At 42.9% G+C, this 124,491-nt stretch overlaps 5 protein-coding genes and 2 pseudogenes across 8 annotated transcripts; 3 read left to right on the top strand and 4 right to left on the bottom strand.

The window, feature by feature from the left end:
* Window positions 1-13,659: 13,659 nt before the first annotated feature.
* LOC106976303 (GTPase IMAP family member 4-like) lies at window positions 13,660-15,299 on the bottom strand (annotated as a pseudogene).
* Window positions 15,300-29,501: 14,202 nt separating this feature from the next.
* LOC106975533 (GTPase IMAP family member 7-like) lies at window positions 29,502-32,308 on the bottom strand. The gene has a single exon (XM_027053010.2). It carries the CDS (start codon window positions 30,922-30,924, stop codon window positions 30,049-30,051), a length of 876 nt encoding a protein of 291 aa, XP_026908811.2. The 5' UTR covers window positions 30,925-32,308; the 3' UTR covers window positions 29,502-30,048.
* A 17,512-nt stretch (window positions 32,309-49,820) lies between these two features.
* LOC128310965 (GTPase IMAP family member 1-like) lies at window positions 49,821-55,119 on the top strand. Of its 3 annotated transcripts, none has more exons than XM_053217885.1 (3): window positions 49,821-49,931; window positions 52,729-52,777; window positions 54,013-55,119. In XM_053217885.1, the coding sequence occupies exons 2-3, from the start codon at window positions 52,735-52,737 to the stop codon at window positions 54,879-54,881; spliced, it is 912 nt and encodes a 303-aa protein (XP_053073860.1). In that variant the 5' UTR covers window positions 49,821-49,931; window positions 52,729-52,734; the 3' UTR covers window positions 54,882-55,119. The 3 variants fall into 3 exon arrangements, with proteins under 3 accessions (XP_053073860.1, XP_053073859.1, XP_053073861.1); XM_053217884.1 differs by lacking the exon at window positions 49,821-49,931 and adding an exon at window positions 50,135-50,159; XM_053217886.1 differs by lacking the exon at window positions 49,821-49,931 and adding an exon at window positions 50,272-50,354.
* LOC106976374 (GTPase IMAP family member 1) lies at window positions 49,847-97,768 on the top strand. Its single transcript, XM_053217897.1, has 3 exons — window positions 49,847-49,931; window positions 95,369-95,417; window positions 96,656-97,768. Exons 2-3 carry the CDS (start codon window positions 95,375-95,377, stop codon window positions 97,528-97,530), a joined length of 918 nt encoding a protein of 305 aa, XP_053073872.1. The 5' UTR covers window positions 49,847-49,931; window positions 95,369-95,374; the 3' UTR covers window positions 97,531-97,768.
* On the bottom strand, window positions 72,263-73,864 carry LOC128314682 (GTPase IMAP family member 7-like; the record flags this gene model as incomplete). Its single annotated transcript, XM_053217899.1, has 1 exon — window positions 72,263-73,864. A coding segment is annotated over one exon (921 nt), but the record flags the coding sequence as incomplete, so codon positions are not given.
* An 11,057-nt stretch (window positions 97,769-108,825) lies between the features above and the next one.
* On the bottom strand, window positions 108,826-117,281 carry LOC106986851 (GTPase IMAP family member 4-like). 2 transcript variants are annotated; one of them, XM_053217875.1, is made up of 3 exons: window positions 117,146-117,281; window positions 113,849-113,920; window positions 108,826-111,111 (listed from the first exon to the last, which is right to left on the bottom strand). In XM_053217875.1, the coding sequence occupies exons 1-3, from the start codon at window positions 117,264-117,266 to the stop codon at window positions 110,186-110,188; spliced, it is 1,119 nt and encodes a 372-aa protein (XP_053073850.1). In that variant the 5' UTR covers window positions 117,267-117,281; the 3' UTR covers window positions 108,826-110,185. The 2 variants fall into 2 exon arrangements, with proteins under 2 accessions (XP_053073850.1, XP_014940547.2); XM_015085061.3 differs by lacking the exon at window positions 117,146-117,281 and adding an exon at window positions 115,425-115,574.
* A 2,761-nt stretch (window positions 117,282-120,042) lies between these two features.
* Window positions 120,043-121,585, top strand: LOC106986848 (zinc finger protein 277-like; annotated as a pseudogene).
* The last annotated feature ends 2,906 nt before the right edge of the window (window positions 121,586-124,491 follow it).

Genomic DNA, 124,491 nt, shown 5'->3' on the forward strand with positions numbered 1-124,491 from the left:
CACCAAGAGTTGACTCTCCTCTCTCTGGCTCAGAGGAGGAAATGCCAATCCCTCCAACTCCACCACCCAGGAAGTAGAAACTCTGCTGTGAGCCCTTCATAAATGATCTCCTCATGAAAGGCAGAGTGACTGATCTGTTTCAGAATGTGAGAATGTTAGGACAGTCTGACTTCCAGTAGACCACTTTTTCCTATTATATTTTATTTTTCAAAAACAGGAAGCAGATGGTACTTTCTCCCTTTTAGCTTGCTGGGACCAGACGTGACCCACACTTTTGGATACTTATTCCATTCTGTATGCACACCAAATAAATTATTTCTGGCAGGTCCCAACTGAGTCACCTTCTCAGACAGTAAATCTGGTTGTCAGATAGTCCCAGGATGTACGACTAGCTCTGTTCCATTCAGGGAGAAGAATAAAGTCTTCTAACTTTGGACTCCAGTTCCTGCTCTGGTCTCTACTTCCTCTTTACTAGGGAGTCCTAGACTTTTGATAGAATTTCTGGTATTTTGCCTTATTTGATTTAGTTCTTTGCATGTACACTTGAGAATCTTGGAAAGGAGTCTTCAGTACTCTGAATCCAGCTGGTAACATTTTCCCTTTCAAACACAGGATTATTTGCTGCTGGGCAGTCACTCTGAAGGGATAGTCCCAGACAAGCAGCATCCACAACACCTGTGAGTTTGCTGAGAATGCAGATTCTCAGGCTCCATTGAGAGCTTACTGAATCAGAAACTTTGTACTTTAACAAGCCTTCGCACTGGCTCTGATGCATGCTAATGCTTCAGAAAATATAGAGAATGTGTGAAATGAAGAAGCATTAAGAATTGTATGAAAATTTGGTTGGGAGATTGTCAAGGGAATTCACCTTGAGGGTGAGAATGACGTAGCTGTGCAGCAAGGTGTAGAGAAAATTCACCCAAGCGACACATAGCTCATGTTGCTTGTCATCTGCATGTTATCCACCTGGCCTTTGTTCCTTACTAACAAAACTACAGTTGTGTTGATAAAAGTGATGTATCATGTGAAATACTAAATCACACAGTGTTTCTTGCAGCTGTGGTAACCATATGATCAAGAGATAGAAGCCAAAGTCCTGGGGATTTCTGGGCTTGCTTTGCTTTTGTAATACAAGTGACATTCTGTTTTCCTTTTTGTTTCTTTCTTTTAAGTTTATTTTGAGACAGAGATAGAGATAGAGATAGAGAGAAAGAGAGAGAGAGAGATCAGAGGAGGGGGAGAGAAAGAGGGAGAGAGAAAACCTCAAGCAGGCTTTGCACTGTCAGCCCAGAGCCCAAATCTGGGCTTGATTTCAGGAACCATGAGATCATGACCTAAGCCAAAATCAAGAGTTGGGCACTTAACTGACTGAACCACCCAGGAGTCCCTGCCTTCCTTATTGTTTCTATCTTCTTTCCATCTGTAAGGCAGAGGTGAAACAGTCATCTTGCTTCTTTGAGACAAAAGTCACTTGCAAAAAATGGCGGAGCAGGTAAGGAGACAAAAATCAAGTTATCAAGTTCTTTGGAGAGTTACATCACCAACTTTTGTATAAAATTTGAACCTTTTGTTTGTTAAGCCACTTTAGTGATGTTTACCTTATGTGCAGTCCAACATACTCCAGCTGATATTCCAGGACTGAATGAGAATCACTGCCAAATCAGCCACACTGAGAAACAGGGGACACCATTCAACAGGTAGAGGATGGGATCCCATCCTTCTCAACAAACCCCCATGTTACATAGGCATCTCTCTCCCACTGAAGGAGAGGAATGTGATGGTGGGGTTGGGGGGCATGACTCTCAAAGTCACTTAAATAGACTGAACTCTGTCTAAAGTTTCTCTTTGACAGATCACATTGGACTTCTTTAAACAACATGAAACATTTCGTTATGATTTTTCTCTGGAAGTAATGGGTAAGACCGAGGAAAGACTAGAAAAATTAAAGTTTTTACATTTTCTCTCTATATTAAATGTAGTCTATGTTTAATTTTGCTATGTAGGCTGTTCCCATGTACTCCACACTGCTCCACAAGAAGCAATTGACTTAAAGTCTTAGGGGACTAATTTCCATAAGCTTGCTCAAAGTATTTTTCCTACAAAAGCAACTATTATATCAAAAGGAATTAAAAACAGAATTAAAATTTCCCTATCTCAGTATCCTTTCTCACAAATGTCTATCAGAGATATAATGCTTAAGAAAATGCACACACCACGGAGCACAGGAACTATTTTTATTGATGAAAAAGTTACCGAAAATATGAGCATATAGGACTTAAAATGCCCTAATAATAGATTTTAATACACCATTCTCAGTACAAAACAAACCAACTAGGGGAGCCTGGGTGACTCAGTTGGTTAAGCATCTGACTTTGGCTCAGGTCATGGTCTCACAGCTTGTGAGTTTGAGCCCTTTATTGGGCTATGTGCTGACAGCTCAGAGCCTGGAGTCCGTTTCAGATTCTGCGTCTCCCTCTCTCTCTGCCCCTCTCCTGCTCACATTTGGTCTCTCTCTCTCAAAAATGAATAAGTACTAAAAAAAATAAAAACAAAAAACAAACAAAAAACAAGCCGAGTAGCCAAAAAAGAAAAAAAAATAGTAAGTAAAGAGCTAGAAGAGTAAACAACATAATGAAGAAATTAGATCTCATGGATATATTGAGAATTTACTCTCTTCTCTATAATAGCAGAGAATACACTCTTTTTGCAGGCACTCATAGAACATTCACAAAACTTGATCATTAGCAAACCTCAGTGAGTTCCATAAAGTAGAAGTATTGCAAACAACGTGCAATAAAACCAGAAATCACTTTTGTAAGGTAATCTGGAAATTAACTTTTAGGAAAAAAGTTTTGTGGAAAAAAATTATAAACTGACACTTTAGAATTTCTTAAAGATGATGATCATGAAAACACTAAATAGCAACAGCTATAGGATTCATTTAAAGAAAGGAGGGGAGGGGCGCGTGGGTGACTCAGTCAGTTGAGGGTCCGACTTTGGCTCAGGTCATGATCTCACTGTTCGAGGCCTGCATAGGGCTCTCTTCTGTCAGCGCAGAGCCCAGTTTTGATCCTCCTCTCTCTGTACCTCCCCCACTTACACTGTCTCTATCTCTCTCAAAAATAAACAAACATTGGGGCACCTAGGTGGCTCCGTTGGTTCAGTGTCGTACTCTTGGTTTCAGCTTAGGTGATGATGTCACAGTTTTGGAACCAGCTCCTATCTGACAGTGGAGCCTACTTGGGATTCTCCCTCTCTCTCTGCCCCTCCCCCGTTCATACTGTCTCTATCTCTCTCAATATAAATAAGTAAACTTTAAAATAAATGAATAAATAAATCAATAAACATTTTTGAAAATAAAGAAATGAGGGGAGAAAATTCATTGCACCCAAGACTTCTCCAATAAGAATAAAAGAATGAAAAATAATGAATTCAATTCCCACCTCCAAAAATACCTGTGAAAACTAAAAGGAAGTAAACCAAAGGAAAGTATGGAAATAATAAAGATGAAAACAAAAATTAATGTAGTAGGGAGGAAAACACACTAGGCCTAATTAACAAATTAAAATTCAGGCTTGTCAAAAAAAATTAAACTACTAATTATTTTTTTGGAGAAGAAAAGGGGAAAGGACCACAAATAAAATTTTCAATATGATAAGAGGTTATGGCCATTGAATTAGAAGAAATTTTTTTCTTTTTTATTTAATATGAAATTTATTGTCAAATTGGTTTCCATACAACACCCAGTGGTCATCCCAACAGGTGCCCTCCTCAAAGCCCATCACCCACTTTCCCCTCCCTCCCACCCCCCATCAACCCTCAGTTTATTCTCAGTTTTTAAGAGTCTCTTGTGGTTTGGCTCTCTCCCTCTCTAACTTTTTTTTCCCCTTCCCCTCCCCCATGGGTTTCTGTTAAGTTTCTCAGGATCCACCTAAGAGTGAAAACATATGGTATCTGTCTTTCTCTGTATGACTTATTTCACTTAGCATAAAACTCTTCAGTTCCATCCACATTGCTACAAAAGGCCATATTTCATTCTTTCTCATTGCCAGGTAGTATTCCATTGTATATATAAACCACAATTTCTTTATCCATTCATCAGTTGATGGACATTTAGGCTCTTTCCATAATTTGGCTATTGTTGAGAGTGCTGCTATAAATATTGGGGTACAAGTGCCCCTATGCATCAGCACTCCTGTATCCCTTAGAAGAAATTTTTAAAATTTAAGATCTCTGTACAAATAAATATGAAGACCTAGATGAAATGGATAATTTCCTAGGGAAATACAGATTACCAATACTGTCCACTAGAGTGGTGAAGGTGAAATCATAGACCAATTTTGGAAGAGATAGGGAAAGCCATTCAGGAACCATACCACAAAGTAAACACCAGGGCCAGATGGTTTTGCATGGGAATTCTTCTGAACCTTCAACATCCAGATGTCCCAGTGCTCTTTAAATTGTTGCAGAACATTGGAAATGAACGGAAATTTCCCTAACTGCTCTTTCAAAAGAAATATAGCATTGATACCTAAGCTTGATAAAGACCATATAAAAAGATGAAACTATAAACCAATATCTCTCATGAGTATCAAAACAAAAATACCAAATAAAATACTAGCAAATAGACTCCAACACCACATTCTTAAACATAAATGAAAAATTGATTCGTTATTGGAAAATCTATTAATGTCATTGACTTATCAATAGACTTAAGGAAAAATAATCATAAGGTTATTTCCATAGATGACTTGTGAAAGCCTTTGACAAAATTTAACAGCTATTCATGATAAATAATATAATGGCTATTCACTCAAGAAAAGAGTAGACGGGGGCACCTGGGTGGGTCAGTTGGTCTAAACGTCTGACTCAATTTCGGCTCAGGTCATGATCTCACAGTTCTTGGGATTGAGCAGCGCATCTGACTCTTTGGGACAGTGTGGAGCCTGCGTGGGATTCTCTCTTCCTCTCTCTGCCACTCCCCTGCTCACACATGCTCGCTCTCCCTCCCTCTCTCTCTCTCAAAATAAATTTTAAAAACTTTTATAAAAAGTGGAGAATACTTGTTTAAAATATTTATACACACACAAATACAAATTGTATACTACTGTAATCCAATATCTCACTTACTTAACTGGGAATCACTGAAGATATATTTAGGAACAAAGCAAGCCATGTCCATCGTTTACTATTCAACATCGTGATAGACGTCTTAGCCAATGCAATGAGATAAGAGCAATCAATTATGGGCATAAGACTAAATAAAAAAGAAGTGATAAACTGTGGTGCATCCATAAGATGGAATCCTAGTCAGCAATTAAAGAGGACAAGCTGTGGACACACACCACATGGATGATTCTCAAAGTTTTTATGCTGAGTGAGTGAAGCCAGTCTCCAAAGGGACTTTGTTTTACTTATCTCTAAATTCTCAGTGTACTCTTTTGTTGTTGTTTTGTTTATTTATTTACTTTGAAATGGAGGAACGGGAGAGTGAGCACAAGCAGGGGAGGGGCAGAAAGAGAGGGAGAGAGAGAATCCCAAGCAGGCTCCAAGCTGTCAGCGTAGAGCCCGATATGGGTCTCCAGCCCACCAATCGTGTGATCATGACCTGAGCCAAAATCAAAAGTCAGTCGCTCAATTGACTGAGCCACCCAGGCGTCCCTAGACTCTCATTGTAGTATTATGGTATAAAATCCACCCTGAAGTAAAACAATCAATGAATGTTAATGAATTGATGAATAGATACGAACTCTTAAAACTCGAGAGAAGGGAATGTGTTGCATGTATCATTCTCCTATTGTATGAACCACCATATGTAGTATTTATCAAGGACTCTGCCTGCCTTCTGCCCTGGGAGACAAATGGGCAATGCTGTTCTCAGGGTATTTCATTTTTTTTAATGTTCATTTTATTTTTGGAGAGAGAGAGAGAGAGAGAGAGAGAGAGAGAGAGAGAGAGAGAATGTGAGTGGGGGAGGGGCAGAGAGGGAGACACAGAATCTGAAGCAAGCTCCAAGCTCCAAGCTGTCAACACAGAGGCCAACTCATGGCTGAACTCACGAACTGTGAGATCATGACCTGAGCCAAAACCAAGAGTTGGATGCTTAACCAACTGAGCCACCCAGGCATCCTTAGTCCGTTTCATTTTTAAGAAACTAAGCAATCATCAAAATAGTAGCCTTTTCATATTTCCTTCATATTTTGAATTTCCAGGAAACTTTGTTCTTTCCTGTTGATCCAAGTTTTTTCTAGCATCATTCTGTTTTGGCCTGAAGAATTTATTTAACATTTTGTTTACGCAAGCCCTAGTGAGACAAATTCTGGTTTTCATTGTCTTCAAATGTATTTTTTTAATCTTTATGCTTGAGAGAGAGTTTTGCTGAATAAAGAAGTCTAGGCTGATCTTTTCTTTCTCTTCAGCTTTTCAAACATATTCCAATGTTTTCTGGCTCACATTCTTTCTGATAAGAAAGCAGCTGTCATTCTTATATTGGTCCCCTGTATATAATGTCTTTTCCCCTCCTCTGGTTGATTAAAAATTTTTTGTTTTCTTTGGTTTTTCAGTAGTTTTACTATAAAGTGCCTGAGTTGTCTCTCTTTGTATTTCCTCCTTAAGGTTGATCATGATTTTTGGATTTCAAAGTTAAGGTTTTTCATCAGTTTTTTTAAATTTGTGCTCATTATGCACTCAAGTTTCATTCTTCTATTCTTGGGTTCAAACTGAACATATGAGAGTAGTTATTATTAGTCCATTGACATGAGCACTACATTCATTTGGGTTTTTTTTTCAATATTTTCTTCCTTCTTGGGTTCGAATTGAGAATACTAGAGTGCTTATTATTATTCCACTGACCATGAGTGCCACATTAATTTGTTTTTTTTCAATATTTTCTTTACTTTTTGTGCTTCAGTCTCAATAATTTCTCTTAACCTGTCTTCAAGTTTTCAGATCCTTTCATCAATGTCCCATATGCTTGTAGGTCCATGCATTTAAGATGTTCTTTTTTAAATTTTAGATACTTTATTTTCTAGTTCCAGATTTAATTCTATTTTACAGATTATATTTCTCTCCTGAGATCCTTAACCCATTATATTTATTTTTATATAAATCGTTAACACATTTATAATTGTTATTGTAAAGTCCTTAAATGATAATTCCAACAAATGAGTCATCAGTTTTTCTGTTTCTACTATTAATCCTTTCATTATAAGTCATATTTTTAATTTTTATTGAGTTCATTTTTAGTATTTTGAGGAACCTCCATACTGTTTTCCAGAGTGGCTGCACCAGTTTGCATTCCCACCAGCAGTGCCAAAGTGTTCCCCTTTCTCCACATCCTCGCCAACATCTGTCATTGCCTGAGTTGTTAATTTTAGTCAGTGTGACCGGTGTGAGGTGGTATCTCATTGTGATTTTGATTTGTATTTCCCTGATGATGAGTGATGTTCAGCATTTTTTCATGTGTCTGTTAGCTATCTGGACGTGTTTTTTGAAAAGCGTCTAGTCATATCTTTTGCCCATTTCTTCACTGGATTATTTGTTTTTTGGGGGTGTTGAGTTTGATAAGTTCTTTATAGATTTTGGAATCTAACCCTTTATTTGAGATGTCATTTGCAAATATCTTCTTCCATTCCATCAATTGCCTTTTAGTTTTGCTGAGACATGTTGAGTAGGAAGTTCCTGTGACCAGGATCAAAGAGGTTTTTCCTGCTTTCTCCTCTAGGATTTTGATGGCTTCCTGTCTTATGTTTAGGTCTTTCATCCATTTTGAGTTTATTTTGTGTATGGTATAAGAAAGTGGTCCAGATGAGGGGCAACTGGGTGGCTCAGTCGGTTGAGTGTCCTACTTTGGCTCAGGTCATGATCTCGCGGTCTGTGAGTTTGAGCCCCGTGTCGGGCTCTGTGCTGACAGCTCAGAGCCTGGAACCTGTTTCAGATTCTGTGTCTCCCTCTCTCTCTGCCCCTCCCTGCTCATGCTCTCTCTCTCTCTCTGTCAAAAATAAATAAACATAAAAAAAATTTAAAAAGAAAGAAAGAAAGAAAGAAAGAAAGAAAGAGGTCCAGATTCATTCTTCTGCATGTCCAGTTTTCCGAACACCATTTGCTGAAGAGACTGTCTTTATTCCATTGGATATTCTTTTCTGCCATATTCGAGTTGGCCATATGTTTATGGGTCCATTTCTGGGTCCTCTATTCTGTTCCACTGATATAAGGGTCTGTTTCTGTGCCAGTACCATACTGTCATGGTGATCAATGCTTTGCAATACATCTTGAAGGCTACAGTAGTGATGTCTCCAGCTTTGGTTTTCTTTTTCAGGATTGTTTTGGCTACTCGAGGTCTTTTCTGGTTCCATAAAATTTTGGGATTGTTTGTTCTAGCTCTGTTTAATGTTATATATAATATTATAAGCTCTGTGAAGAATTCTGGTGTTATTTTGGTAGAGATTGCATTGGATATGTAGATTGCTTTGGGTAGTATCGACATTTTAATAATATTTGTTCTTCCAATCCATGAGCATGCAATATTTTTCTTTTTTTGTGTGTCTTCTTCAATGTCTTTCATAAGCTTTCTGTGTATAGATTTTTACCTCTTTGGTTAGGTTTATTCCTGAGTATTTTATGGTGTAAGGTTAGGTTGTGTTTCTGAGACCTTTCTTCCTTTATTAAGAAGGCCTGGATTGCTATATTCTCCCCTTATGATCGCCTTTGTTGCATCCCAGAGGATCTGGGCTGTAGTGTTATCATTTTCATTGGCTTCCATGTACTTTTTAATTTTTCTCTTTAACTTCTCGGTTATCCCATTCATTCTTTAGTAGGATGTTCTTTACTCTCCAACTATGTGTTGTCTTTCCAAATTTTTCCTTGTGGTTGATTTTGAGTTTCATAGTGCTGTGGTCTGAAAATATGTGATCATATGTGATATGATCTTGATATTTTTGTACTTGCTGTGTCCCACTATGTGATTTATTCTGGAGATTGTTCCATGTGCACTTGAGAAGAATGCTGCTTTATGATGAAATGTTCTGAATATATTTGTTAAGTGTATCTGGTCCAATGTGTCATCCAAAGCCATTGTTTCCTTGTTAATTTTCTACTTAAATGATCTGTCCATTGTTGTAAGTGGGGTGTTGAAGTCCCCTACTATTATGGTATTATTGTCAATGAGTTTATGTTTGTGATTTATTGATTTATATATTTAGGTTCTTACATGTTGGGTCATAAACGTTTACAATTGTTACGTCTTCTTGGTGGATAGACCCCTTAATTAAAATATAATGCCTTTCCTTATCTCTTGTTATAATCTTTATTTTAAAATCTAAATTGTCTAAGTATGGCTACTCTGACTTTCTTTTGGCGACCATTAGCATGATTTCTTCATCCCTTTACTTTCAATCTGAAAGTGTCTTTCAGTCTAAAATGGGTCTCTTGTAAACAGCCAATAGATGGATCTTGTTTTCTTACCGATTCTGTTACCCAATGTCTTTTGATTGCAGCACTTAGTCCATCGACATTTAGAGTGAGTACTGAAAGATATGAATTTATTACCATTGTGTTGCCTGTAGAGTTTGAGTCTCTGGTGGATTTCTATGGTCCTTTCTAGTCTTTATTGCTTTTGGTCTTTTTTTGTCTTGGTTCATCTTTTCTTCCTGAGAGAGTCCTCCTCAAAATTTTTTTCTAGGCTGGTTATTGGTCACAAACTTCTTTAGTTTTCCTTTGTCTGGGAAACTCTTTATCTCTCCTTCTAATTTGAATGACAACCTTGCTGGATAACGAATTTTCAGCTGCATATTTTTCCAATTCAGCACTTTGAGTATATCCTGCCACTCCTTTCTGGCGTGCCAATTTCTGATAGATCTGCTGAGAACCTGATCTGGCTTCCCTTGTAGGTTAAGGACTTTTTCCCTTACTGCTTTCATAATTCTTTTCTTGTCTGTTTATTTTGTGAAATTGACTATGAAGCGACTTGTTGATAGTTGGTTTTTGTTGAATCTAATGGGAGTTCTCTGTGTTTCCTGGATTTTGATGTCTGTGTCTTTCCTCAGGGTAGAAAAGTTTTCTGCTATGATTTCCTCACATAAACTTTCTTCTCTGTTTTATCTCTCTTCATTTTCTGGGACCCCTATTATTCAGATGTGATTCCTTTTTAATGAGTCACTGAGTTCTCTAAATCTTATATCATGCTCTTTTGCCTTAGTTTCCCTCTTTTTTTCCTGAATCATTATTCTCCATAGGTTTGTTCTCTGCATCATTAATTCGCTGCTCTGCTTCATCCATCCTTGCCACCTTGGCATCCATTTGAGATTGCATTTCAGTTCTAGCATTTTTAATTTTGTGCTGACAAATTTTACTTTTTTTTTTTTAAATCTCCATGGAAAGGGATTGTATGCTTTTTCAATCCCAGATAATATTTATATTATCCAGACTCTAAATTCTGGTTGAAACATTTTGCTTATTTGTCTGAAGCATTTCCTCCTGTTCTTTCTTTTGGAGTGAATTCCCTCATTTCTTCATTTTGGATGAAAAAGAAATAATAAAAAAATAAAGATTAAAAGTTAAAAATTTAAAACAACACACAAAAAAATGAAATAAAGGATGCTAGTCCTAGGTGTGTTCTGGTCTGGTTGTTGAAAGAAACTCAATAGAATAGAGAAAAAAGGGAAAGAAAGGGGGGAAAAGGGAATAAAAAGAAAATGTTTGATAATTAAAAAAACGAATACAATAAAATAGAATAGAGTGAAATGCTGAAAGTAAAATGGAATAAAAAATTTTACAAGAAAGTAAAAAAATACAGTAGATATAATTTAAAGAAAAATATTTTTTATAAAATCAGAAAATAAAAATAAATTTTTTCTCTTTCTATATTCAAGTATAAGAAAAGAAGAAGAAAAAAGAATGAATGGATGAACTAGTGAACAGAATGAAATATGAATGAAATTTTATTCAGTTTTCACTAGAAGTCAAACTATGGAGAAACCTATAGTCTGTAAACTAAGGTGGTGGAGAGACTCATGTTCCTCTAGAGCTTGGTTGGCACAGTTGGATAGGGCTTGGTGTGACGGCTCCGTTTACACTAGATGGCACTGCTTAGATTACTGGGGTAGATCACTGTGGCACCTGTATCCATGAATGCACATGGGTGGGAGAGGTGTAAATGGTAACACCTACCTACCCAGTCTCTAGCATCAGAACTCTGTGCTCTCACTGACTGGCAATCATGCACCCCTCCTTTGTCCCTGGCTTCTGTCCACTCCCTGCCTCTACACTATCCAGAACCAAGTCATCAGCCTGCCAGGTGGTACCTCCCTTCTGAATTTTATCTCAGATGAGGCTGTGATTCCACACCCCTCATTTCTGAGGGCCCTGTGGCTTGGACCCACTCTGACCCCCTCAGGGAGTGTCTTGCCAAGACTTGCTTGGGTGCTGGCCGCCCTTGCCCCCAGGAAAATTCGCATGACCATGTTGCTGCTGAAGCCCAGAGACTATGGCCAGGTGCCAACATTCCCAGGAAAAATTCACACAATCTTGTAGCAGCAGCACCTAAGAGATTATGGTAAATCACACCACACATCTGGCATCAGGTTTCACTGCCTCCTAACACCCTTGCTCAACACCAACAAATGGCTGTTCTCTAGGGTCTGCTGGGACCTTTGCCTGTGGGGAAGCTGCATAGCCTCTACCAAATGTCCTCTTAACTGGGGAACCACCACTCCCTATGTGGCCAGAGACCCCTCACCCTGGGACCTTGCTGTCTATTCCTGGGGATTTGCCCTTCCCACCAGAACACCACCAGGTATTGAGCTGTATAATTTCCAACTCTGTGCTCCCCTGTTTATAGAGTGGCATTGAACTTTCTTCTTTCTCCTTTCTTTCTTTCTTGTTCAGTCCCTTGTGTGTGTTTCCACTCTTTCTCTGTCTCTCCAGCTGCTTTCAGGGAGAATTTTTCCTGTACTCTCCCCGCTGTCTCAATCCTCTTTCCACAAGCAAAAATAGTTCCCTAACAACTGAGCCTTCTCTCTCCACCAGTTCACCTCTCCATGCTGCATACCTGTGAAGTTCTGTGGCTCAAGTTATGAAGATTGTTGTGTTAATCCTCAGATACATTTTCTAGGTGTTAAAAATGCTTTGGTGCTGATCTAGCTGAAATTCAGGGATGAGAGAAGCAGAAAACTTCCAAAACTCTGCCATCTTGGCCCCTTCTCTTAAGTGACTATTTCTAAAAGGATTGTGAGCTTCTTTGTGTTGTGCTTCTCTAATGCTTGAGATTAATTAAAAGTTCAGTCTACACCGGGATTTATTGGTAGAACATGGAAATGTACTTTGGGAAACCTTAGAATGGATAATGTGAGAAGTACCCAGGAGAAAAGTAGAAAAGGGGTAGAGACACCTCTTATTGTTATACATATATTAAAGGCAATTTTTGCTCCAGGAAAACCAGAAAGGTCTCTGAAGCCTTGGTTACACATAATATCTATCAGTGAATAATTAATGAATCCAAGGAAAAGGTAGTGTTTAACTGGCAGAGGGGTTGAGTATGTGGCTGGGAATTTCCAGGGAAAAGGAGGAGAGATGTGCTGAGAGTAAACCAAAACTAGCTCCAAAATCATCTTGAACTTTTACCAAAAAAGTAAAATTCAGTGTTCTTAGAAGAAATAACAAAGGGGGTCACCTGAGTGGCTCAGTCCATTGACCATCTGGCTCTTGGTTTCGGCTCAGGTCATGATCTCACAGTTCATAGGATTGAGCCCTGCATCAGGTTCTGCACTGATGTGTGGAGTCTGCTTGGAATTCTTTCTCTCTCTGCCTCTCCCCTGTTCATGCTCTCTCTCTCTTTCTCTCAAAATAAATAATTAACTAATTTTAAATTAAGTAATAAAAAATAGCAAAGGTATTTTCCAAGAAAGAGTGGACTCCAATTTTATAGAAATATGAGAGAAGAGAAAATTTTTATTTTAGTAACAAGCAAACAATTCAACTGGGAGGGGTGTAAGTAATGAAGGTCTGAGGTGATGGAGGTGAAGTAGCAACAGTTAGTTTCACATGAAAAGAAGAGAACTGGTTATTCAGCAAATATATTGCATTGAGGTCAGTCAAAGAGTTACTATACATACATCTGAATACAGCAAACAGTTGTTCTCTTCTGTGCTGAATCTCCGTCTTTCAACTGCTCTTTCTGGCATTTCACTTAGTTGAGTTCTGAGAGGTCTATTTTCTAAACAACTCTTTGTCCTTCAGTAGGCAGCTGATAAGGAACAATTTGAATCCTTGTGTAAAACTGTTACTACATAAATTTCCATTCATCTGGAAAGAATTCTATAAACATCTCCACCGATAGATTACCCAACACGAAGAACAAATCTTTCTAACAAATCATAGGGGGAAGGTGATCACTGTGTCCTAAAGGAAAAATAAGTGAGTAGAAGCAACAGAGGGAGAAGATCCACCAATCTAGAAAGAAACTAGATTTTTCTCGGGATAAATAGACAAAGTTTGGGGTCACCTTTATACCTTCTACTCTGGAGTTCCACAAATTGAGAATTCGTCCCTCCCCTGTTAAGTCAATCAAGCATCTACCAATCTCCAACAGTGAATCTGATTATACCCCTTAGTCCTGAGAGTCTGAGAGACAGAAGTGAGAGTGCTCCAAGGTTGGTGAATGAGTTCAGGGGTGCGGGGGCTGGGTGGGGGGGGTGGCAGACAGTGGGCAGGGCCAGCGGGAAATATGCAGGAAATAGGGAGATCTTTTCATTCAGGTAAATCTTACATAAACAGGTGAGAGAAAACAGGAAAAACTATCTGCAGTGCTTCCATGATCAATTCAAGGTTCCTGCAATGAGTCTCACCTTCATATCTGGCGTTCTGCTGCTTTAGGGCATAGAAAGCCTCTTTCCCTGCCAATTCTCTCTCCATTTGTTCCTTTCATTTCTGCCGCTCCAGTTTATCCTCCAGCTTCCTGATTTTTTCTTCAAACTCCTCTCTTACCTGCACTCTATGTCTCTCTAGCTGTGCTCCATAAAATTCTTGCATCTCTTGGATTTGTTTCTGAATCTCCTCTTTGGCCTTTTGGTACATCTTCTTAGTGTAGCATCGTCCTTCATTCTAGGCCACAATGCGCTAGACCAGGGCCAGCAGTTGGCTTCTCTGGGCCTCCTGCTCAGCTCCTGTCGCACCATTCTTGTACACGCAGTAGTGATCACGGAACTATCCCTCCAGCTCTTGGATGCCTTCGGGTGCTTCCTCTAAGTAATCATGGAAATTGATGCCATCCAAGTCATCTTTCCGGGTGAATAAGAGAATTATGTATCTCCTAGCTCTGAGTCCAAATATTTACTGAATCTTTTCCATGGCCTTGTGCTCTTTCTGCACGTACGGGACCAGCTGTCCCATCAGGGGCAGGGTGTGAGGTCCTGGGGAGGTCAGGAAGATGTAGCGAGTAAACTCTTGCAGGTGTCAGCATCCTGTGCCTCAGTGTCAAAAATGCCTGGTGTATCCATGACACACTTTCTCTTACCTGCCACCTGCTGCTCCCTTTCTTACAGGTCTTGGTGGCAGATATTGTGGCAATGCTAGAAGGAAACACTTTCTCTCCAAGGGTGCTGTTGCCCATGGCACTTTTGCCTGCTCCGGTCTTACCCACTAAGAGAAGTCTCAACTGTGAATCTCTGCCATCTTGGTTTCTAAGCCCTGGGATATCAGGAAACAAAATCCACAGCATTAGGAGGTAATCCAGCTGCTTCCCTATAGGGCCCCCATTTCCCCTCACACACACCCCTCCTCTGGTGCCCCAGGGTCCCCTCACATGAGTGACTGCTGCACTCCCAGAACTCTATAGAAGGACCTTCTAGAGAAGCCTATTCAAAGTCTATAGAAAGCCTGAAGTTCTCTTGCAATACTTGGGAAATGCCCAAGTACTTTCCAGGATTTCCTGGAGCTTCTTACTCTTACTTTTTGTAGCTAAGCAGCCTACAGAAGGGTAAACAAAATATTGTAGTTTACAAAGAGAATTCTGAGCTGCTGCTGCTGGTAGCTATTCCTCATAAGAGCAATGCAGCAAGTAACACAAAATCTGACTTTGGGGCATCTCAGTGGAAGACTACCTCCCCATTTATATTCAGAATGGAGCTTTTCTTCTCCCATTAAGAAGTCAGTTAGGCAGGTTACACAAGCCAACTCATCTTTGTAGGGTACAAAAGGGATGCCTGTGTGGAAAGACCAAGTGTCTTTTTCTATTTCGTGTGTGCAACCATCCTGTCAGGGGTTGTGACATGAGAGAGAACAATATAATTTAACTTTAAAGTTTAAAAGCTTAGCTTAGAATCCAGTGAAGTGTTTATATTCTAAAATAAGACATTACAGAATTATAGTCATAAATTACTGACATTTCTCCAAAGTTATTATAAAATCCCTTGTTACTAAAAAAAATGAAAGAAAAAGAGCACCTGGGTGGCTCAATTGATTGAGTGTTGGACTCTTGATATTCGCTCTGGTCATGATCCCAGAGTCGTGTGATTGAGTCCCACATAGGCTACACGCTGAGCATGGAGTCTGCTTAAGATTCTCTCTCTCTCCCTCTCTCTCTTAATCTCTCTCCCTCTGTCCCTCTCCCTTTCTATCTCTGTCTCTAAAAAAAATGAGGGGCTCCTGCGTGGCTCAGTCAGTTGAGCATCCAACTTTGTCTCAGGTCATGATCTCACAGTTCATGAGTTCGAGCACCAAATCAGGTTCTGTGCTGACATCTCAGAGCCTGGAGCCTGCTTGGGATTCTGTGTCTCTCTCTTTCTCTACCAAACCCCTGCTCTAGCTCTGTCTCTCTCTGACTCAAAAGTAAATAAGTATTAAAAATTTTATTAAAAACTTTTTTTAAAAAATGATCATATGATTCAGTAATGCCATTTCTGGGTATTTATCCCAAGGAAAAAACACTAACTGGAAAAGTTATCTGCATTCCCATGCTTATTACAGCATTATCTACGATAATGGAAACAATCTAAGTGTCCACTGATGGATAAATGGACCGAGAAATCATGGCATATATACACAATTGGATATTAGTCATCCATTAAAAAACCCCCAAATCTTGCCAGTTGCAACAGCATGGATGGATGTCAAGGGAATTATTCTCAGTGAAAGAAGTCAGACAGAGAAAAACAAGTACTCTACCATCTCCCTTATATATGGAATCTAAAAAATAAAAACAAGACAAGCTCACAGTTACAGAGAACAGGCTGATGGTTCCCAGGTTGAGGGGATTGGTGAAACCTGGGAAGGGATCAAAAGATAAAAGATAAAATAAAATGAATATATGTTATGACAACATGCACATGTATAGGCTAGTGGGAAATAGCAAGACTTGCTGGATGTATTTTTCAATTGATGATTAAATCTACTGAAAGGAGATGAATCTTATTTTATGTAAATTAAAATTCAATAAAGCTGAAAAATTGCAGCATTTTAGTACAACTGGATGCATTTAGGATAATCCATCATGGTAGATTTACATGATTTTTTTTTAAGTTTATTTATTTATTTTGACACAGAGAGAGGGAGAGCATGAGCAGGAAGGGGCAGAGAGAGGGAGAGAAAGAATCTCAAACAGTCTCCACGCTGTCAGTGCAGAGCCCAACACAGGGCTTGAACTCAACCCATCAGATCATCACCTGGGCCAAAATCAGGAGTTTAAATTTAAAATCAAGACGTCTAACTCACTGAGCCACCCGGGTGCCCCAACATGATTTACAATCATCTAAAACTGGCTACAAGCTCTCATCCTACCTGTGTCCGTGCCCTGTTACGATATGAATTTGTATCTTTTCTCATCCACAGATGGAGTCTATTTCTGCATCTTTGGGAGCTCAAAGCCTCAAAGGTTTTGCAGTTTGCCTTTTGACAATGTCTGCTTCTTTATGCATTTCTTGCCTCTGTTTTATAATTTGACACCTTTTTTCAACCCACGTCCTCCCTCTCATGAATTTGAAAATATCTGTAACACTTTATTAGAAATGACATAGTAAAGAGAAGAAAGGATGATTCCCATGCACCTCACAGCTCAGTCCCCAGGAAGTCTGTAGTCTACAATCGACGTTGGCCCAGTTCCCAGAACCTTCTCACAAGAACAAGAATGGTTGTTGTCAATTTACCGGTGCACAGCCACACTTCTTTCTTGTCTTCACCACAACTATTTCCTGCTGCATCTCCTACTGTTTTTGTCTTCCGGTGACATAGGGTTGGAAGCACCTCACAGCACACAAGGCTGAGGTGCAAGGTCCATGCCCCCTACCCAGCCCTGCAGTGGAAGCCTGCAGCATTTTGGTACAATTGGATGCAATTAGGATGATCAGTTGTGGTAGATTTACATGATTTTTCAAAATTAGTCATTTATTTTGAGAGAGAGAGGGAGAGATGGAGAGCGTGAGCAGGAAGGGGCAGAGAGAGCAATCTACGAACTGGCAGAAAATGTTTGCGAGTCACATATCAGATAAAGAAAGAACTTGTGTATATACTTGATAAAGATCTGGCAAAGAATAGAATGTGTCAAGAACCCTGAAAATTCATTAATACAAAGACAGTTCAATTTAAAATAGAAAATACAAACATTTTTGACATAATTAAATTATGTATACACCAGTGAAACCATCATAACAAGCAAGATAGCGAATGTATCCATCAGCCACAAAAGTTCTTCATGCACCGCTCACCTGTCCCTGTCCCTTAGGCACCATTTATGTGCTCTGCACAATATGCACAGCAAACTGTTCCTGATGTGAACATTTGAGTGGCCAGACCTATATTCAGAGCTTCAGGTCCTTAAGAAGAAGGTTTTAGTACCATCAATGCCACCTTCTGCAACATGGTCATTGTTGACCCCAAACCCCAGAGAATGCAGTCCAATTTAGGAAGAATTTCAGATAACCAAGGTACTTCTTAACAGGAAGAAAGAACTTCAGAACAATTGCCTCAGATATTCCATTTTGTATTTTTGTCCATAAACATAGACGAGGCCAAGAATAAATAAATAAAATAAAATAAACATAGATAGACCACTGTTTTAAAAACATACCAGAAATTATGCAACCTCACATCCACATTCACAAATGATTACAAATGCACTCTGGGTTGTTGTTCATGGACTATGTGCACGGCACTTTGGCAAATGATCGCTGCCTCTGGAATATGCATCTTCAGGGCTCATCACTCGCAACGTCTCTGAAACTCCCTCAGCAGAGTCGTCTTCAGAGTTAAAGGCGATGGAAGACAAGTCTCTAATGTGGAGCTACTTTTTGCTTCCAAACACTAGCATGCTTTGGTCACTCACCCTATGTACCAGATTGATACTGTCAAAAATGAAATTCACTCTTAAAAGGCCAAGTTGTTGTCTCCAAGTATTGTCAGAAATTTAGCCCCAGCCACACCACAAGCTTGCCGGCAAAGTTACCCACACAGATGTAAAGATCATGTCCATTCACTGCTGTGCTCTTGACAGCCTGTCCTCTCCTCGGATGCAAGGATGTGGACACTCCTTGGCACAGATTTTTAGCTGGTCAAGTCTTGGGTCTGATTGACCTTGAATAAGTAAGGCCCAGCGCCCAGAGGGACCCTGACCCACCTGAGATATTGGAGGCCCTACTCCACCTCTCTGAATCTCTAGATTCTCTATGATTTACACATAAATGTCCCTCCCTGGTGGGATGTGGGAACTTCCTGTCAGTTCTATGCATGAGCAAAGTGCCTGTCACCTGGATTCCCAGTGCTACACTCATAGGAAACACACATCTCAGTTACAGGAATTAGGATCGGCAAGATCTTGGGGTTCTTCTCTACTGGAATCTCCTCTCCATCAAAGTCCTCCTGTGTGCAACTATGTGATTAAATAAGAGGGATGTCACAAGGACAGGGAGAGAAGACACTTATTCTTTCCTCCCATCGGCCCTTCAAACTGGCTCCATCCGTGCCACCTGAAGGAAACCTTACACAGGTTCTGCCTTAAGCAAAAAACCTCTCCAATCACTATTGGTCACATTCATGTACTCAAATCATCTAGTGTAATAATCACACTCTCAATTTCATGAGGGGTGGGGCGCCTGGGTGACTCAGTCAGCTGAGCATCTGACTTCAGCTCAGGTCATGATCTCGAGGTCCATGGGTTTGAGCCCCACGTTGGGCTGTGTGCTGACAGTTTGGAGCCTGGAGACTGCTTCAGATTCTGTCTCTCTCTCTCTCTCTCTCTCTCTCTCTCTGCCCCACCGCTGCTCATGCTCTCTCTCTCTCACACAAATAAATAAACACTTGAAAAAATTTTCAGAAGGAGTTAACATGGCAGAGAAGTAAGGGAATCTGAAGTTCCCTCATCCCTCAAACACAGAAGTATTGAGGCGAGAAGGCTTGAAATTCCAGGAATCCAGGCTACAGAGTGACAGAAACATCTCCAGGGGCCCATGGGAACAATGTGATGGGCCATAGATGCATGATTTCAAACTGGGAGAGATAAAAAAAGAGAGTGTAGGAATGGAGGGGAGGGATCCCTTCTGCAGAAAAACAAAAGAAAGCGAAAGAGAGGTTGCAGAAGTGGAAGGTTGTATTTGGACAAGAGAAAAAACATGGGTTGGGGAACAGAAAAAAATGGAGAAAGAACCAATTTTTAACTACAGGGCTTTCTCCAGCCTCTTTGTGTACCTGGGGAGGAGGGGAGCCAGCCCAAGCTCTGTAGCCAGCTCCCAGGCACAGGTGGAGAGAGCAATCCCCTCCCTGTGTGCTGTGGGAAGAAGGCAAATAGCCATTCCAAGGACAAAGGACACTGCAGGACCCCCCGCCACCCAGAGTCCCTTTGTGACCATACCCTGGAGTGACAGTGTGCCAGAACTGGGGCACGTGGAGCAGGATCCTTTAAGACATTGGGGTTTGAATCCCAGCCAACTGCCTGGGAGACCCAGGATCCTGGAGCAGAACAGACTGCCCACTCGTGCTCCTTTGGCACTGTGAGGACGACCTGAACAGAGTGGTCTAGGATGCCTGGTCTGGGGAGAAGAGACTGGGGTGTCACCATTTTACTCCCATCACCAACAAGGTGGGGCTTCAGGGAATGGACAATGGATCGACAGTGGAGGTGGACCTGCTCACACCAAAGCATGCCCCTCTGCACTTGGTAACTGTGTGTCTAACAGAGCAAGACTCAACACTGACTGAACCAGACAGTCCCTCCTCCAGACCAGCACAGGCACTGGTTACAAGGCACCATCAGATATTGGTCCAGTAGTTTTTCATTCTCTGATTTGATTCTTGGTCAATTTTTATTTTATGTATATATATACATATATATTTCTTCTTCTTCTTCTTCTTCTTCTTCTTCTTCTTCTTCTTCTTCTTTCATCTTTCATCTTTCTTCTTCTTCTTCTTCCTCTTATTTCTTCCCTTCTCTAGGCTGGTTATTCTGGTTGTTGGTTTGTTTAAGCAGACATTTTTAATCTATTCTCTTTATGCCTCTTCTGTATCTCCTTTATTTTCCTCTCTATCTCTCTCTATGGAGTAAGCCATAAAGTTTCTCTGATCTCTGGTCAATTTTTTTTTCTTTTCCTTTTCCCTCCCCCTGTCATTTCTCTCTTTGTATGGGATAAGGCCTCTTCCACCACCACCACCCCCATTAAAAATTTTTTTTTCCAGGGATACTTCAACAAACAAATCAAAGCACTCAGGGTGGAAGGTCCAAACCACCACTAGGAATAGGGAGATAAAGTAATCAGAGTCTCAACAACAAAGAGCACAAAATACACTCCAAAAATACCTCTTGAAGGGCCAGGCCCTGGACAACATTATGACCCCCTGTTTTAATATAATAGTCTTCACAGGAGCAAGACCCATAAGAAGCTATTAAAACACATAAGGGACAGAAAACTAGGCAAAATGATGCAACGGAAGAATTCTCCTCAAAAGAAATTCCAGGAGGAAATGACAGCTAGAGAATTGCTCAAAACAGATATAAGCAATATAACTGAGCAAGAATTTAGAATAATAGTATTACTGGGCTTGAAAGAAGCATAGAAGACAGAAGAGAATCTACTGCCACAGAGATCAAGAAACTAAGAAATAGTCACAACAAATTAAGAAATGCTGTAAATGAGGTGCAAAATAAACTAGATGCAGTGACAGCAAGAATGAAGGAGACAAAGGGTAGATTAAGTGAAATAGAAGATAAAACTATGGGAAATGAGGAAGCCAAGAAAAAGAGAGATAAGAACATACTAGACCCAGAGGGGAGAAATAGAGAACGAGGAGATTCAATGAAACATAATAATATCCATATGATAAGAGTTCCAGAAGAAGAAGAAGAAAAGAGAGAGAAAAAGGGAAGAAGGTTTACTTGAACAAATTATTGCTGTGAACTTCCCTTATCTGGGGAAGGAAATGGACATCCAAATCCAGGAGACAAAGAGAACTCCTTTCAGATTTAACAAGAATAGATCTTCTCCACAGAATATCATAGTGAAACTGGCAAAATCCCAAGATAAGGAGAAAATTCTGAAAGCATCCAGGGACAAACGGGCCTTAACCTACAAGAGTAGACACATAAGGGTAGTAGCACACCTATCCACTGAAACTTGGCAGGCAAGAAGGGGGTGGCAGGAAATATTCAATGTGCTGAATAGGAAAAATATGCAGCCAAGAATCCTTTATCCAGCAAAGCTGTCATTCAGGATAGGAGGAAAGATAAAGGCTTTTCCAGACAAACAAAACCTGAAGGAATTCATGAACACTAAACAAGTTCTGCAAGAGATCCTTAGGGGGACTCTGTGAGTGGAATGCTGCAAAGACTACAAAGGACCAGAGACATCACCACAAGCATGAAACCTACAGGTAACACAATGACACTAAATCCATATCTTTCAATAATCACTCTGAATGTAAATGGACTAAATGCCCCAATCAAACACATAACATATCAGAATGGATTAAAAAAAACCCCAAGATCCATCTGTATGCTGTCTACAAGAGGTCCATTTTAGACCTGAGGACACTTTCAGATTGAAAGTGAGGGGATGGAGAACCATCTATCATACTACTGGAAGTCAAAAGAAAGCTGGGGTAGCCATACTTATATCACACGAACTAGATTTTAATCTAAAGGCTGTAACAAGACATGAAGAAGGACAATATATCATAATTACAGGGTCTATACATCAAGAAGAGCTAACAATTGTAAATGTTTATGCTCCCAACTTGATTGCACCCAAATACATAAATCAGTTAATCACTAACATAAGTGATCTTATCGATAGAAATTCTGTAATTGGAGGAAACTTTAATTCTCCACTTACAACAATGGACAGATCGTCTGGGCAAAAAAAAATCAATGAAGAAACAATGGCTTTGAATGATATAGTGGACCAGATGGACTTGACAGATATATCCAGAACTTTTCATCCAAAAGCAGCAGAATTCTTTTTGAGTGCACATGGAACATTCTCCAAAATAGATCACATCCTAGGTCACAAAACAGCCTTCAAGAAAAATAAAAGATTTTCCCCATTGAGGATGATGTTAGCTGTGGGCTTTTCATAAATGGCTTTTATGATCTTTAAGTATGTTCCTTCTATCCCGACTTTCTCAAGGGTTTTTATTAAGAAAGGGTGCTGGATTTTGTCAAAGGCCTTTTCTGCATCGATTGACAGGATCATATGGTTCTTCTCTTTCTTTTTTTTTTTGTTAATGTGATGTATCACGTTGATTGATTTGCGAATGTTGAACCAGCCCTGCATCCCAGGAATGAATCCCACTTGGTCATGGTAAATAATTCTTTTTATATGCCGTTGAATTCAATTTGCTAGTATCTTATTGAGAATTTTTGCCTCCATATTCATCAGGGATATTAGCCTGTAGTTCTCTTTTTTTACTGGGTCTCTGTCTGGTTTAGGAATCAAAGTAATACTGGCTTCATAGAATGATTCTGGAAGTTTTCCTTCCCCTTCTATTTCTTGTAATAGCTTGAGAAGGATAGGTATTATCTCTGCTTTAAACGTCTGGTAGAACTCCCCTGGGAAGCCATCTGGTCCTGGATTCTTATTTGTTGGGAGATTTTTGATAACCAATTCAATTTCTTTGCTGGTTATGGGTCTGTTCAAGCTTTCTATTTGATCCTGATTGAGTTTTGGAAGAGTGTGGGTGTTTAGGAATTTTTCCATTTCTTCCAGGTTGTCCAATTTGTTGGCATATAATTTTTCACAGTATTGAGGAGGGCACCTTTTGGGATGAGCACTGGGTGTTGTATGGAAACCAATTTGAAAATAAATTTCATATATTAAAAAAAAAAAAGAAAAATAAAAGAACCGAGATTATACCGTGCATATTTTCAGACAACAATGCTATGAAACTTGAAGTCAACCACAAGAAAAATTTTGGAAAGCCTCCAAATTCATGGAGGTTAAATAACATCCTACTAATGACTGAATGGGTCAACCAGGCACTTAAAGAAAAAATTAAAACGTATATGGAAGCAAGTGAAAATGAAAACATGACAGTCCGAATCCTTTGGGATGCAGCAAAGGCAGTTCTAAGAGGAAAATACATTGCAATCCAGGCCTATCTCAAGAAATAAGAAATATCCCAAATACAAAATCTAATAGCACACCTAAAGGAAGTAGAAGCAGAACAGCAAAGAAACCCCAAAGCCAGCAGAACAGCAAAAGAGAAATAATAAAGATTAGAGCAGAAATAAAAAATATAGACCCCCCCCCGCCACAAAAAATACAGTAGAACCGATCAATGAATCTAATAGCTAGTTTTTTTCTTTTCTCGAAAAAACAAACAAAATTGATAAACCCCTACTCGGGCTTCTCAAAAAGAAAAGAGAGAGGACCCAAATAGATAAAAAGCACAAATAAAAGTGGACAGATCACAACCAACATCACAGAAATACAATTATCAGGGAATACTATGAAAAATTACATGCCAACAAACTGGACAACCTGGAGGAAATGGACAAATTTCTAGACACCCACACTCTACCAAAACTCAAACAGGAAGAAATAGAAAATTTGAACACACCCATAACCAGTGAAGAAATTGAATCAGTTATCAAAAACCTAACAACAGATAGGAGTCCTGGGCCATATGGCTTCCTAGGGGAATTCTACCAGACATTTAAAACAGAGTTAATAATTATCCTTCTCAAGCTGTTCCAAAAAATAGACATGGAAGAAAGCTTCCGGACTCATTCTGTGAAGCCACCATTACCTTGATTCCCAAACCAGACTGAGACCCCACTAAAAAGGAGAATTACAGACCAATATCACTGGTTAACATAAATGCAAAAATTCCCAACAAAATACTAGCAAGTCAAATTCAACAGCATCTCAAAAGAATTATTCACCATGATTTAGTGGGATTCATTTCTGGGCTGCATGGCTGGGTCAATATTCTCAAATCAATTTATGTGATATAAGAAAGGATAAGAGCCATATGATCCTGTCAATAGATGCAGAAAAAGCATTTGACAAAATATAGCATCCTTTCTTAATAAAAGCCCTCAAGAAAGTCGGGATAGAAGGAACCTACCTTACTTCATAAGAGCCATATATTAAAAGCCCACAGCTAATACCATCCTCATGGAAACAAAGTAAGAGCTTTCCCCCAACATCAGGAACATGGCAGGGATGTCCACTCTCATGGCTGTTGTTTAATATCATGTTGGAAGTCCTAGCCTCAGCAAGCAGACAACAAAATGAAATAAAAGGCATCCAAATTGGCAAAGAACTCAAACTTTCACTTTCCGCAGATGACATGATACTCTACATGGAAAACCTGAAAGACTCCACCAAAAAGCTGCTAGAACTGATACATGAATTCAGCAAAGTCACAGGATACAAAACCAACGTACAGAAATCAGTTGCCTTTCTATATACCAATAATGAAGCAACAGACTACTTTCTTACACCATACACAAATTTAACTCAAAATTGATGAAAGACCTAAATGTGAGAGAAAAAACCATTAAAACCCTAGAGGAGAAAACAGGCAATAACCTCTTTGACCTGAGCCCCAGCAATTTCTTGCTCGACCCGTCTCCGAAGGCAAGGGAAATAAAAGAAAAAATGAACTCTTGGGACCTCATCTAGATAAAAAGCTTCTGCACTGCAAAGGAAACAATCAACAAAACAAAAAGGCAACCAATGCAATGGGAGAAGATATTTAAGAGTGACATATCCAATAAAGGGTTAGTATCCAAAATCTATAAAAAACTTACCAACCTCAACACCCAAAAAACAAATAACCCAGTGAAGAAATGGGCAGACAACATGAATAGACACTTTTCCAAAAAGACATCCAAATGGCCAACAGACACATGAAAAGATGTTCAACGTCACTCATCATCAGGGAAATACAAATCAAAACCACATTGAGATGCCACCTTACACCGGTCAGAGTGGCTAAAATTAACAACTCAGGAAACAAAAGATGTTGGCGAGGATGTGGAGAAACGGTAACTCTCTTGACTGTTGGTGGGAATGCAAACTGGTGCAGCCGCTCTGGAAAACATTATGGAGGTTCCCCCCAAAATTAAAATGGAACATCCCTACAACCCAGCAATAGCACTACTCAGAATTTACCCAAAGGATACAGGAGGGCTGATTCACAGGGGAACATGTACCCCAATATTTATAGTAGCACTTTCAACAATAGCCAAATTATGGAAAGAGCCCAAATGTCCATCAAGAGAAGAGTGGATAAAGATGTGGTTTATATATACAATGGAATACAACTTGGCAATGAGAAAGAATGAAATCCTGCCTTTTGCAACAACATGGATGGAACTGGAGGGTATTATGTAAGTGAAATAAGTCAGTCAGAGAAAGAAAGATGCCATATGTTTTCACTCATATGTGGAGCTTAGGAAACTTAACAAAAGACCATGGGGGAAGGGAAGGGAAGAAATAATTTCAACCAGAGAGGGAGGCAAACCATAAGAGACTCTTCAATACAGAGAACGAACTGAGGGTTGATGGGGGAAGGGGGGGAATGGGTGATGGGTATTGAGGAGGGCACTTGTTGGGATGAGCACTGGATGCTGTATGTAAGTGATGAAACATAGGAATCTGCCCCCAAAACCAAGAGGACACTGTATACACTGTATGTTAGCTAACTTGACAATTTATTGACAATAAATTGTCAAGTTAGCTATATATATATATATATATATATATATATATATATATACACAAAAACTTTTCAAAAAATATTGCTAAAGAGTAAATCTTCTACTGTCCCTGGCATCCCTGGCATGTGCCTGCTCCCAGAGAAGAACCTGCAGTGTAGACAGGGCTGCTTAGAGCTCTCCCCACGCTGCCATTCTCCTCCTCTCCTTGCCTTGGCTCTGATTCTTCATGGGCTGGAGGAGAAGAGGCAGAAACACTGAAGATGAGTCAAGTGTAGTCTGGCCTTGGTGGGGGGACAGTGGCAGCATTCTTAGTGGCCCTTTTCCCCATGCAACACTGTTAATAGCCTTCAGAGTCTCCTCTGGGAATCTGAAATCATAAGCCCAACAGAAGGCCACTCTCTCCTCTCCCATCACTTGCTTCAACATCTGTTCCTAGTGCTGGACTTCCAGAACTCTGATGCACATACGAGCTGCTGGGATCCTTGTTGGGCCCCTGGGCAAATCCCCTTCAAACTGGCTTTGGGTGCCTCCCTCCATGTGGCCCCATTTGATATATGAAGAACACATTCTTTTTCCCCGTTAGTGAAAGTTCTGACTGCGTCCAAGACCTCCACCACCATGTGTACTCTGCTCCCTCCACAGAGCAAAACAACACCCTTCATGTATCCCATGACCACCAGGCAGCAGAGCCAACCTCCGAAGGACACACAAGTCTCTTAATGTACACCGCCCACACCCCTCTGGCAGTATCAAACTCCAGAGGCCGCCTCACTAGGTTTCAGGAGAGACAAAACCTCCATCTCTCTGGACATGGCAAGCAGAGACGACTCCCTGTGGAGACTCCCTTACATAGTCACACGGTTACACCTGGGCCACCTTCTGCCCTGGGGAGACGATTCTGCCACCGATGAACTCCAAGAATTGACCAATACTAATTTGTCATTGTCCCTATAAATTAAATATTCTCGTCTAAAAGCCCTTTCCTCTTGGGATGCCTGGCTGGATCATTTGGAAGTGTATGCAACCCTTGATCTCATGGTCACGAGTCGGAGCCCCATGTTGGGTGTAGAGATTACTTAAATGCGGAAAACTAACAGAAAAGGTCCTTTCCTCTTGACCCCTTCAAATATCTATCAAATTAGTTGAAGGACTAAACCTCACAAAACTGGTTCTTGCTTCTTCCTTTGGACATCCTATATGGAGCTTCTAGCATATAGTTTTGGACTGTGGGGTATTGGCAATTAGTAAAGATCCAAATGACAATAAGGGAGATATTTATGTTACCCCGAGCCTTTCATATAGCCTTCTGACCCAGATTTCAAGTTAATGCAGGTCATTTACATTAGACCCTAATTTTGACATCTGATATTGAACTTGTCACAAACCTAACTGAACACTGTTGCTCCTGACTCTATCCTTCCCCTGAAAATCTTACCCGTCACCCTGAACTTTCCTGTTTCTGAATGGAAGCATGACCATTGTACCCATCACCCACATGGACACATCCTACACATCCTTCACAGTAGACTTCATACACTAAATCTTTCCTCAGGTCTTCCTCTATAAATCCTAGTGTAAATTCCCCATCATGAGTCATGACTATCACATATTTCAACAACAGGGACCATCCACACATTAAACGCTGGAAATTCCGCAGTCTTCAGCACTGAAATAGAACCACATTCAGAGAAAACTGGAATATAAAATATGTTAAGAGAAGTGAGTGAGCAATATTTCGATCATCAAGTGAAGAGATAATGATTTATTTGATTTACTTGTTTTTTCTTGGTTATCTCTTACCTTCCAAAATGGAATCTAACGTTGGGAGAAAAGAAATCAGCTTACATAAGCTGCACATTCAAATGGCCTGAACACAAGTTAATTGTGTTAAGAATGCTTCTGCATATCTCTGGTGGAAAATATCTTTGAAACGGTTCTGAAATGAAAAAGGACAGGGTATGAATACTTTGCTCTCTAGATATACTAGAGTCACTTACAAGGAAGTAGTTTTGAACATAAGAAGTGCATGACGGCAGAGAGTACTTTGGTCTCACTTTGTCATTTGACACATGTTTTCTCATGAGAGGAATTTTTCTTCCGTGTTTTTACTGCATTCTGAATACTTATGATGAATCTTACAATGAGCGGGTATTTAGAATCTTAAATTTTCCATTCTTAATCTCCAAGCCATCTCCCAAAAAGTCACTGATATGGTAAATACTCTCAGTCATGTTCACAGACAAAACAAAGGACGAATAAAAATTCTAATAATTTGGATTTGGGAGGTCTGCAATCCTTGGGAGTGACTGAGAGTCACCCATCTAAGTTTGAAGTGTCTCTATTATTTTAGCAAGACAGAACCTTTCATCTACTTACTGCAAATGTCACAGCATGGAAGGGTAAGGAGAGATTTTTCTGGTGTCAGAAAACAAGCACTAGAGGGAATGTAAAACCATCAACAACAATAAAGATGCTCTGAAAGAGAACTGGGTACCATAAGATTTATCAATCAGGTTCTAACAAGAAAAAGATAGTCTGCTCTCATTAGGTAATTGGAGAAAGTTTAGAGAAGGGGCCTCTTACACACTGTGGACACAGGGAATTTAGAAAACACAGGGACGTTGATAGTATCGATAAGAAAATTAAATCCCACCTGCAGGGGTGAACAAAGACTGGAATGCAGAAGAAGAGTTGGGTAGAAAGCCCACCAAGGGAGGAGCTGTGACCTTTAGCATAGGTCTGCAGCTAGTCAGAGATGGCTCTGCAGAGATAGAGGTGGGAGAATGGATACCCCAGCCTTGCTTTTCTACCTCGGCAGGGCCTCTGACTTGGACTTCCCATTGGCCAGCCAGGCAGAAGTCAGAGAGCAAGAGACCCCACCGATGTAGTGCAACTAGATCAGCCTCAGGGGGCAACGAGCTAGGGTGAAGTGTGATTCTGCAGAGGCAAATGAAAACTATGTGGCCCAGATGGGATTTTTCAGATACAATTGGAGACATTTTAAGTTAGGATGGTCCCTAAAACAGAAAAGAGAGAAACACAATAAGAGAATCCTGTGACGTTCAGGTCTCCATGAACCACAGAACAATCTTTCCAGAGAAACCCAATACCTCCCTAAAAAGTACTTGTGACCATGCAGTGCAAAAACGCATGTGACCAGTGGTTCAGACACTTAACATGTGCAGGATTTCTGATTTGAATTTTCCTGAGTCTTTGAACTCTATATGCCATTGCCTGATTATGCAACTTTCTGTGAAGAGGGACAGGTGGGAAGGGGAGGCACTGGGGACTGAGAGCTGGGAAGAGGCTTCATTCTGGTTAGTTCTCACTGCATAACAAACCATTCTGAAGCTCACTGGTTAAAACAAAACCATCATTTATTTGTTCTCATAAAGCAGCAATTTGGTCAGGACTCAGTGGGAATGGATCATCTTTGCTTTCTGCAACTTCGCCTGAGATGGCGGGGCAGCCTGAGGGCCGGCTTCTGTGTTGCCTCATTTGCATGGCGGGCAAGTTGGTGTGAGTCACAAATGAAAGGTGAGCTGGGAAGTGGGCCAGTGACTTCAGGCCCTCTGCATGAGGGCCTCTCAAGAAACAGCCTGGGCTTTCTCACAACATGGCAGTCAAGTTCCAAGGGCAAGAACTCCAACAGGGCAAGGAAGCATTGCCCATATGTAACCTTAGAGTCACAAGGTGTTGCTTCAACCATCTGCTATTAATTGAAACGGTCCCAGATCTGCCCAGTTCCAAGGTAGAGGACACAGGCCCCGCAACTCAGTGGCAGGAGTAACAGGGTCAGGTTATAGGAAGAATAAGTAGAAGCTACTGTCACAGCTATCTATGGAAACTACAATCTACCACTATTGCAAATCATCGTAAATTCAAAAGAAAAAATGAAATGATCTTTACTACCAGAACATATGCCATATTTTTGAAAGCACCCTCCTAATCCCATCTAAAACATGTTCAAATATGCCCTTCTCAGCTTCTTCCCTGATATTTTTTAATTGTTCATCATAAATCCTCTTTAGCCATTTTATTTTTTCCTCCCGTTCTTCCTGTGATTTATCAGCATATTCCTTTTCTACTAGTTTAATTTCATTATTTAATTGATCGGTATAGATCTTCTTCAGGTCTTCTTCCCGTTGCTTCAGCCTCTTCTCTGTGTCCTCGTAAATGGCATCAGTAAAGTAATCCCCTCCGTTGCTCTGCACCATCTCCTCTATCAGCTCCACCAGCTCCTGCACTTGAGCTTCCTTCTCAGCCTCTGAGGCTCTGTTGTTGAAGGCACAGCAGCGGTTCCCACACTCTGTGATGATGTTTTTTAGCTTCACATCTGCATCTGCTAAGAAGTCACTCAGGCTCTGACCCTCCAAGTTATCTTTGCCAGTGAACAACATGATCATGTGCCTCAAGGCTGGCTTCCCAAAGAGAGCCTTGATCAATGCCACGGTCTTCTGCTCTTCATCTGTGTAGCGGCCCAGCTGGATGACCAAGATGATGGCGTGGGGCCCAGGGCAGGAGTAGAGGACACACTGGCTGATTTCCCTGCACGTGGTATTCAGGGTCTTCTTGGTGTCAAAGAGCCCTGGGGTGTCAACAACAAGAAGTTTCTTCCCCTTCCATTCCTTGGATGATTTTTGACACTTGGCGGTGACAGCATGGGGAGCAACTCTAGAGTCAAAGACTCCACTCCCCAGGATGGTGTTTGCCGTTGCGCTCTTCCCACTTCCAGTTTTCCCCACCAAAACAATCCTCAGAGTGTTGTCCTGAGCGTCTGCCATGTCTTAAAAAAGGGAAGGAGAAGAAAAAGAATCAACGAAGGTAAGTGGAAACCATCACATTCCTCTTATCTCCTTTGTGTTTCTCCATGAAAACCTGCAGTAGTGTACTATCCATGTTGGTCCCATAAAGACGAAAAGATGAAAGAATTCAATCACCATGGAAGAAACAACAAAGTAGTTAAAGAGTTCCCCTACAAAAGAGTACCAGGTCCAGATGGTTTCATGGGGATCTCACTTAAACCTTTCTTAAACTATTCCTGATGACTTAAAACAGAAGGAAATCTTTCCTGTTCATTCTATACCACAAGTATGATATTGATCCCAAAGGCTAACAAAGTTTTCACCAATAAATAAAGCTACAGACATGTCTCATTTGCAAATACTATTGCAAAAATCCCAAATAAATTGTCAGACACTAAAAAGTAATACCCCATAATTAAATGTGATTTATTTCAGAAATACTACGGTGGTTCAATATGAGAAAATGGATTGCTACAATACATCCTCTTTAGTAGAGTTAAGAAGAAAAATACTTTGATGCAGAACAGACATTTCCCCAAATTCCACACTGTTTTAATAGATACTTCTTTAACGTGATTTTATAGAAATATAAATTTTAACAAATTTGTCACCATCTTTTCTCTGCAGCTAAAATAGTTGACTATAAACTTCATTTGGATGAATGAAGAAAGAAAATTAGCCTGTAGAGTCAACAAAGAGAAGAACGATGAGGGAGGGCCATCTCTACCAGATAGTAAAATATTTTAGTCCCTATAATTAAGGCAGTAGGACGTGTGTGTGAACAGAGACAGAACGGAAAACAAAAACAGACAATTCAGAGTTAGACCAAATTGGTCTACTATATTCATGAGTATCCAGTGCAATTGTATTACGTTACATTTATCGTCCCTAAGGCAGCCTCTCAGAGCAATGGGGAGAAAGATGGACTAATAACCAGCATTGGGATAACTACAAAACCACACAGAAAAAGACAAAACTGCACCCACGTCTTCACGCCATTCACATGCTAAATACATTAGAAACATAACACTAAAAATCAATCCACATAAATACTAGAAGAAACTCAGACAAATCCTTTGTAACCTAGGGGCGGGGCAACTATTTCTAAGAGTTGAAAGATTGTAAAGAAAAGGATTCATACATCTGACTGCATAAAGACCTAAAAGACAATGGGAGACAAGGAGCATCACAATTAAAATATGAATCTCAGACTATATCAAAGAGGGTTAATTCTCCTCTTATACAAAGAATACCTAAAAGTAGAGAGACAAATTTCCAACAGCTCGATAGAAAATGGAGCAAGACATAGGAATAGACAGTTCAAAGAAAAAAAAGTAATGCCAATGCTCCTGAACTACGTAAAAATACATGAACACTCACTTAAAGTAGAGAAAAATAAATCCAACATAGGAAAAGAAAATAACTAAATATAGTAAATTAAAATTACACTGAGATACTATTTCTCCACTTACGGATTTGGCAATAATCCAAAAATTTGCTGCTATAATCAGTCAGTAAAGGTTTAGAGGAAACAGTTTCTCTTCTCCATGGCTAATGAAATTGAAAAACAGTCTAAAACCTACAGAGGAGAAATTGGCAATATCGTACAAATTACATACACATTTATTGGATTGTGAGTCCCAATTTTAGGACTTATGCCTGTAGTGGTCAGAGCCGCTCACTCTTAAACGTGCAATTTTGGCATACTCTTTCTTTTTTAATTTTTTAAAATTTATTTATTTTGGAGAAACAGAGTGAGAGAAAGCGTGAGCGGGGGAGGGGCAGAGAGAGAAGGAGACACAGAATCTGAAGCAGGCTCCAGGCTCCCAACAAGCTGTTAGCACAGCTGAAGGGCTCGAACCCAGAACCGTGGAGATCATGACCTGAGCGAAGACGGACTCTCAACCAACTGAGACACCCAGGAGCCCAGTATACTGACTATTTTAAGTGAAAAGTAACTTTTGGTACAATCTAATGTGGGAAGATTAACTAAGACCCCTCTTCTGTCCTCCTGCAAGCAGGGAAACAAATTCTCACGTGTAAAAAGGTGCCCCATCCTGTCCCAGGAGGTAAGAGACACCCGTATGTCCAGGAGATGGGAGTTCCAGAAGCAGAAAGACGGTATAAACAGCCTACTAACTTTGACTACTAATTTACTACCCCAGCCCAAAGTCCATTTAGAATTCCTCCCTAACCGATGCTCCCAAAGTTAAGTTTTCCTTGTTTTGTCAATCCCTCACAGATCCTCGACTCTTTGCCTAAATGTTTAAAAACTTCCTTGCTTGTCATTTCCTTCATCTTAGTTTCATTACCTGAACATTCGTGCACACTCTGCTTTTTTTTTCTCTTGGTTAATCTGCCTCAAGTGAAATGTAATTCGTAGTGCAGCTGGTAGACCTTGGAAGGGTAGAGGAGAGTTCCCTTTCTTATGCCCCCAGAGCTATACACTGACAAAAACACTGGAAAAGATTAGGGATCATGTTTATTCTGTGTCATATTTGTAATAATTAAAGACAAATAAATCCACCAAATACCCTCAGTAGGAGTCTGGTTGAATAAACTAAGGTACATACACACAGCGATGTACTATCCAACTATAGAAAGGAATAAGAAATACCTCTCTATGCCGGAATGGAGAGATCTCCAGGATATTTCATTAAGCAAAAAAAAAAAAAAAAAAAGGCAAAGTGAAGAAAATAATATTTAGTTTACTGTATTTCTCTAATGGGGAGGAACATGAACTGTAGGTACAAAATACAACATATATTTCAGGCACATGATAAAGCAAAGGCAGATCATCTGAACTGCCACCAAAGAAATTGCTGACAGAGGGATGGGAGGAATAAGGTGGGGGACAGGGTAGAAGATGTAAACTACTTTGAATATACCTTCGATTTATAGATTTGTCTTGTACTTTCTTCGTTTTGAGAGTTCGAACTCATGCTCTTTTCCTTTATGAAAGACCTACATGTGCACCTGCTGTTGCTGGCTGAAATACATTCTAAGAGGATTTTTCATTTGCACAAAAAAAAACCTGAACACGAATATAGCATTCCGCATTTGTTTTACAGCCAGTTGAGCTAATAGAGAGGCCAAGTAGGCAGTTGTCCACGCCAGCTGCCAATCACCTTCCCCGGGAACCTCACACAGGGGTTCACCATCCAGTCACCAGTCTGTGAGCCAGATGAGCACGTGGGCTTTCTCTCAATTGAATGTGTGCTCTGTTAACAAGTTGTTGTCTACTAAAAGTATCAGAAACCACATAAGGGAGGTTATTTGGCGGAGACTCTAGGAAGCATCACCTTTTCATGTACATTCATCGGTAATTGTTATCTGCTTTATGTCATTTTGTATTCATAAAAGAATTTCATAGGAACGTTCGGCTTGTGGTAGTGAGGAACATCTGTAAATAGCTTACATAATTATACAAACAAAAACTATATTTTCAGATAACTAATAAAATCAAAAGCAAATGCACTTACATAGTATTTCGTGTAATAGACAAACACAAAGAATTGGTCCAAGAAACTTGAAAAATGGAGGTACTTCATCTGGCTCTTTGTCTAATGGATATAGTGTTAAGGCCAAATAGGGGGGAAAACGTCAAGAAAATTCTTAAATTGTTTTTCAGGAATAACTGTCCTATTCTTAGCTTTTTGTTTCACACATGTGTAGTTTTCGAAGACCAAAGGACATGGCCCAGTGGCAACCCAAAACACCCCTTAGGCCATACATGTCGCCCTTCAAATGCATTCCATTTTCCACAAAATAAATTAAGAATCTATAGGGACGAACGTTACCGATTCCAGATCTGGGCCAAGAAACGTGCAAGTGGATCCTACACTATCTAGTCATACTATAAAGTGAGGATTCTATCAAAAACTACTCAGACCGTGGGATGCCTGGCTAGCTCTATCAATGCAGCATGCATCTCTTGATCCCACGTTCATGAGTTCTAGCTCCACATGGGTGCAGGAGATCACTTTCAAAAAAAATGTTCGGATCTTTACCGAGAAAAGGAGTTACAGGGCCTACTGATGAAGAGGCTGCTGGGACAGAGATGGGGTAATTTGTGTACCAACGAGACTAATAAACTTCAATGGATTGAAATTCATCAAATATGTTGAAGTTCAATGAATTCATAACAGTACAAACGATCGCAAAAAGAAAGCTGATTGTTCTCTTTAGGGTATGACTAGGATATGATCGACATCAGTCTGAACATGGACAAAAAAAAGATTCATGCATTCTTTTGTCTTATTATCTACACCTTATGGAAATGAAAGTTTGATTCAGGGGAACTTTCTTTTTAAAAGGATTTAGCCATCCAAAATGAAGAAAGAATGACAGAATTATAATATTATTATTTGTGACTGTTAATGAAAGAAAGTTACTCTAGACTATCATTACAGTTTGCTACATTACAGAAAGAGACAGAAGAATATATAAGGTGCCTTCTGATGGACGTTTACAACTGCACCTATGGAATATTGTCACCCAACTAACCAGGCAAGCCTTAATCTGATCAAACTCTCATTCAATTTTCAAATTTATACAAACACTGAAAACTAGAAGAACATCGTCATATGACGTCTTGACGATTTAATGCAGCAAAATGTACACTGTCAATTTATCTTGGAAAAACGGACAACCATTTATTAACAATATCATTTTTTTCAAAAAGAAACAGGAAGGAGAAACTTATTTATCAAATTAAACTTAAGAGATATGAAAGAATCGGAAATGTATGAACTCCGTATTTGGAGCTGATTTCAATTTTCAATTCTAGGAGACGATCTGGGATTGGATCTGGAATACACCTGGTAATTTTTAAAAATTCTAATTGCTTTTTGAACACTGATTATGGTATATTTTAATGACCTTTATCTCCCAGACATACATATGTAAATAATTACTGATGAAGTGATAAAATTTTTAGTATTCTAGTAATGTAATACTTTTTAGTATTCTAATGTTTAAAGTGTATGTATATGTATTTAATCTCTACACCCAATATGAGGCTCAAACTCACAACCCTGAGATCAAGAGTCCCATGTCTTCCCACTGAGCCAGATAGGCGCCCCCACTCTAATTTTTGAAATGAGGAAATAGATGTGGCTCAGAAATGCTGAGAAAGTTGCCCAAGGTCACTGCGCTAAAGGGCTTTGGGCAGAGAAGGGATCCAATGCAAATTATGTCTGACCCTACTCTCATGCATAACCCTTGCACGCTCTGGTCTCTTCTTGGTTCCTCTCAGGTCCTTGATTCTACATTTCTGTTTACATTGGATCAGAAATAGATCATGGGAGGCCAGGGGAGGTAGTTCACTCTCTGTCCAGAAACATGAACTGGTAGCAACCCTGGAATTAGGGAAGGCAACCAAAGGGATTCACACACATTTGTTTTCTATAGAATAGCTCAATATCTCCCCCATGGCACCCCTTCCTTACCTCCTCTGTTACACTGTCGATCACACCATTTCTCTCTTACATGTTGGAAAGGACACAGCCAGCTGAATTATAGGCTTCCTGTGCCATTTGTGACCTGGGTATCCCGGGGAATTTGATAAAACCACACGCACACCATCTGGGATTCGGATTTTCTTTCAGGAAAAAAGATGGATTTGGATAGACTGGTCTCTAAATTGCCTTCCAGCTCTAAAGACCTGCCTTGAGGACACTAGTTTCCCACTAAGGGAAATGGATGGGGTGTCAGGCAGCACTCACTCTGTCATGACAGCAACTGATGGAAGATATGCTGTTCAGCAAGTTTGTCCTGATAAATAGGAGATGTGTGGACGTGGGCCAATCAATCTCCTTACTCCCACTCTTCCTCCCCCAGGACCCCTGTGGCAGCATCCTGTTTGCTGGGCTGCTGGCAGGGCATTTGGTCCCCTCTCAGAACAGGACCCACACCCATGCACAGCCCTGTGTCCTGAGGCCCCTCCCGGCTCTATTGCCCTAGGCCAGGCTCACCTTCTTTTGAAAGAGCTGATGAGTTCCCGAGTATTCTCCAAAGAAGCTGTTTGAGCTGCTGCTTTTGTTTAACTGAGAGGAAAAAGTGTTTGCACCCTTTAAACCTCTGAGACAGGAAGCTCAGATTGGGTGGAGCTAGTGAAGAAACCACTTGGCTTTAAAGAGACAGAAATATTGCCCTATAATTGGAGGAGTCCTTTAGTTTTACCAAGGTGTAAGCTTTTTCTCCATGTGCCTGCTGTCACACCAAATTTTCCAAACCTATATTTGTTGTTTGGGGTTATACTGGTGGATCCCAAAGGCGCTTATTACATGACACAAATCATGCACACAGACCCAGGTATGGTGTTGGATCATCTTTCCTGCATGGAGTGGGTGACTCTGGGGTGATTCTAGGAAGAAGAAACTCAAATACGTGGCTAGATGTGTCCAAATTTAGAGCCTGGGATGCTTCCCAGTGATTGTATCATATGGGTTTTCATGATAGTCTTTCATGAAGGTCTCAAGTTACTCATAAAAATTCACCAGCCTTCAGGTACAAAGCCAAGAGTCTAAACCATTGGGAGTCAAGAGAAAAAAAAGGAAGATGTGGCCTGGAAAAAGTCTTCCAATGACCATACACCTTCTCTAGTTTTCTTCATATGGTTCTTTCAAGACCCAAAATATGCATGACCTGACAAGAAAAGATGCACCCAGGGAGGAGATCAAACTTTCCCCTACAACCTTCCTACTTTCCTCTACCCCAACCCAGGCACAGGTAGATTTTCCCAGATTTAGCCAGTGCATCCATTCCGACCTGCTATGGATCTTTGAGATGATAGGCAGATGGTCAAACCTCTCATGGTTGACCAGCTGTTCCAATTTTCTCTTGCATCATCATAAAATTATAACGTTTTTGATTATATATTTTTGTTCACTACATTGAGACATGGGATTAGTTGATGCTCACACTTGAAGATGGGTACTAAGAGAACTAAATGTGGAAGGAAGTAGTGGACAATGGGGTGGCAACCCATGGAGGGAAGCAGCTAGATTCGGAATTATTGTATTAATACTATATTATTGGTCCATAGCATTAGACCAATTATTGGTACTAATGACTTGGAGGGCCCCAGGTAACTGTTTTCCAACTTGCAATAAAGACACAGACAGGGACAAGCTATGTACTTTGCAAAGTCTGGCACAAAAAGAATATGCCAGGCCCTTTGTCAAAAACAAACAAAAAAAATTAAGAATTTCAAGATGACATCAATAGAACAGTAAACCCTTCTAAGTACAGGGCCTGTGCAACGGCACGGGTCACATACCCATGAACTTGGTCTTGATGAGGCTGCATACATAAAAGTCTAGAGGAGAGCTAGAATCATATTTCCTGCTCAAAATATCTCTACCATTTCCTAGTTTCATTTCAAGCTACATATTCCTTGAGTGAAACTTGTCCTTGGATGTTTTCATGGTCAGCTAATTGCTTCTCCAGGTATTATGCTCAGGTACGCTGTTAAGTTCCCTAGAGGGAACAGGAGACTAGTTGACACAGAATCCATGGATGCCACAAGAAATCAGATGCGGGTCTCAAATGGTAACAGCCTTGTGATCCTTGGTCAAAAAGGAGCATGTGGCCCCCATCAGTCCCATCCTGAGCCCTAAGTTAGGAGTGATCTCCTTCTACAAGATTCTGCATAGAAGCAGTGTAGCCCCATATCTGAATTGTTCACTTAGCCACGCTCCTGATCATTGAGGGCTTCCTTCCACTTGCACCTATGCTGTGAGCCACAGGCCTCTCCACCGCTTGTCTCCTCCTGCAACCCTGGAAACACAACTTTCCACCCAGGATCTTGCTCCTTCCACATAGTCAGAAGCAGAGAGATAAATGTGGACAAAGCCACAGCTTCCTTTTTTATGTTTTCCTTTGATTCTTTCCATTTCACACACACACAGAAATGTGGATATAATGAATTTTCAAAAGGTGTGGGGTCATCAAGAGACATTCTTTGAATTCTATAGGAGTCTTCTTGTGGGGCTCAGGGTGTTTTCTGCTGCTCAGATCTAGATAATCTCAAAGCTCAACTTATTAAAATAGTGCAGAAATAATAACAGTAGTTTAAAAGAATCGTACCCCCATTGTCCTGTTTCTTCTACATATCGTCTTTGGAACTTTGGTGGATCCATTTCCTATTGCCTCCATAACAAATTCCCAAAACATTAGTAGCTGAAAACAATATACACTTCATCTTCTACAGTTATGGAGGACAAGAGCATGGAATTAGTCTTATGGAGATAAAATCAAGGTCTTGCAGAGCTGGTTCTTTCTGGAGTCTCCAGGAGAGAATCCATCCCTTGCCTCTTACATCTTCTAGAAGCTGCCAGCTGTCCTTGTCTTGTGGCCACATCACACCAATCTCTGATGCCTTCATCACATTGCCTTCTTGCCTCTCCTTAGAAGGACCTTTCTGATTACATCTGGGGCCCACCCAGATAATCCGGAATAATCTCCCCATCTCAAAGTCATTAACTTAATCACACCTGCAAAGATGCTTATGGAATAAGGTAACATTCACAGGCTCTGGAGATTAGAGTGTGGCCATCTTTTGGGGGCCACCATTCAGCCTGCCACATTTGGGTGAGTTAACCTCTCTAAAGATTACAGTTAACCTAATCTTTAAAATGGAATACTTTCTTCAGACGGTCATTGTGAAACCAGATAAATTTGTAGACATGAAGTGGTACTCAAACCATAGTGATCAATAGGTATTAGTTAGAAGTAGTAATAGAACCCTCTAGGCTAGTCTCATAGATTACCCTTCTAAGGCTCACCTACACATCAGAGATGCTGTCTTAATCAACTTGCATAACCATAATACCACACCCTGGGAGCAGGAACAACAAGAATTCATTTCTCACAGTTTTGGAGACTGGACAGCCCAAGCCCAATGTGCCAGCCAACTTGTTTCCCTGGGGAAGGCTCACCTCCTGATTTGTGGATGGCGCCGTCTCACCGTGTCCATACATGATGGAGCAAGGAAGCAACTCTCTGCTATCTCTTCTTACAAAGGTACTAATCCTGTCAAGAGGACACCAGATTCATGAACTCATGGAAACCCACCTACCTTATCCCCAAATACCATCATGTTGCCGGTTAGGGATTCTGGAGCCTTCTCTCTTGGTGCCACATAAAACTAGTCACTTCTACTTTGTAACAATCTCTTTTACGTGGATATCACTCAAGGTTTCCTGGTTTGTCCCCACTCACTCCACCCCCAAAGGGCACTGCATGAAAAGGAAGACTCAGCACCTCCACAGCCTGTCTACCAGGATAAGGGATCTGGATTATCTATACCCCTGCACTCACATGTCTTCAATGAAATTGTCTTCTGGCTCCATGGATGTGCAAGAAGAGCTGCCTCTTGCAGGCTCATGGCAGCCATGTCACAAAAGAGATATAGGTGTTAGGCGTGACAGTGCACTTGAGGCTGAATCCCTCAAAGGAAACATTGACCAAACCCTCATGAAATAAGGACCATGCCCCCCAAAGAGACTTTTACTGTTTTCCACGATGTTATATTCAGTTATGAACCACAACCATTCAGTCCTGTTCTCAAACAGGTCTCTGCTTCCTCCTAAGGCTTCTCCGAAGATCTGCCAAAAGTGACCACTCAGAATTTGTGTCTTCACCAGAGGGTCACAGTCTTGGAGCCTCAGGGGAAAAACTGTAGGACATGCTCTGAACTACTGTTGCCTCAAAGAGACTCTTCAGAGCAGGTTTCCAAAATGGCAGCACTGACTCAATGCTCAGACTCTGCCAGTGAGCAAAGCCAGGACTACTGGGACTCTCAGTCTGGAAGCATATGTACCTCATGAAATCAGACGACTGACTCAAGATCCAGCAGAGTGAGAAGTAATGATATTGGACTGAGTGAACGGATTCAAGATGTGCCATTGTGGTTATTTGTTTGGAATATTGATGGCATTCTATTTGATGTTCTACTTGTATTGCTATTTGTGGAAACCTTATTTCTTTCTCCTTAAACGAATTACTAGTCTGTGTATTTGTAAACCCACAACAACCGTCTTTAAACATTACCTCATCTTCACTTACCCTCAAAATTCAGAAACAAATGCTTCTATTGAGTTTCATTCACTTTCATGATGATAGAACCATTTGCATAGGTTTAATAAAATTCTGTCCTCTTGTTTACAAAGATACCATTGGAAAAATCGATTCTGCAGCAAAGCCATATGTACAGGGTGACATATGAGAGTGATTGTTGTCTCATCAAAGACCATCAGGCCACTGCTAAGGAGTAATTGTTGGTGTTACATGCGGAGCTAATGTCTCCAAAACCTTCATAAGAAAACTAATATGATTTCTGGCTTCCAGGATCCCAATCTCTGGGAGTAAGGAAGTCCACTCCCAGGTAGTCCAGAAACCCAGGCAAATTTTGGAGACCTTAGGAAGAGGGAAATTCTTTGAGATTTATGGATACAGCATGCAAAGTTTACTGGAGAAAGTGTTTGGGCCTTGGTTTCCTACTCCTAGGATAGAAGATTGGCAGGGGCTTTGAAAAGTCTGATTCAAAACTCATTTTGAAAATTTCCAAAAGAAGTTTATCCTTTGGAATTGATAGTTGCTTAATATGATTAGGCTCTAGATTTCACGAGCAAATTCAAGTAGGCTTTTCCAGTTAATTAAGATTCTTGCTGCATCTGTATAAATGATCAGGCCATGCATGGTAAAAACAATCTTCTAGGATCAACAATACTTGTTGGAGACTGTTTATGATCACAAAGTAGAGAACGCTATGAAAATGATCCAAAATTTAGAAATAGGCACGACAGATTACTGGAGTGTTCTATAGTTCTGTGTGGTGCTGTGCTTGATGATCAGCTGTGATATTTTACAACACTTTAAGGACAGAGAGGATTTTTGCACATCTCTGCCTTGGAGATACTCAGCGAATTTTCTGTCTGGTGGAATATAGAACTCAAAAATTCCATTTTACTACACTCTTAAACACATCAACCCTTGATTTCAAATGAAGTTTGTGTTTCTCTTTGTTTGTGTTTTTTGTTTTATTCTTTGCTTCTTGTTTGTTTTTAACTAGGTTTCACACCCAGCATGGATCCCAACCTTAAGACCCTAAGGTCAAGACCTGAGCTGAGATCAAGAGTCAAATGCTTAATTGATTGAGCCACCCAAAGGAAATTGAACCAATTATAGAATCATACTGGTTCTCTAGTGAAGCCATGAGTTGAGCAAAATCTTTGATGTGTTTATACTTGCCCAGGAGTCATGAGTTTGCTTTTTTTTAAAACTGCGGATAAGAAAGAGAGGGAGAAACAGCATGATCCAAGCCTTGGAGGTGGAAATAACACTGGACACAGGCAGAGAACAGCTAACAATTTGGAGTGCAGGAATCATTACCAGCCTTTACTGAGGGCCTACTGTGTCCCAGGCACTGACCTCTATGTCATTATCACATTCATTCCTTACAAAAGTGTAAAACGGATATTAACGGGAACAATGATACCTAGAAGAATCTCATTCTTGGAAGAGGAGTTGAGACGGATTATAATGACTGTTAAATACGAGGCCAAGGAATGTGGATTTTAAGCCCTAGGCAGTAGAAGATTTCCTAGAAGCAGAGACCTAAGAAAACTATCCCAATGGGCTTAATCTGGTAACTGCAACTAGGACTGGAGAGGAAGAGATCAGGGGTACTGTACCCCCACACTGCACACACTGTCCCTCTCTTACCATATCATAGGTTGAATTGTGTCCCCCTAAAAAAGTCCTAACTCCTGGTACCTGAGAATGTGACCTTCTCTGGAGCACGGTCTCTGTGATGTCATGTCATGAAGTTAAGGTTGAGCCCTACTCCAATGCCTGGAATCGTTTCATTCACAGTGAGGGAAGTTTACACACAGATACACAGAGAAGACCATGTGACAAAAGAGGCAGAGATTGGAGTGAAGCACCTAGAAGGCAAAGAACAAAGCAGGACACCCAGCACCAGAAGCTAAGATGCAGCAAAGAAGGATCCTTCCCCAGAGCCTTCATGGAGAGTATGGCCCTGGGAACGTCTCGGTTTGGCACTTGTAGCCTGTGCCAGTGAGACAGTAGCCATAACAATGAGACAGTAAGTTTCTGCTCTTTAAGCAACAGTTTGTGGTCATTTGTTACAGCAGCTCCTGGGGGAACTAATATAGATTTTAAGGCCAAGAAGTAGAGTCCTGCTCTGGTAATTACCTAAAATGTAGGAGTCGTTTTGAAATTGAGTAATGCATGGAGGCTCGAAGAATTCTGAGGTACGTGATAAAAAGAAAGGCCTAAGAGGATGTCGGTGGTAGGATGAACATCCAGGTCACTTTCTGGTGAGGTCCCAGAGAGAGGTGGGGACCATGCTGCTGGACATTGGAGGGATGATGGCACTTGCTATAAAATGGCAGTGGGCAGGGGGCTGGGAGGCAGGCTAAACTGAGGTGGGCTGCTGGGTGGAGAGTAGACCATGTAAGTGATGAACTTGAATATTTAGCTGAGGAGAATTCCGAGAACAGTGTGGAAGGTGCGGCCTGGTTTCTCCTTGCTGCTTCTAATGAAATGCGTGAGGAAGGAGAGTGGTGGCCTATCTGCCAGCCAAGGAGCACCAAGATGGCCAGCTGCCAGCAGAGCCCAGGAAGAAGCAAGTAAATTCCCCCACTTGAGGCTTCAGAGAGAGCACGCCTCTGCTGGCATCTTGACTTTGGACTCCAGGAGCTACCACACAATCCATGTCTCAGCTGTTTCAACTGCAGTTTGGACGACCTGTCGTGCAGTGCTAGCCATCCAGCATGTCCCCTCCACCTTGCCCCTGCCTGCGTTCTTGTCCCATCCTCTGAGAAACCCAAAGGTCTCCTCTTCTGGGGCACAGTGTGAGCGGACAAATCTTCTAGACTACATTCTTCCTCATTCCCACCACATTTCTGGCTCAGACAGACCCCGGGTCTCCCTGATGAGAGAGAGCTTGGGGCTTTCTCAGAATTTAGATTTCAGTCCTCTGAAGACTTTTCTTTTTGGAAACAAATATACAACACCAAAACAAAAACTAACAATTGTTTCTTTTAAAGAGACACACAGGAATTTAAGACCTGGGAGTGCGGTTAAGGCCTCCTGAACTCTGAAGGCAAACAGGCAGACTGTCAGGGCGCCATGAGCTGGGGGTCATAGGTAAAAGCAGGCCCCAGTCCCAGCAGCAACAATCAATCCCTCAGTCTTACAGAATACCAACACTGCACAAAAGGACTATTTTCTCTTAATCAGCAAAAATGGCTCCTTAATATATAAAAATCAGTCAGTGGAAAAGTGTGTGGGCCTGATTCTGCCACGATCAAGATCTATGGCTTGGAGAAAACCCAAACACAAACAGACCCCAAAAAACCACAATCCCCTTATGCCCCAGTATCTTTGCAGATAAGAAGTCCTAGATTGTCTCATTCAATGCCTCCTACAGTACAGCACCATGCGAGACTATCTGGGCCTCTCCCAATGAAGACGAATCCCAAGTCTCTCCCCCCCGGCATGATTCATGAGCCTGGGCCCATGTACCCACACAACTTCTCAGGTGTTGGTTAGCTGTAGGTATAAATCTCCAGGTGGAACAGGGGCCTGTGGCCCCAAAGGGAGACCCTGAGGAGGGCCCAGTCCCAGGACTCCTGGCTGGAGGACCCACGTGTGAATACGAGTATGGGCCTTTTTCCCCAGGGCTTTGGCATTCCTGGGCCATCAGAATAATGGACACTTACAGATGGTCCTGGACATCACCTTTATTTACCAGCCAGCACCAAAAGCCATGAACACAAGAAGGAAAGGCACAGGCATGTTTTTCCCCGAGTTCTCTGCTACTCTCCACACACACAGCATCCTACCTCACTCATCCGCCTAGACTTTCCAGTTCCACACCTCCAAACCCCACAGCCTTTGCTTGGATGGCCCCTGGATTCTTAGCCATTCCTCGGTACCAACGGTGGAAGAGGCAGCTTGGGAGAATGGGGGTCAGGGAAAGAACTCACAGGCTGCCAGGACCAGCCGACAGCCTTCAGTGATCTGCCCTCTCTGGGATTTAGAACAAAGTTGGCACGGTTTCTGCTGTTACCTTCATTTCTTTCTTTTGGTTTCAACTTGACATCTTTTATTGCTTCACTCTCATCTTTGTGGAGTGTCTCGAGTGTTTTATTACAAATGATAAACACGGTAAGTAAATCTTTAACGAGGGATAAAAGAAAGACTTATATTTATGGCACCATATCACAGCACAGTTTTTTCTGTTATTGTTTCCCACAGTCCCTTGCATTTTCAAGAAATGGGCAACAGGGTGATTTCTCGTAAATTCACTCATGCACAGAAAAACATACATCTTACTTCAGCCCCAGCAATTTCCTGCCTCACCTCTCCCGAGTCTGTCTTACTCATCAGGCCACAAAGGCAAGGTCACAGGTTCATGTCTTCTCATTTGTGGCTGCTCTTGTGCTCAAAAGGCACTGGGGCAGGAAGGCGGAGCCAAGGAGGAACCCCACCATGGAGATCTCACTGGCCTCTGCACAGGATACTTTTTCCATCTCTCCCCAGCCTGGTGCTGGCCTGAGGATGAGGTGGATGTCTTCCTGGGAATCTCCCACCAGGACCCGTACAAAGCAAGCACAGCAGCTAGATCTTTTCACCCTAACGTGGGCTGAACAAGTCAGTTCTGCTCTTTATTAGAACAGGTGCACACGGATGCTGCTACCTTCCAAAATTTTGACCAATTTTTCTAGGGTTGTTTGTTCACTGAATGATTGATTGATTGATTAAAGTTTATTCGTTAATTTTGAGAGAGAGAGAGAGAATGAGGAGGGGAAGGCTAGATAAAGAGGGAGAGAGAGGATCCCAAGCACACTCCTTGCCAGCACAGAGCCCGACGCAGGGCTTGAATTCACAAACAGTGAGATCATGAACTGAACTGAAACAAGGAGTCAGATGCTCAAGCAAATAGCCCCTCACGTCCCCCCAAGTTTTAAAAATTTTTCACTCAAAACATAAATAGCTAACAAACAGCCAAGCAGCTTTATTATTTTTCACTATTATTTATTTATCCGGAAGATATAGAACATGAAAGTTGCACTGAAATGACTCATGTCCAAGCTGTTAAAGAATATAAACGACTCTTTGGAAATACAGGGAGAGGCCAGCGTCTCTCTCACCCTCTCCAAGTTCACCATATCTGCAGTTAGTAGGACAGCGGGACTCCGTATAAAGACGGCTGTCGGTAAGACAGTGGTAACTGCTGCCTGGCTCCCTTTTGGCGCTGTTTCATTTAACTATAATAAGACACCACAAGGGGAAGACAAAATGAGGCAAACTCCAGGTAGCCAGCAGGAAGGAAGAAGAGGGGAGTTGGCCTGTGGCCAGAGTTTGACCCAAAAGTAAGACAGGCTTCCATATGTCCTGGAGGAACCCTACAGACCTAGTACTGGTGGGACAGCCATAAGTGGTGCAACGTATATATTTTTAAAAATATATTAAACTCTCTTAATGTTGTTCTAAGATCATTCAGCAAACGAAGAAAGACTATTTCAGAAAAAAAGTCTACTAAATAGTAGTAAGAACAGTGAGTCTGTGACACTTACCATAAGCTGCTTCCTCCCTTCCAACACACACTCAGCTCCTCTGGAAGGAAGCTGCATTCTGGGAGGTGTGGCCAAAGGTGGGGCTCCCTGTCCCCTCAGCCTTCCAGCAAGAGGACGGTATCTTGGGAGGAATCAGCTGGAGGTCAGTAGGTTTAACCGCCGGGTATAGTATGGACAGACAGAGTGGTTAGGGAAAGACGCACAGAGTGGGCCTAAGACAACTGTCACCTCCCGGGACTGTGCAGGCCCAGGCTGCACCCTCTCAGGAGAGACACCAGAGGTTTCACCCTGCAGGGGAAGCAGACTTCACCAGGAGAGTCCAGCCAAACATGCAAACCCCCTGCACAAAGTTGCAGTGAAGCGACCAGAGCAGATATCCTTGTCTTATCTCTGATCACAGGGGCAAAGCTCTCAGCCTTTCATCTAGTATGGTACCAGTGGTGGGAGTTTTCACACTGATTTCCTTCAGTTCTTTCAACATGCTTAGAACTGCTCTTTGGAAGCCCTGTCTCTGAATCCAACATCCAGGGCCTCTGCCAGGCAATTCCTGTGGCCTGAGTTTTTCCCCTATATGGGTCACACCTTCCTGTTTCATTGTACATCTTACAGTTCTTGTTAAAACTGGGTATTTTAGGTAACATGGTGTAGTGAATCTGGATACTGATTCCCTTTCTGCCTTTCTAGGCCTTGATTTGCTGCTGTCTGTGTGTCCATAAGAATACAGAAATTGCTTTTTTAAACAACAAAATAGAAATTCTGCAGCGGAAAAGTATGACTGAAATGAAAATTTTACTAGTGGAGCTCAACGATAGACTTCAATGGCTAGAACAAAGATTCAGTGAATTTGAAGATGTAATAATTATAAACACACATGAACTTCACAATTGAGCCCCAAAACACAGGAAACAAAAAATAACGGGCATCAAGGAGAAATAGACACTTCAACAACAAGCTGTAGACTTCAATGTCCACGCTGACCAACGCATACCACAGCTAATCAGAAGGTCAAAACAGAAAGAGATGTGACCCACAGATAAACCAACTAGACCTAACACTAGAGCACTTTACCCAACGAAGTAGATTATGCATTCTGTTCAGGTACACAGAGAACGTTCTCCTAAATATGACCAATAGGACATAAAATGAGCCTCAATAAATCTCAGAGACTTGAAATCCTAGAGTATAACAGGGGGTAAGCTCCTTTACATCAGTCTTGGCAATAATTTTTTGGATTTGACCACAAAAGCAAAGGCAGCGACAGATAAAATGAACAAGTGAGATTACATCCAACTAATACGCTTCTGCCTGGCAAAGGAAACCATCAACAATACAAAAAGGCAGCCCGCTGAATGGGAGAAAGTATTTGCAAATCATATATTTGATAAAGGGCTAATACCCAACATACATACAGAACTCATATAATTAATAGCAACACCCGAGCAATTTATTTAAAAAGGACACAGGAACTAAACAGGCATTTTCCCAAAGAGGACATCCAGGTGGCACATAGGTGCATGAAGATGTGCTCAGTATCACCATCATCAGGGGAAACGCAAATCAAAACCACAATGAGGTTTCCAATCACACCTGTGAGAATGGCTATCATCAAGAAGACAAGAGGTAACAAGTATTAGGGAGGATGTGGAGAAAAGGGAAGCCTTGTGCACTGTGCACGGGACGCAAATTGGTGCAGCCACTGTGGAAAACAGTATGGACGGTCCTCCAAAAATTATAGGTAGCATTACATTTGATCCGGCAATCCCACTTCTGGGTATTTATCCAAAAGAAATGCAAGCAAGATCTCAAAGAAAGATCTGCACTCACAAGCTCCCTACAGCATTGCTCACAATACCCAAGATGTGGAAGCAACCTAAGGGTCCATCTATGGGTATATATATATATATATATATATATATATATATATATATATATATAGTTCTGTGAAAAGAGAGAGGAACATCTTGTCATTTGCAACAACAGGGTCGAACTTGAGGGCATTATCGTAAGCAAAACAGGTCGAACAGAGAAAAACAAACACTATATGATATCATTTTATTGGAATTTTAAAAAGCCAAACTGATAGAAATGGAGAGTAGAACAGTGGTGACAAGGGGCTGGGGGATGGGGGGATGGGGAGACATTGGTCAAAGAGTACAAAGTTCCAGTTATAAGATGAATAAGTTGTGGGGATCTAATGTGCAGCACAGTGACTATAGCTCATACCAGTGTATCATACCTTAAGTGTTAGTAAGAGAGTAGATGATCTTAAATGTTCTCACTCAAAAGGAGAGCAATGGTAAATATGTGATGTGATGCAGGTGTTAGCTAATAATACTGTGCTGGCAATTATTTTGCAATATAGAGTGTATCAAATCAACACATTGCACCCTTTAAAATTACAGTGTTATATTTCAGTTATATCTCAATAAAGCTGGATAGGGTGTGGGGGGATAAGGTGGAGGGCCATGGGTTAGGTATCTTCACTAGAGAGAATGAACTGGCAAGACTGGCTAAAAATCAGGCCCCAGAGCATTAGCTCCAGGTTAACTGAAAGCCCTCACTACACACGGGGAGAGTTGACTCCAGAAACTGTATGTGAGTTAGGCAAGCTCGCAGAGATGATTCCAGAACAAACCAGGTCCAGGGCACATAGCACCATTCGCTGTTGTGGCCTTCTCTCCACAATTGTCTGGCTATTTTACTCACGGTATTTTCTTCTCTCATGACCTCCTGAGAGGAGAAACAGACACTTGGGTCAGAGATACCAACTTGAGGCTAGCCTAAGTCTCCTATGAAAATTCCATCCTCTTCCTGCTGTCTGATCTTTAATAGCTCAAAAGACCTCTTTTTCTTTAGGAATGAGGAGATGGCAGAGAGGACCACATTGGTGGCCCTGTCCACACTGATGTCCAGTCAAGGATTCCTCCCTGATTCCTGGGGAAGGAGATTCTCAAGAGGCCATTTTCTAGGAAAACACCCAAAAAGCAAACGGCAACTGGAGATAAGAGTAGTGGGCAGAGGCCAAAACTGAGAACAGGCCTCAGAAGTCTAAACTGCCCTTCACTGAGGTTACAGCCCCTCCCGGGAACAAGATGTGGTGCCACGGCGACCTTCGGAAAGGATCAGCACAGTCCCAAGCAGGACAGGTGGGTTGTGCAGTGGAAACAACACAAAGGCACCACTTGCTGGCCCACCTGGCCCATGTCCTGTCCCTTTAAATCGTCACCACTGGGCCCTCCCTCCCTGGGCTCTGAGACTTCCTCCCTGTGCTGTGCTGGCAGGAACAGCCTCTGTACTCACAACCCAAGGCACAGCACCAGGACGCGGGTTTCTGCAGCCAACAGCAGAGCCTGTCACCACTTCTGCTGGAAGGTGAGCACACATGGAGAGGAAGGGAGCCACCTGGGGCAGGGGGGAGTGGAGGAATTGGGGGCGTGGGGGGGGCTCTAAGAAATTCAGGGCCTGGTTGCAGCTCACTGAGTGGGCACCTGCATTCTACTACCTCCCAGGAAGGGGAGCGGGATCTAGAAAGAATAACTTCACCCTTGCAGGCTTTTCAGGGAGCTCTGAGTTTCAGAACAAGCAAGGGAAGAAGAAATGGTAAGCATCTTCTCCAGCGGTGGAGTGCACACACTTTTACTTGGGACTACATACTTCATCCTGTCCTGCTCCTCGCCTGGTCAGAAAGGTGTTTGCTAGAAGCAGTGCCAGGGCTGAGCACGCTGGAGAAGGCTGCAGACACTCCCTCTGAGGGCATGTGCAGCCAAGGAGAGAGACATTTCTGAGGACAAACAAGTGAGTCTAACCTCAGAACACATCGCAGAGTGGAAATCGTGTCTGTGAGCCGAACCCCACTCACACTCTCCACCTCCTCAGTCCTGTGCACCCCCAGGGACTTGTAGGAGCCAGCAACAGTTATGAACATGGTCTTCAAACCTCTGCAGTACACGTGCTTGTGTGTCCTTGCACATCCCGTCCCCCGCCCAAGCTACCCAGGGCTCTGTGCGCTGGAGCCCTCTTCATCACCACACTGGCTATAAATGAAGGGCTTGGACAGGATGAATGGCCCAGAAACTCAGAGCAGGGACCCAATGCATTAGAATCACTCAGGGGTTGGGGAGGGTGCCTCGGTGGCTTGGTCCATTAAGCTTTGAGCCCTGGGATGGATTCTGTGCTGTCAGTTCAATGCCTGGAGCCTGCTTTGGATTCTTCGTCTCCCTCTCTCTCTCTGACCCTTCCCTGCTCATGCTCTGTCTCACCGTCTCTCAAAAAAATAAGGAAACAGTAAAAAATTACAAAAAAAAAAAAAAAGAAATCCCTCAGGAGGAGGGATAACAGATACCGTTTTTTTAACGTTTATTTATTATTTATGTATTTATTTGTTTGTTTGTTTGTTTATTTTTGAGACAGACATGTGACCAGGGGAGGCACACATGAAGAAGAAGGAGAGAGAATCTGAAGCAGGCTCTGTGCTATCAGCACAGAGCCTGATGAGGGACTCAAACCCACAAACCATGAGATCATGAGCTGAACCAAAATTAAGAGTCAGACACTTAACAGACTGAGCCACAAAGGTACCCCCTTTTTTCTTATTAAAGTACAGATCTATGAAACAAAAGGTCAAATATATATTTTAAAGACTCCCATAGATACCTCCAAAAGACAGCAGGTTCAGGAAGCAGGGGATTACATAATATCCAATCCCATTTAAGATGCTAGGAGTCTCCATGTTCTACATCAGTCAATGACTCCAAGCCTCTAAATGCCAGATGTCAGCTCTCAGAAACTCTGGAAGAATTTTTCAAATCCCATCCCAAACCATCACAAAACTTTGAGAAATCCCATAAGGGCCAGGAGTCCAGTGGATTCCCTAGAGCATACTTGGTCAGTTGCGTCATCGATAAGGACTTCTTGCTTTAGCTAAATTCTTGTTCCTTGCACTGAATCTTCTGGCTGTTTCTTCAGTTCTGCTGTGCAGTCAGTTATGGGAGTTTGCTAATTTTTACACACAAGATCACTACTCACCTGAGGCCTGTGGAATCAACTTTACCAAGGGCTTTGGGGAGCCGAAAGGGGCGTTATGCAGAAGACAAACCTGTCATCTAACGGGTCAGAGACAAGTTATCAATCAACCCTTCCCTTTGCTTGTCCTTGTGTGTTGCCCATGGGACACAGCAGTAGCCAGGTGTTGCCATGAAGAGGTAGCATTTGAAATGGATGGCAGGGCACAGACAAGACTCAGACAGAAACGTGGGAGAGAAGGAGTGGTCATGGGGTGAGTGCACAGGCGGGCTGGAAAGGCCCTGAAACCTGTCCTCTGCGGAGCAGCTGACCCAGAAGGGGAGTGAGTGGGACACAGGGCTGGCAAAGCAGACAGAGCAGAGCTGCGCCCTTGTGACCAGGTCCTCGTGAGATCAAGCAGACTCCATCACTGAGTGGCTAGCTGTAGTAAATCCTGCCGGACTTGGGGTCATTGCTTAGTTTGAGAGGCCTCAGATTCGGGGCAGGAACACCAGGAGCCGGAAGGGAGTGTCCCATCTCTCCAGCACACAGGTCATATTTACACAAATGACACAAGCCAAATTCTTTGGTCTTCGGAGAGCAGATCACAGGTTCTTCACATCAGCATGGGAGATAGGTATCGTTTCCAATTTTCAAAAGCAAACTGCAAACTCTCTTCTTGTCCCCCACCCCTGCCCATCCCTGGCCAACCGCCCTAAGGTGGTTCCCTAAGTCACTGAGGAGAATTTCTGATTCTCAGGGTTTTCCAAAGTCTCCCCTGGCTGTGGAATCTTCTGGGAACACTTTGTGCCTACAGTTAATGCCACTGACATAAATTACCTGGGAAATTCTCAGCTAAGGCTCACTCACTGACACAGAGGACGGGTTATCACCACCATTCTGTCATTTGCATTCAGGGTCCCTGAAAGGACCAAGGAGGCTCACCAAAGGATCACACGGTTTGGTTCCAATACCAACCAGGTCCTTCCAGGGTTCGTCCCCAAATTCTGATGTTCAGAGGAGGGCAGGAAGCATGACCTTTTCATTGGGATGTCACCAGCTCTTTGGACCTTGCCTGAGCCACCTTAGGTAGTTATACCTATTCGATAAACGAATGAATGATTGAAGGAATGAAGGAACTAACAGGTTGTGTTTGGAACTCTTTCAGGTGGGCATGGGAGGACGCAAGATGGCCAGGGATGAAGAAAATGCCTACGGTAAGAACTGATCTCAGTGTGTACTTGCCCCTAGGCATCAGCTCTGGGTCCCAAGGCCATGGGCTAACTCAAGACTGAACAGAGACATTGGGGCACCTGGGTGGCTCAGTCGGTTGAGCGTCTGACTTCAGCTCAGGTCATGTTCTTGCAGCTCGTGAGTTCGAGCCCCACATTGGGCTCTGTGCTGACAGCTCAGAGCCTAGAGCCTGTTTCAGCTTCGTCTCCCTCTCTCTCTGTCCCAACCCACTCGCATTCTCTGTCTCTTTCAAAAATAAATAAATATTAAAAAAAAGAAAAGACTGAACAGAGACAAATCCCAGACATGTCCCCATGCTGGGGTGAAACAGCTAGAGCCCCAGCTTTGCATTTTTGCTGGACCTCTGCCCCTGCCCTACTGTAGGATATTAAGTGCCTTGACCAGACTGTGCCTTGGGTCCCAAAGGGTACAATGAGGATAAGCCATCTACTCCAATCCCCACAGAAGATGTGGAGGGTTGAGATCATGGACTAGAGGGAACACGGTTTACCACGTAGACTGTATACGTGAACAAGGATGGAGGGTTAACTGTGTCTTACTGGAAGCAGGTTTCCTAGAGAGAAGAGGGAGGAGGAGGGGAAGTGGAGGAAGGGAAGAAGCAAAGAGATCCTGTCATCTAATACTCAGAGCAACCCTGGGAGACACAATTCTCTGTCACCCCTCCCATTATGCAGAAGACGTTGAACGCTTAGACTAAACTTGCCCAGGGTTCCACAGCTGGCACATGCGGGGCTGTGATTCCAACCCGGGATGTCTGGGACTCCAGACAGCCCTTCACTCCCAGGCCTTCTGTGCCCTCCCGCATCTCCTCACCGGGATGGCCCTGGGAGAAGTCTGACTGAGGCCTGGGAAGTCGTCAAGCACGGAGCAGCTCTGCACGGTGCGGACGACCACAGGTAATGTCAGTTGAAGTCATGGCCTGCGACCGTCGAGGGGGACCCTCCAGAGCAGTGGGCACCCGGTGCCGGAGCATGGACTGGGGGGCAGGTGCACGCACTGGAGCCAAAATGGAAGAAAGGTGGCTAAAGATGCCCCCGGAGTCACACAAGCTCTAACCAGAGCGCCTGGGAAAGGCCTGGTTGGACAAGCAGAAGCGGGAGGCGTCCTTGCCCTCCTCCGTTCAGGAGGTACCCAGGAGCCCGGTGGAGCAGGACGCGCGCTCTCAGGCCGGCGGCCCACGCCTACTCTGTCCTCACAGGTTCCCAGGACCCGGACGACCAGCAGCCGCTCGCGCAGGAGCGCAGGCTCAGGCTCATCCTGGCCGGCAGGACCGGAGTGGGCAAGAGCGCCACGGGCAACAGCATCCTGGGCCACAGGCTCTTCCCGTCCAGGCTCGCGGCCACCCCGGTGACCAGAAGCTGCGCCCTGGGGAGCCGCAGCTGGGCCGGGTGGCGCGTGGAGGTCACCGACACCCCCGACCTCTTCACCGCCCAAGGCCGGCACGCGGACCCGGACTGCACCCAGCGGGCCAGCTGCTACCTGCTCTCGGCGCCCGGGCCGCACGCGCTGCTGCTGGTCACGCAGCTGGGCCGCTTCACCGCCCAGGACGAGGAGGCGGCGCGCGGCGTCCGCGAGCTGTTCGGCGCCGGCGTCCTGGCGCGCGCCGTGGTCGTCTTCACGCGCCGGGAGGACCTGGAGGGGGGCTCGCTGCACGACTACGTGCGCGCCACCGACAACCGCGCGCTGCGGGCCCTGGTGGCCGAGTGCGGCGGCCGCGTGTGCGCCCTGGACAACCGGGCGGAGGGCGCCGAGCGCGATGCGCAGGTGGGCGAGCTGCTGGCGCTGGTGGAGCGGCTGGCGCTGGAGCACGACGGCGCGCCCTTCACCGACGACGTGTACAGCCTGGCGTGGGCCCGGCGCCACGCGCGTCCCGAGGACACGCTCCGCCTGGTGGCCGCGCGGCTGGCGGCCCGCGGTCTGGGGCTGGGGTGGGGTCGGCAGTGGGGGCGGGGGCGGCGCTGGCTGGAGGCCGCGAGGCGGGGGTGGCCGCTGGCGCTCCTGCTGCTTGGGGGAGCACTGTTACTTGTCCTGCTGCTTCTCCAGCGGGGGGCTCCAGGCCCAGATTGAAGGAGCTGCCCTTCCAAATGCGGGGAGCCTGGAAGGTAAAGGGGCTGGGTCAAGGCGCTGAGGGGAACTTAAACCCAATTTCAAAGGAAACCTGGAGTTTCAGACTGGGAGTCTTAATGACTCAGGACGCCTTGGACACTGTATCGACTTTGCAAAGGCTCAAGTTCACTTTTAGCATTCAAATGTCACTTTTGACTATATGTACACTATTCAAATAAATGTGGTTAACTTTCAAATGTCCTTAATTCATTTTAGTAGTTTGGAGGTATTTTTCCTTCTTGAAAAAATAGTGCATTGACTGGTAGTGTTTTATATAGAAAGTGGATTCATGGCAAAGGGAAACAAACATTTGTGTGTGTGTGTGAGCACTTATCAAAACGTAGACACTCTCTTAGTCCGCTTGAGTTGCTATTAAAAAAAAAAACAATGGGAAAGCTCTCAGATTTTCCCCATTGAGGATGATATTAGCTGTGGGCTTTTCATAAATGGCCTTTATGGTGTTTAAGTATGTTCCTTCTATCCCAACACTCTCCAGGGTATTTTTTAAGAAAGGATGCTGAATTTTGTCAAATGGTTTTTCTGCATTGATTGACAGGATCACATGGTTCTTTTCTTTTCTTTTATTCATGTGATGTAGCACACTGATTGATTTGCATATGTTGCACCAGCCCTGCAGCCCAGAAATGAATCCCACTTGAAAATGGTAAATAACTCTTTTTATATGCTGTTGAATTTGACTTCTAGCTAGTATCTTACTGAGAATTTTTGCATCCGTATTCATCAGGGATATTGGCTTATAGTTCTCTTTTTTTTGTTGGGTATCTGTCTGGTTTAGGAATCAAATTAATGCTGGCTTCAAAGGATGAGTCTAGAAGTTTTCCTTCCCTTCTATTTTTTGGAACAGCTTGAGAAAGATAGGTATTCTCTCTGCTTTAAGTGTCTGGTAGAATTCCCCAGGGAAACCATGTGGTACAGGACTCTTATTTGTTGGGAGATATTTGATAACTGATCGAATTTTTTATTTCTTCCTGTTTGAGTTTTGGAAGTGTGTGGGTGCTTAGGAATTTGTCCATTTCTTCCAGGTTATCCAACTTGTTGGCATATAATTTTTCATGGTATTCCCTGAGAATTGCTTGTATTTCTGAGGGTTTGAGATCAGACACATGACAGGGATGTCCACTCTCACCACTGTGTTTACCATGGTGTTGGAAGTTCTAGCATCCGCAATCAGGCAAAAAAAGAAATCAAAGGCATCAAAATTGGCAAAGATGAAGTCAAGCTTTCACTTTTTGTAGATGACATGATATTATACATGGAAAACCCGATAGATTCCACCAAAAATCTGCTAGAACTGATACATGAATTCAGCAAAGTCGCAGGATACAAAATCAATGTACAGAAATCAGTTGCGTTCTTATACACCAATAATGGAGCAACAGAAAGACAAATAAACTGATCCCATTCACAATTGAACCAGAAGCATAAAATACCTAGGAATAAAACTAACCAAAGATGTAAAAGATGTGGATGCTGAAAACTATAGAAAGCTTATGAAGGAAATTGAAGAAGATACAAAGAAATGGAAAAACATTCCATGCTCATGGATTGGAAGAGTAAATATTGTTAAAATGTCAATACTACCCAAGGCTATCTACTCATTCAATGCAATCCCAATCAAAACTGCACCAGCATTCTTCTTGAAGCTAGAACAAGCAATCCTAAAATTTGTGGGAACCACAAAACACACTGAATAGCCAAAGTAATATTGAAGAAGAAGACCAAAGCAGGAGGCATCACAATTCCAGACTTTAGCCTCTACTACAAAGCTGTAATCATCAAGACAGCATGGTATTGACACAAAAATATACACATAGACCAATGGAATAGAATAGAGACTCCAGAATTGGACCCACAAAAGTATGGCCAACTAATCTTTGACAAAGCAGGAAAGAATATCCAATGGAAAAAAAAGTCTCTTTAACAAATGATGCTGGGAGAACTGGACAGCAACATGCAGAAGTATGAAACGAGACCACTTTCTTACACCATTCACAAAAATAAACTCAAATTGGATAAATGACTGGAATGTGAGACAGGAAACCATCAAAACCCTAGAGGAGAAAGCAGGAAATAACCTCTCTGACCTCAGCCGCAGCAATTTCTTACATGACACAGCTCCAAAGGCAAGGGAATTAAAAGCAAAAATGAACTTTTGGGGCCTCATGAAGATAAAAAGCTTCTGCACTGCAAAGGAAACAAGCAACAAAACTAAAAGGCAACCAACAGAATGGGAAACGATATTTGCAAATGACATATGAGACAAAGGGCTAGTGTCCAAAGTCTATAAAGAACTCACCAAACTCCACACCTGAAAAACAAATAATCCAGTGTAGAAATGGGCAGAAAACATGAACAGACACTTCTCTAAAGAAGATATCCAGATGGCCAACAGGCACATGAAAAGATGCTCAACATCACTCCTCATCAGGGAAATACAGATCAAAACCACACTGAGATACCACCTCATGCTAGTCAGAATGGCTAAAATGAACAAATCAGGAGGCTATAGATGCTGGAGAGGATGTGGAGAAACAGGAACCCTCTTGCACTGTTGGTGGGAATGCAAACTGGTGCAGCTGCTCCGGAAAACAGTGGAGGTTCCTCAAAAAATTAAAAATAGAACTACCCTATGATCCAGCAATAGCACTGCTAGGAATTTACCCAAGGGATACAGGAGTGCTGATGCATACTCAGCATACTCAGCTGCATAGCGGCACTTGTACCCCAATGTTTATGGCAGCACTTTCAACAATAACCAAATTATGGAAAGAGCCTAAATGTCCATCAGCTGATGAATGGATAAAGAAATTGTGTCTCATATACACAATGGAATACTACTTGGCAATGAGAAAGAATGAATTATGGCCTTTTGTAGCAACGCGGATGGAACTGGAGAGTGTTATGCTAAGTGAAATAAGTCATACAGAGAAAGACAGTTACCATATGTTTTCACTCTTATCTGGATCCTGAGAAACTTAACAGAAGACCTTGGGGAGGTGAAGGAAAAAAAAAAAAACGTTAGAGAGGGAGGGGGCCAAACCAATAGAGACTCTTAAAAACTGACAATAAACTGAGGGTTGATGTGGGGTGGGAAGGACGCAAGGGGTGATGGGCATTGAGGAGGGCACCTGTTGGGATGAGCACTGAGTGTTGTATGGAAACCAATTTGACAATAAATTTCATATTAAAAAAATAAAAAATAAAATTTAAAAAAGCGCAGACTGGGCCACTTCTAAATAGCAGAAGAATTTTCCCCATGGTTCTAGAGGTTGGAGGTCCAAGATGGAGATGTGATTTCAGTCAGGATCTGGTGAGAGACCTCTCTGGGTTGCAGGCTGCTGACTTCTGGCTGTGTCCTCACATGGTGGAAGGGATGAGTCAGCTTTCTGGGGCCTCTTGTAGAAGGGCACAATTCTCAGTCATATGGGATCTACCCTCTTGACTGACTCACCTTCCAAAGGCCCCAGCTCCTAAAACCATCCTCTTGGGCACGAAATTTTCAATATATGAAACCTGTGGGGGGGCCCAAACATTCAGACCAAAGCAGACACTGACCCTCCTGAATACTGTCCTAGTTCTTATACCCGGCTAGATCTGGCCCTTTGTGACCCTTGGAAGTTTTATTATCACCCGTGAAAGTGATGTCAGGGTCATACATATTAATGTTTACTTCTGACACATTGGTTTATTTCCTTTACAATAATTTACTGCCAAAAAAGAGAAATAACTATACTGAAAATAAAACAGTTCCCAAGTTTCTAGCATTTATTATGGCTGATGTCTTTCCAAAGTGAAGTCAAAGTTTGGGGAATGTCTTAATTGTGCTTCTCAAATGGATTACTATGCAAAAAAACAAAACAAACAAACAAATAAAACAAAACAACACAAAACCCAGAGGTCGTCTCACACAATGGAGAAAGAGGGAGCCACAGGTGCACTGGTGGAAAGCCTCACACCCCGACATTCCACTGCTATGCTGGTACTATGGAGTTTAATGGGGGTAGGCCAGCCCATGAAAGTGCTTGACCGCCACATCATTAGAAAATCAGATGCCATCCTTAGGTTGTGTAACCAACCCATAGGGTTTCCTTATTGCTCTGTCATAATGTGACAAAACACTTTGAAGGAAGTTAGCTCCTCACTTCAAATCAGCCATGCTCTAGTCTGTAGGTGTGGATGCAACAGGAGGCACCTACTCACCTGGCCCAGGGTCAGGGGCTGGAAGGAAGGTGGTGTTGGCGGGAGGTGGGGGCAGCTCCACGTGGAGAAGGTGGTTGTTGGGGGGACCCCTAGGGCCATCCCAGTTCCACGTGGATTAGAAGGGCCCGCGCGCGCCTGTGCTTAGATGCCACTAGTTCCTGGGGCGCCAGAGTGGGGGTGGCAGCTTGGACTTCGGGGTTGTGGTGAGCTGTGGTCAGGAGGCCTGAGGGCCCTGGTGGCCCTTGCAGTGAGCTGGGCTCGGTGAAGTGCCGCTGGGCAGAAGTCCACCATTAATCTCCGTCTGAAGCGTCCTCAGCAGCCCTGCGGGGCTCACACGGGGGCTCTGAGTGAGGGGGGAATCCCTTCGGTAACCCGGCAACTCGGGGACCCGCGGGGCAACAGGGAGGGGGCCGGGGTTGGGGGACGGCCGCTGTCCCCAGCTCTGCCTCCAGGGCCGCGTGTGCACGAGCACGCACTGTGGGGCTGACTTTAACCTGTCATTCTTTCATTTCACGTTGTCTCGTGCACACGTGTCCATACACGCCCTCCAATTGTTCTTTGTTTCTGTCTTGTTTGCATATAGAAATGGGATTTAAAGTAAATATAAGTAATATGGCTTTTAAATTCGCATACGGAAATGCATGCTTGAATCAAAGGACGGCTTCGACATCCACGGGTAAAAAGCTCTACTTGGGACATCACGAGGGCGCGTTAGAAGGAGTAGCGGAGAGAGCAGGGTGTGGCACGTGGCCCCGGACTTGTGTCTGTCTCAGAGCCATCCCTATGCACCTGCTCCAAGATGTGGGGCCGAAAGGGGTTCCGTTTCATTACTGACATGATCACAGTAATGTTCATCTTGACAGCTTTCGTGTATGATGAAATAATATGATGAAACCACTTTGTAGGTTAAATTCCATAAAACTGTGATACAGAATCATCAAATCCAAGAGGAAACTTTTCATAATAGTAAATACTCATAAATTTAAAAAAAGATTTCATAAACAGATACATTTCACACTCATACATACTCCACAGGTATTATTCACAATAATAAATACTGCACCTTATTGTGTGTATATTCCTGGGAGCTAGTGGAAGTATAAGGTAGGATATGATTAGATGCCAGTTACAAAGTACAAATGTGAAAAGATACCAGTATCTGTAGATATAGATATATATCTACATCAATAAATAGAGAGATAGAGAGAGAGATAGAGATAGGTAGTTATAGATATTGATATCTTTCCACCTGTTTCTGTTTCTCTTGAGAACCCTAGTACAGTCAGACCTACTGAGAAAGTCCACATCCCCAGGCCCAGGTGCACAGGCCATGCTTAAGACTCAGGCTGGACCACAACAGACATATGTGCTGCCCTGCCCCCACACGCCATAGGAGCAATGATTGACAAGCACCAGCCATCCATCACGAGCCTGGAGAGACTCTGGGAAGCAGAGTGTGTAGGGATGACTGGAAACTGAAGGTAAACGGGATGAGAACACTGAGTAAAACCACATGGCATCTGAGTGCCCACACTGAGCTCAAGGCACCCTAGAGAAATATGGGGCCTTAGCTGCTCCATCGATAATTGTAGCAACAATCCCAACCAGTCCAACTCCCTGTGGGCTGACTCAAATCCCACCCTAACAGCCTGATGGAGGACAAGGGATTCTGTATCTAGGCATCAATATTATTTATTTCATTTGCTCCTTTCCTCCTATGTCTACAATTTAATAAAATTATGAAACTTGTTTTAAAAGCAGGAGAAGAAAAATGAAACACAATCAACAGGGCAGACTCACAAAAAGTCCAGAAACTGAACAGGGATTTTAAAATAACAAGGACTGAAGAAAAACTGGACAACATGAAATAAAAGATGGGGAAATTTCAACAGACAGATGAAAACCATAAGAATCAAACATACGTGGTAGAAGTCAAAAGCACTATCAGAGATGAAGTATTCCCTAGCAGGTATATCAATCAACACAGTTGACTCAACATGAGTCAGTGAATTTGAAGAAGAGAGAATAGAAATTCTTCAAATGAAAACAAAAGTAAAAATGAGTGAGAAAAAGAAAAAGGGAATAGAGTATCTGGGAGCTGCAAAGCAAATCAAACAGGTTAACACACATGTATCTGAAGTACCAGAAGGAGAAAAAAATAGAATGAACAGAAGAAACACTTGAAGAGATAATGGTTCAGATGTTTCGAAAAACTAGGGAAGACACCAAGACACAGATCCAAGAGTCCCAGAGAAGCTTGAGCAGGATAAATACAGAAACAAACAAATAAAAATCTAGGCACTTCATACTCAAACTGCTAAAAACCAAAGATAAAGAGGAAGACTTAAAAATAACTGCGGTGTAAAAGGCACGTTATATTAAAGGAATAAAGATTGTAATTACAGATGATTCCTTGTCAGAGCTTGCAATCAGAAAGACAATTGAGTGACATCTTTAAATTACTGAAAGAACAAAAGTGTCAGCCCAGAATTCTCTAAGCAATAAAAATAGCTTTCAAATATAAAAGTGAGCTAAAGGCTGCCTCAAAGAAACTGAGCGGAATCACTGTTGACTTACCTGTGCTACAACAAATATTGGAGGAAGTTTCTCATCCAGAAGGAATGAAGGTGATACGAGACAGAAATTTTTATTTACCTAAAGAAATAAAAAGCTCCAGAAACGGCAAAAAGGAAGATAATACAAAAGACATTTTGTAGCTTACATTTTATAGCTCTAAAAGATAATTGTCTAAAACAAAAATAGTAATAGTGTATTGAGGGACCTACAATGTATGTGAAAGTCAGGCATGACAACACCCAGGAGGGAGAAATTGTTAAGTACACTAGTGTAAGTTCCTTAAACGACATGTGAAGTGGTCTAATAGTACTTCCATGTAGACTGTGATGAATGGTCTAAACACCCCGGAATAAAAAGCAGGGACTGTAGGACTGGATTAAAAAGCAAGGCCAACCACATGCTATTTAAAAGAAACCCACTATAAATATAACAAGTGCATTACTTTTTTATCAGTGCCTAACAAATGACCTCCAACGTAGCAACTTGAAACAACATACGCTTATTGGCTCTGTCTCTGGGGGTCTGGAGTCTAGGCAAGGCCTGACTGGGTCCTGTGCTCAGAGTTGCTTGAAGCTTCAGTCAACGAGTCAGCTGCTCAGTGGTGTCCTCTGTGGAGTTCAGGGTCTTTTCCAAATTCATTCAAGTTGTTGGCAGCATTGAGTTACTTGTGGTTGTAGGACTGAGTTCCTCCTCCCAGAGGGTCACCCTGGCTGCCCCTCTTGATAGGCAGTTCTTAATATGGATATTCAACATGGATATTCTCTCCAGTGGGAGAATCTCTTGCTTTTAAATATTTTTTGATTAGGTCAGGCCCACCTGGTATAATCCCACCTCCTTTTTTCCCTAAAGTTTATTTATTTTTGAGAGAGCCTGAGATAGCACAAAGGGGGAGGGGCAGAGAGAGAAGGAGAGACAGAATCCCAAGCAGGCCTTCCACTGTCAGCATGGACCCCTACTCAGGGCTCCAACTCAGGAAACCATGAGAGTATGAACTCAGGTAAAGGAAACCAATAGTCAGATGCTTGACCAACTGAGCCACCCAGGCACCTCATTAGCATTTTTTTGAAATTCACAGAGAAGGATACGAGAGGTGACTCTCCTCTCTCTGGCTCAGAGGAGAAAGTGCTGATCCCTCCACCTTCACCCCAGGGAAGCAGAAACTCTGCTGCGAGCCCTTCATAAATGATCTCCTCATGAAAGACAGTGATTGATCTGTTTCAGAATGTGAGAATGTTAGGATAGTTCAGTAGACCACTTTTTCCTATTATGTTTTACTTTTTAAAAGCATGAAACAGATGGTAGTTTCTCCGTCTTAGCTTACTGGGGCCAGACGTGACCCACACTTTTGGTCCCTTATTCTATTCTGTATACACACCAAAGAAATTCTTTCTGGCAGGTCCCAGCTGAGTCACCTTCTTGGATAGTAATCTGGTTGTCAGATGGCCCCAGGATGTGCGACTAGCTCTGTTCCATTCAGGGAGAAGAATAAAGTTTTCCAACTTCGGGTTTTGGCCCCTACTCTAGTCTCCACTCCCTCTTTACTAGGGAGTCCTAGACTTTTGATAGAAATCTGGTATTTTGCCTTTATGATTTAGTTCCTTGCATGTATACTTGAGAATCTTGGAGAGGAGGAGTCTTCGGTATTCTGAATCTAGCTGGTAACATTTGGAACGAGGGAAATGCCTTGAATATGATTGAAATGACTTTGTCCCTTTCAAATGTGAGATTATTTGCGACTAGGCGGTCACTCTGAAGCTATGGTCCCAGACGAGCAGCATGGGCAACACCTGCAAACAACACAACCTGTAGGGAATGCAGATTCTCAAGCTCCGCCCCCAGCCTACTGAATCAGGCTTTGTACTTTAACAAGTCTTCCGGATGTCTCTGATACATGCTAATGCTTCACACAGTATAGAGAAAAACCTGAACAAACAGCTTCTAGACTAAAAAAAAAAAAAAAAAAAAAGGATTTGTGAAAACATGACAGCCTTGTAATCCAGGGTTGGTGTTTCTTTACAAGGGATTGCCTATAGTCTATCACTTGTCCAATTTGCATGACAAAGCCCAGGGCTCCCTTGCTGCACAATAGAATTTTATATAGTAGATGTCCAGATAACAGAAGTTGAGAACACTGTCTTCTTCTAGGGAAAAGAAAACAGAGAGGAAGAAAGAATAAATCAATGAGACATGTGTCCCAGATTCCACCTCTCCAGGTTCAGGAAGCAAGAGGTATATTGTCTTTTCCTCAGTTCATGGAGGAATGAAGAAGCATTAAGAATTGGGGCGCCTGGGTGGCGAAGTCGGTTAAGCGTCCGACTTCAGCCAGGTCACGATCTCGCCGTCCGTGAGTTCGAGCCCCGCGTCAGGCTCTGGGCTGATGGCTCAGAGCCTGGAGCCTGTTTCCGATTCTGTGTCTCCCTCTCTCTCTGCCCCTCCCCCGTTCATGCTCTGTCTCTCTCTGTCCCAAAAATAAATACACGTTGAAAAAAAAATTAAAAAAAAAAAGAATTGTATGAAAATTTGGTTGGGAGATTGTCAAGGGAATTCACCATGAGGGTGAGAACGAGGTAGGTGTGCAGCGTCTATGTTTAATTTTGCTACGTAGGCTGTTCCCCGCGTACTCCACACTGCTCCACAAGAAGCAATTGACTTAAAGTCTAAGGGACTCATTTCCGTAAGCCTGCTCATAGCATTTTTCCTACAAAAGCAACTATTAACTCAACAGGAATTAAAAATAGAATTAAAATCTCCCTATCTCATTGTCCTTTCTCACAAATCTGTATCAGAGAATTGGTGCTTAAGAAAATGTGCACACCAATGAGAAAGAATGAAATATGGCCCTGTGTAGCAACGTGGATGGAACTGGAGAGTGTGATGCTAAGTGAAATAAGCCATACAGAGAAAGGCAGATACCATATGTTTTCACTCTTATGTGGATCCTGAGAAACTTAACAGAAACCCATGGGGGAGGGGAAGGAAAAAAAAGAGGTTAGAGTGGGAGAGAGCCAAAGCTGAAGAGACTCTTTAAAACTGAGAACAAACTGAGGGTTGATGGGGTGTGGGAGGGAGGGGAGGGTCGGTGATGGGTATTGAAGAAGGCACCTTTTGGGATGAGCACTGGGTGTTGTATGGAAACCAACTTGACAATAAATTTCATATATTAAAAAAAGAGAGAGAAAAAATAAAAATAAAAATAATAAAACAGGTCTTTTGCAAACAGCCTAAAGATGGATCTTGTTTTCTTATTCATAAAAAAAAAAAAAAAAAACAGGGATTTGTGAAAAACATGACAGCCTTGTAATCCAGGGTTGGTGTTTCTTTACAAGGGATTGCCTATAGTCTATCACTTGTCCAATTTGCATGACAAAGCCCAGGGCTCCCTTGCTGCACAATAGAATTTTATATAGTAGATGTCCAGATAACAGAAGTTGAGAACACTGTCTTCTTCTAGGGAAAAGAAAACAGAGAGGAAGAAAGAATAAATCAATGAGACATGTGTCCCAGATTCCACCTCTCCAGGTTCAGGAAGCAAGAGGTATATTGTCTTTTCCTCAGTTCATGGAGGAATGAAGAAGCATTAAGAATTGGGGCGCCTGGGTGGCGAAGTCGGTTAAGCGTCCGACTTCAGCCAGGTCACGATCTCGCCGTCCGTGAGTTCGAGCCCCGCGTCAGGCTCTGGGCTGATGGCTCAGAGCCTGGAGCCTGTTTCCGATTCTGTGTCTCCCTCTCTCTCTGCCCCTCCCCCGTTCATGCTCTGTCTCTCTCTGTCCCAAAAATAAATACACGTTGAAAAAAAAATTAAAAAAAAAAAGAATTGTATGAAAATTTGGTTGGGAGATTGTCAAGGGAATTCACCATGAGGGTGAGAACGAGGTAGGTGTGCAGCGTCTATGTTTAATTTTGCTACGTAGGCTGTTCCCCGCGTACTCCACACTGCTCCACAAGAAGCAATTGACTTAAAGTCTAAGGGACTCATTTCCGTAAGCCTGCTCATAGCATTTTTCCTACAAAAGCAACTATTAACTCAACAGGAATTAAAAATAGAATTAAAATCTCCCTATCTCATTGTCCTTTCTCACAAATCTGTATCAGAGAATTGGTGCTTAAGAAAATGTGCACACCAATGAGAAAGAATGAAATATGGCCCTGTGTAGCAATGTGGATGGAACTGGAGAGTGTGATGCTAAGTGAAATAAGCCATACAGAGAAAGAGAGATACCATATGTTTTCACTCTTATGTGGATCCTGAGAAACTTAACAGAAACCCATGGGGGAGGGGAAGGAAAAAAAGACGTTAGAGTGGGAGAGAGCCAAAGCTGAAGAGACTCCTTAAAACTGAGAACAAACTGAGGGTTGATGGGGGATGGGAGGGAGGGAAATGTTGGTGATGGGTATTGAAGAAGGCACCTTTTGGGATGAGCACTGGGTGTTGTATGGAAACCAACTTGACAATAAATTTCATATATTAAAAAAAGAGAGAGAAAAAATAAAAATAAAAATAATAAAACAGGTCTTTTGCAAACAGCCTAAAGATGGATCTTGTTTTCTTATTCATTCTGTTACCCTATGTCTTTTCACTAGAGCATTTAGTCTGTTGACATTTAGAGTGAGTACTGAAAGATATGAATTTATTGCCATTGTGTTGCCTGTAGAGTTTGAGTTTCTGGTGGTGTTCTCTGGTCTTTGTTGCTTTTGTCTTTTTTGCTTTGGTTCACCTTTTCTCTCCCGAGAGATTCCCCCACAAAATTTCGTTCCAGGCTGGTTACTGGTCACAAACGTCTATAGTTTTCCTGTGTCTGGGAAACACTTTATCTCTCTTTCTATTTTGAACAAACAGCCTTGCTGAATAAAGAGCTTTGGGCTGCTTGCTTTTCCAGTTCAGCACATTGAATATATCCCGCCACTCCTTTCTGTCCTGCCAATTTCTGTGGATAGGTCTGCTGAGAACCTGATCTGGTTGCACTTGTAGGTTAAGGGCTTTTTTCCTTTGCTGCTTTCACAATTCTTTCCTTGTCTGTTTATTTTGTGGATTTGAATATGAAATGACTTGTTGATAGTTGGTTTTCCTTGAATCTGATGGGAGTTCTCTGTGCTTTCTGGGTTTTGATGTCTGTCTTTCCTCAGGGTAGGAAAGTGTTCTGGTATGATTTCCTCACATAAACCTTCTTCTCTGTGTTCTCTGTCTTCATTTTCTGGGACCCCTATTATTCAGATGCTGTTCCTTTTTAATGAGTCACCACGTTCTCTAAATCTTATATCATGCTCTTTTGCCTTAGTTTGAGAGATACAGAGTGAGCAGGAGGGACCAGGGGGAGAGAGAACCCCAAGCAGGCTCTGAATTGTCAGTGAAAAGCCCACTGTGAAACTCGATCCCAAGAACTGTGAGATCATGACCTGAGCCCAGACCAAGAGCTGAACGCTTAACTAATTGAACCACCCAGGTGCCCCTCTTTTTTTTTTAAGTAAGCTCTACACCCATCAACATGGGGCTCAAACCCATGACCCTGAGACTAAGACTCAACCACTATATGAACTTAGCCAGCCAGGTGCCCAACAGAGGAAGCCAGGAAACAGTGGAGGTAGGTTTTCAGTGTGCTGAGAGAAAATGACAGTCAACCTGAAATCCTAGTCTCAGAGAAAATTGCTGTCAAAACTAAGGGCAAAATACATACACCCATTTCAGGCAACAGAGACTGACATTTCTTGACAATAGCACAATCTCATTACAGGAATTTGTAAAGAATGTATCTGAGGCAGGAGGAAAGTAATCCAGATAGTAAATCACAGGTGAAGAAAAAAAGTAAGTTTAAACAAATGCAAACTGTGTAAAATAATACTAATGCTTCCTAAGATTTAATCAGGGAGAATGAGAAAATTAAATATTCAACAATAACAATATATAGATTGGGATTGAGGGTGGGAATGGAATTAAAATGTTCTAATTTGTTGTATATGAAGAAGATTAAAACAGATTTCTTGAGATTTTGAACAGTTAAGAATGTATGTTGTAATCATTGGGTGATTACAGGAAAAGCATACATAATTTCCAAACTAGGAGAGAAAAACACAAAATGTGAAAAAAAAATCCAAATCATTCAAGTTAAACCACACAGAGGAAGGGGAAGAAAAAGAAATACGGAACAGGTTGGACAAGTAAAAGTAAAGAGTAAAACTTTAAATATGCATCCCCATACGTCACAAGTTTTAACTATGATAAATGCACCAATGTTTTCAGTTTAAAAAAAATAAAGAGTTTTGGAGGGGACTGAAGAAGAAATCCAAGTCAAAAACGTTAAGTGAGGGAAAACTTGAAAACAAAAGTGTAGGTAAACCTACAAGCACATTCTAAATAAATAATAACAGAATATCAAACTACATAGACTTTTCATTCAATAATTATTGTGAGCTTATCATGTGCCAGGCAGTATTCTGGGCAACTGAATACATCAGCAATGAGAGCTGGTAAGGATCCTTGCCTTTCTGAATCGTTTAGTGGTCCTTGAAGGAGCAGAAAATGAACAAAAAACAAATAAATTTGTAAATAACAAAAGATATGAGATGTTCCCTTGTAAAAGAAGGAAAATCACAGAGGGAGGGTAAAGAGTGGGGAGAGTAGAGAAGATGAGTTGAATGCACACCACGGTCTTGAAACACCTGCCCTGTTCATCAGGTATAAGTATCCCATGCATCAAGACAAACACGGTTTTACATTGATATGCACCACAAAGGGAGGCATCACATGTGTAAAGGGAATAATCACATCACAAGAGGAAACAGACAAATCTCCATGTATGGTGACAGATTTTAACACACACCTCTCATTGCTACAACAGGCAGATACAAAAAAATCAAAAAGTACACATGATTGATAAGTTAGACCTAATGAGCATATGTAGACTATTTCATGAAATTTCTGAGCCAGCTGTTTTCAAGTACATAGGAAAAATTTATTAACGTTGTTCTTATGTTTGTCCATGAAGAAATGCTCTAAAATTTTTGAAATAACATAGACAACATTTCCTGACCACAATGTAATTAAAAGAAAAGTAAATAAAATGTCATACGTTTAGCAATTGGAGAACACAGTTTTAAATAACTGATGGGTCAAAAGAGACAAAAACAGAAATTGATCAATATTTGGAATGAAGTGTAATTAAATTACTGCATTTCAAAGCCTATGAAAAATTAAAATTTAGCTTTCAGTGTGTATTAGGAAAGAGAAAGAATGAAAATTAATCAGCAAAATACATATCTGCTTCAGATTCTGTGTCTCCCTCTCTCTCTGCCGCTCCTCCACTCATACTCTGTCTCCCTCTCTCTCTCTCAAAAATAAATAAACACTTTAAAATATTATTCAGTTTCACTGAAGGGTAAATTTTCTACAATCCCTGGCATATGCCTGCTCCTGGAGAAGAACCTGCAGTGTAGACAGGGCTGCTTAGAGCTCTCGCCAACCTGCCCTTCTCCTCCTGTCCTTGCCTTGGCTCTGATTGCTCATGGGCTGGGGGAGAAGAGGCAGGAACACTGAAGACCAGTCAGGTGTAGTCTGGCCTTGGTGGGGGTGGGGGATGGTGGCAGCATACTTAGTGGCTCTTTCCCCGCCCAGGAGACCTTTAATGAGTCTTTAGAGAGTCTTCCCTGGGAATCTGCAATCACAAGTCCAACAAACAGCCACTCTCTCCCCTCCCGCTGGTTGCTTCCATGTCTGTTCCTGGTGCCTGGACTTCCAGAGCTCTGGTCCACACAGAAGCTGTTGGGATCCCTGCTGGGCCCCTGGGCAAGTCCCCCTCAAACTGGCTTTGGCTGCCTCCCTACTGTATGGCCCACATTTGATATGAGGAACCTATACTTTTGCCCCTCCCCCCGCTCCTTAGTGAAAGTTTTGACTGCTTCCAAGACAGCCACCACCATGTGTACCCTGCTCCCTCCACAGAACACAGCAATAACCTTCATGTATCCCCTGGGTCCAGCAGGGAGCAAAGCCAAACTCCAAAGGACACACATCAAGTCTCTTAACATACACCACCCACATCCCTCTGGCAGCATCAAAGTCCTGAGGCCACCTCACTAGCTTTCGGGAAGAGGAAACCTCCATCTCGCTGGATATGGCACACAGAGAGGAGTCCCTGTGGGGCTTCCCTTATATAGTCACATGGTTACACTTGGGTCACCCTCTGCACTGGGGGGGGGGGATTGCTCTACAGATGAACCCCAAGAATAGACCAATTCTAATTTGTCATTGTCCTTATAATTGAAGCGTTCTCTTTTAAAAGTCATTCCTCCGGGGGTGGCTGGCTCAGTTGGAAGAGCATGCGACCCTTGATCTCAGGGTCATGAGGCGGAGACCCATGTTGGGTGTAGAGATTACTTAAATAAAACATAAAAAAAAAAGTCCTTTCCTCTTGACCCCTTCAAATATCTATCAAATTAGTTGAAGGAATAAATCTCATAAAACTGGTTCTCGCTTCTTCCTTTGGGCATCCTATGTGGATCTTCTGCAATATAGCTTTTGACTGTGGGGTATTGGCAATTAGAAAGATTCAGCTGAAATTGGAGATATTTATGTTAATATCCACCCACATTTACCCCAAGCCTTTCACATAACCTTCGGACCCAGATTTTAAGTTAATGCAGGTCGTTTATATTGGACCCTACCTTTGACATCTGATATTCAACTTGTCACAAACCTAACTGAACGCTGTTGCTCCTGACTCTACCCTTCCCGTGAAAATCTTACCTGTCACCCTGAACTTTCTTGTTTCTGAACAGAAGCATAATCATCATACCCATCACCCACATGGACACATCCTACACATCCTTCACAGTAGACTTCACACCTACATCCTTCCTCAGGTCTTCTTCTATAAATCCTTGTTTAAATTCCCCATCATGAGTCATGACTATCACATATTTCAACAACAGGGATCATGCACACATTAAACGCTGGAAATACCACAGTTTTCAGCACTGAAATAGAACCATCTTCAGGGAAAACTGGGACATAAAATATGTTAAGAGAAGTGAGTGAGCAATATTTCAATTGTCAAGTGAAGAGATAATGATTTATTTGATTTACTCGTTTTTACTCTGGGTATGTGTTACCTTCCAAAATAGAACCTAAGGTTGGGAAAAAAGAAGTTAGCTCATGTAAGCTGCACATTCAAACAGCCCTCACACAGGTTAATTGTATTAAGAATGCTTCTGCATATCTCTGAGAGAAAATATCTTTTAAACGGTTCTGAAATGAAAAAAGTCAGGAGAGAGCATGAATACTTTGCTCTCTAGAGATACCATCACACAGATGAGTCACTTACAAGGAAGTACTTTCGAACATAAGAACTGCATGATGGCAAAGAGTACTTTGGTCTCACTTTGTCATTTGACACATGTTTTCTCAGGAGAGGATTTTTCTTCCGTGTTGCTTTTACTGCGTTCTGACTACTGGTGATAAATCTTAGAATGAGCAGGTATTTAGAATCTTAGTTTTCCAGACTTAATCTCTAATCCATCTCCTGAAAAGTCACTGATACGGTAAATACTCTCAGTCATGTTCACAGACAAAACAAAGGACGAATAAAAATTCTAATAATTTGGATTTGGGATGTCTGCAATCCTTGTGAGTGACTGACAGTCACCCATCTAACTTTGAAATTTCTCTATTATTTTAACAAGACAGAACCTTTCATCTACTTACTGCAAATGTCACAGCATGGAAGGGTAAGGAGAGATTTTTCTGGTGTCAGAAAACAAGTACTACAGGGAATGTAAAACCATCAACAACAATAAAGATGCTCTGAAAGAGAACCGGGTACCATAAGATTTATCAATCAGATTCTCACAGGAAAAAGATAGTCTGCTCTCATTAGGTGCTTGGAGAAAGTTTAGGGAAGGGGCCTTAAACACTGTGGACACAGGGAATTTGGAAACCACAGGGACATTGAAAGTATCGAGAAGAAAATTAAATCCCACCTGAAGGGGTGAACAAAGACTGGAATTCAGAAGAAGAGTTGGGTAGAAAGGCCACCAAGGGAGGAGCTATGACCTTTGGTGTAGGACTACAGTTAATCAGAGATGGCCCTGCAGAGATAGAGGTGGGGGAATGGACACCCCAGCCTTGCTTTTCTACTTCCACAGGGCCTCTGACTTGGGCTTCCCATTGGCCAGCCAGGCAGAAGTCAGAGAGCAAGAGACCCCACCGATGTAGTGCAACTAGATCAGCCTCAGGGGGCAAAGAGCTAGGGTGAAGTGTGATTCTGCAGAGGCAAATGAAAGCTATGTGGTCCAGATGGGATTTTTCAGATACAATTGGAGACATTTTAAGTTAGGATGGTCCCTAAAAAAGAAAAGAGAGAAACACAATAAGAGAATCCTGTGACTTTCAGGTCTCCATGAACCACAGAACAATCTTTCCAGAGAAACCCAATACCTCCCTAAACAGTACTTGTGACCATGCTGTGCAACGACATATGTGAACAGTGGTTCAGACACTTAACATGTGCAGGATTTCTAATTTGAATTTCCTGAGTCTTTGAACTCTATATGCCATTGCCTGATTATGCCAATTTTGTGTGAAGAGGGACAGGTGGGAAGGGGAGGCAGTGGGGACTGAGAGCTGGGAAGAGGCTTCATTCTGGTTAGTTCTCGCTGCATAACAAACCATTCTGAAGCTCAGTGGTTAAAAACAAAAACGATCATTTATTTGTTCTCATAAAGCTGTCATTGGGCAGGACTCAGTGGGAATGGATCATCTTTGCTTTCTGCAACTTCGCCGGAGATGGCGGGGCAGCTGGAGTGCCCACTTCTGTGTTGCCTCATTTGCATGGCGGGCAAGTTGGTGTAAGTCACAAATGAAAGGTGAGCTGGGAAGTGGGCCAGTGACTTCAGGCCCTCTGCATGGGGGCCTCTCAAGAGGCAGCCTGGGCTTTCTCACAACATGACAGTCAAGTTCCAAGGGCAAGAACCCCAACAGGGCAAGGAAGCATTGCCCATATGTAACCTTAGAGTCACAAGGTGTTGCTTCAACCATCTGCTATTAATTGAAATGGTCCCAGATCTGCCGAGCTCCAAGTTAGAGGACACAGGTCCCGCAACTCAGTTGCAGGAGTAACAGGGTCAGGTTACAGGAAGAATAAGTAGAAGCTACTGTCACAGCTATCTATGGAAACTACAATCTACCACTATCGCAAATCATCATAAATTAAGAAGAAAAAATGAAATGGACTTTACTACCAAAACATATGCCATATTTTTGAAAGCACCCTCCTAATCCCATCTAAAACATGTTGAAATATGCCCTTCTCAGCTTCTTCCCTGATATTTTTTAACTTTTCAGCATACTGCATCTTAAGCAATTTTATTTTTTCCTCCCGTTCTTCCTGTGATTTATCAGCATATTCCTTTTCTACTAGTTTAATTTCATTATTTAATTGATCGGTATAGATCTTCTTCAGGTCTTCTTCCAGTTGCTTCAGCCTCTTCTCTGTGTCCTTGTAAATGGCATCGGTAAAGTAAGCCCCTCCATTGCTCTGCACCATCTCCTCTATCAGCTCCACCAGCTCCTGCACTTGAGCTTCCTTCTTGGCCTCTGAGGCTCTATTGTTGAAGGCACAGCAGCGGTTCCCACACTCTCTGATGATGTTTTTTAGCTTCACATCTGAATCTGCCAAGAAGTCACTCAGGCTCTTGTCCTCCAAGTCATCTTTGCGAGTGAACAACACGATCATGTGCCTCAAGGCTGGCTTCCCAAAGACAGCCTTGATCAATGCCACGGTCTTCTGCTCTTCATCTGTGTAGCGGCCCAGATGGATGACCAAGACGATGGCGTGGGGCCCAGGGCAGGAGTAAAGGACACACCGGCTGATTTCCCTGCACGTGGTATCCAGGGTCTCCTTGGTGTCAAAGAGCCCTGGGGTGTCAACAACAAGAAGTTTTCTCCCCTTCCATTCCTTCAATGATTTTTGACACTTGGCGGTGACAGCATGGGGAGAAACTTTAGACTCAAAGACTCTACTCCCCAGGATGGTGTTTGCCGTTGCGCTCTTCCCACTTCCAGTTTTCCCCACCAAAACAATCCTCAGACTGTTGTCCTGAGGGTCTGCTATGTGGTAAAAAAGGGAAGGAGAAGAAAAAGAGTCAACAAAGGTAAGTGGAAACCATCACCTTCCTCTTATCTCCTTTGTGTTTCTCCATGAAAACCTGCAGTAGTGTACTATCCATGTTGGTCCCATAAAGACGAAAAGATGAAACAATTGACTCACCATGGAAGAAACAACAAAGTAGTTAAAGAGTTCCCCTACAAAAGAGTACCAGGTCCAGATGGTTTCATGGGGATCTCACTTAACCTTTCTTAAACTATTCCTGATGACTTAAAACAGAAGGAAATCTTTCCTGTTAATTCTATGCCACAAGTATGATATTGATCCCAAAGTTTAACAAAGATTTCACCAATAAGTAAAGCTACAGACATGTCTCATTTGCGAATACTAATGCAAAAATCCCAAATAAATTGTCAGACACTAAAAGTAATACCCCATAATTAAATGTGATTTCTTTCAGAAATAGTAGGGTGGTTCAATATGAGAAAATGGATTGTTACAATACATCCCCTTTAGTAGAGTTAAGAAGAAAAATAGTTTGATGCAGAACAGACATTTCCCCAAATTCAATGCTGTTTTAACAGATACTTCTTTAATGTGATTTTAGAGAAATATAAATTTTAACAAATTTGTCTCAATTTTTTCTTTGCAGCGAATATAGTTGACTATTAAGTTCATTTGGATGAATGAAGAAAGAAAATTAGCCTGTAGAGTCAAAAAGAGAAGAACGATGAGGGAGGGCCATCTCTACCAGATAGTAAAATATTTTACCCATATAATTAAGGCAGTATGACATGTGTGTGAACAGAGACAGAACGGAAAACAAAAACAGACAATTCAGAAATAGTCCTAATTGGTCTACTATATTCATGAGTATCCAGTGAAATGTATTACGTTACATTTATCTTCAGTAAAGCAGCATCTCACAGCAATGGGGAGAAAGATGGACTAATAACCAGCATTGGGATAACTACAAAACCACACAGAAAAAGACAAAACTGCACCCACGTCTTCACGCCATTCACTTGCCAAATACATTAGAAATATAAACACTAAAAATCAATCCACATAAATACTAGAAGAAACTCAGACAAATCCTTTGTAACCTAGGGGTGGGGCAACTCTTTCTAAGATTTGAAAGATTGTAAGGAAAAGGATTCATACATCTGACTACATAAAGACCTAAAAGACAATGGGAGACAACGAACATCACAAACAATTAAAATGTGAATGTCAGATTATATCAAAGAGGGTTAATTCTCCCCTTACACAAAGAATACCTAAAAGCAGAGAGGCAAATTCCAACAGCTCGATAGAAAATGGAGCAAGACATAGGAATAGACAGTTCAAAGAAAAAAAAGAAATGCCAATGCTCCTCAACTACGTAAAAATATATGAACACTCCCTTAAAATAGAGAAAAATAAATCCAACATAGGAAAAGAAAATAACTAAATATAGTAAATTAAAATTACACTGAGATACTATTTCTCCACTTACGGATTTGGCAAAAATCCAAAAATTTGCTGCTATAATCAGTCAGTAAAGGTTTAGAGGATACAGGTTCTCTTCTCCATGGCTAATGAAATTGAAAACAGTCTAAAACCTACAGAGGAGAAATTAGCAATATCATACAAATTACATATACATTTATTCTTGGATTGTGAGTCCCAATTTTAGGATTTATGCCTGTAGTGGTAAAGGGCAGATCACCCCTAAACGTGCATTGTTGGCATACAGACTATTTCTTTTTTTTTTTTTTAATTTTACATTTATTTTGGAGAAACAGAGTGAGACAAAGCGTGAGCGGGGGAGGGGCAGAGAGAGAAGAAGACACTGAATCTGAAGCAGGCCCCAGGCTCCAAAAATCGGTTAGCACAGAGCCTGACACGGGGCTGGAACCCACGAACTGTGGAGATCATGACCCGAGCGAAGACGGACGCTCAACCGACTGAGACACCCAGGTGCCCCGGCATACTGACTATTTTAAATAAAAGTAACTTAAGATACAGCCTGTGTGGGAAGATTACTAAGACCCTCTTCTGTCCCCCTGCAAGCAGGAAACAAATCTCCCGTGTAAAATGTGCCCTTCCTGTCCCAGGAGGTAAAGAAACACCCTTATGACCAGGGATGGGAGATTTAGAGCCAAGAAGACTGTATAAACAGCCCACTACTTTCTACTAATTTACTACCCCAGCCCAAAGTCCCCTTAGAATTCCTCCCTAACCGATGCTCCCAAAGTTAAGTTTTCCTTGTTTTGTCAATCCCTCACAGATCCATCGTCTCTTTGCCTAAAAAGTATAAAAACTGCCTGCCTTGGTCAATTCTCTAGGTCTTAGTTTCATTACTGAGCATTTGTGCACACTGCTTTTTTTTCTCTTATTAATCTGCCTCAAGTGAATGTAATTCTTAGTGCAGCTGTAAGACATTGAAGGGTAGAGGAAGAAGTTCCCCTTCCTTATGTCCCAGAGCTACACTGACAAAAACACAGGAAAAGATTAGGCATATGTTTATTCTCTGTGTCACTATTTGTAATAATTAAAGACAAAAAATCCACCAAATACCCACCAGTAGGAGTCTGGTTGAATAAACTAAGGTATATACACACAGTGATATACTATCCAACTGTAGAAAGGAATAAGAAATACCTCTCTATGCCAGGATGGAGAGATGTCCAGGATATTTCACTAAGCAAAAAAAAAAAAAAAAAAAAAAAAAAGGCAAAATGAAGAAAATATTTAGTTTACTGTCATTTCTCTAGTGGGGAGGAACATGAACTGTAGGTACAAAATACAACGTATATTTCAGGCACATGAAAAAGCAATGGCAGATCATCTGAACCGCCACAAAGAAATTGCTGACAGACAGATGGGAAGAATAAGGTGGCGGTCAGGGTAGAAGCTGGAAACTACTTTGAATATACTTCGATTTCATAGATTTGTCTTGAAAGCATGTACTTCCTTCTTTTTGAGAGTTCGATTACAGCTCTTTTCCTTTATGAAAGACCTACATGTGTACCTGCTGTTGCTGGCTGAAATACATTCAAAGAGGATTTTTTCATTTGTACAAAAAAAAGCTGAAGACGAATACAGCGTTCCGCATTTGTTTTACAGCCAGTTGAGCTAATAGAGAGGCCGAGTGGGCAGTTGTCCACGCCATAGAAACTTGAAAATGCAGTTGCTTCATTGGCTAATGTCCTAATGGGATATAGTGTAAGGCCAAATAGGGGGGAAAAAACGTCAAGAAAATCTTAAATTGCTTTCAGGAATCCTGTCCTATACTTAGCTTTTTGTGCACATGTGTAGTTTTGAAGCCCAAGGACAAACCCAGTGGCAATGAACACCCTTAGCACCCATACTGTGCCCTTCAAATGCCATTTCCCACGAAAAACATTAAGAATCTTAGGAGAACGTACCGATTCCAGATCTGGGCCAAGAAATGTGCAAGTGGATCCTAGACTATCTAGTCATACTAGAAAGTGGGGATGCTATCAAAAACTACTCAGACCGTGGGATGCCTGGCTAGCTCTGTCATACAGCATGCATCTCTTGATCCCACGTTCATGAGTTCTAGCCCCACATTGGCTGCAGAGATCACTTTCAAAAAACAATTTTTGGATCTCACTGAAAGGACTACAGAGCCAACTTGAAGAGGCTGACTGGACAGAGATGGGGTAATTTGAGTACCAATGAGAATAATAATTTCAATGGATTAAAATTCATCAAATATGTTGAAGTTCATGAATTCATAACAATACCAACATCACAAAAGAAGTGAAGTGTTCTCTTTGGGGTATGCTAGGAAATGATGTCATCAGTCTGAACATGGACAAAAAAGATTCAAGCATTCCTTTTGTCTTATTAACGACACCTTATGGAAATAAAAGTATGATTCAGGGGAACTTTCTTTTATAGGATTATGCCATCCAATAAATGAAGAAAGAATGATAGAATTATAATATTATATTTTGTGACCGTTAATGAAACAAAGTTACTCTAGGCTATCATTACTGTCTGCTACATTACAGAAAGAGACAGAATATATAAGGTGCCTTCTGATAGACGTTTACAACTGCACCTATGAAATATTGCCACCCAAATAACCCGGCAAGCCTTAATCTGATCAAGCCTCTCCTTCAATTTAAATTTATACAAACACTGAAACTAGAAGAACATGTCATATGACGTCTTGAGGATTTAACGAGCAAAATGTACACTGTCCAATTCTCTTGGACAAAGATCAACCATTTCTTTAAAAGAAACATTTTACAAAAAGAAACAAAGGTGAAAACTTATTTATCAAATTAAACTTAAGAGATATGAAAGAATTGCAATTTATGAACTGTATTTGGAGCTGATTTCAATTTTATTTAAAAAAAATTTTTTTAATGTTTATTTATTTTTGAGAGAGACAGAGACAGAATGCGAGGGGGTTAGGGGCAGAGAGAGAGGGAGACCCAGAAGCAGAAGCAGGCTCCAGGCTCTGAGCTGTCAGCACAGAGACCTACTCAGGGCTCGAACTCACGAGCTGTGAGATCATGACCTGAGCCGAAGTCAGACACACAACCAACTGAGCCACCCAGGCACCCCTGATTTCAATTTTAAAATCTATGAGACAATCTGGGGATTGGAATACACCTGGTAATTGTTTAAAAATTCTAGTTGCTTTCTGAAGTCTGATCATGGTATATTTTAATGACCTTTATCTCCCAGACATACATATGTAAATATTTACTGATAAAGTGATACAATTTTTAGTATTCTAGTAATTTAGTAATTTTTAGTATTCTAATGTTTGAAGTGTATTAATTATTTAATTAATTTATCTCTACACCCAGCGTGGGGCTCGAACTCACAACCCTGAGATCAAGAGTCCCATGCTCTTCCCACAGAGTCAGATAGGCGCCCCCACTCTAATTTTTTAAATGAGGAAATAGATGTGGCTCAGAAATGCTGAGAAAGTTGCCCAAGGTCACTGCGCTAATGGGCTTTGGGCAGAGGAGGGATCCAATGCAAAGTATGTCTGACCCCTACGCTCATGCATAACCCTTGCAAGCTCTGGCCTCTTCCTGGTTCCTTCTCAGGTCCTTGATTCTACATTTCTGTTTACATTGGATCAGAAATAGATCATGGGAGGCCAGGGGAGGTAGTTCACTCTCTGTCCAGAAACATGAACTGGTAGCAACCCTGGAATTAGGGAAGGCAACCAAAGGGCTTCACGCACATTTGTTTTCTATAGAATAGCTCATTCTCTCCCCATGGCACCCCTTCCTTACCTCCTCTGTCACACTGTGGATCACACCATTTCTCTCCTTAAATGTGGGAAAGGACACCGCCAGCTGAATTCTAGACTTCCTGTGCCATTTGTGACCTGGGTATCCCGGGGAATTTGATAAAACCACATGCACACCGTCTGGGATTCAGATTTTCTTTCAGGAAAGAGAGGGATTGGGCCAGACTTGTCTCTAAATTGCCTTCCAGCTCTAAAGACCTGCCTTGAGGACGCTAGTTTCCCACTAAGGGAAATAGATGGGGTGTCAGGCAGCACTCACTCTGTCATGACAGCAACTGATGGAAGATATGCTGTTCAGCAAGTTGGTCCTGATAAATAGGAGACGTGTGGACATGGGCCACTCAAACTCCTCAGTCCCACCCTACTTTCTACCAAGACCCCTGTGGTAGCATCCTCATTGCTGGGCTGCTGGCACAGTACCCGGTCCTTTCTACGACCAGACCCACACCCATGCACACCCCTATGTCCTGTTGCCCCTCACGGCTCCATTGCTCTGATGCCCGGCTCACCTTCTTTTGAAGGAGCTGAGTTCCCCATTGTTCTCCAAAGAACCTGTTTGAGCTGCTGCTTTTGCTTTCACTGTGAGGAAAAAGTGTTTGCACCCTTTAAACCTCTGAGACAGGAAGCTCAGATTGGGTGGAGCTAGTGAAGGAACTATTTGGCTTTAAAGAGACAGAAATATTGCCCTATAATTGGAGGAGTCCTTTAGTTTTACCAAGGTGTAAGCTTTTTCTCCATGTGCCTGCTGTCACACCAAATTTTCCAAACCTATGTTTGTTGTTTGGGGTTATACTGGTGGATCCCAAAGGCCCTTATTACGTGACACAAATCATGCACACAGAGCCAGGCATGGTGTTGGATCATCTTCCCTGCATGGAGTGGGAGACTCTGGGGTGATTCTAGGAAGAAGAAACTGAAATACGTGGCTAGATGTGTCCAAATTTAGAGCCTTGGATGCTTCCCAGTGATTGTATCATATGGGTTTTCATGAGAGTCTTTCATGAAGGTCTCAAGTTACTCATTAAAAATTTACCAGCCTTCAGGTACAAAGCCAAGAGTCTAAAGCATTGGGAGCCAAGAGAAAAAAAGGAAGATGTGGCCTGGAAAAAGTCTTCCAATGACCATACACCTTCTCTAGTTTTCTTCATATGGTTCTTTCAAGACCCAAAATATGCATGACCTGACAAGAAAAGATGCACCCAGGGAGGAGATCAAACTTTCCCCTACAACCTTCCTACTTTCCTCTACCCCAACCCAGGCACAGGTAGATTTTCCCAGATTTAGCCAGTGCATCCATTCCAACCTGCTCTGGAAACTTTGAGATGAAAGGCAGATGGTCATACCTCTCATGGTTGACCAGCTATTCCAATTGTCTGTTGCATCATCATAAAATTACAATGTTTTTGATTACATATTTTTGTTCACTACATTGAGACATGGGATTAGTTGATGCTCACACTTGAAGGTGGGTACTAAGAGAACGAAATGTGGCAGGAAGTACTGGACAATGGGGTGACAACCCATGGAGGGAAGCAGCTATATTTGGAAATTATTGTATTAATACTATATTATTGGTCCATATCATTAGACCAGTTATTGGTGCTAATGACTTGGAGGGCCCCAGGTAACTGTTTTCCAACTTGCAATAAAGACACAGACCGGGACCAGCTATGTAATTTGCAAAGTCTGGCACAAAAGGAATATGCCAGGCTCTTTGTCAAAAACAAAAAAAATTAAGAATTTCAAGATGACATCAATAGAACAGTAAACCGTTCTAAGTACAGGGCCCTGCGCAACGGCACGGGTCACATACCCATGAACTTGGTCTTGATGAGGCTACATTCATAAAAGTCTAGAGGAGAGCTAGAACCATATGTCCTCCCCAAAATATCTCTACCATTTCCTAGTTTCATTTCAAGCTACATATTCCTTGAGTGAAACTTGTCCTTGGATGTTTTCATGGTCAGCTAATTGCTTCTCCAGGTATTATGCTCAGGTACGCTGTTAAGTTCCCTAGAGGGAACAGGAGACTAGTTGACACAGAATCCATGGATGCCACAAGAAATCAGATGCGGGTCTCAAATGGTAACAGCCTTGTGATCCTTGGTCAAAAAGGAGCATGTGGCCCCCATCAGTCCCATCCTGAGCCCTAAGTTAGGAGTGATCTCCTTCTACAAGATTCTGCATAGAAGCAGTGTAGCCCCATATCTGAATTGTTCACTTAGCCACGCTCCTGATCATTGAGGGCTTCCTTCCACTTGCACCTATGCTGTGAGCCACAGGCCTCTCCACCGCTTGTCTCCTCCTGCAACCCTGGAAACACAACTTTCCACCCAGGATCTTGCTCCTTCCACATAGTCAGAAGCAGAGAGATAAATGTGGACAAAGCCACAGCTTCCTTTTTTATGTTTTTCTTTGATTCTTTCCATTTCACACACACACAGAAATGTGGATATAATGAATTCTCAAAAGGTGTGAGGTCATTAAGAGACATTCTTTGAATTCTATAGGAGTCTTCTTGTGGGGCTCAGGGTGTTTTCTGCTGCTCAGATCTAGATAATCTCAAAGCTCAACTTATTAAAATAGTGCAGAAATACTAACTGTAGTTAAAAAGAATCGTTCCCCATTGTCCTGTTTCTTCTACATATCGTCTTTGGAACCTTGGTGGATCCGTTTCCTATTGCCTCCATAGCAAATTCCCAAAACATTAGTAGCTGAGAACAATATAAACTTCATCTTCTACAGTTATGGAGGACAAGAGCGTGCAATTGGTCTTATGGAGATAAAATCAAGGTCCTGCAGAGCTGGTTCTTTCTGGAGGCTCCAGGAGAGAATCCATCCCTTGCCTCTTACATCTTCTAGAAGCTGCCAGCTGTCCTGGGCTTGTGGCCACATCACACCAATCTCACATTGCCTTCTTGCCTCTCCTTAGAAGAACCTTTCTGATTACATCTGGGGCCCACCCAGATAATCCAGAATAATCTCCCCATCTCAAAGTCATTAACTTAATCACATCTGCAAAGATGCTTATGGAATAAGGTAACATTCACAGGCTCTGGGGATTAGAGTGTGGCCATCTTTCAGGGGCCACCATTCAGCCTGCCACATTTGGGTGAGTTAACATCTCTGCAACTCACTTCCCTAATCTTTAAAATGGAATACTTATTCAGACAGTCATTGTGAAACCAGATAAATTTGTACATATGAAGTGGTACTCAAGCCACAGTGATAACTAGGTATTAGTTAGAAGTAGTAATAGAACCTTCTATGCTAGTCTCATAGATTACCCCTCTAAGGCTCACGTACATATCAGAGATGCTGTCTTAATCAGCTTGCATAACCATAATACCACAGCCTGGAAGCAGGAACAACAGGAATTCATTTCTCACAGTTCTGGAGACTGGGCAACCCAAGCCCAATGTGCCAGCCAACTTGTTTCCCTGGAGAAGGCTCACTTCCTGATATGCGAATGGCACCGTCTCATCGTGTCCATACATGATGGAGCGAGGAAGCAACTCTCTGCTATCTCTTCTTACAAGGGCACTAATCCCGTCAAGAGGACCCCAGATTCATGAACTCATGGAAACCCACTTAGGTAACCGCAAATACCATCAGGTTGGGTGTTAGGGATTCCAGCGCCTTCTGTCTTGGAGCCAAATAAATCTAGTCACTCCTACTTTGTACCAACCTCTTTAAAGTGGATATCACTCAAGGTTTCTTGGTTTGTCCCCACTCACTCCACCCCCAAAGGGCACTGCATGAAAAGGAAGACTCAGCGCCTCCACAGCCTGTCTACCAGGAGAAGGGATCCGGATTATCTATACCCCTGCACTCACATGTCTTCAATGAAATTGTCTTCTGGCTCCACGGATGTGCAAGAAGAGCTGCCTCTTGCAGGCTCATGGCAGCCATGTCACAAAAGAGATATAGGTGTTAGGTGTGACAGTGCACTTGGGGCTGAATCCCTCAGAGGAAACATTGACCAAACCTTCATGAAATAAGGACCATGCCCCCCAAAGAGCCTTTTACTGACTTCCACGATGTTATATTCGGTTATGAACCACAACCATTCAGTCCTGTTCCCAAACAGGTCTCTGCTTCCTCCTAAGGCTTCTCCAAAGATCTGCCAAAAGTGACCACTCAGAATTTGTGTCTTCACCAGAGGGTCACAGTCTTGAGCTTCAGGGGAAAAACTGTAGGACATGCTCTGAACTACTGTTGCCTCAAAGAGACTCTTCAGAGCAGGTTTCCAAAATGGCAGCACTGACTCAATGCTCAGACTGTGCCAGTGAGCATAGCCAGGACTACTGGGACTCTCAGTCTGGAAGCATATGTACCTCATGAAATCAGACGACTGACTCAAGATCCAGCAGATCGAGAAGTAATGACATAGGACTGAGTGAGTGGATTCAAGATGTGCCATTATGGTTATTTGTTTGGAATACTGATGGCATTCTGTCTGATGTTCTACTTGTATTGCTATTTGTGGAAACCTTATTTCTTTCTCCTTACACGAATTAGTAGACTGCGTATTTGTAAACCCACAACAACCATCTTTAAACATTACCTCATCTTCACCTACCCTCAAAATTGAGAAACAAATGCTTCTACTGAGTTTCATTCACTTTCATGATGATAGAACCATTTGCTTAGGTTTAATAAAAATCTGTCCTCTTGTTTACAAAGATACCATTGGAAAAATCGATTCTGCAGCAAGGCCATATGTACAGTGTGATATCTGAGAGTGATTGGTGTTTAATCAAAGACCATCAGACCACTGCTAAGGAGCACATGTTGGTGTTACATGTGGAGCTAATGTCTCCAAAACCTTCATAAGAAAACTAATATGATGTCTGGCTTCCAGTATCCCAGTCTCTCAGGTAATAAGGAAGTCCACTCCAAGGTAGTCCAGAAACCCAGGCAAATTTTGGAGACCTCAGGAAGAGGGAAATTCATTGAGATTTATGCATACAGCATGCAAATTTTATTGGAGAAATTGTTTGGGCCTTGGTTTCCTACTCCTAGGATAGAAGAATGGCAGGGGCTTTGAAAAGTGTGATTCAAAACTCATTTTGAAAATTTCCGAAAGCAGTTTATCCTTTGGAATTGATAGTTGCTTAATATGATTAGGCTGTAGATTTCCCGAGCAAACTCAAGGAGGCTTTTCCGGTTAATTAAGATTCTTGCTGCATCTGTATATACAATCAGGCCATGCATAGTAAAAACAATCTTCTAGGATCAACAGTACTTGTTGGAGACTGTTTCTGATCACAAAGTAGAGAACACTACGAAAATGATCCAAAATTTAGATATAGGCAAGACAGATTACTGGAGTGTTCTATTGTTCTCTGTGGTGCTGTGCTTGATGATCATCTGTGATATTTTACAACGCTTTAAGGACAGAGAGGTGTTTTGCACATCTCTGCCTTATAGATACTCAGCAAATTTTCTGTCTGGTGGAATATAGAACTCAAAATTCACATTTTACTACTCTCTTGAACACATCAACCCTTGATTTCAAATGAACTTTGTGTTTTTGTTTGTGTTTTTTGTTTTATTCTTTGCTTATTTGTTTGTTTTTAACTAGGTTTCACACCCAGCATGGAGCCCAAACTCAACACCCTAAGGTCAAGACCTGAGCTGAGATCAAGAGTCAGGGCTTAACTGATTGAGCCACCCAAAGGAACTTTGAACCAATTATAGAATCAAACTGGTTCTCTAGTTAAGCCATGAGTTGAGCAAAATCGTTGATGTGTTTATACTTGCCCAGGAGTCATGAGTTTGCTTTTTTTGAAAACTGCAGATAAGAAAGAGAGGGAGAAATAGCATGATTCAAGCCTTGGAGGTGGAAATATACTGGACACAGGCAGAGAACAGCTAACAATTTGGAGTGCAGGAATTATTACCAGCCTTTACTGTGGGCCCACTGTGTCCCAGGCACTTGCCTCTCCATCATTATCACCTTTGTTCCTTACAAAAGTGTAAAAAGGATATTAACAGGAACAATGATATCTAGAAGAATCTCATTCTTGGAAGAGGAGTTGAGACTGATTATAATGCTATTGAATACCAGGCCAAGGAATGTGAATTCTAAGCCCTAGGCAGTAGAAGATTTCCAAGAAGCAGAGACCTAAGAAAACTATCCCAATGGGCTTAACCTGGTAACTGCAACGAGGACTGGAGAGGAAGAGATCAGGGGTACTGTACCCTCACACTGCACACACTGTCGCTCTGTTACCATCCATCCTAGGTTGAATTGTGTCCTCCTAAAGAAGTCCTAACTCCGGGTACCTGAGAATGTGACCTTCTTTGGAGCACGGTCTCTGTGATGTCATGTCATGAAGTTAAGGTTGAGCCCTACTCCAATGCCTGGAATCGTTTCATTCACAGTGAGAGAAGTTTACACACAGATACACACAGAGAACACCATGTGACAAAAGAGGCAGAGATTGGAGTGAAGCACCTAGAAGGCAAAGAACAAAGCAGGCCAGCCAGCACCAGAAGCTAAGACGCAGCAAAGAAGGATCCTTCCCCAGAGACTTCATGGAGAGTATGGCCCTGGGAACGTCTCGGTTTGGCACTTGTAGCCTGTGCCAGTGAGACAGTAGCCATAACAATGAGACAGTAAGTTTCTGCTCTTTAAGCAACAGTTTGTGGTCATTTGTTACAGCAGCTCCTGGGGGAACTAATATAGATTTTAAGGACAAGAAGTAGGGTCCTGCTCTGGTAATTACCTAAAATGTAGGAGTCGTTTTGAAATTGAGTAATGCATGGAGGCTCGAAGAATTCTGAGTTACATGATAAAAAGAAAGGCCTAAGAGGATGTCGGTGGTAGGATGAACATCCAGGTCACTTTCTGGTGAGGTCCCAGAGAGAGGTGGGGACCACGCTGCTGGACATGGAAGGACGACGGCAGGTGCTATAAAATGGCAGGGGGCAGGGGGCAGGGAGGCGGGCTAAACTGAGGTGGGCTGCTGGGTGGAGAGTAGACCATGTAAGTGATGAACTTGAATATTTAGCTGAGGAGAATTCCGAGAACAATGTGAAAGATGTGGCCTGGTTTCTCCTTGCTGCTTCTAATGAAATGCGTGAGGAGAGAGAGTGGTAGCCTGTCTCCAAACAAGGAGCACCAAGATGGCCAGCTGCCAGCAGAGCCCAGGAAGAAGAAAGCAAGGTCCTCCCCTCAAGGCTTCAGAGAGCGCACGCCTCTGCTGGCATCTTGACTTTGGACTCCAGGAGCTACCACACAATGCATGTCTCAGCTGTTTCAACTGGAGTTTGGACGACCTGTTGTGCAGTGTTAGGCATCCAGTATGTCCCCTCCACCTTGCCCCTGCCTACTTTCTTGTCCCATCCTCTGAGAAACCCAAAGGTCTCCCCTTCTGTGGCACAGTGTGAACAGGGCAAATCTTCTAGACTACATTCTTCCTCATTCCTGCCACATTTCTGGCCCAGATAGACCCCGGGTCTCCCTGATGAGAGAGAGCTTGGGGCTTTCTCAGAATTTACATTTCAGTCCTCTAAAGAATTCTCTTTTAGGAAACAATTATACAACACCAAAACAAAAACTAACAATTGTTTCTTTTAAAGAGACACACAGGAATTTAAGGCCTGGGATTGCGGTTAGGGCCTCCTGAACTCTTAAGGCAAACAGGCAGACTGTCAGGGTGCCATGAGCTGGGGGGTCATAGGTAAAAGCGGGCCCCGGTCCCAGCAGCAACAATCAATCCCTTGCTTTTACAGAATACCAACACCGCACAAAAGGACTGTTTTCTCTTAATCAGCAAAAATGGCTCCTTAATATATGAAAATCAGTCAGTGGAAAAGTGTGTGGGCCTGATTCTGCCACGATCAAGATCGATGGCTTGGAGAAATCCCAAACACAAACAGACCCCCAAAAAACACAATCCCCATGTGCCCCAGTATCTTTACGGATAAGAAATCCTAGATTGTCTCAATTCAAAGTGTCCTACAGTACAGCATCATGCGAGACTATCTGGGCCTCTCCCAATGAGGACGAATCCCAAGACTCTCCCCCCCGGCATGATTCATGAGCCTGGGCCCACTTACCCACACAACTTCTCAGGTGTTGGTTGGCTGTAGTTATAAATCTCCAGGTGAAACAGGGGCCTGTGGTCCCCAAAGGGAGACCTTGAGGAGGGCCCAGTCCCAGGACTCCTGGCTGGAGGACCCACGTGTGAATATGAGTATGTGCCTTCTTTCCCCAGGGCTTTGATGTCCCAAGGGCCATCAGTAATGGACACTTACAGATGGTTATGGACATCACCTTTATTTACCAGCCAACACCAACAGCCATGAACACAAGAAGCAAAGGCACAGGCATGTTTCACCCCAACTTCTCTGCTACTCTCCACACACACAGCATCCTTCCTCACTCATCTGCCTAGACTTTCCAGACCCAACCTCCAAACTCCACAGCCTTTGCTTGGATGGCCCCTGGATTCTTAACCATTCCTCAGTAATAACAGTGGAAGAGGCAGTTCAGGAGAATGGGGGTCAGGGAAAGAACTCACAGGCTGCCAGGACCAGCTGACAGAATTCAGCGATCTGCCCTCTCTGGGATTTACAACAAAGTTGGCACGGTTTCTGCTGTTACCTTCATTTCTTTCTTTTGGTTTCAACTTAACATCTTTTATTGCTTCACTCTCATCTTTGTGGAGTGTCTCGAGTGATTTATTACAAATGATAAACACAGTAAATAAATCTTTAACGAGGGATAAAGGAAAGACTGTTATATTTATGGCACCTGATCACAGCACAGTTTTTTCTGTTATTGTTTCCCACAGTCCCTTGCATTTTCAAGAAATGGGCAACAGGGTGATATCTCGTAAATTCACTCGTGCACAGAAATCCAGACATCTTACCTCAGCCCTAGCAATTTCCTGCCTCACCTCTCCCGAGTCTGTCTTACTCATCAGGCCACAAAGGTGAGGTCACAGGTTCATGTCTTCTCATTTGTGGCTGCTCTTGTGCTCAAAAGGGACTGGGGCAGGAAGGCAGGGCCAAGGAGGAACCCCAGCATGGAGGTCTCACTGGTCTCTGCACAGGATTGTTTTCCCATCTCTCTCCAGGCTGGTGCTGGCCTGAGGATGAGGTGGACGTCTTCCTGGCAATCACCAACCAGGGCCCATTCAAAGCAAGCACAGCAGCTGACTCTTTTGACCCTGATGTGGGCTGAACAAGTCAGTTCTGCTCTTTATTAGAACAGGTGCACACGGATGCTGCTACCTTCCAAAATTTTGACCAATTTTTCTACTGGTTGTTTGTTCACTGGTTGATTGATTGATTAAAGTTTATTTATTAATTTTGAGAGAGAGAGAGAGTGAGGAGGGGAGGGACAGATAAAGAGGGAGACAGAGGATCCCAAGCTCACTCCTTGCCACCACAGAGCCCGACGCAGTGCTTGAATTCACAAACAGTGAGATCATGACCTGAACTGAAACCAGGAGTCAGATGCTCAAGCAAATAGCCACCCACGTCCCCCCAAGTTTTAACAATTGTTCACTCAAAACATAAATAGTAACAAACAGCCAAGCAGCTTTATTATTTTTGACTATTATTTATTTATCTGGAAGATATAGAACGTGAAAGTTGCACTGAAATGACTGATGTCCAAGCTGTGAAAGAATATAAACGACTCTTTGGAAATACAGGGAGAGGCCAGCGTCTCTCTCACCCTCTCCAAGTTCACCATATCTGCAGTTATTACGACAGCGGGACTCCGTATAAAGACGGCTGTCGGTAAGACGGTGGTAACTGCTGCCTGGCTCCCTTTTGACGCTGTTTCGTTTAACTATAATAAGACACCACAAGGGGAAGACAAAACGAGGCAAACTCCAGGCAGCCAGCAGGAAGGAAGAAGACGGGAGGTGGCAATGTGGCCAGAGTTTGACCCAAAACTAGGACAGGCTTCCATATGTCCTGGAGGAACCCTACAGACCTAGTACTGGTGGGACAGCCATAAGTGGTGCAACGCATATATTTTTAAAAATATATTAAAGTCTCTTAAAGTTGTTCTAAGATCATTCAGCAAACGAAGAAAGACCTATTTCAAAAAAAAAATCTACTAAATAGTAGTAAGAACAGTGAGTCTGTGACGTTTACCATAAGCTGCTTCCTCCCTTCCAACACACACTCAGCTCCTCTGGAAGGAAACTGCCTTCTGGGAGGTGTGGCCAAAGGTGGGGCTCCCTGTCCCCTCAACCTTCCAGCAAGAGGACGGTATCTTGGGAGGAATCAGCTGGAGGTCAGTAGGTTTAACCGCCGGGTATAGTATGGACAGACAGAGTGGTTAGGGAAAGACACACACACTGGGGCTAAGACAACTGTCACCTCCCGGGACTGTGCAGGCCCAGGCTGCACCCTCTGAGGAGAGACACCAGAGGTTTCACCCTGCTGGGGAAGCAGACTTCACCAGGAGAGTCCAACCAAACACGCAAACCCCCTGCACAATGTTGCAGTGAAGCGACCAGAGCAGATACCCTTGTCTTATCTCTGATCACAGGGGCAAAGCTCTCAGCCTTTCATCAAGTATGGTACCAGTGGTGGGAGTTTTCACACTGATTTCCTTCAGTTCTTTCAACATGCTTAGAACTGCTCTTTGGAAGCCCTGTCTCTGAATCCAACATCCAGGGCCTCTGCCAGGCAATTACTATGGCCTGAGTTTTTCCCCTATATGGGTCACACCTTCCTGTTTCGTTGTACATCTTACAGTTCTTGTTAAAACTGGGTATTTGAGGTAACATGGTGTAGTGAATCTGGATACTGATTCCCTTTCTGCCTTTCTAGGCCTTGATTTGCTGCTGTCTGTGTGTCCATAAGAATACAGAAATTGCTTTTTGAAACAACAAAATAGAAATTCTGCAGCGGAAAAATATGACTGAAATGAAAATTTTACTAGTGGAGCTCAACGATACATTTGAATGGCTACAACAAAGATTCAGTGAATTTGAAGATGTAATAGTTATAAACACACATGAACTTCACAATTGAGCCCCAAAACACAGGAAGCAAAAAATAACGGGCGTCAAGGAGAAATAGACAATTCAACAACAAGCTGTAGACTTCAATGTCCACGTTGAACACCGCGTACCACAGCTAATCAGAAGGTCAAAACAGAAACAGAAGATGTGACCCACAGATAAACCAACTAGACCTAACACTAGAGCACTTTACCCAACGAAGTAGATTATGCATTCTGTTCAGGTACACAGAGAACGTTCTCCTAAATATGACCAATAGGCCATAAAATGGGCCTCAATAAATCTAAGAGACTTGAAATCCTAGAGTATAACAGGGGGTAAGCTCCTTTACATCAGTCTTGTCAATAATTTTTTGGATTCGACCACAAAAGCAAAGACAGTGACAGATAAAATGATCAAGTGAGATTACATCCAACTAATACGCTTCTGCCTGGCAAAGGAAACCATCAACAATACAAAAAGGCAGCCCGCTGAATGGGAGAAAGTATTTGCAAATCGTATATTTGATAAAGGGTTAACACCCAAAAAGAACTCATAAAATTAATAGCAAAACCCGAGCAATTTATTTAAAAAGGACACAGGAACTAAACAGGCATTTTCCCAAAGAGGACATCCAGGTGGCACATAGGTGCATGAAGATGTGCTCAGTATCACCATCATCAGGGGAAACGCAAATCAAAACCACAATGAGGTTTCCCGTCACACCTGAGAGAATGGCTATCAAGAAGACAAGAGGTAACAAGTATTAGGGAGGATGTGGAGAAAAGGGAAGCCTTGTGTTCTGTGCATGGGACGCAAATTGGTGCAGCCACTGTGGAAAACAGTATGGACGGTCCTCCAAAAATTATAGGTAGAATTACATTTGATATGGCAATCCCACTTCTGGGTGTTTATCCAAAAGAAATGAAAGCAAGATCTCAAAGAAAGATCTGCACTCACAAGCTCCCTGCAGCATTGCTCACAGTACCCAAGATGTGGAAGCAACCTAAGGGTCCAACTATGGGTGTATATATATATATATATATATATATATATATATATATATATATATATGTTGTTCTGTGAAAAGAAAGAGGAACATCTTGTCATTTGCAACAACAGGGTCGAACTTGAGAGCATTATCGTAAGCGAAACAGGTCGAATAGAGAAAAACAAATACTGTATGATATCGCTTTTATGTGGAATTTTAAAAGCCAAACTGATAGAAATGGAGAGTAGAACGGTGGTGACCAGGGTCTTTTGGATGGGGGGATGGGGAGACATTGGTCAAAGAGTACAAAGTTCCAGTTATAAGATGATTAAGTTGTGGGGATCTAACGTGCAGCAGAGTGACTATAGCTCATCCCAGTGTATCATACCTTAATAGTTACAAGAGAGTAGATGATCTTAAATGTTCTCACTCAAAACAAGAGTAATGGTAAATATGTGATGTGATGCAGGTGTTAGCTAATAATACTGTGGTGACAATTATTTTGCAATATAGAGTGTATCAAATCAACACATTGCACCCTTTAAAATTACACAGTGTTACATTTCAATTATATCTCAATAAAGCTGGGGGGATAAGATGGAGGGCCATGGGTGAGGTATCTTCACTAGAGAGAATGAACTGGCAAGACTGGTTAAAAATCACGCCCCAGAACACTAGCTTCAGATTAAGTGAAAGTCCTCACTACACACGGGGAGAGTTGACTCCAGAAACTGTAAGTGAGTTAGTCAAGATCGCAGAGTTGATTCCAGAACAAACCAGGTCCGGGGCACATAGCACCATACGCTGTTGTAGCCTTCTCTCCACAAATTGGCTATTTTCCTCTCTCATGACCTCCTGACAGGAGAAACAGACACTTGGGTCAGAGATACCAACTTCAGGCTAGACTAAGTCTCCTATGAAAATTCCATCCTCTTGCTGGTGTCTGATCTTTAACAGCTGAAAAGACCTCTTTTTCTTCAGGAATGAGGAGATGGCAGAGAGGACCACATTGGTGGCCTTGTCCACACTGATGTCCAGTCAAGGATTCCTCCCTGATTCCTGGGGAAGGAGACTCTCAAGAGGCCATTTTCTAGGAAAACACCCAAAAGGCAAACGGCAACTGGATATAAGAGTAGTGGGCAGGGCCAAAACTGAGAACAGGCCCCAGAAATCTAAACTGCCCTTCACTGAGGTTACAGCCCCTCCCGGGAACAAGATGTGGTGCCACAGCGACCTTCGGAAAGGATCAGCACAGTCCCAAGCAGGGGGTGGGTTGCGCAGTGAAAAGAACTCAAAGGCACCACTGGCTGGCCCACCTGGCCCATGTCCTGTCCCTTTAAATCCTCAGCACTGGGCCCTCCCTCCCTGGGCTCTGAGACTTCCTCCCTGCTCTGTGCTGGCAGGAACAGCCTCTGTACTCACAACCCAAGGCACAGCACCAGGTCGCGGGTTTCTGCAGCCAACAGCAGAGCCTGTCACCACTTCTGCTAGAAGATGAGCACGCACGGGGAGGAAGGGAGCCAGCCACCTGGGGCAGGGGGGAGTGGACGAAGTGTGGGGGGTAGGGGGGCTCTAAGGAATTCAGGGCCTGGTTGCAGCTCACTGAGTGGGCGCCTGCATTCTACTACCTCCCAGGAAGGGGAGCGGGATCTAGAAAGAATAACTTCACCCTTGCAGGCTTTTCAGGGAGCTCTGAGTTTCAGAACAAGCAAGGGAAGAAGAAATGGTAAGCATCTTCTCCAGCCGTGGAGTGCACACACTTTTACTTGGGACTACATACTTCATCTTGCCCTGCTGCTCGCCTGGTCAGAAAGGTGTTTGCTAGCAGCACTGCCAGGGCTGAGCACGCTGGAGAAGGCTGCAGACACTCCCTCTGAGGGCATGTGCAGCCAAGGAGAGAGACATTTCTGAGGACAAACAAGTGAGTCTAACCTCAGAACACATCGCAGAGTGGAAATCGTGTCTGTGAGCCGAACCCCACTCACACCCTCCACCTCCTCAGCCCTGTGCACCCCCAGGGACTTGTAGGAGCCAGCAACAGTTATGAACATGGTCTTCAGACCTCTGCAGTATACGTGCTTGTGTGTCCTTGCACATCCCTTCCCTTGCCCAAGCTGTTCAGGGCTCTGTGTGCTGGGAGCCAGCTCCAACCCACACACTGGCTATAAATGAAGGGCTTGGACAGGATGAATGGCTCAGAAACTCAGAGCAGGGACCCAATGCATTAGAATCACTCAGAGGGTTGGGGAGGGTGCCTCGGTGGCTTGGTCCATTAAGCTTTGAGCCCTGGGATGGATTCTGTGCTGTCAGTTCAATGCTTGGTGCCTGCTTTGGATTCTTCGTCTCCCTCTCTCTCTCTGACCTTTCCCTGCTCATGCTCTGTCTCACCGTCTCTCAAGAAAATAAGTAAACAATAAAAACAAATTAAAAAAAAAAGAAATCCCTCAGGAGGAGGGGTGAGAGATACCGTTTTTTAAGTTTATTGTTTGTTTGTTTGTTTATTTGTTTGTTTGTTTTTGAGACAGACATGTGAGCAGGGGAGGCACACATGAAGAAGAAAGAGAGAGAATCCCAAGCAGTCTCTCTGCTATCATCACAGAGCCTGATGAGGGGCTCAAACCCACAAACCATGAGATCATAAGCTGAACCAAAATTAAGAGTCAGACACTTAACAGACTGAGCCACAAAGGCACCCCCTTTTTTCTTATTAAAGTACAGATCTATGAAACAAAAGGTCAAATATATATTTTAAAGACTCACATAGATACTTCCAAAAGGCAGCAGGTTCAGGAAGCAGGGGATTACATAATATCTAATCGCATTTAAGATGCTAGGAGTCTCCATGTTCTACATCAATCAATGACTCCAAGCCTCTAAACGCCAGATGTCAGCTCTCAGAAACTCTGGAAGAATTTTCAAATCCCATCCCAAACCATCACAAACCTTTGGGAAGTCCCATAGGGACCAGGAGTCCAGTGGATTTCCTAGAGCACACTTGGTCATTTTCATCATCGATAAGGACTTCTTGCTTTAGCTAAATTCTTGTTCTTTGCACTGAATCTTCTGGCTGTTTCTGCAGTTCTGCTGTGCAGTCAGTTATGGGAGTTTGCTAATTTTTACACACAAGATCACTACTCACCTAAGACCTGTGGGATCAACTTTACCAAGGGCTTTGAGAGCCAAGCGGCGTTACGCAGAAGACAAACCTGTCAACTAACGGGTCAGAGACAAGCTATCAATCAACCCTTCCCTTTGCTTGTCCTTGTGTGCTGCCCATGGGACACAGCAAGGTCACTTGCAATAGCCAGGTGTCGCCATGAAGAGGTAGCATTTGAAATGGATAGCGGAGCACAGACAAGACTCAGACAGAAACGTGGGAGAGAAGGAGTGGTCATGGGGGTGAGCGCACAGGTGGGCTGGAAAGGCCCTGAAACCTGTCCTCTGCGGAGCAGCTGACCCAGAAGGGGAGTGAGTGGGACACAGGGCTGGCGAAGCAGACAGAGCAGAGCTGCGCCCTTGTGACCAGGTCCTCGTGAGATCAAGCAGACTCCATCACTGAGTGGCTAGCTGTCACAAATCCTGCCGGACTTGGGGTCATCGCTTAGTTTGAGAGGCCTCAGATTCGGGGCAGGAACACCAGGAGCCGGAAGGGAGTGTCCCATCTCTCCAGCACACAGGTCATATTTACACAAATGACACAAGCCAAATTCTTTGGTCTTCGGAGAGCAGATCACAGGTTCTTCACATCAACATGGAAGATAGGTATCTTTCCCAATTTTCAAAAGCAAACTGCAAACTCGCTTCTTGTCCCCCACCCCCGCCCATCCCCGGCCAACCGCCCTAAGGTTGTTCCCTATGTCACTGAGGAGAATTTCTGATTCTCAGGTTTTTCAAAGTCTCCCCTGGCTGTGGACGCTTCTGGGAAAACTTTGTGCCTACAGTTAATGCCACTGACATAAATTACCTGGGAAATTCTCAACTAAGGCTCACTTACTGACACAGAGGACGGGTTATCACTTCCACTCTGTCATTTGCATTCAGGGTCCCTGAAAGGACCAACGAGGCTCACCAAAGGTTCTCATGGTTTGGTTCCAACACCAACCAGGTCCTTCCAGGGTTCGTCCCCAAATTCTAATGTTCAGAAGAGGGCAGGAAGCATGACCTTTTCATTGGGATGTCACCAGCTCTTTGAACCTTGCCTGAGCCACCTTAGGTAGTTATACCTATTCGATAAACGAATGAATGATTGAAGGAATGAAGGAACTAACAGGTTGTGTTTGGAACTCTTTCAGGTGGGCATGGGAGGACGCAAGATGGCCAGAGATGAAGAAAATGCCTACGGTAAGAACTGATCTCAGTGTATACTTGCCCCTAGGCATCAACTCTGGGTCCCAAGGCCATGCGCTAACTCCAGACTAAACAGAGACATTGGGGCACCTGGGTGGCTCAGTTGGTTGAGCGTCTGACTCCAGCTCAGGTCATGATCTCGCAGCTCGTGAGTTCCAACCCCACGTTGGGCTCTGTGCTGACAGCTCAGAGCCTGGAGCCTGTTTCAGATTCGTCTCCTTCTCTCTCTGTCCCAACCCACTCGCATTCTGTCTCTGTCTCTCTCAAAAATAAATAAACATTAAAAAAAAAAAAAGACTGAACAGAGACAATCCTAGACATGTCCCCATGCTGGGGTGAAACAGCAGAGCCCCAGGTTTGCATTTTTGCTGGACCTCTGCCCTTGCCCTACTGTAGGATTTAAGTGCCTTGACTAGCCTGTGCCTTGGGTCCCAAAGTGTACAAGGAGGATAATACATCTACTCCGATCCCCACAGAAGATGTGGAGGGTTGAGATCATGGACTAGAGGGAACACGGTTTACCAGGTAGACTGTGTCCATGAACAAGGATGGAGGGTTAACTGTGTCTTACTGGAAGCAGGTTTCCTAGAGAGAAGAGGGAGGAGGAGGAGAAGTGGAGGAAGGGAAGAAGGAAAGAGATCCTGTCACCTAATACTCAGAGCAACCCTGGGAGACACAACTCTCTGTCACCCCTCCCATTATGCAGAAGACGTTGAACGCTTAGACTAAACTTGCCCAGGGTTCCACAGCTGGCACATGCAGGGCTGTGATTCCAACTCGGGTTGTCTGGGACTCCAGACAGCCCTTCACTCCCTGGCCTTCTGTGCCCTCCCGCATCTCCTCGCTGGGATGGCCCCTGGGAGAAGTCTGGCAGAGGCCTGGGAAGTCGTCAAGCACGGAGCAGCTCTGCAAGGTGCGGACGACCAGAGGCAATGTCAGCTGAAATCATGGCCTGCGACCGTCGAGGGGGACCCTCCAGAGCAGTGTGCACCCGGTGCCTGAGCATGGACTGGGGGACAGGTGCACGCACTGAAGGCAAAGATGGAAGAAAGTGGCTAAAGATGCCCCCGGAGTCGCACAAGCTCTAACCTGAGCGACTGGGAAAGGCCTGGTTGGACAAGCAGAAGCGGGAGGCGTCCGTGCCCTCCTCGGTTCAGGGGGCACCCCGGAGCCCCGGTGGAGCAGGACGCGCGCTCTCAGGCCGGCGACCCACGCCTACTCTGTCCTCACAGGTTCCCAGGACCTGGACGACCAGCAGCAGCCGCTCGCGCAGGAGCTCAGGCTCAGGCTCATCCTGGCCGGCCGGACCGGAGTGGGGAAGAGCGCCACGGGCAACAGCATCCTGGGCCACAGGCTCTTCCCGTCCAGGCTCGCGGCCACCCCGGTGACCAGAAGCTGCGCCCTGGGGAGCCGCAGCTGGGCCGGGTGGCGCGTGGAGGTCACCGACACCCCCGACCTCTTCACCGCCCAAGGCCGGCACGCGGACCCGGACTGCACCCAGCGGGCCAGCTGCTACCTGCTCTCGGCGCCCGGGCCGCACGCGCTGCTGCTGGTCACGCAGCTGGGCCGCTTCACCGCCCAGGACGAGGAGGCGGCGCGCGGCGTCCGCGAGCTGTTCGGCGCCGGCGTCCTGGCGCGCGCCGTGGTCGTCTTCACGCGCCGGGAGGACCTGGAGGGGGGCTCGCTGCACGACTACGTGCGCGCCACCGACAACCGCGCGCTGCGGGCCCTGGTGGCCGAGTGCGGCGGCCGCGTGTGCGCCCTGGACAACCGGGCGGAGGGCGCCGAGCGCGATGCGCAGGTGGGCGAGCTGCTGGCGCTGGTGGAGCGGCTGGCGCTGGAGCACGACGGCGCGCCCTTCACCGACGACGTGTACGGCCTGGCGTGGGCCCGGCGCCACGCGCGTCCCGAGGACACGCTCCGCCTGGTGGCCGCGCGGCTGGCGGCCCGCGGCGGTTTGGGGCGTGGGTGGAGGCGGGAGTGGGGGCGGGGGCGGCGCTGGCTGGAGGCCGCGAGGCGGGGGTGGCCGCTGGCGCTCCTGCTGCTGGGGGGCGCACTGTTACTTGTCCTGCTGCTTCTCCAGAGGGTGGCTCCAGGCCCAGATTGAAGGAGCTGCCCTTCCAAATGTGGGGAGCCTGGAGGGTAAAGGGGCTGGGTCAAGGCGCTGAGGGGAACTTAAACCCACTTTCAAAGGAAACCTGGAGTTTCAGACTGGGAGTCTTAATGACTCAGGACGCCTTGGACACTGTGTCGACTTTGCAAAGGCTCAAGTTCACTTTTAGCATTCAAATGTCACTTTTGACTATATGTACACTATTCAAATAAATGTGGTTAACTTTCAAATGTCCTTAATTCATTTTAGTAGTTTGGAGGTATTTTTCCTTCTTGAAAAAATAGTGCATTGACTGGTAGTGTTTTATATAGAGTGGATTCGTGGCAAAGGGAAACAAACATTTGTGTGTGTGTGTGAGCATTTATCAAAACGTAGACACTGTCTTACTCCGCTTGAGTTGCTATTAAAAAAAAAAAACAACAGGAAAGCTCTCAGTTTTTCCCCATTAAGGATGATATTAGCTGTGGGCTTTTCATAAATGGCCTTTATGGTGTTTAAGTATGTTCCTTCTATCCCAACACTCTCCAGGGTATTTTTAAAGAAAGGATGCTGAATTTTGTCAAATGGTTTTTCTGCACTGATTGACAGGATCACATGGTTCTTTTCTTTTCTTTTATTCATGTGATGTAGCACACTGATTGATTTGCATATGTTGCACCAGCCCTGCAGCCCAGAAATGAATCCCACTTGAAAATGGTAAATAACTCTTTTTATATGCTGTTGAATTTGATTTGCTAGTATCTTACTGAGAATTTTTGCATCCATATTTATCAGGGATATTGGCCTGTAGTCCTCTTTTTTTGTTGGGTATCTGTCTGGTTTAGGAATCAAAGTAATGCTTGCTTCATAGGATGAGTCTACAAGTTTTCCTTCCCCTTCTATTTTTTGTAACAGCTTGAGAAGGATAAGTATTATCTCTGCTTTAAATGTCTGGTAGAATTCCCCAGGGAAACCATGTGGTACAGGACACTTAGTTGTTGGGAGATTTTTGATAGCTGATCAAATTTTCTATTTCTTCCCGTTTGAGTTTTGGAAGTGTGTGGGTGCTTAGGAATTTGTCCATTTCTTCCAGGTTGTCCAATTTGTTGGCATATAATTTTTCATGGTATTCCCTGAGAATTGCTTGTATTTCTGAGGGATTGAGATCAGGATCATGACAGGGATGTCCACTCTCACCGCTGTGTTTACCATGGTGTTGGAAGGTCTAGCATCAGCAATCAGACAACAAAAGGAAATCAAAGACATCAAAATTGACAAAGATGAAGTCAAGTTTTCACTTTTTGCAGATGACATGATATTATACATGGAAAACCCGATAGATTCCACCAAAAATCTGCTAGAACTGATACATGAATTCAGTAAAGTCGCAGGATACAAAATCAATGTACAGAAATCAGTTGCGTTCTTATACACCAATAATGGAGCAACAGAAAGACAAATAAAGAAACTGATCCCATTCACAATTGAACCAAGAAGCATAAAATACCTAGGAATAAACCTAGGCAAAGATGTAAAAGATGTGGATGCTGAAAACTATAGAAAGCTTATGAAGGAAATTGAAGAAGATACAAAGAAATGGAAAAACATTCCATGCTTATGGATTGGAAGAATAAATATTGTGAAAATGTCAATACTACCCAAGGTTATCTACACATTCAATGCAATCCCAATCAAAATTGCACCAGCATTCTTCTTGAAGCTAGAACAAGCGATCCTAAAATTTGTATGGAACCAAAAAAGTCACTGATTAGCCAAAGTAATATTGAAGAAGAAGACCAAAGCAGGAGGCATCACAATCCCAGACTTTAGCCTCTACTACAAAGCTGTAATCATCAAGACAGCATGGTATTGACACGAAAATAGACACATAGACCAATGGAATAGAATAGAGACTCCAGAATTGGACCCACAAAAGTATGGCCAACTCATCTTTGACAAAGCAGGAAAGAATATCCAATGGAAAAAAGTCTCTTTAACAAATGATGCTGGGAGAACTGGACAGCAACATGCAGAAGAATGAAATGACACCACTTTCGTACACCATTCACAAAAATAAATTCAAAATGGGTAAAGGACCTGAATGTGAGGCAGGAAACCATCAAAACCCTAGAGGAGAAAGCAGGAAAAAACCTCTCTGACCTCAGCTGCAGCAATTTCTTACGTGATACATCTCCAAAAGCAAGGGAATTAAAAGCAAAAATGAACTTTTGGGGCCTCATGAAGATAAAAAGCTTTTGCACTGCAAAGGAAACAAGCAACAAAACTGAAAGGCAACCAACAGAATGGGAAATGATGTTTGCAAATGACATATGAGACAAAGGGCTAGTATCCAAAATCTATAAAGAACTCTCCAAACTCCACACCTGAAAAACAAATACTCCAGTGAAGAAATGGGCAGGAAACATGAACAGACACTTCTCTAAAGAAGACATACAGATAGCCAACAGGCACATGAAAAGATGCTCAACATCACTCCTCATCAGGGAAATACAGATCAAAACCACACTGACATACCACCTCACGCCAGTCAGAATGGCTAAAATGAACAAATCAGGAGGCTATACATGTTGGAGAGGATGTGGAGAAACGGGAACCCTCTTGCACTGTTGGTAGGAACGCAAACTGGTGCAGCTGTTCCGGAAAACTGTGGAGGTTCCTCACACAATTAAAAATAGAACTACCCTATGACCAGCAATAGCACTGCTAGGAATTTACCCAAGGGGTACAGGAGTGCTGATGCATAGCGGCACTTGTACCCAATATTTATAGCAGCACTCTCAACAATAGCCAAATTATGGAAAGAGCCTAAATGTCCATCAGCTGATGAATGGATAAAGAAATTGTGTCTCATATACACAATGGAATACTGCTTGGGAATGAGAAAGAATAAAATAGGGCCTTTTGTAGCAACACGGATGGAACTGGAGAGTGTTATGCTAAGTGAAATAAGTCATACAGAGAAAGAGAGATACCATATGTTTTCACTCTTATCTGGATCCTGAGAAACTTAACAGAAGACCATGGGGGAGGGGAAGGAAAAAAAAAACATTAGAGAGGGAGGGAGCCAAACCAATAGAGACTCTTAAAAACTGAGAATAAACTGTGGGTTGATGTGGGGTGGGAGGGACGCGAGGGGTGATGGGCATTGAGGAGGGCACGTGTTGGGATGAGCACCGGGTGTTGTATGGAAACCAATTTGACAATAAATTTCATATTAAAAAAATAAAAAATAAAATTTAAAAAAGCGCAGACTGGGCCACTTCTAAATAGCAGAAGAATTTTCCCCATGGTTCTAGAGGTTGGAGGTCCAAGATGGAGATGTGATTTCAGTCAGGATCTGGTGAGAGACCTCTCTGGGTTGCAGGCTGCTGACTTCTGGCTGTGTCCTCACATGGTGGAAGGGATGAGTCAGCTTTCTGGGGCCTCTTGTAGAAGGGCACAATTCTCAGTCATATGGGATCTACCCTCTTGACTGACTCACCTTCCAAAGGCCCCAGCTCCTAAAACCATCCTCTTGGGCACGAAATTTTCAATATATGAAACCTGTGGGGGGGCCCAAACATTCAGACCAAAGCAGACACTGACCCTCCTGAATACTGTCCTAGTTCTTATACCCGGCTAGATCTGGCCCTTTGTGACCCTTGGATGTTTTATTATCACCCGTGAAAGTGATGTCAGGGTCATACATATTAATGTTTACTTCTGACACATTGGTTTATTTCCTTTACAATAATTTACTGCCAAAAAAGAGAAATAACTATACTGAAAATAGCACAGTTCCCAAGTTTCTAGCACTTATTATGGCTGATGTCTTTCCAAAGTGAAGTCAAAGTTTGGGGAATGTCTTAATTGTGCTTCTCAAATGGATTACTATGCAAAAAAACAAAACAAACAAACAAATAAAACAAAACAACACAAAACCCAGAGGTCGTCTCACACAATGGAGAAAGAGGGAGCCACAGGTGCACTGCTGGAAAGCCTCACACCCCGACATTCCACTGCTATGGTGGTACCATGGAGTTTAATGGGGGTAGGCCAGCCCATGAAAGTGCTTGACCGCCACATCATTAGAAAATCAGGTGGCATCCTTAGGTTGTGTAACCAAACCCATAGGGTTTCCTTATTGCTCTGTCAGAATGTGACAAAACACTTTCAAGGAAGTTGGCTCCTCTCTTCAAATCAGCCATGCTCTAGTCCGGAGGTGTGGATGCAACAGGAGGCACCTACTCACCTGGCCCAGGGTTCAGGGGCGGGAAGAAAGGTGGTGTTGGCGGGAGGTGGGGGCAGCTCCACGTGGAGAAGGTGGTTGTTGGGGGGACCCCTAGGGCCATCCCAGTTCCACGTGGATTAGAAGGGCCCGCGCGTGCCTGTGCTTAGATGCCACTAGTTCCTGGGGCGCCAGAGTGGGGGTGGCAGCTTGGACTTCGGGGTTGTGGTGAGCTGTGGTCAGGAGGCCTGAGGGCCCTGGTGGCCCTTGCAGTGAGCTGGGCTCGGTGAAGTGCCACTGGGCGGAGTCCGCCATTAATCTCCATCTTTAGTGTCCTCAGCGGCCCTGCGGGGCTCACACGAGGGCTCTGAGCGAGGGGGGAATCCCTTCGGTAACCCGGCAACTCAGGGACCCGCGGGGCAACAGGGAGGGGGCCGGGGTTGGGGGAACGGCCGCTGTCCCCAGCTCTGCCTCCAGGGCCGCGTGTGCACGAGCACGCACTGTGGGGCTGACTTTAACCCGTCATTCTTTCATTTCACGTTGTCTCGTGACCACGTGTCCACACACGCCCTCCAATTGTTGTTTGTTTCTGTCTTGTTTGCATATAGAAATGGGATTTAAAATAAATATAAGTATTATGGCTTTTAAATTCGCATACAGAAATGTATGCTTGAATCAAAGGAAGGCTTCGACACCCACGGGTAAAAAGCCCTACTTGGGACATCGCAAGGGCGTGTTAGAAGGAGTAGCGGAGAGAGCAGGGTGTGGCACGTGGCCCCGGACTTGTGTTTGTCTCAGAGCCATCCCTATGCACCTGCTCCAAGAGGTGGGGCCGAAAGGGGTTCCGTTTCTTTATTGACATGATCACATTAATGTTCATCTTGATAGCTTTTGCATATGATGAAATAATATGATGAAACCACTTTGTAGGTTAAATTCCATAAAACTGTGATACAGAATCATCAAATCCAAGAGGAAACTTTTCGTAATAGTAAATACGCAGAAATTAAAAAAAAAAGATTTCATAAACAGATACATTTCACACTCATACATACTCCACAGGTATTTTTCACAATAATAAATACTGCACATTATTGTGTGTATATTCCTGGGAGCTAGTGGAAGTATAAGGTAGGATATGATTAGATGCCAGTTACAAAGTGCAAATGTGAAAAGATACCAGTATCTGTAGATATAGATATATATCTACATCGATAAATAGAGAGATAGAGAGAGAAATAGATAGATTTGGTAGTTATAGATATTGATATCTTTCCACCTGTTTCTGTTTCTCTTGAGAACCCTAGTACAGTCAGACCTACTGAGAAAGTCCACATCCCCAGGCCCAGGTGCACAGGCCATGCTTAAGCCTCAGGCTGGACCAGGACAACAGACATATGTGCTGCCCTGCCCCCACACGCCATAGGAGCAATGATTGACAAGCACCAGCCATCCATCACGGGCCTGGAGACATTCTGGGAAGCAGAGTGTGTAGGGATGACTGGAAGCTGAAGGTAAACAGGATGAAAACACTGAGTAAAACCACATGCCATCTGAGTGCCCACACTAAGTTCAAGGCACCCTAGAGAAATATGGGGCCTTAGCTGCTCCATCGATAATTGTAGCAACAATCCCAACCGGTCCAATTCCCTGTGGGCTGACTCAAATCCCACCCTAACAGCCTGATGGAGGACAAGGGATTCTGTATCTAGGCATCAATATTATTTATTTCATTTGCTCCTTTCCTCCTATGTCTACAATTTAATAAAATTATGAAATTTGTTTTAAAAGCAGGAGAACAAAAATAAAACACAACAACAGGGTAGACTCAGAAATGTCCAGAAACTGAACAGGGATTTTAAAATAACAACAAGGACTGAAGAAAAACTGGACAACATGAAATAAAAGATGGGGAAATTTCAACAGACAGATGAAAACCATAAGAATCAAACATACGTGGTAGAAGTCAAAAGCACTATCAGAGATGAAGTATTCCCTAGCAGGTACATCAATCAACACAGATGACTCAACATGAGTCAGTGAATTTGAAGAAGAGAGAATAGAAATTCTTCAAATGAAAACAAAAGTTAAAAATGAGTGAGAAAAAGAAAAAGAGAACAGAGTATCTGGGAGCTGCAAGGCAAATCAAACAGGTTAACACACATATATCCGAAGTACCAGAAGAAGAAAAAAAGAGAATGAACAGAAGAAACATTTGAAGAGATAATGGTTCAGACGTTTGTAAAAACAAGGGAAGACACCAAGACACAGATCCAAGAGTCCCAGAGAAGCTTGAGCAGGATAAATACAGAAACAAACAAATAAAAATCTAGGCACTTCATACTCAAACTGCTAGAAACCAAAGATAAAGAGGAAGACTTAAAAATAACTGCAGTGTAAAAGGCACATTATATGAGAGGAATAAAGATTGTAATCACAGATGATTCCTTGTCAGAGCTTGCAATCCGAAAGACAATTGAGTGACATCTTTATATTACTGAAAGAACAAAAGTGTCAGCCCAGAATTCTCTAAGCAATAAAAATAGCTTTCAAATATAAAAGTGAGCTAAAGGCTGCCTCAAAGAAGCTGAGCGGAATCACTGTTGACTTACCTGTGCTACAACAAATATTGGAGGAATTTCCTCATCCAGAAGGAATGAAGGTGATACCGGACAGAAATTTGTATTTACCTAAAGAAATAAAAAGCTCCAGAAATGGCAAAAAGGAAGATAATACAAAAGACATTTTGTAGCTTACATTTTATAGTTCTAAAAAATAATTGTCTAAAACAAAAATAGTAATAGTGTATTGAGGGACCTACAATGTATGTGAAAGTCAGGCATGACAACACCCGGGAGGGAGAAATTGTTAAGTACACTAGTGTAAGTTCCTTAAACGACATGTGAAGTGGTCTAATAGTACTTCCATGTAGACTGTGATGAATGGTCTAAACACCCCGGAATAAAAAGCAGGGACTGTAGGACTGGATTAAAAAGCAAGGCCAACCACATGCTATTTAAAAGAAACTCACTATAAATATAACAAGTGCATTACTTTTTTATCGGTGCCTAACAAATGACCTCCAACGTAGCAACTTGAAATAACATATGCTTATTGGCTCCATCTCTGGGGGTCTGGAGTCTAGGCAAGGCCTGACTGGGTCCTGTGCTCAGAGTTGCTTGAAGCTTCAGTCAACGAGTCAGCTGCTCAGTGGTGTCCTCTGTGGAGTCCAAGGTCTTTTTCCAAATTCATTCAAGTTGTTGGCAGCATTGAGTTGCTTGTGGTTGTAGGACTGAGTTCCTCCTCCCAGAGGGTCACCCTGGCTGCCCCTCTTGATAGGCAGTTCTCAATACGATATTCAACATGGATATTCTCTCCATTGGGAGAATCTCTTGCTTTTAAATATTTTTTGATTAGGTCAGGCCCACCTGGTATAATCCCACCTCCTTTTTCCCCTAAAGTTTATTTATTATTTTGAGAGAACCCGAGATAGCACAAAGGGGGAGGGGCAGAGAGAGAAGGAGAGACAGAATCCCAAGCAGGCCTTCTACTGTCAGCATGGACCCCTACTCAGGGCTCCAATTCAGGAAACCATGAGATCATGACCTCAGGTAAAGGAAACCAGTAGTCAGATGCTTGACCAACTGAGCCACCCAGGCACCTCATTAGCATTTTTTTTGAAATTCACAGAGAAGGATACGAGAGGTGACTCTCCTCTCTCTGGCTCAGAGGAGAAAGTGCTGATCCCTCCACCTTCACCCCAGGGAAGCAGAAACTCTGCTGCGAGCCCTTCATAAATGATCTCCTCATGAAAGACAGTGATTGATCTGTTTCAGAATGTGAGAATGTTAGGATAGTTCAGTAGACCACTTTTTCCTATTATGTTTTACTGTTTAAAAGCATGAAACAGATGGTAGTTTCTCCGTCTTAGCTTACTGGGGCCAGACGTGACCCACACTTTTGGTCCCTTATTCCATTCTGTATACACACCAAAGAAATTCTTTCTGGCAGGTCCCAGCTGAGTCACCTTCTTGGACAGTAAATCTGGTTGTCAGATGGCCCCAGGATGTGCGACTAGCTCTGTTCCATTCAGGGAGAAGAATAAAGTTTTCCAACTTTGGGTTTTGGCCCCTGCTCTGGTCTCCACTCCCTCTTTACTAGGCAGTCCTAGACTTTTGATAGAAATCTGGTATTTTGCCTTATTTGATTTAGTTCTTTGCATGTATACTTGTGAATCTTGGAGAGGAGGAGTCTTCAGTATTCTGAATCTAGCTGGTAACATTTGGAACGAAGGAAATGCCTTGAATATGATTGAAATGACTTTGTCCCTTTCAAATGTGAGATTATTTGCGACTAGGCGGTCACTCTGAAGCTATGGTCCCAGACGAGCAGCATGGGCAACACCTGCAAACAACACAACCTGTAGGGAATGCAGATTCTCAAGCTCCACCCCGAGCCTACTGAATCAGGCTTTGTACTTTAACAAGCCTTCCCGGTGGCTCTGATACATGCTAATGCTTCACACAGTATAGAGAAAAACCTGAACAAAGAGCTTCTAGACTGTTTGTCTAGAAGGATTTGTGAAAACATGACAGCCTTGTCATGACAGACTAGAGCATTTAGTCCATTGACATGTAGAGTGAGTACTGAAAGATATGAATTTATTGCCATTGTGTTGCCTGTAGAGTTTGAGTTTCTGGTGGTGTTCTCTGGTCTTTGTTGCTTTTGTCTTTTTTTTGCTTTGGTTCACCTTTTCTCCCCTGAGAGAGTCCCCCACACAATTTCGTTCCAGGCTGATTGCTTTTCACAAACGTCTATAGTTTTCCTGTGTCTGGGAAACACTTTATCTCTCTTTCTATTTTGAACAAACAGCCTTGCTGAATAAAGAGCTTTGGGCTGCTTGCTTTTCCAGTTCAGCACATTGAATATATCCCGCCACTCCTTTCTGTCCTGCCAATTTCTGTGGATAGGTCTGCTGAGAACCTGATCTGGTTGCACTTGTAGGTTAAGGGCTTTTTTCCTTTGCTGCTTTCACAATTCTTTCCTTGTCTCTTTATTTTGTGAATTTGAATATGAAATGACTTGTTGATAGTTGGTTTTCCTTGAATCTGATGGGAGTTCTCTGTGCTTCCTGGGTTTTGATATCTGTCTTTCCTCAGGGTAGGAAAGTGTTCTGGTATGATTTCCTCACATAAACCTTCTCTGTGTTCTCTGTCTTCATTTTCTGGCACCCCTATTATTCGGATGTTGTTCCTTTTGAATGAGTCACCACGTTCTCTAAATCTTATATCATGCTCTTTTGCCTTAGTTTCCCTCTTTTTTTTCCTGCTTCATTAACCTCCATAAGTTTGTCCTCTGCATCATCGATTCCCTGCTCTGCTGCATCCATCCTTGCCACCGTGGCAACCATATGAGATTGCATCTCAGTTCTAGCATTTTTAATTTCATGATGGCAAATTTTACTTCTTTTATCTCCACAGAAAGGGAATCTATGCTTTTTTCAAACCCAGCTAATATTCGTATTATCGGGACTCTAAATTCTGGTTCAGACATTTTGCTTGTTTGTCGGGAGCATTTCCTCCTGTCCTTTCTTTTCAGTGAATTCCTTCATTTTGGAAGAAGTAAAGGAATTATTTAAAAAATTTAAAAATTTTAAACAACACACAAAAAAATCAAATGAAGGATGCTAGATCCTAGGTGTGTTTTGGTCTGGTTGTTGAAAGAAGCTTGACAGAGTAGAGAAAAAAGGGAAAGAAGAGGGAAAAAAGGAAATAAAAAGTAGGAAAACATTTGATAATTAAAAACATGCAACCTTCCTTTTTCTCCAGCATCCATCCACTCCCCACTTCTACACTGTGACCAAGCCATGAGGTGGCACCTCCCTTCTGAATTTCATCTCAGAAGGGGCTGTGTTTCCAAACCCCTCATTTCTGAGGTCCCTTAGTCGTGGACCCACTCCAACCCTCCGTGGGAGGGTCTTGCCAAGCAATGGCCAGGTGCTCGCCACCCCTGGGAACATTCACGGGACCACCTGCTGCAGATGCCCAGAGCCTACAGCCAGGTACCAATGTGCCCCACAAGACTTTCACCCAGTCATGTAGCAGCAGCGTCTCAGGGATTGTGGTAAATCACAACACACATCTGGTGCCAGACTTCACTGCCCCATAATGCCTTTGTTCCAAAACCAACAAACAGCTGTTCTCCAGGGTCCACTGGGACACTTACCTGTGGGGAAGCCACACGACCTCTACCAAATGTTCTCTTAGCAGGGGAACTGCTTCTCCCCACGTGGCCCTCGGAGCCCTCGGACCTCGCTCCTGGGGATTCACCCTTCCCACCAGATCACCACCAGGTACCGAGGTACAGAGTTTCCAACTCTGGGCTTCCTTGTTTATAGGGTCCTTCTTCTTAATGGTATTGAAAGTCTACTTTCTCCTTTCTTGCTTTCTTGTTCAGTCCCTTTTTTTGTTTCCACTCTTTCTCTTTCTCTACAGTTGCCTTTCGGGGGAGTGTTTTCCTGTATTCTATCCCCTGTTTCTGTCCTATCTCCACAAGCAAAAACAACTCCCTATCCTCCATGGCTTCTCTCTCTCCCAAATCACGTCCTGTGTATCTGCCAAGTTCTGTGGCTCAGGTTATGCAGATTGTTATGTTGATCCTCAGATAAATTTTCTAGTGTGAAAAATACTTTTGTGCTGATCTAGCTGAATTTCAGGAATGAGAGAAGCAGAAAACTTCCATGCTACTCCACCATCTTGGTCCCTTCTCCTGGGGAGAAGGGATTGTGAGGGATTGTGAGCTTCTTAGTAGTGTGCTTCCTTTATCCTCGAGATTAATTAAAAGTACAGTCTAAACTCATGGGTGTTTGAGGAAAACTGGGAGAGGTATATGTCCCTTTGGGCAAAATGGCTTTGAGCATGGACAAGCCAATGTCAAGATGGCAGAGTGAGGAGAGTTGCCATAAGTCACATGTGACCACCAGAACATATTGGTAGAACATGGAAATGTGCTTTGGGAAACCTTCGCATGAATTATGTGAGAAGTACCAAATAGAAAAGTAGAAAACAGATAGAGACACCTCCTACTGTTATCCATATATTAAAGGGGATTTTTGCTCCAGGAAAACCAGAAAGGTCTCTAAAGCCTTGGTTACACATAATTTCTATCAGTGCATAATGAATGAATCCAACGAGAAGGTGGTGATTGACTGGCAGAGGGGTTGAGAATGTGGCTGGGAATTTCCAAGGAAAAGGAGGAGAGATGTGTTGAGGGTAGACCAAGACTAGCTCTGAAATCATCTTGAACTGTTACCAAAAAGTGAAACTCACACCTGTAGTCTTAGAAGAAGTGGCAAACGTAGGGCACCTGGGTGGCTCAGTCCGTTGAGCATCCTACTCTCAGTTTCAGCTCAGGTCATGATCTCATGGTTTGTGGGTTTGAGCCCTGCGTCAAGCTCTGCACTGATGTGTGGAGCCTGCTTGGGGTTTTCTCTATCACTGCCTCTCCCCTGCTCATGCCTCTAAATAAATAAATAAATTTTAAATAAAATAATAAAGAAAAAGAAATATCAAAGGTATTTTCCAAGAAGAAGTGGACTGAAAATTTATAGAAATATGACAGAACAGAAAAACTTTTATTATGATACCAACTAGCAAGCAGTTCAGCTGGGAGAGGGTGGTATGTGCAGTAAGTTATGAAGGTCTGAGGTGGTGGAGGTGAAGTGGCAACAGTTAGTTTCACATGAAAAGGAGAGAACTGGTTCTTCAGCAAATATGTCGCATTGAAGTCTGTCAAAGAGTTGTTGTAGATATATCTGAATACAGCAAACAGTTCTCTTCTGTGTTGAATCTCTGTCTTTCAACTGCTCTTTCTGGAATTTCACTTAGTTGAGTTCTGAGAGGTCTATTTTCCAGACAACTCTTTGTTCTTCAGTGGGCAGCTGATAAGAAACAACTTGAGTCCCTCTGTAAAAATGTAACTAAATAAATTTCCATTCATCTGGAAAGAATTCTATAAGCATCTCCATCATTAGACTACCTAACATGAAGAACCAATCTTTGTAACAAACCATATGGGTAAGGTGATTGCCATGTCCTAAAAGCAAAAATAAGTGAGTAGAAGCAACAAAGGGAGAGGATCCACCAATCTAGAAGGAATCTGGATTTCACTTGGGACAAATAGAGAAATTTTGGGGTCATCTTCTTAGAAGAGCATCAATACCTTCTACTCTGGAGTTCCACAAATTGAGAATGCGTCCCTCCCCTGGTAAGTCAATCAAACATCTACCAATCACCACCAGTGAATCTGATTATACCCCTTCGTCCTGAGAGTCTGAGAGACAGAATCGAGAGTGCTTCAAGGTTGGTGAATGAGTTCTGGGGTGAGGGGCTTGGCAGGGCCAGCAGAAAATGTGTAGCAAATAAGGAGATCTTCTCATTCAGGTTAATCTTCCATAAACAGGTGAGAGAAAATAGGAAAAACCATCTGCAGAGCTTTCATGATCAAGTCAACTATCTTATACTGATTCTCATCTCTGTGTTTTTGCACCTTTACAGCATATAATGCCTCTTTCTCAGCCAATTCCCTCTCCATTTGTTCCATTTGTCTCTGCTGCTCCAGTTTATCCTCCAGCTTTCTGATTTTGTCTTCAAACTCCTTTCTTATCTGCACTCTCTCTCTCTCTAGCTCTGCTGCGTAAAATTCTTGCATTTCTTGCATTTGTTTCTGAATCTCCTTGTCAGCCTTTTGGTACATCTTATTAGTGTAGCATCTTCCTTCATTCTCGTCCACAATGCGCTGGACCAGGGCGAGCAGTTGATTTCTCTGGGCCTCCTGCTCAGCTCCTGTCGCCCGATTGTTGAACACGCAGTAGCGATCACCAAACTTGCCCACCAACTCTCGGATACCTTTGGGTGCTTCCTCTAAGTAATCATGGAAATTGATGCCATCCAAGTCATCTTTCCGGGTGAATAAGAGAATCATGTATCTCCTAGCTCTGAGTCCAAACATTTGCAGGATCTTCTCCGTGGCCTTTTGCCCTTCCTTCGTGTACCGGCCCAGTGGGACCACCAGGAGCAGAGCATGAGGCCCTGGGGAGGTCAGGAAGATGCAGTGAGCAATCTCCTTGCAGGTGTCAGCATCCTGTGCTTCGGTGTCGAAAATGCCAGGCGTATCCACAACCACAATTTCTCTTCCCTGCCACCTGCTGCTCCCTTTGTCACAGGTCTTGGTGACTGATGTTGCCGCAATGCTGGAATGAAACACTTTCTCTCCGAGGATGCTGTTGCCTGTGGCACTTTTCCCTGCTCCAGTCTTACCCACTAAGACAAGTCTCAGCTGTGAATCTCTGCCATCTTGGTTTCTAAGCCCTGAGACATCAGGAAACAAAAGCCACAGCATTAGGAGGTAATCCTGCTGCTTCCTCTACACAGCCCCCCCATTTCCCCTCACACACACCCCTCCTCTGGTGCCCCAGGGTCCCCTCCCATAAGTGACTGCTGCACTCCCAGGAACTCTATAGAAGGCCCTTCTAGAGAAGCCTATTCAAAGTGTATAGAAAGCCTGAGATTCTCTTGCAATACTTGGGAAATGCCCAAGTACTTTCCAGGATTTCCTGGAGCTTCTTACTCTTCCTTTTTGTAGCTAAGTAGCCCACAGAAGAGGAAACAAAATATTGTAGTTTACAAAGAGAATTCTGAGCTGCTGCTGCTGGTAGCTATTCCTCATAAGAGCAACACAGCAAGTAACACAAAATCTGACTTTGGGGCATCTCAGTGGGAGACTCCCCTCCCCATTTATATTCAGAATGGAACTTTGCTTCTCCCATTAAGAAGCCAGCTAGGCAGGTTACACAAGCCAACCCACCCTTGCAGGGTATAAAAGGGATGCTTGTGTGGAAAGAGAAAGTTTCTTTTTGTATTTCCTGTGTGCAACCATTCTGTCAGGGATTGTGACATGAGATAGAACAATAAAATTTACATTGAAAGTTCAAAACCTTAGGTTAAAAACCTTAGCTTAGAGTCCAGTGAAGTTTTCATATTCTTAATTAAGACATTAAAAAGTTATAGACAGGAAATGTCAACAGATCTCTAAAATTATTATAAAATCTCTTGATACATAAAAAATAAAAGAAACAGAGCCCCTGGGTGGCTCAGTCAGATGAGCATTGGACTCTTCATATTGGCTCAGGTTGTAATTCCAGGGTTGTGGGACTGAGTCCCACATCAGGCTGCACACTGAGCATGGAGTCTGCTTAAGATTATCTCTCTCTATTCCTCTCTATCTCTCCCTCTTCCCCTGTCCCTCTCCCTCTTTCTCTCTTAAAAAAGTTGAGGAGCGCGTGGGTGGTTCAGTCAGTTGAGTGCCCAACTTCAACTCCAGTCATGATCCCACTATTTATGGGTTCCAGCCCCCCATCGGGATCTTTGTTCACAGTTCAGAGCCTGGAGCCCGCTTCAGTTTCTATGTCTCCCTCTCTCTCTGCCTGTCCTCTGCTCACTCTCTGTCTCTGTCTCTCTTTCTCTCAAAACTAAATAAACATTAAAAAAAATTCTTTGGGGAGCCGCCTGGGTGGCTCAGTTGGTTAACCGTCTGACTTCTTGAGGTCTATGAGTTTAAGCCCTGCACCAGGATCTGGGCTGACAGCTCAGAGTCCGGTGCCTGCTTCAGATACTGTGTCTTCCTCTCTCTCTCTCTGCTCCCACTCTGTCTGTCTGTGTCTCTGTCTCTCTCTCTCAAAAATGAATAAATATAAAAGAAATTTCTTAATGAAATAAAAATGGATACAGTTGAGAGCATCAGTAGAGTTATATTTTCTTAGCTTCACTAGATTAAGCATTCTACTTCCTAGGAAGTTGACAGATAACACCAGCTCAGCACAGCAATTCTCACATTTTTCAGAATAACTGTGACTTCAGTTAAACAACAAATCATCTATACAACTGTTATGCATTTGTATTCAGTAATTCATTGCATACCTCCTTATGGTGTCTATACAGTCTCTGTCTTCAGGATTTGTTAAACACAGAACTCCCCACCACCACCACCACCCTATAGAACATAGGTGGAAATCACATTTGAAAGCCTGTACCTCTGAGGAGACAGACCCTGACAGCACAACCCTAAGTGAGGCTGATTCCTGCATGGGGAATCCTGTATTATGGCCATCCTTTTCTGCTTGAACATAATGCATATGTTATCATACTCACAACATTAGAGACACTATTATAAACAGCATTTTATTTGTCAGAGACAGCAACAGCATTGATCCAGTCCCTTAGACCCAAAATCTAGCAACTGCCCTTGATTCTTCCCTTCCCTTCCCTTCCCTTCCCTTCCCTTCCCTTCCCTTGCCTTCCCTTCCCTTCCCTTCCCTTGCTTTCCCTTTCCTTTCCATATCAGCACATTCTCTGAGCTCCACCTGCAAATCTGTCTACTTTTCTCCCTCCACTTTGAAGGCCACCACACTAGCTCCCACTACCATCAGCATCCAGGCCTCCAGAGTCTCCCAGCTGTTCTCTCTGCTTCCATTTGGCCCCCTTCCATCTACTCTGTCATTTGGAATACTCTTTTAAAAATGCCAGTGGAGCAGAGGAGAGATATTGCAGAAGCTCCAGCTCTGGGTTCCACAAAATCTGTAGTTGGTCTCCACCTCCTTCCGAGGATTAGCAAATCATCCCCAATGCAGAGTTCACACATGATAACCAGATCCCCGGCCTGAGACAGGTAGATTTCCAGAAACCAAGAACACTGAATACAGAATGGCTAAGATTATCAAAGGAAACATGTGGATGGGAGTTCAGATTATCATTTAGTTAGCATCCCTATGCAAGGCTCCAACTTTGGGACAGCCTGAGGGCATCTGCCTAGCGAGGAGGAGGGAAATCACGGGAGGAGAAACAGAAAGGCGTTTTACCCAGAGAGAGTGGACAGGGTGGACAGGAAAGAAAGAGCAGAGGAAATGAAGAGGAGATCAGATAGATACAGGGGTGGAAACATTTTGCTCCAGCCGGATGAGGGCTGGCTGTCAGCACAAGAGAACCCCTCTGCTCGCTGTCCTCCCCCACCCAGCCCGGGGGGACCCAAGCAGGATATCACCAATCTCACCGCAGCTGCTCCTGGGGCCACCGGGGCTGCAGCACGGATCGCTGTTGGGGGTTGCCATTGCAGTGTGAATTCCTGCCATAGAGAAACAGAACGTGTGGTTTTAGGGAGGTGGATGGTACTGGAAGCCTCAACCTCATGTAGCCAACAGTTTCTTCTCTTCTGCACACTTGCCACTTGGTTTCCCTGCCCTATTTCCCAAGGCTTCTCTGCTCTCCACATTTGGGCTCATCTTCAGATTGTTCCCTTTTCTTCACACAATCATGCACTTCCGGTGGTCTGTTAGCACCCCTTCAGGGTGGCCTTCCCCTGGGATACTGAGGATTTACTGACAGACCCCTTCCACTCCCCTTAAGAAGCCAGACTTGCCTAAACAACGCATTCCTTGTGAATAAATTCCTTTCTTTGTCTTCTCTTTTAATGCTCTCTCCCTGCCTTTAAAGACCTTTCTTCTGTAGCTCAGTGGAGCACCCCTCAATTTGCAGGATAGGATGCTGCCTGATTCATGAATCTTCCATAAAACCAATTTTTTGGCTGAATTTTGTTTCATAACAAAATTACTGGAGCAGACTTTGACTAGGACGGGCTGAAAATGCTCATTGTTCAGGACAAGCTCTTCTGATGGGAAGCCATCAAAACAAATATACAACACTGTGAGCAAGACAGACCCTTCTCTTGTAAGAAGAGTTCTTTCTTTATCCCTTAAGGACAGGGAATAGGAAAGAGCTTCTTGTAAAGCGAGAAGAGAAAGCACAGAATTTTTAAAAATCATTTTTGGGGACAACGTTGGTGCTGGTGATGGGTGTTAGGGAGGGGGAGAATAACAGAAATAGGGAAACAAAAGGCATTTCGGTGTTTCATAAGGTCCTTCTTCTAGCTTGTGGGCTCTCTCTTCAGTCTGAAGTTCTGTGCTATGTATCCCAGCTCAGATGTCAGATCAAAAGACTGCACTTCTGGGGTGCTGACCTTGGGTGGCTGGGTTCTCCTACTGCCTAACGAACAGGCATCCATTGGTCCCCAGCTCCTCCCCAACTGCTGAGGGTCACCTGGAGATGAGGGGCATCTCCCTCATCTTGCCTCCTAAAGGCATGGGGAGGTTCCTCTTCCCCAACTCTGAGTGAGGCTCAGAAAGGGGCAGCCCTGAGCAGGCAGACAGCTGGGTAGCAGAGCCTCTGATCCTGACCTGGGTGCTGGCTTTGGGGCAAGGGACAGTGACCTGTGCTTCTTCATCTCCCATCTGCTCCTCCCCATAGAGCTCATTCTGTCTGCTCACCCAAGTCTATCCCTGAAAACTTCAAGTTTATTTAGACTTTCTATTAATAATGAGGGGAATAACATTTGTACAAGTATTCTGTGGGCAGCAAACCCTGAAAGACAATTGATTTGTAGGGCTCAGCCCTCAAAACAGATTACAACCTAAAGTCAGAAAAAAACAGGAAAAAGGAACCAACAAGAAAGACACAGTCTGAAAGCATGTTTGTCCGGAGGTTTAAAACGTACGTCCGGGGGAGAGGTCCCCTCTCCATCAAAATCACATATTACCCTTTGTTCCCTCCCCCAAATACCCCTTTTCTCTTACCTGGAAAGTTTGGGTCCTGCTCCCTTCTCTAACTTTGAAGACAGTGCTAAGCTAAGACGTTGAGAGAAAGGAGAGAGGATGTGAGAGGAGGAGCTGTACAAACTTGCTCATGCAAGAGACCTGCCCACTTCGTCATCTAGCCTCTCAGATAGAACTTCCTGTAACTAATGATTTCATTTTTGCAGTACAATAAGTTAGCCATTAACCACATGGGCTGTTGACAACATGAAGTGTGATGAGTGTGAAGGCAGAAGTGAATTTTTAATTTTATTTCACCTGAATTAATTTGTAAAGGTTTTATTTTTAAATAATCTCTCCACCCAATGTGGCGCTCATACTCACAACCCGGAGATCAAGAGTTGCATACTCCACTGACTGAGCCAACCAAGCACCTCTATTCGAACTAATTTAAGGTTTGACAACCACATCTGCCTTGTAGATACCATATTCATCCATGCAGACTCTACCAGGAAGGACAAAATAAGGGTTATGCTGTGACATTCTGGAAAAACTGCTAGGTCAAAACTAGAGAGCTGCCAGCTCTGAAAAGCCTGTGTTCCCTGACCCCAAGTCTCAGCACAACAGGGGTCTTTCAGACCAACGTCTGCTCCTACTGCTTAGGTCTATATCAGTGTAGGCAGCCACTATGTCCTCTCCTTCCTCCCTGGGACTAGGGGAGAGTTGTTATTTCCAAGGTATTATCTGGTTGAAGCCAGAGAGGGTAGCTTATCTTAACTAATCAGGATAGGTCCAAAGTTACCCTGTGAGATGGTGCTCAGACCATTTGCAATAGGCTAACCACTAACATCTGACTCTACCTGCCAGGAAAATGTAAACTGTGAGAGTATTGTCAAGGGGGGGAGGGGGTCCCAGTTCCCTAGAGACACGGATCCCATTATTTTTTTTCTATATGTTAGTTTTCCAAGTATCTTTATTTATTTTTTTTAAATTAATTTTAAAGTGGGGTGGTTGAGTGGCTCAGTCAGTTAAGCGTCTGACTTCAGTTCAGGTCATGATCTCACAGTTCCTGAGTTCGAGCCCCACATCAGGCTCTGTGCTGACAGCTCAGAGTCTCGAGCCTGCTTCAGATTCTGTGTCTCTCTTTGTATCTCTCCCACTTGCACTCCATCTCTCTTTAAAAAGTGAATAAACGTTAAAAAAGTTTTTAATTACTTGAAAAGTTTATATTTTGCTACTTGTTTTCTCAGTGCAGAGTCTGACACAGGGCTTGAACTCACAAACCATGAGATCATGACCTGGGCCCAAATCAACATTCCACATTTAACCCACTGAGCCACCCAGATGCCCCAACATGATTTACAATCATATAAAACTGGCCACAAGGTGTCACACTACCTGGGTCTGTGGCCTGTTACAATACGAATTTCTGTCTTTTCTCATCCACAGATGGAGTCTATTCCCTTGGAACTCAAGGCCTCAAAGGTTTTGCAGTTTGTCTTTTTACAATGTGAGCTCCTTTATGCATTTCTTGTTTCTGCTTTATAATTTGACACCTTTTCAACCCATGTCCTCCTTCTCATGCATTTAAAAATATCTGTAACCCTCTACTAGAAATGACATAGTAAAGAGACGAGAGGATGATCCCTATGCAACTCACAGCTCAGTCCCTAGAAAGTCTGTAGTCTACCTTCCATGTTAATGTTACCAAGTTCCCACCCAGAACCTTCTCAACAGAACAAGCACGGTTGTTCTAAATTTACCTGTGCACAGCCACACTTCTTTCTTGTCTTCACCACAAGCATTTCCTGCCACATCTCCTTCTGTTTTGAGCACCTCACAGGATATAAGGCTAAAGTGCAAGGTCCTACCCAGACCTACCATGGAAGCCTAATTAAGGACTGGCTTGAGCTGAGCAAAATGACCACTGCGGGCTGTCCCTCTTGACTCTGACGTTCAGAGTCTTGACAATGGAGCTTTTAAATATTTTTTAACGTTTATTTATTTTTGAGACAGAGAGAGACAGAGCATGAACGCGGGAGGGTCAGAGAGAGAGGGAGACACAGAATCTGAAACAGTCTCCAGGCTCTGAGCGGTCAGCACAGAGCCCGACGTGGGGCTCGAACTCACGGACTGCGAGATCGTGATCTGAGCCGAAGTCGGCCGCTTAACCAACTGAGACACCCAGGTGCCCCCTGACAATGGAGCTTTTAAAAGCCCAAGCTGCTTATGGAAAACTTAATAGGTCCATTTATTACTGCTTATTTGAAATAATGACAACTGGTAATTTGAATTAGGATTTCTCTTTTTCTAAGTTGTGAATGGGCACAAATGATGCCATGTAAGTAACATCAAAGTAGTTTGCACATTCTCTCTCACTATATTTTATTTCTATTCAACAAGAGATCGGGTATCTCAAAGTCAAGATGGCAAACTGGCCATACACGAACCATTGTGGAAAATGGATTAATAGAAACTGTAGACAACAGACATCCTCTCTTTCTGCAAACCCTCAGGAACCCATGTCATGGAGAGCTTGGGTGTATGAGCATCGGTGACGAGAGGTCTCGACAGGTTTCTGGAAGGCAGAGAGAATATAAGACCTGAAACCACAAAACTCCAAGGAGAAAACAAGCAGCAAGCTCCTTCACATTCATCTTGGTGATGAGTTTTTGAATCTGACACCAAAAGCAAAAGTAGGCAGGGGGGGACTACATCTAACTACAAAGCTCCTGCAGAGCAAAGGAATCCTTCAACAGAATGAAAAGGCCAACCTACAGAATGGGAGAAAATCTTGGCAAATCATGTATCTGATAAGAGGCCCTGGGTCAGGAGGTCCACAGGCCACATGACCCCAGGGTAGGCTACAGAGGAGGCAGCCACCAACGTCACCAGGGAAACCCTGTGGAAGTGGAGCTTCAGAAATTTCAGCTGCTGTGGACGGGGCTGTTGCAGTGATTCCATGATCTTTTCATTCCCCCTAATTCAGAACCCCACACTACAGGGGCACCTAGGTGGCTCAGTCAGTTGAGCATGCCACTTTGACCCAGGTCATTATCTCACAGTTCACGAATTCGAGCCCCACATCTGGCTCTGTGCTGACAGCTCAGAGCCTGGAGCCTGCTTCAGATTCTGTGTCTCCCTCTCTCTCTGCCTCTTCCCAGCTCACACTTTGTCTCTCTCTCTCAAAAATAAATGAAAACATTAAAAAGATATTTTTTAAAAAAATTTAAAAAGAACCTCACACTTCAAAGTATCTCTCCCCAAGTGTGCAATTAGAGGGTTCTTCTTGAAGACTTAGAACATCTTTAGAGGAAGCCCTCTGCCAGCCGCCCTGTAGGGTCCCCTTGGCGGGACAACCTGCCATGTTCTGTCACCTCAGATGGAGCCTATGGTTACAACCCCTCACTGGTTACATGGAACTCCTTTTCTAGCGATTTATACTTAAATATGGCATCAAATGTATAGCAGGGAGAATAGACACTTGAGGAAAGATTACAAGATAAAAGGGAGCAGGAAGAGACAGAGACAAACAGAAAAAAATCACCCTTACCGGAGACATTAAGTCAGAAAACAAAACAGGCCAAAACTAACCAAACACATGAAAATAAACTTCTCTTTTAGGTATCTAGATTATCAATCCTCCCAGTGAAATCAACTAAAAGTATGAAAAGTATTACATATATTTTCTTAAAACCATGGGTGAACAGGCAAGAAGATACGCTGTCTCACACCTGAAGCTAATGGAGGTGGAAACCCAGACCAGTCGGGGAGGAGAGCAGCCAGCTGGCACCGGAAGGATATTTTAGCAACCTTGAAAACTAATCTTCACTTCTCAAAGCCACCCTGACATAAAAATGAGAGTCAAGGCCAGATCTGATTGGAGCGGGGAGTCTGCTGGGGGGGCTTTTCACCACAAACCCCACTGGGTCCCTCCCTCAGTGAGGGGTGACTCAGAAACCCATGGCTTCTGCTGAGGGGGTCGGATGATAGGTTTGAAAAAGAAAAGGGCAGAAAGCAATTTAAAGAAGCAAATATGCTTTAAGAGAGAAATCAGAAGAGGATAGGGGCAGAGGACATCTTTGAAATGATAATAGTTGAATTGTTTCTGCACTGATTAAGTTCACCAATCCATACCTTTGCAAACTCTAACAAATCACAAAGAAGATAATTAAGAAAGCATTCACACCGCAAACTGGTGCAGCTGCTCTGGAAAACAGTATGCAGATTCCTCAAAAAATTAAAAATAGAACTACCCTACGACCCAGCAATTGCACTAGTAGGTATTTATCCAAGGGATACAGCTGTGCTGTTTCAAAGAGACACATGCACCCATGTTTATAACAGCACTATCAACAATAGTCAAAGTATGGAAAGAGTTCAAATGTTCATCAATGGATGAATGGATAAAGAAGATGTGGTATATATATATAGAATGGAGTATTACTCAGTGATCAAAAAGAATGAAATCTTGCCATTTGCAACTACATGGATGGAACTAGAAGATATTATGCTAGGTGAAATTAGCGAGTCAGAGAAAGACAAATATCATATGACTTCACTCATATGAGGACTTTAAGATACAAAACAGATGAACATAATGGAAGGGAAGCAAAAATAATATAAAAACGGTGCCCTCCCTTTTCTCCTATGCCTTGTAATGGCTGCTCCCGAGACCCAGGGGGCTGCTGCCTGAGGGGAGGAGGACTGCAAGAGCAACCATAGAGAATCTGGGAGTGTCAGTTATGAGGTAAGGATTGTATCCTGGAGCTGCTTTCCCTGCCAGAAAGTCCAGGTGGCACCACCGCTTTAGAAGGTTCTCCATCTTGTGAGAACCTTGTATTTTCTGTGCCTTGTATTTTCTGTGAAGAACATTTTCCTATGGATGAACAAGACAAACTTCTGAAGCACATGATTATTGAACATAAGATGGTCACAGCTGATGTCAAGTAGGTTGCTGATTTACAAAGGTACATTTTATATTGGAGGAAAAGGTTCACTGAACAGCCCGTTACAGATTTTTGTAGTGTGATAAGAATCAAATCCACAGCTCCACTTGAAGAAGAAGACAATTACTTTTTGTTATGTGATGTTTTACCAGAAGATAGAGTACTTAGAGAGGAACTTCAGAAACAAAGACTGAAAGAAATTCTGAAACAACAGCAGCAAGAAAAAAATGATAACAATTTTCATGGTATTTGTACGTTTTGCAATGAGGAGTTTTTCAGGAACAGATCTGTTCTTTTGAACCACATGGCCAGAGAACATGCTTTCAACATTGGCTTGCCAGACAACATTGCAAACTGCAATGAATTTCTGTGCACATTACAGAAAAAGCTTGACAACTTGCAGTACTTACACTGTGAGAAGACCTTCAGGGACAAAAATACGCTTAAAGATCATATGAGGAAAAAACAGCATCGGAGGATCAATCCTAAGAACAGAGAATATGACCGATTTTATGTCATCAATTATTTGGAACTTGGAAAATCGTGGGAGGAAGTTCAGTTGGAAGATGATCGGGAGTTGCTAGACCATCAGGAAGACGACTGGTCTGATTGGGAAGAGCGCCCTGACTCTGCTGTCTGCCTATTTTGTGAAAAGCAAGCAGAAACAATTGAGAAATTATGTGTCCACATGGAGGAAGCACACGATTTTGATCTCCTCAAAATAAAGTCAGAACTTGGATTGAATTTCTATCAGCAAGTAAAATTGGTCAATTTCATTCGAAGGCAAATTCACCAATGTAGATGTTATAGTTGCCATGTGAAATTCAAGTCCAAAGCAAAGTTAAGGACTCACATTGGAAGAGACTAAACATACATCACTGCTTCCTGAAAGAAAGATATGGGATCAACCAGAGCATTATTTTCCAACCTATGAAAACGATATTCTACTATGTACACTGTCTGACAGTGAAAGTGACCTGACAGCTCAGGAACAAAATAGAAATACCACCATCATCAGCGAAGATACATCTAAACTGCATGCTTTGAAACAAACCAGTATTTTGAACCAGTTGCTACTACATGAGGGCTTGAAAAACTAGAAGAAAATGCCACAGAAGCAACTTTTCATGTTTTTCGCTTATGAGACAGACTCAGAAAAATTGTTTAAATTTGAACATCAGCAAAGGATTAGACCCTGGTGAAATAAAATTTTTCAAAAGTACTTTTTAAAAAATAAAGTGAGGACTTTTTGTATTTTTGGCTATAACGTTTTACTACGTAATCATTATAAATGATCTCATTTCATTAGACTAGGTTATCTATAAGAAGGAGGACATGTGGGGTGCCTAGTTGGCTCAGTTGGTGGAGCATGTGACTCTTGATCACCAGGTCATGAGTTTGAGCCCCATGTTGGATGTAGAGATTACTTTAAAAAAATTTTTTTTAATAAGGAAGACATGCAAATCACAAATGAAGTGTTCAAATTATTGATAAAGTTTTTTTCCTCTATCACCCATTCTCCTACAGACTGGTAGATGTAAGAAGTTCTATCCCTGTTGTATCACACCAGGCACGTAATATCCATGTACCAGTTTTAGGGATGTGAGAATTGACAGTCCACTCAGGTGTTGTCAGCCAGTGGATTCTTAGAAAGTTCCCCATCGGTCTTTCATCTAACCAGTTTAGTATTCATTGGTAATTGTTACCTATTATTTTTTGTAATGGCTGCAAAATGATGATTTTTCTAATTCTATCATTTCTTTTACAGTGGGTTCTTTACACAGCATGTGTGCTATGGAGCACTGGAGTTTTAAGTTCTAGTTTTCAATTGTTAGTACCAGTCTGTGTAGGCAGTGCCCGAAGACTAATCTTGAAGTAATATAGACTGTCCAGAGTCTCAAGCCTAATCTCCTACCATATGATCCAAAATTGACTGGATTTGTAAGTTATATAGGCTCTGACCATGGCTTTAGATTTCCAAGCCTTCAGCTTTGCAGACACCTGCACAAGGCTTTTATTAAAAACCAAGCAGAGAAATGAAAGCCCTTATTATAATGGAAAATGCTTAAATTAAAGACACAATTGATCTAAAAAAATAATAATAATATAAAAATGGGGGGGAACCTAAGAGACTCTTAAATATGGAGAACAAACAAAGGGTTGCTGGAGGGGTGTGGGAGGAGGGATAGGCTAAATGGGTAAAATACATTAAGGAATCTACTCCGGAAATCATTGTTGCGCTATATGCTAACTAACTTGGAAGTAAATTTAAAAATAAATAAATTATTTTTTTAAAAAAGAAAGAAAGCATTCACACCTTAGCACATAGTAAAATTATATCCCATCAAAGCAGAAAGACTATCTTAAAGGGAGTCAGAAAACAGAGAGAGGACCTTTGAGGAAGAAATAGTTGGAGTTATGCTGATTTTTTTTTAATTTATGTATTTTGAGAGATAGAGAGTGAGCAGGAGGGAGCAGGGGGAGAGAGAACCCCAAGCAGACTCTGTGCTGTCAGTGAAAAGCCCACTGTGAGACTCAATCCCAAGAACTGTGAGATCATGACCTGAGCCCAGACCAAGAGCTGAACGCTTAACCAATTGAACCACCGTGGTGCCCCTCTTTTTTTTTAAGTAAGCTCTACATCCATTTTTTTTTTAAGTAAGCTCTACACCCATCAACATGGGGCTCAAACCCATGACCCTGAGAGTAAGACTCAAACACTATATCAACTTAGCCAGTCAGGTGCCCAACAGAGGAGCCAGGAAACAGTGGAGGTAGGTTTTCAGTGTGCTGAGAGAAAATGACAGTCAACCTGAAATCCTAGTCTCAGAGAAAATTGCTGTCAAAACTAAGGGCAAAATACATACACCCATTTCAGGCAACACAGACTGAGATTTCCTGACACAATCTCTAGCACAATCTCATTAGAGGAATTTGTAAAGAATGTATCTGGGGCAAGAGGAAAGTAATCCAGATAGTAAATCACAGGTGAAAAAAAAAAGTAAGTTTAAACAAATGCAAACTGTGTAAAATAATACTAATGCTTCCTAAGGTTTAATCAGGGAGAATGAGAAAATTAAATATTCAACAATAACAATATATAGATTGGGGTTGAGGGTGGGAATGGAATTAAAATGTTCTAATTTGTTGTATATGAAGAAGATTAAAATAGATTTCTCGAGATTTTGAACAGTTAAGAATGTATGTTGTAATCACTGGGTGATTACAGGAAAAGCACACATAATTTCCAAACTAGTAGAGAAAAACACAAAAATGTGAAAAAAAATCCAAATCATTCAAGTTAAACCACACAGAGGAAGGGAAAGAAAAAGAAATACGGAACAGGTTGGACAAGTAAAAGCAAAGAGTAAAACTTTAAATATGCATCCCCATAAGTCACAAGTTTTAATTATGATAAATGCACCAATGTTTTCAGTTAAAAAAAAATAAAGAGTTTTGGAGGGGACTGAAGAAGAAATCCAAGTCAAAAACGTTAAGTGAGGGAACACTTGAAAGCAAAAGTGTAGGTAAACCTACAAGCACATTCTAAACAAATAAGAACAGAATATCAAACTACATAGACTTTTCATTCAATAATTATTGAGAGCTTATCATGTGCCAGGCACTGTTCTGGGCAACTGAATACATCAGCAATGAGAGCTGGTAAGGATCCTTGCCTTTCTGAATCGTTTAGTGGTCCTTGAAGGAGCAGAAAATGAACAAAAAACAAATTTGTAAATTACAAAAGTTATGAGATGTTCCCTTGTAAAAGAAGGAAAATCACAGAGGGAGGATAAGGAGGCGGGAGAGCAGAGAAGATGAGTTGAATGCACACCACGGTCTCGAAACACCTGCCCTGTTTATCAGGTGTAAGTAGTCCCACTCATCAAGACAACACATCGTCTTACATTGATATGCACCACAAAGGGAGGCATCACATGTATAAAGGGAATAATCAAATCACAAGAGGAAACAGACAAATCTCCATGTATGGTGACAGATTTTAACACACACCTCTCATTGCTACAACAGGCAGATACAAAAAAATCAAAAAGTACACACAAGATTTAAGCCATATGATTGATAAGTTTGACCTAATGAGCATATGTAGACTATTTCATGAAATTTCTGAGCCAGCTGTTTTCAAGTACATAGGAAAA

This window comes from Acinonyx jubatus, chromosome A2 (genome assembly GCF_027475565.1).
Source record: "Acinonyx jubatus isolate Ajub_Pintada_27869175 chromosome A2, VMU_Ajub_asm_v1.0, whole genome shotgun sequence".
NCBI classification, from domain to species: Eukaryota; Metazoa; Chordata; class Mammalia; order Carnivora; family Felidae; genus Acinonyx; species Acinonyx jubatus.

Bases quoted from the DNA above. Each gene is read 5' to 3' on its own strand.
- LOC106975533 (XM_027053010.2), bottom strand. From the start codon at position 30,924: ATGGCAGACGCTCAGGACAACACTCTGAGGATTGTTTTGGTGGGGAAA.
- LOC128310965 (XM_053217884.1), top strand. The intron at 52,778-54,012 runs GTAAGAACTGAT...CTGTCCTCACAG, and splicing joins GGATGAAGAAAATGCCTACG to GTTCCCAGGACCCGGACGAC.
- LOC106976374 (XM_053217897.1), top strand. From the start codon at position 95,375: ATGGGAGGACGCAAGATGGCCAGAGATGAAGAAAATGCCTACG. The intron at 95,418-96,655 runs GTAAGAACTGAT...CTGTCCTCACAG, and splicing joins AGATGAAGAAAATGCCTACG to GTTCCCAGGACCTGGACGAC.
- LOC106986851 (XM_053217875.1), bottom strand. From the start codon at position 117,266: ATGGTAGGTCTGGGTAGGACCTTGCACTTTAGCCTTATATCCTGTGAG. The intron at 113,921-117,145 runs GTAAATTTAGAA...TCTCTATGGCAG, and splicing joins AGAAGTGTGGCTGTGCACAG to GAATTCACACTGCAATGGCA. The intron at 111,112-113,848 runs GTGAGATTGGTG...CTGATGTCTCAG, and splicing joins TGGCCCCAGGAGCAGCTGCG to GGCTTAGAAACCAAGATGGC.